The sequence below is a fragment of the Tiliqua scincoides genome, chromosome 3 (genome assembly GCF_035046505.1).
Source record: "Tiliqua scincoides isolate rTilSci1 chromosome 3, rTilSci1.hap2, whole genome shotgun sequence".
Taxonomy (NCBI): domain Eukaryota; kingdom Metazoa; phylum Chordata; class Lepidosauria; order Squamata; family Scincidae; genus Tiliqua; species Tiliqua scincoides.
The window spans coordinates 14,411,534-14,555,712 of NC_089823.1; the positions used below are offsets into that span (position 1 = coordinate 14,411,534).

Here is a 144,179-nt window from a genome sequence, read left to right on the forward strand (position 1 = left end):
CACTGCTGCTAAATTTGTCAAGGCATACCATCAGATTTTTTACAATTGAAAAGGGACACCCTCATTGCCTGTGGGGGCTCACATCTCCCAATGGCCTTACCAATAAATTACCCCCAAACTCCAGCAGCACACCTGTGGACCATTCATGGCACACCAACAATACACAGGTTGAAAATCACTAGTTTAGGTGAACGCCTGAACTGGTTCTATTATGGGATGTAGTGTCATTTGATTGTGCACTGCCATGCTTCCATCCTATGCAACACAATGAAATCACATCACATATACTGTTCATTCTAGACATTATGAGGAAGAGAGGGAAAAGAGACATGGAGCAACAGCAGGTCTGTGCCCTAACTACAAGACAACACATACAAGGAGAGTGGTGGAAAACTGTAAAGTTGTGAGATTAGTTAGAGAACACCAGAGTGAAGTGGAGCATTTTTATCCAGCAATTAAATATAGCAACAGAAGGAAGCAAATCACCAAGGGGTAGCCATTCTAAATTTAATGTACAGTAAGGGGGAATGGAGAAAAAGGTGCAAAGCGTGTGAAAGGCATGAAGAGGAAGGAGAGTAGATGAGGACCAATAGAATGAAGACACTTGAAGACCAATAGAAGTTTAAATAGATTGGAAAGAAAAATGAAATTAATGTCTGAAATGGAAATACAGTGGTCTTGCTAGTTGGCTCCTCATTTAGGTTTATAACTTGGAAGAGTTAATTGTGTCAGTGAACTCCAATGAAAAACTGTTTGCTATTGTGTGGCGGTGCTTCTTTTGTGCAATCGATTGATGGTCCTATCCTACCTGAGAGGTTCTGCTGTTGTAAATGGATATGTGGTGGTACACACAGTATGGCGCTTGTGGCCGTGTTGGAACCATTGCCAGAAACAGTGACAGTGTCAGCAGCCTACTGCTGCAGTTGGCTACCCACGGGACTGCGGGTAAGAGGGTGTGGGAGGAATGAGAGAGTAGGTCAAGGGGGTGGAAGGCAAAGCAGAGGAGGGAGGGGTGGATCCCAGCAAAATAGAAGGATCCTATCCCCATTCCTCCCATCTCCCTTACCTCAGTTGTGCACCAACTTGGGAGGTGGCAGTTTTACTTAGGATTTGGCTGCTAGTTCCTGTGCTGCAAAGATTAGAAAATTTGCTTTTAAGAAAGCCAGCACAATCAGGATAAAGCCCCTGGTGCATAACAACACCAAAGCCTGCAATCCTAACCAATTTTCCAGCACTGACGGAAGGGCAATGCAGCTCCAAGGTAAGGGAACAAACATTCCCTTGCCATGTCTGCCCTCCAACTGTAGAATGCAGCACATGCCCCACTGGCACAGCTATGCCAGTGCTGGTAAGTTGGCTAGGATTGCGCCCAAAGTCTTGTACTTACATGGTGCAATCCTATGCTCAAGGCACGAGTGTAGAGTTAACCAGACTTCTCAGCCCCTTGTGACAGAGGCAGCTCTTTTGGCAGTAGCGTTTCAACTTGTTGAAAGCATATAAGTCCAGTATTCTTAATAATAATAAATTTGGAAGTAGAAGAAAAGGAGCTTGAATATATTTTTTTAAAAGCCCTGCTAGAGAAAATGTTTGAATGCTCAATTTTAAGGAGAGCCAATATTTCTGTTGGTTTATATATAGATGTAACATTTATTCTTCAGAAGCTTTGAAAAGTTCTCCAAAAGGTCATGTTTCATTTCATATTAAGACACGCTCTGCTGGCTGTTTGCTCTCATTTTTCTGCAGCTTTCTAAGGATATTGCTTAACATTCATTTAGCTCTGACCCAAGCACTTCATCTGTGCTGCTTGGAACAGGGTGGATGCAGGGTGGATGAAGACTGTGATATTGTAGGAAATTGGGCTGAAGCTAAGTAGCAGCGGTTGGCCTGAGGCTACTGGCTGAATTCATGTCGGAGGTGAAATGCAAGTAGAGCATTTATGGAGGCAGGCAGTGTGCATGCTCCTGTTGGAAATCAGAGCCACTGCCCCATACTGGATCCAGAGGTACCCTGAACTTCATGAAATGCCTTCAGCTCACAGTTTTGTCTCAGCCACTGACCCTGGCTCTATTCCCAAACTGCATGCTGCTTTTTTCTTCACATTCATCAGCTCCTCTTCTCGGCCAGAGGGGAGTGCTATACTACAGTATAGTAGCTTGTGAGGGAGACAGCCAGATGTCATGCAACATAATCATGAGTATTTCATTGGGGCAGGACCCCAAACCTTGTAATAAGAAAATAGTACAGTCTTCTGATAGAGTTCTCAGCTCTTAGCAGAAGTGTAATCCCCTGTCATTTTTCCCCTTATGGGGATTATACTATTTATAAGGAAGTAACAGAATGTCTAATTCAGCTCTGTATAAGATCACAAAGAAAACAATTTCATACTCAAGAAAAATGCCTACACTGTAACTGAGTATCAATCAGCAAAGGATTTACCAGACAAATTACAAATAATTCAGAAATGCAACCTTAGTGTGTAGGAGGAAGGCCTAATTGCCAAGTAGGTACCTGGTTAATAACCTGCCCGACCAAGGGAAGGTAACCAGGTGTAACTGGAACATTTTACAACTTCAGAGCTGCCTACTGTGCAATATCGATTGACTTGCTGGGTTGGAAGAAATTCTGAAAGCAATGAGCAACTCAATCAAATTACGTTCTGTCCCTTGGTTTTAGATAGCAGCAAGGTGTGAAACTATTTTAAGACTATCTCCAGGAAATATGTGAATGCATGATATGAGAATCTTTGTAACACTCAGCACCTGCAACTGTAGTAGACACTAAAACTGTAGTGGACACTTAGAAGCTCATTTCTCATCTACTCAGGACTGGCTCATTCATGAGGCCAACTGAAGTGGTTGCCTAAGGTAGTGGGGTTGGTGGAGTGCATCCAACTGTGTTTGCCGAATTTCCTTCACTGCTTCTCCTCCCCATACACCCTGACTTGGAAAAGTGAGGACAGAGTAGAAGAGAAAATTTGGGCTTCCCACTCCCAGAGAGGGAGTAGGAAGAACATTGGTTGGGACATCATCAGGTAAGGGTGGCAGATTTGGGACACCACCTCACTGCACTGGTCCTGTACCTATTAACCATGAGTGATGGTGATGGAGAATTGAAGGCAAGGCCATATTCCGTTGTGGACAGACCAAAGTTTTGCACAACTCAAACTTAAGGCCCAGTCCTATCCAACTTTCCAGCACCAGTGCAGCAGCAATGCAGCCCCAAGGTAAGGGAACAAATGTTCCCATACCTTGAGGAAGTCTTTGTGACTGTCTCCCCACCACAGGATGCAGTACCTACCCCATGGGCACAGCTACACCGGCACTGGAAAATCGGATAGGGTTTGGCCCTTAATCTGTAGAGTTAGAAACATAGCAATCCCTATGTGGTCTATAAACACCAATAATAAACAAAGGTCTATCTAGGCTAGCTTTCATTCTCTAGCTGTGGCCATTCACAGTCAATGCCCCCTTAAAGGCTTGTTAGCAGGGCATATGGAGATAGCCATCCCTGAATCCAGTGTCTGAAAACAGGCATGCAAAACATGAAAATTTCATGTTTGTAGCTATCATGACCAATAAGCCATTGTTGGACTCATCTTCCATTAATTGCTTGGCAACCCAATCCTATCCAGGGCTCATGGAGGCAAACCTCACAATCTGACACTGTAAGTCCAGTGCGAAAAACATGCTGCCGTCTTGTGCACTAGAGCCACTGGCACAGATGGCCAGAGGCCCCACATTTGCAGCAGTGGCTCCCCAGCAACCTGCTGGAGCAGGTAGGTTTGTGTTGGGGGCAGATTGGGGGAGGATAATGGGCAGTTTGAGGGGGAGAGTGAACCGGGCAGGGGATGGTTCAGGGATGGAAGGGAGAGGATCTCAGCAGCAGCCATACATGCTTTCCTTCCCCCAAAACACCCCCTGAGTCTCTTCAGACATGCCAGGTAGTGTAGATCTGAGACTTATTGGTGGCCAGGTGGCTTACAGAAAGGTAAGTAAGGAAAAACTTACCTCTCCCAGGTCATCTAGTCGCTCCCCAATAGCATGCAGGGTGCACTCCAGGAGTGCCACAGCCATCTATGGCCTGGTGAGAGACAGGTTCAGGCCCTTAACCCTTCACTAGTTACCATCGGAATTTTGCTGAATTGATTGTGCATTGTGTGAACTTCTTCCTTTTGTTTGTCCAGAACAACCTTTTGGTGCAGATTATCTAGTTCATGTTACTCCTCAGTCATCTTCAGCCAGGTGGACCACTAAGGAAAGAAATGTGTTCTGCACTGAGAGAATCCCTGACCAGCAGATAAGAACACAAGAGCCCTGCTGGAGCAGTCCAAAAGTTCATTTGCTAGCCAGCTGCCCCCAGGAAGACCATAATAGCCGTCTTGAGCTGTTCCTCAGCAAATTGGGTCACAGGAATGCCATCTGCATCAGCAGACAATGAACGCTTAGATTAGTCCCAGGACAGGGACCTACCTTTTCACTTGATGCTATACCACAATGCACCCTATGTGCTAATGACATAATTATGCAAATATAATAACTAAGTAAACAGATGCTGTACTACAGGAGTCATGACTGAACCCGTGATCCGACAGCATTTTCCATCTTCTGATGACTGAAACAATTGCTGTTTTTATCTATGTCATTTCAGCTGCATTTTAATGGTTTGATTTTCCAAAGTTAATTATAAGTCTCTGGACAATGAAAATGTACTTCAGATACTCGCAGTATTTACAGTACCGGTAGAAGACTTGGAGGAGTCTTTTGAAGCTCTTTGAAAATGCAAGAACAGTGGAATTCCAAGCCTTTCTCTAGACAAACCTCAAGCAAGTCCAGGCAACAGCTGCATACTTTTGAAGGAGTCATCACCGAATGAAGAGCAAATAACTTGCAGGGGACACATCTTGGTCTTCTTGAAGTATCACGGAGAACAGAGTTTATGGTGTACAGGTAAGATTTTTCTCTTTGCACTTCTGGCTTTTATTGAAAAGTTTTCTTGTTCCAATGTAGGACGGAATATTTACTGTTGTTGTGTGGAAAAAAGAGACTCTGCTTGACTGTGCTTTCCGGAAGAAGGCTTTGGAAGAAAAGCCACAAAGAAATAATTCTTTTCTGAATAAGCTACTAAATTTCATGTGTGGGAGACCTGCGGGTGCCTGTATCCTGCTGGTGCTGGAGTCTTCGGGTGCTTTGGTTACTTTGTTATTTGCTCTGAGTTGACTGCAACTTTTGGTTGAGTACAAGAGAGATGCAGACAGATACATAACTGTGCATGCGCAAAGAGACATGGAGATTCCATTGATCATTTGCGCCAGAACACACAGAAGCTTTGCCTTGGAATCTCTTTGCAATGCCAGGGCTTCAGTTCCTGTTCTCTGTTCCTCTCTGTTCAGAAGATTACTGTGGCAAGAGCTGTAATGTTTAATCAATGAATGTATTCCATTCAATGAATAAGGACACATTGAAGGACCAGTATGGCGGGGGCCCTGATTAATCAGGTCACAAATTTTAATTTATTTTTAAATACAAATATTTTACTTCAAAACATTCATACCCCACCATTCTTGCTAAGATAGGCTAAGGGAACTTAGAATAGAACATGATCATTGGTAAACACAGCAAAAGGAAAGAGTGACAAACAAAAGGAACAGTGAGTCAGGGCCCCCGAACATGGCGGTGAACACCAGGCTATTATAACACCAGCCACCTCCTAAAACATAAAGAAAAAGCCATGTTTGTATGTGATGCACAAACAAATATAGTGTGGGGGCCATACAGGCTGCTAATGGAAAGGTCGTCCTTAAAATGCTTATAAAAATTGCAGTTGGAAAGTACCATTTTAAAACAAACATTCTGTCCTCTAGGAAAGAGAAGGAAGAATGCATTTTCTATAGTAATACCAGCTGTGAGACAGGTGTGTGTCATCTAAAAACAGAAAAGGATGCTTTTTTATTTCATTCATTTATTTCCTGTCTTTCATTCATGGACCTCAAGGTAGCATATATAAGATTCCCAAGTTTCTCATCAAGGCATTGACCAAATTTAGGCTGCAATCCTATGCACACTTGCCTGAGAGTAAAATTCATTGAAGACAATAGTATGTAGTTTTGAGTAAACATGCATAGGATTATACTGTTGCTGTGGTTGCTACTTTGTGTACCTTCAGACCACAGTCCTTCAGAGTGATATTTTTCTCTCATATGCCAATTCATGTTGAACAAAGAGCTTCCCTCCAGTTAGAGGATCTTACTTAAGGGTATTCTCAAGTCCCAGCACACTATGCTCTCCAATGTGCATATGTCTCCTCCCCCTTCACCCATCCCAGACTCTTCTGAAGATCTGACCAAGGATCTTGGCATTAAATTCTGGAAAATTTCCCCATCAGCAGAAGAGGAAATAGTAACCATGATTACAACTTTTATATTATTATGAGAAGTGGTGGACTCTCTCTTACTGGAGATTTTCAAGCAGAGGCTCAACAAGCACCTGTTGGAGATGCTCTAGACTCTAGAAGATTTCCTGCTACAGGCAGAGGGTTGGACTACATGACCTCTTAGGTCCCTTCCAACTCAATGATTCTATTACCATTATTTTTTTAAAGTTATTTTGAACAGAAGACTTCTCTCTATCGTAGCAACATACAAAGCTCCCCTGAGGACTTGGGGGGAGACAGATGTCTGCCTGTGCTTTCTGGCCAGGCTTCCCAACCCCTTCTTTGAAACCTGATAGAGACTTACCAACAAGCCCTCAAAAGTTACTATCCCTTCTGCCAATATACAGCTTTGTGGCATTGTCTATAGCTCAAAAGGTTGGTACAAAAATATATAAAATACAAATGAACAAGCTGGCAGTTTGTAGCATGGTGACAGATTAGAAAAAAAAAGAAAGAAACAAGAAAGAACATGTCTCTTTCTGCTTTGGAACAGTTCCCATGCCTGGTTACTTGGAACCAATTCTTATTCACCCTAGATAACTAGGTCAGTAATTATTTACTGTCCTGGGTTGATGCCCATTGCAATGGAGGTGGCTGCCTTTTTTTCCATGGCTTTGCCTACTTATTTATAGTTTAGAGAAATTCATCAGGGGTCATCTGTGATTGAATCAGCTGGAGGGAGCATCTGGGGACAAAGCTGGTTGAGAGCAGTAGCGTAGCTAGAGGGGGTGCAGTTTTGCAGGCACGTGAACGCACCAGGCTAGCAGCCCCTCTCTCTCCCCTTCACAGCCATTCCATGTGGTGGGAGCAAAACAGAGGCGACTGCCTCCGCTTTACTCCCCCACCAACCCAGAATTGCTCCAAAGGTCAGGCCACTTGCATGCTGCAGTGAGGTTCTCTGCAAAACTTAGTGCTTTGCACCCCCTCTAGCTATGCCACTGGTTGAGAGTGAAGGTCTCAGCCAGTGGGAGTGGGTTGCTTCAGAAGAGTAGCTTCTATGAGCCTTTCTCTTGGTAAGTAATAAGGACAGTGTGATATGTATCTGGGCAACTGGAGTCTGTGTATTAATTTTAAACTTAAGTGCAGCTGCCTCAAGCCAGGGATAGGCTCTTTTAATAAATGTTAACATAAGTGACTATTTATTTGCTGCAGTGCATTTCTAGTATGGCTGCCAGTTGACTTTATTTGTTTTTAAAAATGGTAACGGGCAGCAAGTCTGTCATTTCTGTTGCAAAGCCATGAAGAAGACAGGCCCCCATAGCGGAAGAATTTGCTTGAACCCCTGCTCCTTTTTCATACTACATCTTGTCTTTAGAATTTGTTTCATGTCAATGTGTTTTCTTCTGGGACAATCGACCTTCAGCCTGAAAAATGGTTGGTTGGCAACCTTCAGTCTCAAAAGACTATGGTATAAGCCTACAGCACCTGGTATTCCCAGGCAGTCTCCCATCTAAGTACTAACCAGGCCCGGCCCTGCTTAGCTTCTGAGATCAGACAAGATCCAGCATATGCTGAGCTGACAAGACAAATCTGTTGAATTTCACCATTTTCCACACTGCAGCTCACCATGTCCTTCTTGGGGGGAGATCAGCGAAAATGACTGAAGGGGGAGACTGGAATAGTCCAGCCACATAGAAACTGAACTTCACATAAATGTGTGTGTTGGGTTTCATTTCTTCTTGTTTATTACATTTATATCCCATCTTTCTTTCATCACTGAGCTTGAGCAGTAACGTTCCCAGCCTGGAAGCCTACATCTTAGCCTGAACTGGTGACCTAGGCCTGGATTGGTGACCAGACCTGGCTTCAACACAATGGTTGTATCATGTGTCTTCAAACTAGTGGAAGCACGAGGTGTGTGGGCCACGCCAGGTGACGTGCACGGGGGTGTGTTTGTGTGTGATATCACTACTGGTCAAAATTTTTTAAATCTTGGAATTTTAGAATAATGCCATCATTTTATACATCATTTGATGCATAATTTTAAGCAGAATGCAATGAAACAAACTGTGTTGAAATATCTCTATTCTGTCAAAAGCTATAGCCAAAAAACTAGCGGGGTTGGGGCAATGGTAAATCACCCCATCCACTACCTGGGGTGTTGCACCATCTGCTACATGGGAGGAGGTCCATCATGGGGGTGAGGCACTGGGCTCCCTGAAGTGGACACCAACCCTAGTGACACCCCTGCTTCAGATCATGCCTTGGTTATGAGATGAGATTATGGTATTTAACATGACTATAGACACTGTTTTTCTGTCAGGACACCAAAAGAGCTAAATAGCAGTCAAAAGGTATGTGTTTCTTAGAGAGGTTAGGTATGGTATCGCACTCTGAAAGGTGGTTCTGGCACAGCGTCTAGTGTGACTGAAAAGGCCAATCCGGGAGTGACAATCCCTTCCACACCGGGAGCAAGTGCAGTCTGTCCCTGGTCTGTCTCCCTGGCTATGGGCCTTCCTTCTTTGCCTCTTTTGCCTCAGACTGTTGGCCAAGTGTCTCTTCAAACTGGGAAAGGCCATGCTGCACAGCCTGCCTCCAAGCAGGCCGCTCAGAGGCCAGGGTTTCCCACTTGTTGAGGTCCACTCCTAAGGCCTTCAGATCCCTCTTGCAGATGTCCTTGTATCGCAGCTGTGGTCTACCTGTACGGCGCTTTCCTTGCACAAGTTCTCCATAGAGGAGATCCTTTGGGATCCGGCCATCATCCATTCTCACGACATGACCGAGCCAACGCAGGCGTCTCTGTTTCAGCAGTGCATACATGCTAGGGATTCCAGCACGTTCCAGGACTGTGTTGTTAGGAACTTTGTCCTGCCAGGTGATGCCGAGGATGCGTTGGAGGCAGCGCATGTGGAAAGCGCCAACTTTATTATAGATCAAATCATTTCATTCTTTATTCCAAGGGGTATGGTTTTCTATGACAGAGATGGGTTTTACCTATTTGCCTAGCATTTGGTGGCTCTCTTAGAAACGGTAAGTCTGCATTTTTGCAGCTCCCAGTTGTTTATTCCTGGGTTATTCAGTCAAAAAGGTCATGTATCAGCCTTAAGGAGCAAGTGCAGAATGTCTCTTTTACCATTGTGTAGCCAGTTCCTTTGGAATTAGGGGTTGAGAGATTTTGGTGTGAAGGACTGGGCTTTGAGGAAGGTACATCTCTCTTTAAGAAATCAATCACTAGGGAATGGAATTGCAGGCATGTTGAAACAAGACAAACTGATTCCTGTTGTCATTGGCATTCATGAGTCTTGTGCAAACTTGCGGCTGTCTCTGAATTAATATAGCAGCTTCTTGTGCTAAGCAAAGAAACCAGACCTGCTCTCCCGAAAACATGTCCTAGAATCAAGCTTGTTCTTTGCTTCACCTTTCTTGGCTGCTGTGTAGTCAGATTTAACAATGGCATGGCTTCAAGGTAACCAACAAGGATTCCTATAACGCCGTGATCTGGCTCTTGCATAGCTAAAACTTAGGGAACTTTGCTAGGCATGGTGTAGATACCACTTTACACATGCCATTCTTCAGATATGGGATTCCTTTCTGGATAAGAAAAATCCACTATGGTTGCCAACAGACCAGTAAGGGGGTAGGGGGTACCTACATTGCCCCGGGTACCACGCCTTCAGGGGATACCAACCCATACTTCTTACAACAGATCCTAAGGCACATGGGGGTGCAGGCAAAGGTCTTGTGGCAGTTAGGAAGCCTCCTCACCATCACAGTACTTTCTCCTGCTCCCTCTCCCACGGGCACTCAGAGCGGTTGTGAGCCACTCTGAGCGGCTGACCACTTTTTTATGGACCCTGCCTTTTAAACCAATTATAGCAAAAAGCCCCTGTATTGAGGCTGAACCCCTATGTATGCATTAGGTGGCGTCAGGACTTTGCTGGTGTCAAATCAAGCTAGTGTGGGCGCAAGTCTGGCCTATTTGTGAGGTCAACTGAGGGAGCTCTCTCAGGCAACAGATTGGTGGAGAATGCCCACTCACCTCCACTGCTCTTTCTCCTCCCACTTCCTGAATTGGAAGAGGGGGGTAGGGTGGAAGAGGAAGTGGGGAGGAGAGTGGTGGGATAGAACAGTGTTTCTCAAACTGTGAGTCAGGACCCACTAGGTGTGTCGTGAGCCAATTTCAGGTGGGTCCCCACTCATTTCAATATTTTTAATATATTGGACTTGATGGTACCATGGTATGTGACTGCATTTGGGGAAATGTAACAGATCTGTACTTTCAACAGGCTACTATGTATATGCTTTTAACAATGATAGTCATTGGGGCTTACTCCCAGGTAAGTGTGGATAGGATTGCAGCCTTTGGGGTGTTTGAGAAATTTTTTGAAACAGATCTGATGTTTGGGGAATTTTGTTAAACAGATCAGCAACTTCTTGGGAGGGTTAGGAGGGTTCTTCTTGATTTTAAATAAATTTTGAAACTTATAATTATTGGAAACTTTTCATTTACTTAACTAATTATTTCAATTTAATTTGGTTAAATGGGGGACGTAAAAATTTTCCTACTTGATGTTGTCACTTCTGGCCATGACCTCATTTCCAGGTGAATGATATCATCTCTGGTGGGTCCCAACAGATTGTCATTCTAAATAGTGAGTCCCAATGTAAAAAAGTTTGAGAATCAGTGGGCTAGAGTATCAGTACCAGGGAGTGGAAGGAGCAGAGGCTGATGCAACATCAAGCAAGGGCATGCAGCATCTGGCATGTCAGCCTTCAGGAGGACTGGCCCGTTGTGTTCACTAGAGACAACATGTGCCTGACTTCCACTCAGAAAGATCAAGAGCCCCTGAGGAAGAAGCTCAACCCTCGAGAACGGCAGTTCTCAAACTCGTGATAGCAACATTTTAACAAGGCATCACCAAAGCTAAAAATAGGGATGGGGTTTTCCAGGGACTGGAACAAGAGAACAGGAGCTGTCTTTGGAAAATAGGGACAGTAGGAGCGCATGCATGCGGTGGTCTGGTGGTACACCACACACATCCAAGAATGTAGGAGACAGCCTTCCGAATTAAATTGCCAATAAGACTTTTCTTCCCCCTTGGCAGATAGCTGCTATGAGCCCAACCCCCAATCCAGATAAGGACTGCAGTGGGGTGTGAGATTATTAAAGCCCCCTTGCACATTTTGGCCCAAACCACAGTAGGGAGGCACCGATCAAGCTGCCATACTCTTTCAAAACATGTTCCAGGTAACATCATTTGACCCTCATAGATACATATGCAGTGAACATTAGGAAAAGAAAATCCCAGCCTTCGCTCTTAAAATTCTGGCTTCAAGGGGAAAAAAAATTCCTGCTTGGGCCAGAAAAATAAGCATTCAGTTTGCATTTGGCAGGAGGTCTGGTCTAGAGGGTAGAGCCTCCGTTTGCCTGAAGATAACATCCACAAGGTCGCCAGTTCGAGGCCAGTTCGAGGCCACCGCCACCGTGCGACCTTGGAGCAGCTGACAAGCTGAAGCCGAGCAATTCCATCTGCTCTGAGCGTGGGAGGATGGAGGCCAGAATGTGAAGCCAGATCGGAACGAAACACCTTGAATGTAGTGGTTCTTGAAAGAAAGAACCTTCTTTGAAATTGTAAAAATCCCTATTTAATAAGGGATTTAATAAAGCCTGCCTATGTAAACCGCCTTGAATAAAGTCTTGAATAAAGACCAAGAAAGGCGGTATATAAATACCTGTTATTATTATTATTATTATTATTTGTTTCTGGGTTCCATGGTAGGAGCTTCACATGACCATAGGCAAAGCTACAGGCAAAATATAATCTGAAAAAGAAAAGTATGTTTCAGTTAGAACGGGCTGCTGTAAGATCTATACAGAAGCAGCCATGACCAACCAGCACAGACACCCATCTGTAACTGAACATCTGTAATTCTCTGAGTAAAGAAGAGATTTGTGAAGCTGGGGCCTAATCCCATCAATCTCCTTGCCAGTCTCAGCCTATTCGCATTTCTTTTCTCAGACAATGTGAGAATCTAGCAGAGTTCCTCCAGGCTAACAGCATTCCGGCCCAGCTGTTCATGCAGCAGTAGGTTTTTCTAAACTGGACACATTCCAGGCCAGAAGCTTAGCTGACCTTAGTTCCCCGCCATCCAGTGCTTAAGATTACAGGTTTTACAAAAATGCAGCTGGAAGAATAAATTGAACACTACTGTATTTTTTTGTATAAAGAAAGGAAGTGAGAACAATGGCAGCATTTAGTCGATTAATTGATTAGATTAATCAATCAACATTTTTTCAATGATAAAATAGTGCCCCTAATTAATCAGGCAACAGATATATATATTTAAATATTTATTATATTTAAAGATATATACATTTTATATATACACATTTTATTTATACACATTGTATATACATACATTTTATATATACACATTTTATACACACACATATAAAATATATATTATATATATATAAATATATATATAATATTATATTATATATTATATTAATATATAATATATATTATATATAATATTATATATAATATATAATATATATATAATATATAAAATATATATATTTTTATATATAGATTATATAATCTATATGTATCTTTATTATTAGGGGCACCTTATTTTATCATTGAAAAAATGTTGAGAGAGAGAGAGAGAGAGAGAGAGGTGCCACTTTTTTCTCAAAAAATAGCCCTAGGGAGGCAATTCCTACTCTGCCCCAAAGCAACAATTTGCCTCTGAAGTAGAAACTGCAAACTTCATTGAGTACATTCCCATTCTAGATATTGATGACAGCAAGAAAGACAACAAGGGAGACTCATTTAAGCCAGGGGAAGTCTTCTTCGTATGGTTGAGTTGCAAGGAGAAAGGATATCCTGGACAAAAGTCATGATGTGCAACCTCCTGATTTTAGAAATGGGTTTTGTCAGAATTCCAGATGCAAGGGAGGGCACCAGGATGGAGGTCTCTTGTTATCTAGTGTGCTCTCTGGGGCATTTGGTGGGCCTCTGTGACATTCAGGAAACTGGACTAGTTTGGCCTATGGCCTGATCCAGCGGGACTGTTTTTATGTTCTTATGTAAAAGGACAGGGGGCAGGTGAAGCTATGGAAAACTTGGAAGGTAAAGGCAAGGAATTTGCAAAAGGGGATGAAAAGCATTTGGCATACTGGAGGTATCTGGTAAAGAGTGCCGGGTGTACGTGGTGTTTCTAAGAATACTCTTCTGGAGGGTGGTGCTTGAAAAGTTAATTACCTGGAAGGGGAGGCTCATTCACATTTTGAATGCAATGGGCTCATGAAACCTGAGTTACAGTGCAGTCCTATGTACGAAAAGCAAGCTACCTCTTGTTCCTTTGGATCTAAGGCCATTTTCTGTTATTTCTCACTGCCTGCTGTGATTTGACTTAATTGATGGGGGGGGGGGGAGGAAGACTGCTTTTTTAATCACTGGCATGCAGCTCACACGCTGCAATGAAGCCATAAACTTTGTGGCTGAAGTTGAAATAATCTGCTGGATAGGAGCTGGCAATTTCATGTCTGTTGGATGCTGATCACTGAGCTGGTGGATGTCCTGTGGAACTTGAATGCTTGCACTTCACAAGCAGGCCATGAAAGAGAAATTTGGGACACTGGGCAAGAGAAGTGTCAGTTCTACTAGCTATGTGTAGAAGGGGGAACCTGACCGCCAATCCACCTAGGATTGCCCCTTGGTCATTTTTTAGAATTCTCAATACCCGTGATAGTTACTACTGGTCCATACAATATACTGGGTCACAGTACTCTCCTGTTTGGCAAGGCGGGATAAAGCACCCATTCTTATTTTCCAGTGGTACCTTTTTATTAGGCACTGTGTCTCCTCCCCTACTCCTTAGACATAAAAGCTTTCTGGTCATTTTACTGAGTCTGTTACATTTCTTCCCTTCCCACTAGCACACAAGCTGCTATTTTAATTCCCCCTTAATGTTGGGAGCATCATGGAGAAATTTAAGTGGTTTCTCCAGCTGTACTGGTGCTGAGAGGAGAGAGCTGTTGCTGTCCATACAACCTGCATAGGGATACCTGGTGGAGGATTGTCATGAATATGTACAGTTTAGGCCTAGGTTAGCATGTGAAGCCTGAACCAAACTAAGTCAGTAACAGAGAAGTGGCTAGCGGTTCCTAGCTGCAAGAATGTGAGTAAACAAACAAAAAGATTGTGGTCTCTCCTTTGCTAGCCAGAAAGGACAGACAACAACAATTACAACCTATTGGAATGTTTAACACCTCAGTAGACTGAGGGGCGCCTGATCAAGTAGAATGGAATGCAGCTATGGATCTCCAGTTGGGAGGAGTAAGAACTAGGAGGGCTAGCAACCAGAAGGTTCAGTCCTCAGAAGTTTCTGATTGGACAGTCTAAATAAGTATGAAGTCACCTCAATACTATTAGCATAAGAAGTATACTAATGAGTGCCCCAAGGGGTGTGTCCAGTTCTTCATGGGCAGAGTTTTTGGGTGCAACATCCTGCACGTTGTGAGCTCCATTGTCCACCATGGGCATCTGGCCTCACAGGTAGCCTGGAGCTAAGAGATCTACAAGAGTAACTGACCCAGGTGAGAGGTAGGGATTAATAGAGATAGCCAGCTAGCTTTATTATTTTATTGCTGATATGTTTCCTAGATGTTTATGCCTCTAGCATTTACTGCCTTATGTAACCTTATGTACTTAATAAACTAAAATCTCTTTTACCAAGTTGTTTCACTGTCTGTTGGGAACAAAGGTTCAGAATCCTGCCTAGCCGTTCACCAAGCTACCAAGTGCTCATTGAGGTCTAGTAACTTGAGGACTGAAGCCTTAATTGGAGAAAGAGCTCAGTGCCTGGAAGGGATAAAGTTAAGCCTAGAGTGTCTCAGTGTCCCTGGACTGAGGCACTGGCACATACAGGGTGGTGGCAGTACTACTGGACGGGTGGGCCTTGAGGGCTTTAGGGTTTGAACTCTGAGCACCATTGTATGCCTGATGCTCCCGCCCCTTCTTGTGTGTCATGGAAGTGACTTGTAAGTGGGGAAACTTCATGGCGTAATGATGTATGCAACAATTCAGCTGGGGAACTGGAAGCTCCACAGCAAAGCCAGTCCCAATGGAGAGAACAGCTTGGCTTCGTATTTTGTATAATTACACACAATCAGTACTTGCCCAGTCTTGATTTTTTGCTCTTATTGCAGTGCTTTGAGCTTTCATGTGCAAGCCTCATTCTCAGCAAGTGCATGCAATCCACCCTCCTCAAATGGTTTAAGGGCCTGTTTACGCTATGATGTAGGCCTCTTCAAACTTTCAAAGCACCACCATGTGAACTGAGCTATAAGTCAAGAGTTGAAGTTCACCCCTGGGGAAGAAGCAAGCTGCTCTGCCTTTTGGCCAACAATGTTGGAGTAGATGTGATGTGGGAGACCCAGGCTGGAACCCCCACTCAGACGCAACATTCACATTGCACAATGCTTGCTCTGTATTCTTTTTCTGCCTCATCCATCCCACCAGGCTGTTTTGCAGATAGAACGGGGGCATGCTGTTATGGCTGCTGGCTGATTATTCTTTTGTTGGGCAGGTCGCTTAGTGCAGGCTGGCAGTTTTTTTCTCACCAATGCGAGTTAACGACAGGAGACGGTCACCTCATAGCTGGGAATCTGTGTACAGAGAGAGACCCATCAGAGTTTGGTGCATGTGACACCCTCAGCTGAGTAGAGTGGAGAGAGAGGAAGCAAAAGCAGCACATTTATGAAGAGAAAGCAAGAAAGTGAGTCTAGGTTGAGGAGTCTAGGAAATTAAATATCAATATATGGGCATGCCACTTAACAACCTTCCACTTAATGACAGACCGCATATATGACAGTGATCAAAGCACAACAAAGAGGCTCTTAATGAGGCAGTTGGGACTCTCATAGTCTGCAGCAGAGTGTCTGTTTACACATCAAAGAGGCTCTTAATGCAAAGAAGAGGCAATCAGTCTCCAGTGGCTTGTGCAGCTAGCTAGTTTGTCTGTTTACACAACAGACTGTCTGTTTACACAACAAAGGTATTAGGTTGGACTGAATGTTCACTTAACAACCTAATTGCATAACAACATAGATAGGAGAACGTTAAGTGGCACATACCTATATATAAAAAGCAGTTTCTCATGGGCTTGGTTCCATTTAAGCTTAAGATGGAAACATTAATGTGAAATGCACGGTTGTTTTTCTTTCAAGAATCTAACATGTGGGACAAGGTTCAATTCCCCCCAATTTGCATTTTACCCCTTCTGTGCCCCACCTCCTTCTTTTTTTCTGGTGTCACCATTTGGCAAGGTATATCCCCCCCCCAATAATAATAAGTAAGTAAGCAGCCTTTAAGCTGAAGTGGGGAAGATATCTGAACTGCATCACACTAATTCCACTTCAGTTTGCAGCCTTCCAGTACCCCATTTCTTTATACCAGTGGTTCCCAAACTTTAGGAGCTCAGGGACCACTAAGGCAAAATTTTGAGACGGTGAGGACCACGTGTAACCCACCCACCCTCACACACAAAAAATACAATTAAATTTGTAATACATAAGAAGATTATTTAATAATTAATGCGATGGTTGTGCTTGCATTTGCTTCTCTAGCTGTGAAAGTCTTGGGTTTACATGGAATACATGGAACACATAATAATCCCCCCCAACTCAGAGGTTTTCACACCCACCCAATTCAATCCAGTCTCTTTTCCCCCACATCAGACCACATTACACACAGCCCTTGCCTCTTTTAAGTGTGGAAAAACACCTCAAAAAGGGAGAGGGTAAGCACAAGGGGATTATAGACAAGTCATGCGAGATAGTTAAATGAACCAACAAAAAGCACACACATCCCTCCACAGTTCCTTTTGTTACACAACCCTGGACCTGCTCCCCCCACTTGTGAGTCCGGAGTCCTTAGGGAAGTATTCAACACAATTTAGGCAGGTGAGTCCTGAAGGAGAAGAGACATGTGAAGGAAGCACCAGCTCAAAGAGACATCTCAGAATAGCTGCTGCATAGAATAGGAAGAAAAGTCCTTTTGGTGTGCACTGCAAGGTCTTGGGGGGGGGGGGGAAGCCTCTCTTCACTTCCTGTTCTAATTGCTGTCATGCTCTAGCTGTGGACTACTTTGGTTGGAGCTAAGAGAGTGTGAGCAAACCTATAGGTAGGCTGCAGCCACAAAACAACAGCTACCTACTCTGCCATTAATCTGTGGAACTCCTTGCCCCAGGATGTGATGATGGTGTCTAGCCTAGATGCCTTTAAAAGGGGATTGGAGAAATTTCTGGAGAAGTTAATCACAGTCACAGTGCGACTAACAGCCCCATTCTAGGCATGTCTACTCAGAAGTAAGTCCCATTATAGTCAATGGGGCTTACTCCAAAGTAAGCATGCTTAGGATTGAGGAGATAGGGGAACTGGCCAAGTGTGGGGTGGGGCAGGGCTCCCCATGGACAATGCTGCTGCTGCTCTCTGAGGAGGAAAAGTCAGGGGTTGCACCTGCTGTACTTAGCTACAGTGATGCCTGTTCTGCAACTTCTGGAATTGCTTCTCTCCAGGTGGGCAGCTTGCAGTAAGACAGCAGAGCTGCTGCCTGTTTCCCTCTCCAAAAGGGGTGCCAAAACCTGGTTGCGTGGATCCCTTGCTCCACCCCAGGGCGTTAGAAGAGCACATCCAGGGGGCCTAATCCTGCCAACTGGGGAGGGGGTACCAGGGCTGGGTTTAAGCATACTGTTTCTCCCCTCTCCTGCAGCCACACTGCCTCCAACTCCCTTCCTCTGTGTTCCCTGGCCAGCTGGAGTCCGGACTCCCAGGGAAATCACATCCAGAGAAACCCACTCCCAGGGAACCCCCCCCCCCCAGCCAGCCAGCCAGACAGCCAGCGATGCCTTTGGGAGCCTGTTCCTTCTCCTCCTCCTCCTTATTACTCCCATTCCTCCCCTCCTCAGGCCCTCCCACCTCCTCCTCCTCTGGCAGCGTTCCCCGCCTGCCCTCCCACCCAAGAGACTTCCCAGGCTGGCTGCAGTCCTGATTTGACTCCTGAAAAACCAGACTGCGAGCGCTCACCTCAAGGCACAGGGTCAAGGAATGGAGGCAGCAGGCTGGAGGCAGCGGCGGCAGAGCACCTCTCCTCTGCATGCAGCTGAGCCAGGAGGCTGCACAAACGCGCACACCTTACAAGGCACCTGCGCTTCACTTTTTCGCTTGTCTGGGCACTCAGAGACAAGGAGGGAAGGGAGGGGGAGGGGGAAGCAGGAGAGGAGAAAGGCTATGCTCTGATCGGCTCTGAGCTGCTCTGATTGGCTGCTGGCGCTGCAGAGGCTTTTTTTCTTCCTGGAAGAGCTTTTTTTTTCTTTTTTCACCAGGGAGGTCCATGGACCACCTGGGAGGGCGCTGCGGACCACCAGTGGTCCGCGGACCACGGGTTGGGAACCCTAGCTTTACAGCAATCACAGCCAACGGTAACAATATGTTGCACTCTTTTCCACTGAAGGAGGTGCTGCCCGCTTCTTGCCATCGCAGTCAGCTGTCCATGCTCACAGCCCAGTGCTGGACCTTGTGCAGAATGATGGACTTGAGTGACAGCTGGAACTTGGATGACATCAACTGGCTGACCCAGAGTGGGATTCTTCATGTTGTCAATGCATTAAGAGGTATGATCATTTGGATGGCTGCTTGTGCTTGCCTGCCCCCCCTTTTTTTCTTCCCTGCAGAACTAGTAGTGGTTTGGGCGAACAAGGAAGGGACCCTCCCGTCCCAAAGGGTCACTTTCTCAGTCTTCAAAGTAGCCATCTGGGGCTGATAGTAGTAAAAGAACAACCATAGGAGATGCTGACCACAGATCTCCTGCATCCCAGCTAGACTAGCATTCAGATTGACGATATAATCCAACGATTTTCAACCTGCAGGTGGTCCACAGGTGTGCCATGGGAGATTGGGGGAGGGTAATTTATTAGTAGGGCCACTGGGGGATGTGAGCCCCCTGCAGCAGCCTGGTGTGCCTTATCAATTATCAAATAACCAATTTTAGCACCTTGTCACTGTGCTATGAGATGAAAAAGGTTGAAAATCACTGGTATAATCAATAAAAATAACATGCCAATAAAAACTGAAATTTCACTTATGCAAGGGGTTCTTTGTAGTGAGAATAAACTGGGATTGGCATCAAAGTGTTCACATTGCATTGCTAGAAGGGAAGCATTCTAAAGGGACAGGGCTAGAAGGAGGAACTTTGCTAGTCCTGTTTATCATTTAAGAGGTGTGCAATGTGATCTAGGGTGCAGTCCTAACCAACTTTCCAGCACTGGCATAACTGTACCAGTGGGACATGTGCTGCATCCTGAGGTTGGAGGGCAGTCATGGAGGCCTCCTCAAGATAAGGCAATATTTGTTCCCTTGCCTCGGAGTTGCCAGTGTTGGAAAATTGGTTAGGATTGTAGCCCTAGTCAGTCTTTCTCAGCCTAAACCTACTTCACTGAGGGTGCAATCCTAACCCACTTTCCAGCACCGACATAAGGGCAATGCAATTCTGAGATAAGGGAACAAGCATTGCCTTACCTTGAAGAGGCCTCTGTGACTACCCCCCAACTGCAGGATGCAGCACATGCCCCACTGGCACAGCTATGGCAGTGCTGGAAAGATGGTTAGGATTGCGTCCTGAGTTGTTGAGTGGAAAAAATAAAATAAACTCATGTGTGCAACAATTAGTTCCTGGAAGGATCAGTGGCCAAGATCTCTGGGAGGAATTTTATCAGAGGGTACATAGTTTCTTTTGGGCCCCTTTAGGGGATAAAAAGTTTCTTTGGGGCCCCTTTTGGGGTACAAAGTTTCTTTTGGCCCCTTCCCTTCTGCACTGGAGCATAATTTCTACGGATTATGATACATAAAACTATATAGGTGTACACAAAATGTGAATGCTAGTCTTCACGCAAAATATGCAAACAACTTCTGAGATCCCAGGAAATTTCTGGCTCCCCACCTTTGGCTCCTGTGCCTCCTTTTTGACCCCAGGCCCAGCCCCAGATGCAGTTTACCCCCTGTACTCCCCTCTCATGGGCCCGGATGGTGGCAAACCAATATAAATAAGTAAATACAGCAAGTAGGGCTACTTTTGCTGTGACACCACAGGCATTTAAAAACATGTTTGCGGTGCTCACTATCAAGATGTACTAGCACTGGATGACTGAAGGAGTCTTGATGCAGAGGGAAAGAAGTGGAAACGAACCTTCCATCTGGCCCCCTATATCTTCTTAGACAAAAAGTAATCTGGCTCCATTAATCTCTATTACCAGTGAGTCACTGACTGTAAATTCTGAAGAAAAAAAACATGGAATCTCATTGATGTACTCCATTTGGAACTGGAATACATATATACCATTCCTACAATGCAACCCAAAAAAGGATGGAGAGTTAATGCTTATTACGTTTGCAGAATCCGTCTGCTCCGGTTGCCTAGCAACCAGGATGAGGCAGGCCGGATGGCAGGAAGGGGGCTGTGTTGACAGAGAAGAGGTAGCTGTGTCAATTCAGGTGGGTGCGAATTTGGAATGCTCCGTTCAGCTGCCGTCTCTGAAGCCATGGGTGGCATTTTCAGCACAAACTTTGGGCTGGGGTGAAGCGAGAAGATGGGGACAGGGTGATAGGGCCAAAATAAGAAGGATGCTGCCCAACCCAGCCACCTGGTCCAACCTTGGAGACTTGGCCAGTCCATAAAGTTTGCGAGCTGATGAGATGCCACCTCATTGTCCTGCAACAGACCAATGGTTTTGCAGTGTCCAGTTGACCCAAAGTTTGTTTAATTATTATCATCATTGTTTTTTCAATCTGACAATGTTGAATGCGGGCACAGCATGAGGATTGCACAAACTAAGAAGCTAAGGAGGAAGTCCTTACCAACTGCCACTCAGCCTTGATTAAGACAATTTTGTTGCTCTGCTTGTGCTTCTGAATCGACCTGATCTTTCACAGGGTTTGCTCTTCTTCCCCCAGAGACAGAGGCTTCCAAACCTGTTCCAGCTATTTTTGGTGCCTGTCAGTCAGGTAAGTAAATGCAAAGCATATTATCTCTTGGATTTTTTTACAGTTTCCTGCCACTTTTGCTATATTTTTTTAGCTGCTTTAATTACTGAAAATATGCAGTCACTCCTTGCTGAGGTTTGCTCTATACATGCATTGGTTTCTAGTGACTTTTAAAAATGCTTTGCCAGGCTGCAATTCTATGCAGACTTTCCTGGAAGTAGGTTTCATTGATTGCAGTGAGCCTTACTTCTGAGTAAGCACACATAAAATTGCACTCTCGGTTTGGTTTGAGATTTCTGCCACTGTGCGATGACTTTGGCAGTCACCCATGTTAAAGGTTTCCTATGAAGTTAGCTTGACCAAAGGGAACTGTTGTGTACTTAAAGCAGGATGTCAATGGAATCCCAACCAACAATTGATCTCTTCAGTACTGTATACGCAGCAGTTATAGATAGGTCCTCTGTTTTGAGTGACCCCTGCCTTTTCTAGAATTGCATGCCCACATAGGAAGCGAAATCACAGTCTGCTTGGGATCTGATCCTGCTCAAGTATTGATTCTGTACCATACATTACGTCGGTCTGCCTTTGAAATAATTTGAAAGCTAAAGCTAGCACAAATGTGGCCGCTCACTTTCTGGCTGGAACAGATCATGACCCAACTGCACTGTCAATATGCTTCTGGGCTTGGTTCAAAGGGCTAGTGTTTCCCTTTGGTGTCCTTCACAGTCCTGGTCTTCTTACATACTTTCAGCAATGCCGCCATCCATATGTTCCTCCCCACTCCTTTAGATCTGCAGGAATTGAATTGCTCTCACTCCTAGCATTTACAGAGGTGGGATCAATGAGGATGTAGGGTGTTAGACCTCCTCTGTGCCCATGAACTGGAATGTACTTCCACAGGAAGCTCAGCTGGTCACTTTCCTCTGGGCATTTCGGCAGCTAAATAACACATCCAAATAAAAAGTGTACTTTACAAATCTAATGACAAGGTCAAGTGCATCCCAAAGTAATACAAATAAACTGGAGGGGAGGTTGCATGTTACCAGCTGCCAAGAAGAAAAATTGCCCCTTCATTAAATTTTTTTCCCTTTGGCATTACAGGAATAGAATGGCAGCAAAAATCATGGGTTTTTAATATCAATCAAATGATAAAATAATACCAACTATAGTGATATTTTTGGATGTGTAAAATTAACTGAAAAACAGAGTTTCTGTTAAGTTTCAATTTCCCATTCAATGCAAATAGCAGAACAAAACAACCCCAATACTGTCAGAGTACAAAAAAATTACAAAAACCGAAGGATAATTGACCTTATTGGGGTTGAGGAATGCCAGCACCCTGGAGTTGTAAAAAAGATTTATTTTCCCTCCTTTTCTACAGCTCAGTTTGACCCCATTATCTGTGCAGGGGTTAAAACTTCATTGATCTGGAAGATTTTTCAGGTTGGCCAGTTTTTGTTTTTAACACTGATGTTTCTGGGTACTTTGTTGTACTTCATAATTCTGATTTTTTGTGACCAGGGTGGTGTAGTAGTTTGGGAGGTGGACTTAGACCTGGAAGATCCCAGTTCAAATCCCCCCTCAGTCATGAAGCTTCCTGGGTGACCTTGGGCCAGTCCCTTTCTCGCAGTCTCACCTACCTCACAGGGTTGTTGTGAGGACAAAAGGAGGGGAGCAGCTGTGTAAACTGCCTTGAGATCTTTGGAGAAAGGGCGGTATAAAAATGTGAAAAATAAATAAATATTTTAACTATGATGATTTCTTTGACTTTCTGTTGGATGCTATGTTTGGTGGCAGAGATATGATGGTATAGGAATGCTGAAAAATGTGGTGTCATCTACAAGCTTAGGTACTTTATGTCTGCCTCCAGATCATTTATGAGGCTGTTCAATAGCAACAATTAATTTAATGCAGATTCCAATTGCTGATCCCACTACTGGATCCTTTCTCCGCATCTTCCTTGCCTATCTGGACAGCTTCAGTGAGGAACTGATCTCAGCTTGCCTCTCTGACTTGCTCAATTTGCCTCACCCCTCAGATACCTAGGCCTAACCCTGAAATGATCAAGATCTTTCCTCTGTCTCCCTCTGACACTTGCAGCTTTTAAGAGCAGGTTGGCCCAATACATATTCCTAGATTAGTTTTGATGGACTCACTCAGTCCATGAGGCCAAATGAGTAGCTGGATCTCTTAAGATCACTTCCAACTCTCTTTGGAAGAAGAGTGCAGATTTAAAAGCAGGCATTCTTGTTCTTTTGAGCTACTATAGGAGGACTCCTGGTGCTAGGAGACGACTGAAACGAGCTATGATTGAGTTATAGTCAGTGGCGTAGCTAGAAGGGGTGCAGAGCGCTAAGGTTTGCAGGTGCCTGAAAGTGATGTTCAAACAGCCCCTCTCCCTCCCTTCAGAGCCATTCTGGGTGGTGGGAGCATAAGAACATAAGAAGAGCCCCACTGGATCAGGCCATAGGCCCATCTAGTTCAGATTCTTGTGTCTCAGAGTGGCCCACCAGATGCTTCAGAGAGCACACAAGGACAGCACACAAGGAGACCTGCATCCTGGTGTCATCCCTTGCATCTGGCATTCTGAGGTAGCCCATTTCTAAAATCAGGAGGTTGCACATTATACATTGTGGCCGTGATGGACTTTTTCTCCAGAAATTTGTCCAATCTCCTTTTAAAGGTATCTAGGCCAGATGCCATCACTACCACAGACCAACTACACACTGAGTAAAGAAATATTTTCTTTTGTCTGTCCTAACTCTTCCAGCACTCAATTTTAGATTTCCCCTGGTTCTGGTGTTGTGTGAGAGGGAAAAGAGCATCTCTCTATTTACTCTATCCATCCCCTGCATAATTTTGTATGTCTCAATCATGTCCCCCCTCAGGCACCTCTTTTCTAAACTGAAGAGCCCCAGACATTGTAGCCTTTCCTCATAAGGAAGGTGCCACAGCCCCATAATCATCTTAGTCGCTCTCTTTTGCACCTTTTCCATTTTAACTATATGCTTTTTGAGATGTGGCGACTGGAACTGGACACAATACTCCAGGTGTGTCCCTACCATCAATTTGTACAACAGTATTATAATATTAACTGTCTTATCCTCAATACCTTTTCTAATGATCGCTAGCATGGAATTGGCCTTCTTCACTGCCGCTGCACATTGGGTTGACACTTTCATTGAGCTATCCACCAGCACTCCAAGATCTCTCTCCTGATCTGTCACAGACAGCTCAGAACCCATTAGCCTATATGTGAAGTTTTGGTTTTTTGCCCCGACATGCATTACTTTACACTTAATTGCATTACCTGAGGGCTGGGGATAAGAATAGGCCCTCAGTTTGGCTGTACTTGTCCTAAGAGGCGACTAAACAGCCACCAGGTACGAGATGCCCTCGTAGATGGGACTCCTTTGCCTGGGAAGGCAGCTCATCTGAGACAAAGAAAACTCTGATCCCTAACCTCCACTGCCTTGTGGCTACATTCAGTTATGGAAAAGGCTTCAGGAGTCAACCTCGAGGCAAAATCCGGAGCCGGAGTCCCTGAGGCAGTTCATCATGTTCATGTTGGCAACCTTCAGTCTCAAAAGACTATGGTATCGCGCTCTGAATGGAGGCAGTTCATGGCTGAACACATTCTGGCAACTCCTGCAATGCCGCTGGAACCGTATTGGCTTCTGCCTTTCCATTGGACCATTTCAGCGACGTGGAGAGGGGGGATTTGCTGCATGGGAAACAGTCTATCCTCCATATCTACTTTACCCAGGCTTTGCGCACTGGAGAGGACACTCTGTTCCAGAATCACCATTCAGAGCATGATACCATAGTCTTCCGAGACTGAAGGGTGCCAACACACAATTACATTCAGATGTAAAGTACACTTACATTGAAATGGAGGTGTATGCCCTATTCAGATCCCTCCTTTGGGATCCCTAGATGAATGTATAACTCCATCAGAATAATGTGGAGGTAGCACCAGTTGTCTAGCATGATGGGGCTGGCGCTGTAGAGCTTTGTTTGCAGAAGGTCCCAGTTTCAGCATCTCCAGAAAAGGCTGGAAGACTCTTGTCTGAAACCTTGAGGAGCTGTTGTTCTTCATACTGAGCCAGCTGGACCAATGCTCTGAACTGGTATAAGGTAGCTTCGTTTTATTCAATTGAATGAACTGGCACCTCTAGATGAGAGTTGTATATAGATCTCTATATGCGACAACTGCATTTTGTGAGATTTTTGATGACCCTCTTTTGAGATTGGGGATTCCTGAGAATTTGAAACATGATTCTCAGTATCAGTCTTAACCCAGCACAGGCACTGGCAGAGCAAATGGCAAGAGTGATTTCTCCTGCTCGAACTGTTTAGGTCCTGTGAGGTCTTTGTATGGAGTGGATCCCGAACACACCCAAATGCTGGTGCCGAAACATGCTTTAGAAGAGACACATCACAGCAGCTGTGCTGTGAGGCCAGAGTCACAGCTTTTGTCACCCTGCATCTGGCGTGCAACTATTACAACCAGGAATCCAATTCCATTTGATGTTCTTTAAAAAAAAATCCCCAACTGTTTGTTCAGATTACTTAGTGGCCATCCAGCTGTGAGAACTGGCTTTTCCCCCCCTCTGTCTCATTCTGACCTCATCGAAGTTTGGAATGGATCCAAGGAGCTGGTGCTCTGCCTCACAGCATCCTCTGTCAGAAACAAAAGAGGTCAAATTATTAAAGGAAACAAAGAAATGGGCACTCCTCTTTCAAATGGAGAAAACAGATGTGCAGTGACTTTTCTTGGGGCTGTTTCCAGTTGTAGCACTGTACACCAGAGAAGGCGCATAGAGGGAATATGTTATAAATATGTACATTCATCACCATGGCAAAGTTCTCACGGTGCCTGTTAATTGGAGGGGTTAGAATACAGATCTCTTTCAGTGCCTACCGGATTCTGGTGACTACAGGCCAGGTGGTAGCTAGGATTGCTTGAAATGCAACTTGCAGATGGAACTTTGGGACTCCTGTTCCCAAGCAGTGCATGAAATTAGCAGCTCTCTTCTGCTCTTGATGTAAAACAGTTTCAGTAGGTGGATTAACTGTAAAATGTGCTACAACAAGCGATTCTTTGGGGAGGGGGAGAATGTGGCTTGTGACTAATCAGAACTTGTGGCTCCTTTTCCGTGTATGACGGGGTGAAAAGGATGGTAAGTGACTCTTTTTTCTTTTCTTTATTATGATTTGACTTGTAAGTTGCCCAGCTGGATGGGAAGGGTCTGTGTGAAGGGAAAGATTCTATATTGAAAGGCCGCCCAAGGGCACAGTGGACAAGGCCAGCTGTACCTATTTCATGGCAGAAAATTGCACATTACAGTATTTAATTCAGTGTTCTTCAGCCTGTGAGTCATGATCCCAATGGGGTTGCGAAGCTTCATTTGGGGGGTCGCAGCAACTTTTCAAAGTCTGTGCAAGAGCGGGCTTGGATCCAGTTCAATAATAGTATTGCCTTATCAAAACAGAGTTCTTGATATAATCCTGTACAGCCTCTTCTTGCTGTCTTGACTTGCAGCTCCTAAGGCCGGATTTGCTCGGGCTGCTACCTCACAGGGTTCTTGTGAAGACACTAGAGGTGGGTGAAACGGGGACGGAGTGGGCGTCGACAGCGGCAGCGTTGAGAAGATAGGGTCATGGGAGGGATCAGCAGTGGGTTCCCTGTTTCATTATTTATTTATGGGTGTCATGGCACAAAAACAGTTGAAGACCAGTGATTTAATTGGTGGACTGCTTTAATTGACCTGGTGGAGTGCCATTTGGATTTTCTGGCTCAGGCAGTGAGATGCTTTGGGTGGGTTCTGGTGTTGGTGGGACATTGCTGAGCTTTGCTCATGGAGGCATATAACACTTCTACGTGGGTTTTCTATCAATCAGGGTTGGAGGGTGGTTTTTGTACCCTCACTTGTAAAACATACCCAATTCAGTGTGCTACTTTCCCCCATAGGAATACGGGCAACCATAAATGGGAGAAGGGATGCACCTATGTATTTGATTTTATTTCTGCACCCCTTTCGATCCAGAAGTTTTCCCATGGTGGCCATAAAATACAATGACAATGGATCTGTGCTCATTCCTCCTGACGCTATGGCATCGTTTGTAGCAGTCCCCTCCCCAGGCAGCCCTCCCCCATTCTCATGAAGCTGTCATATCCACCCCCTTTCACCCCTTCTCATCCCTTGACTACTAGCCATTGGTTTAATTGATTTTATTCATGTTGATACAAGTGGCCCATCCCCTTCGGAGCCACTCTGGGTGGGGGTGCAAGCACTAAGTTTTGCAGGCACCTGAATGCATGGTACAAGCGCCCTCTCCCCTTTGGAGCCATTATGGGCAGGGGTGCCAAGCACCAAGTCTTGCAGGGAGCCTCACCACGAGAAAGGGTGCAAAGTTTTGCAGGTAGCCTCACTGCAGCATGCAAGTGGCCCCTCCTCTTTGGAGTCCCCTCCTCTTTGGTGTCGGGAGCAAAACAGAGGCCTTCGCCTTGAATGGCTCCGAAGGGGAAGAGGAGTGGCTGCTTACACGCCACCCTGAGGCTCCCTGCAAATCTTAGGGCGCAATCCTGACCCACTTTCCAGCACTAACATAAGGGCAATGCAACTTCAAGGTAAGGGAGCAATTCCCTTACCCTGAGGAGGCCTTCGTGACGGCATCCTAACTGCAGGATGCAGCACCTGCCCCACTGGCATAGCTATGCCAGTGCTAGAAAGTTGGTTAGGACTGCACCTTTAGTGCTTTGACTCCCTCTAGCTATGCCACTGGACTGGACCAAGGTCATTCAAGATGTGTTTCTTGGACACACAAACATGCAAGATGGTTCTTTCTTTCTTTCTTTCTTTCTTTCTTTCTTTCTTTCTTTCTTTCTTTCTTTCTTCCTTCCTTCCTTCCTTCCTTCCTTCCTTCCTTCTCCCTGCCTGCCTGCATCCGCGGAGATGCTCAGTTCCCACCCTAGCAACTTTCAGTCCTGCCAGTGCACGCGTGGCGCTAGGACCTGGGGACCCGCGGGGCGATGATGTGCTGTGTGTGCATGTGGGTTGGAAGCGGCGGCGGCGGAGCGGGTAGAATTACGCTGGCCCTTCCAGCCCCTTCTCCTCCTCCTCCCACCGCCGCTTTCCAGGAGCTGCCCTGCCGGGGAGAGACCCGCTGCGCGATCGCCGGAGCGCATACATGGGCCAAGCTTAGGACCCAGAGAAGTGGCTATGATCTGGGCAGTAGGTAAACGCTCGCACATTCCTGGCATTCCAGAGGGAGAAGCGGGGCTTTGATCTCCCCCTTTCTGGGGGGGGGGGATGGCGGGGTGGGCTCTGGGCTGCCAGCTTTGCATACTGTCAAAGCCGGGACGCTGCCAACCACTTTTCCCCTGCCTGGTCACTTTCTTTTTTTTTTTTTTTTTTTTGGGGGGGGGGGAGCTGAGTGGTGCCAACTTTGGGTGGATCGCTGAGTTTCTCCGAGTGGGGAGTGCAAAGAGGTCCTAAGATGAGAATTCTGTCTGTGCATTGGGGTGGGGGGTTCCTGTTTATACCAATCACAGTTTGCCCCCTGATCTTCTGGAAAGATGGAGAGGGGAGATGGGAAGTGGCTTGCAGAGCTTCTGCACAGGGCCGGCTTTAAGCCAGTGGGACCAACTGGTCCCAATTGGATCCCTGCACTTAATGGGGGGGGGGCCAAACTAGAGTGATCTACTCTGGGCTTGTATGCAGTTTTATATTCAAATGTGCTTAGGTCCATCTAGTCCATGGACTCACATGCAGTGGCATAGCTAGAGGGGATGCAAAGCACCAAGTTTTGCAGGGAGCCTCACCAGGGCATGCAAGTGCACCCCCTTCAGAACCATTCCAGGCATATGCCTCCATTTTGCACCCAGAATAACTCCAAAGGGGTGGGGAACAGGACACTTGCACGCAATGGTGAGGCTCCCTGCAAAACTTGGTGCTTTGCGCTCCGTCTAGCTACACCACTGCTCAAATGTACTTTTGAAGCACGCATTTGGATGGCTTTCAATTGAACCACAAAGATATAAAGTCTGTACTCAACGTTATTTATAGCTCTAAGATTCTACAGACCTTGGCTGAGAATCTGGGCCCCACCAACGGTGTTTCCAGTTGGGCCCCTGAACAGCTCCCAAGGCCAGCCCACCCTCTCCAGCTCGGATATTCACAACGATCTGGAAAGTCAAAGTTACTACTTGTGCCCTGGAAGCCTTCTGACATATGGTGGGAAAGGGGTTGACTCCCCCCCTCCCCACACACATACTTTCTTTATTTTTTGGTATGGTCAAGAGGTGGAGAAAATTTCTTCTGTCTGATCATCACAGTGAAACTTGAATGGAGGCTTCTTGATAGTTCATCTGACTCAGACAATAAGGACTGCCGGGAGAGGAGGCTGCCTGTCTCTGAACTTCAGGCATCTGGGGTTTTTTCTTCTCCTTTTCCAGAGATTGGTGTTTTTATGGATGTCACATGCTTGCAGGAAAGTCATGGTGAAGAAGAAAAATTGCATTGAGCATTAGGCGGGTTCTTGGAAAGAGCAGCTACTTTGTTTATTTTGGATGCCAGATTTAAACTGATGCAGTAACAGAATGAAGTTAAACTATGGTGAGAAAGCCAACAAGCAGTAAACCAAATAACTGCAGTACTGTGAAAGCACAGGCAGACAGGTATGCATGTGTGTAGCTGTGGGTTGCTTTAGGTGGGGAGGTTGCTTTAGCACTGGGGAGGTTGCTTTAGCTCTGCATTGCTAAATTGCTAAATACACATTGCAGTGTGTATACATTATGATGCTTCAGCAAGTGAGATAGGGGGATTTCCCCTCTTACTCCCTCATAATGAATTCAGGGATAAATTGAATTAATCCCTCATTGCCAAATGTTGTTACCTTTCCCGGCTCAGGAAAATCTGGTGTCTTTTAAAACAGTTCTCGCCATGACATTTTTTTTTTTTTAAACAGATAGGCCCCTGGTCTTTTCAGAGGTTCTTGGCAGATGGGCACCTGCCACTTAAGCGTTTCTCATGGCCTCATCTTCATGCCAGGAAGTGGTTCAGCTGCTTACCATGTAACTGTTAAAGCCACAACAGCCTATCTGTTGAAAAGCTGGCAACACTCATCCAAGGGCCACAACACAACACAGAAATGATGGTTGGCTACCATGCTTAATGGTTAAAACTGGAGATGCTGCGCCACTCAAGCCTGCCCAGGTTTATTATTGCTCCCCTAATAGCTCTTCTTCTTAATTCTAGATGTGCTGGAGCATGGTTACTTAAAGGATAAAAATACATGTTTTTCCATGATGAGAGTCCTTATTTCCTCACTTATTCCAGTTAAAAGTCAGAGTTTAGGTTCCAATAAAATTTATTATTATAATTTGTTACCATGGCAAGGAGTCATTTAGATATCCTGATTCAGGGATGCACATGTTTTGGGCTGGGCCTGTTCATATCCCCTCCCACAATTAGGTGCTCCTGGCAAAATATTAAGCTTTGATTCAATAATTGTTTATTGGACTAGATGTTGTTCCACTGAATTAAAAATGCTTGTGACAAATAAATAGAAGTTTCTTTTTTAGTGGGGTGGAGTTGTGCTATCTATGATACCATCATGAAGGCCCATTCACATCAGAGGTTTTGGAATATATGGGTAACCATATTAGCAATGGCAAGATGTCATCATTTTACAGTACTGTTTACAAGTTATATTTCTGGGAAATTGTGGTTCAAACTGCTTTCAGTCATGTGGCTAGGGCTGACATCTGTTTGCTTTTGAAAAATTTGGCAGCCTGCACTACATAACTCTGTACAAAGCTCTCTTCCCTCAAGAAAGTGGTTTATGTGTGTGTTTTAAAAAGGGAGCTGCAGGCAAAGTGTCTCTAATCATGTACAGAGTGACTTTCCTTTATGAAGACCAAGAGAGTAAAATTTTGCCCTGAAAACAACTCAACTCATGGAGTTGATTGTGATTCAGTTCAGTTAACTAGTTGAGTAGTTGGAGCATACACCTGGAGCATAATTTGTATTGGCAACCTTCAGTCTCGAAAGACTATGGTATTGCGCTCTGAAAGGTGGTTCTGGCACAGCGTCTAGTGTGGCTGAAAAGGCCAATCCGAGAGTGACAATCCCTTCCACACCGGGAGCAAGTGCAGTCTGTCCCTGGTCTGTCTCCCTGGCTATGGGCCTTCCTTCTTTGCCTCTTAGCCTCAGACTGTTGGCAAAGTGTCTCTTCAAACTGGGAAAGGCCATGCTGCACAGCCTGCCTCCAAGCGGGCCGCTCAGAGGCCAGGGTTTCCCACTTGTTGAGGTCCACTCCTAAGGCCTTCAGATCCCTCTTGCAGATGTCCTTGTATCGCAGCTGTGGTCTACCTGTAGGGTGCTTTCCTTGCACGAGTTCTCCATAGAGGAGATCCTTTGGGATCCGGCCATCATCCATTCTCACGACATGACCAAGCCAACGCAGGCGTCTCTGTTTCAGCAGTGAATACATGCTAGGGATTCCAGCACGTTCCAGGACTGTGTTGTTTGGAACTTTGTCCTGCTAGGTGATGCCGAGGATGCGTCGGAGGCAGCGCATGTGGAAAGCGCTCAGTTTCCTCTCCTGTTGTGAGCGAAGAGTCCATGACTCGCTGCAGTACAGAAGTGTACTCAGGACGCAAGCTCTGTAGACCTGGATCTTGGTATGTTCCGTCAGCTTCTTGTTGGACCAGACTCTCTTTGTGAGTCTGGAAAACGTGGTAGCTGCTTTACCGATGCGCTTGTTTAGCTCAGTATCGAGAGAATGAGTGTCGGAGATCGTTGAGCCAAGGTACACAAAGTCATGGACAACCTCCAGTTCATGCTCAGAGATTGTAATGCAGGGAGGTGAGTCCACATCCTGAACCATGACCTGTGTTTTCTTCAGGCTGATTGTCAGTCCAAAATCTTGGCAGGCCTTGCTAAAACGATCCATGAGCTGCTGGAGATCTTTGGCAGAGTGGGTAGTGACAGCTGCATCGTCGGCAAAGAGGAAGTCACGCAGACGTTTCAGCTGGACTTTGGATTTTGCTCTCAGTCTGGAGAGGTTGAAGAGCTTTCCGTCTGATCTGGTCCGGAGATAGATGCCTTCTGTTGCAGTTCCAAAGGCCTGCTTCAGCAGGACAGCAAAGAAAATCCCAAACAAGGTTGGTGCAAGAACACAGCCCTGCTTCACTCCGCTTCGGATGTCAAAAGGGTCTGATGTGGAGCCATCGAAGACAACAGTGCCCTTCATGTCCTTGTGGAAAGATCTGATGATGCTGAGGAGCCTGGGTGGACATCCAATCTTGGGGAGAATCTTGAAGAGGCCGTCTCTGCTGACCAGGTCGAAAGCCTTTGTGAGATCTATGAAGGCTATAAAGAGTGGCTGTCGTTGTTCCCTGCATTTCTCCTGCAGTTGTCTAAGGGAGAATACCATATCAGTGGTGGACCTGTTGGCTCGGAATCCACACTGCGATTCTGGATAGACGCTCTCTGCAAGTACCTGGAGCCTCTTTAGTACAACTCGGGCAAACAGCTTTCCTACAACGCTAAGGAGAGAGATGCCGCGGTAGTTGTTGCAGTCACCCCTGTCACCTTTGTTCTTGTACAGCGTGATGGAGCATAATGCCGATGTACAAATCAATGGTAAGGCCACATCTGGAGTATTGCGTCCAGTTCTGGCCGCAACATCTCAAAAAGGATATAGTGGAAATGGAAAAAGTGCAAAAGAGAATAACTAAAATGATTACTGGGCTGGGGTATCTCTGTTATGAGGAAATTCTGCAGTGTTTGGGGCTCTTCAGTCTAGAAAAAAGGTGCCTGAGAGGGAACATGATTGAGACGTACAAAATTATACAGAGGATGGATAGAGTGGATAGAGATACGCTCTTTTCAGAACCAGGGGACATCTGCTAAAATTGAGTGTTGGGAGAGTTAGGAGAGACAAAAGAAAATATTTCTTTAGCTAGCATGTAATTTGTCTGTGGAACTCCTTGCCATAGGATGTGGGGATGGCATCTGGCCTAGATGCCTTTAAAAGGGAATTGGACAAATTTCTGGAGGAAAAGTCCATCACGGGTTACAAGTAGGATAGGTATGTGCAAGCTCCTGATTTTGGAAGTAGGCTACCTCAGAATGCTAGATGCAGGGGAAGGCACCAGGACGCAGGTTATGTCTTGCTGACTTGTGTGCTCCCAGAAGCATTTGGTGAGCCACTTTGAAATACAGGAAGCTGGACTAGATGGGCCATTGTCCTGATTCAGAGGGGCTCTTATGTTAGTTTAACTATTAGTGTATAAAGAATTTAAGAAAGATTTACGATAATGCATGGATTTCTATCAGCATACATTGCTACAAAACTGAACCATGACTTATGAACAGACTGTAAAGTAGTAACTGAATTCTCTCTCTGCAACAAAAATCTGGCACCTTCTAAAAGCAGTGGAAAGTTAGGGGGAGGGGTTCATGCATATATTTCCAGAAGTTCTTATCAACTGAGATCTCAAGGCATCTGTTGAACTAAGCTCATCATCACATTAAGGTCTTCAAACTACTTTTTCTGTACCACCCATGACAATATGACATTTTGCATGAGAATCCTACATTTGAATTTTACATAAGAACATAAGAACAGCCCCACTGGATCAGGCCATAGGCCCATCTAGTCCAGCTTCCTGTATCTCTCAGTGGCCCACCAAATGCCCCAGGGAACACACCAGATAACAAGAGACCTGCATCCTGGTGCCCTCCCGTGCATTGGCATTCTGACATAGCCCATTTCTAAAATCAGGAGGTTGCACATACACATCATGGCATGTAACCCGTAATGGATTTTTCCTCAGGAAACGTGTCCAATCCCCTTTTAAAGGCATCCAGGCCAGATGCCGTCACCACATCATGTGGCATGGAGTTCCACACACCAACCACACGCTGAGTAAAGAAATATTTCCTTTTGTCTGTCCTAACTCTCCCAACACTCAATTTTAGTGGATGTCCCCTAGTTCTGGTGTTAGGTGAGAGTGTAAAGAGCATCTCTCTATCCACTTTATCCTTCCCATGCATAATTTTGTATGTCTCAATCATGTCCCCCCTCAGGCTCTTTTCTAGGCTGAAGAGGCCCAAATGCCATAGCTTTTCCTCATAAGGAAGGTGCCCCAGTCCAGTAATCCTTAGTCGCTCTCTTTTGCACCTTTTCCATTTCCACTATGTCCTTTTTGCGATGTGGCGACCAGAACTGGACACAATACTCCAGGTGTGGCCTTACCCTCGATTTGTACAATGGTATTATAATATTAGCCATTTTGTTCTCAATACCTTTTGTGTCTGCTAACCTTGATTGGCTTTGGATCAAATACGAAGTTCTGCAGTTTTGCTTCCTGCTTAGAGTAAACAACAAACACATTTTAAAAAAACCCCAATATACTCCCGGGGAAACATGCACTTCACCAAGTTGGAAGCTGGCTGCAGGATTCTATACCCAGCCCTCCCTTTCCTTTGTGCAGCTGGTCCTACCTGCAGTCCAGTATTTTATAGGGAAAGGCTGCAGCTTTGTGGTAACATGTATGCTTGGATGCAGAATCCTAGGTTCAAGCCCTGGCATCTTCAGATAGTGCTTGGAAATTCGTGCCTGAAACCCTGGAGAGCTGCTGCCAGTCAGTGCAGATGTGATACTAAGCTACATGGGTCATTTGCCTGATTCAGTATATTATAAGATAGCTTCATAGGTTCTCATAATGTTCAGACAGAAGGTATGCAGGAAAAGTACACATACTTTGGGACAGTCAATAGAATTTGGCTTTTTGCCTCATTAACACTTTTGGAAGACCACAGCAGGCCAGCAGAAGAAGTTTTCAGCAAGGAAAGTGCAATCCCAATAGAGGTTTAAACATGTCCTACCTTTGGAATGTGGTCCTGATGTATCTAGGAGCTTTTTAAAGTGTAAAGAACCCCAGACTAGACAACAATGTACTTAACATCACCTCTAGTTTGGCCTTGAAAGTACCATATGTCTTTTCGGGTGAGAACAGCACAGTGTACCTCTGCTTTTAGTTCATAAAAAAGTTTACTTCAGCCATCAGATGATTGGGAAACACTGAGCTATGATAGGATTTAGATATGGGAAACCCAAGCTCTGTCAAATCCCTGCCAAGTCAGAAAACTTATCAGATAACCTTGGGCAGGAAAATAGTCTCTCTTACCTCACCTCAACAGGTTGTTATGAGCATAGAATGAGTTCTTTAACCCCAGGTAGGATGCACTGCATTCCCTGGAGATCATGGGGCTACAGATGCACTCTAAGTAAATTGTATTTTAAAGTAATACATGAATATGTTTCCTTTTATCAAAATACTTTGCGACTCCATCAGGTGCACTCGTATAAAGGATAAAAACAGGGGCATAAAATAATAATGGAAGCATATCCAAGTCTGGGTGTCCTTTTGAAATAAGTAGTGTATAGAAAAGTATTGCGCAAACCAGCCCTTTTTGAAAAGAATGTGGAATGTAACACCAAACACAACGTGAAAATGACGTTAATCAGGAGCTACGGGGGCCCAATTGGAAACACTTTTGCAGGGCTCCCTCTACAATTTTTTTTAGCTCTTCGCTTCAATGGAACCAGACCAAGAAAAAAACAACCCATTACTTCTGTGCAGGTAGATAGGACTCCTGTACCTTTAGTGGTGCAGTGCGCCTGCAGCGCTCCCCGACTCTTGCCCATCACCACCCTTTCTGCAGCAGCTTGCTCTGGAGTGAGACTGGGGAGAGGATGGAACTGAGAGCTGTGAGGGTGAGGAAAGAGCGAAGTGCCCATCTGTATGGCGATGGGCCACACAGATCTCGGCTGCCATCTGTGTGGCACCAATCTGAATCCAGTTGGAAGCAATGGTGGGCAGGAGCTGTTTCCAAAGTGACTAATTTCAGGCCAGTTGTAAGCAGCAGTGGGTGGAAGGGCAGTTCGGGGGCCCCCACCGTGCGCGGGGCCCAAGTGGGCAAAATTGCTCCATTTGCCTAAAAGCCGGCCCTGATATTAATAATAAGTGTAGATTGTATTGGCAACCTTCAGTCTCGAAAGACTATGGTATCGCGCTCTGAAAGGTGGTTCTGGCACAGCGTCTAGTGTGGCTGAAAAGGCCAATCCGGGAGTGACAATCCCTTCCACATCGGGAGCAAGTGCAGTCTGTCCCTGGTCTGTCTCCCTGGCTATGGGCCTTCCTTCTTTGCCTCAGACTGCTGGCAAAGTGTCTCTTCAAACTGGGAAAGGCCATGCTGCACAGCCTGCCTCCAAGCGGGCCGCTCAGAGCCAGGGTTTCCCACTTGTTGAGGTCCATCCCTAAGGCCTACAGATCCCTCTTGCAGATGTCCTTGTATTGCAGCTGTGGTCTACCTGTAGGGCGCTTTCCTTGCACGAGTTCTCCATAGAGGAGATCCTTTGGGATTCGGCCATCATCCATTCTCACGACATGACCAAGCCAATGCAGGCGTCTAAGTGTAGATATTGTACTGGAATGTCTGCTCTTTCACACCAATTATTGTTGCAGCCTAGTATGTTGTGTGTGTGTCTTAAGCTTTTGTTCTACAATCTACAGGGTACTTCTAAATTCTGCAAATATCTGTTATTTAACAAGGAGAACAAAGTCAGCCATTTAATCTATGTTTCAAAATTTGCCCCAGTTGTTGACTTTTATATTTTTAGCCCTGAATTGCAGACCTCCTTCCTATGGCAGTAAAAATGATTATTACAGTTAATTGCCATTTTAAAGTATAACATACACTACCATTGAGGCAGCCTGCATCTGTTTTGTAATAGCAGGTCACAAATGCCTTTCACAGTCAGGTTTGTTGAATGAATGCTGGTTTCTCATAGGTTCTGCAGCAGGAACAGTGTGATTTGCATAAGAAAAACCACACACTGACTTTAACAATGGGGTGGCTAATTGTAGAAGCAGTTCTGAGTAAATGATCCTAAAAGTTCTTTTCTTGGCTAACAGCCTGACAAAAAAGAAAGAGAAAAGAAAAGGCAAATTGTGTGTTGACTGCTCTAAATGCCAAACTTACAAGAGGGATTATCTTCCATTATTTACTTTCAGAGTTCTTTCAGGTTAGAAACAGCAGCTGAGGTTAAAGGGATTCAGGCTTCAGAACAATATGGGAGAAGTCCCATTGCAGATGATAGGGGTAAAAAAAAAAAACCATACAAAACAATTCTAACTCACTCTTTTGCACAATGAAGTGATATGACAATCTGTACAATACTGTACAATAATGCACAGTAAAGTTTGGTGATGGTAACAGTTGTGATTATATAGGATGGATCCATTAAATCACGGTAATTTAAATCATTGATTTAAGTCTTTGAGAAAAAAGACCAATTTTAAAATCAATTATCTAAATCAAGTTCCCAGTTTGCTAGTTAATCATTCCTGAATGGATGCTATAAAAATTGTCGGCCCAATTCTAACAAAGGGAAGTGCCAGCGGAACACATGTTCTGCTGGCGCTGCTGCAAAAGCGCCATAAAGCACTATGTGAGAGCGCAAAGCAGCAGGTAAAGGTAAGCCGATCCAGGGGGCAAGAAGAGGATAGAATGGGGAGCGGTGGGCAGAATAGGGTTGTGATGGGGCAGGGAGTGGGTGGTTCGGGTCTGGGGGGGGACAGGTTTGGTTGTAGCAGTGCACAATAAATACTGACCCCTTCCCAGACCTGATCCGCCTGTATGGATCAACACAGTCTGAGCTGACCCGTTATGGCTACTAGAGCTTACCCAAGGAGACCTCCAGCAGTCAAAAATCCCCCACAGGATACAAAAGAATAATCACCATGTGCGGATTTAGATAGGATTGAGCTATAAGTTAGTCTGCAACTCAAAGCCATTGTACTATAAAGAACTATCATTCAAAACTTCTGGTCATGCATCTCACATTCTTTGTCCACTACAGAACACATATATTTATATCTATGTCTAACATATATATTAGAGCTGGGAAAACGGTTGCAAAACAAAGGATTTCTGTTGGGTTTTCTCTTTACATAAAGCATGCTAAGCTTGACTACTCAGTGGAAGACTAAATGCCCAGAGCTTTCTAGAAGAAAGGGTTGGTAGTTACTTTGTAGAATAGTGTTTCTCTATAAGGTAGAAAGTAAATGTCCATGCATTCTTGCTGGTAGCCTAATTCAGGGGTTCTTAACCTTTTTTGTACAATTGCAGGCCCCCAATGGATTACCCAGTATGTCTCCATACCCCCTTTGCCAGCCTGTTGAAATCATCATCATGCCTACTAGGTACCAATATGACTTCAAAAGATGTCAATAGCTTACTTTACAGAAGAGAATCAGTTTGTATTTTTACCTGCATAGTCTTACCTGTACAGGATTGCAGTTTTTACCTGCATTACCGTAATACCTCAATTCATATTAATAACGATGATAGTAATCTAATATAACAACAATTAAAAAAAACACTGTCCATAGCTTGACTCCCATACCCGCATCATTTGGTTTCCATATCCCCAAGGGTCTTGTTTAGTAAAGGTCCTGATGTTTCCTGCTTCTCTATCATTGCTTCTGGCCCTTACTTATACTGACCCATTTCCTAGTAACTTCTAGTCACAACTGACTATTTAATCAGTTGTTCCCCTTTTCCAGCCCCAGCAATCTCATCATTTGCTTGTTAATAATTTTATGATTGCAGCTATTCTGATAATACCAAATAAAATAAGCCAAGTTTGATGGCTTGGGCAGAAAAGAGGAAACCACTAGATAAGAGCTGCTAATTGATTGTGCTCAGTAAATAAATAATAAAAAGGCGAATGTGGCTGGGAGTTACCAGGAAATGACTAATTAAAGGACCAACAACAGGGAGAAGCTGCAATAGTATTTTGTCAGTCCATGCTGGACAGGCTGGCACTGGGATTGTATTTAAAAGCAAAAATGTCACCACTTTTCAAAGATGGAAGGAAAAATACTGTATTGTACGCGGTGGGTTGGGACCCACTAGGTGTGTCGTGAACCAATTTCAGGTGGGTCCCCATTTATTTCAATATTTTATTTTTAATATATTAAACTTGGTGTGATGTGATGGTATGCGACTACGTTTGGGAAAATGTCACAGATCTGTACTTTTAACAGGCTACTATGAAGATGCTTTTAACAACGATAGTAAATAGGACTTACTCCTGGGACATGTGGGTAGGATTTCAGCCTAGGATTGTTAAAAATTATCCTGCATGATGGTGTCACTTCCGGTCCTGACATCACTTCAGGTGGGTCCTGACAGATTCTCATTCTAAAAAGTGGGGGCCTGGTGCTAAAAGAGTGAGAACCACTGCTTTGTACAGTGTAACTGAATGAACAAATGGTGTTACTTCTGGAGCAAAGTTAGGAGCTGTGGGGTCCAATGCAGAACCTTTTTGCTCCCCCCTCCCCCATGGGCCACCTTGCTCGCCAGGATGAGCAGCAGAGGTGGGTCATTCCACCTCACTGAGAGTGTGTCATAAAAGTTTAGAACTTGGCGTTTGGTCCAGAAATCGGAGTTGGTTGTCAGCGACTGGCTGCAGTTAGTGCAGCCCCTTGAACAGTCACAGTGTAGCGGGTTGATCTCTCTCACCTCTTGGTCATTCTTCGATGTGACTCTTTGAGGGAAAATCAGAAATTAGCCATTATATAAGTGACTCTCTGAAATTTAGTAACAGACAGTTGCAAATGAATGTTGACAATCCTTGGCAAGTTTGGGAAGGTCTGAAAATGCAAAGAAAGTAGTCGCTATTAGCAGTCACTTAAATGCAATTGTAAGCTTCTGCTTATGAATGTTATAAAAGTCAGGAGACGCATTTTCCGGCACTCACAATTCTGAGATGGTTGGTTGGCAACGTTCAGTCTCGAAAGACTATGGTATAAGCCTACAGCACCCAGTATTCCCAGGTCTCCAATCCAAGTACTAACCAGGCCTGACCCTGCTTAGCTTCCAAGATCAGACAAGATCAGGCCTGATCAGAAGATCAGGCAGGGTATCAGAAGGCGGCCATTTGCAGTAATTTTTCTGCTTGAATGAATAAATATTGCTATTTTGGAGAAGTGCCCTTGAGCACTTGTTGTCTTGTTGAGCGCTTGTCCTTGAGCACAAATGTAAATTAATTCAAATGTGTGGCAAGGAGAACATGCAAAGGCGTTTTTTCTCTTTCACTGGAAAGGAATAGAACATGATTTATTGCTGAGTGTAGCTGGCACGTGCAGATCTCACGTATCTTGAAAGTTGGCAATGCAGCATCTAGGAAACCTCTTCCTGAAAGTTCTTGGGGAAAAGGTTACACCTACAGCAGTAGTTTCCAAACTTTTTCTCACCAGGAACCACATTTCAAAATGACACTCTATTGGGGACCACCTAGGTTTACCAGACTGTTAGAAAAGATCTAGAAAGAAATATTATTACTGCAAAGAATATTATAAATAAATAAAACATTAACGAGAAAGACAAACCCTCAGGCATTTATCTTCCTATATTTGCACATGCTTGCAAACTGCAGGAGCTCAGCTGCTTGCAGGGCAGTTAGCAGCTATAGTATCTGATTTTTGAATAGTTTCAGTGCTTGAAGCTATTAGTTATTTGATCTTTCCTTCACCCTTTGGTGACCCACCAAAAATCAGGTCACAACCCCCAGTTTGGGAACTACTGATCTATAGAGTTTCCATTCTGTTGAACTACTTAGAGGAGATACTGTATGGACAGGATAGAGCTGTATATAAATTTAATAAAGGGTGTGTGTGTGTGTGTGTGTGTGTGTGTGTGTGTGTGTGTGTAAGTATATGATACATATATTTTTCATCTTGTATGAAAGCTTGTCTTAAGGGGAGCATTTATTCTGCGCATCTAAAACAGGAAACTATCTCTCGATTAATTTTGCAAATAACTCCTCTATCAAAGAGCCTTTTATTTTTATGAAGGTTTTTTCTTTTCTTTTTGGCTTTCACGGATGAATAATCCATTTCCACCCCAGTTTCCTCATAAAATTCAAATGTGAATGGAGAGCAGACTGACAGGCTGATCCAGAAAGCCTCTGGGCAGCCAATACATATGTCAGGTCCACAGGCAACTCAAAATTTGTAACGGAATGCATACATTGTATTAGAGTCACTGTCCAATCCTAACCAACCCCCTGCATGCCAATGCAACTGTGCCAACGGTGTGCAAGCTGCATCCTGCAGGGAGGCAACATGGTCCCTGCCCCATTCTTCCCCAGCCCTGTTCTATCTACCCACAGCTCATGCCTTGTGCCAACTTACCAATGTTAGGGCATCTGAGATTGCCATGGTTGCATGGCCACCACTGCTTGGTATTTCCAGCAGCAACCTGGTTCCATGCAACAGCATGACTTGCTTTGTGATGCTGGAAAGGCTGCTGTGCCACCAGAACGTGCATTCCAACGGTGCAATGGCCTGTTAGGATTGGGCCCTCCGTTTCAGTAGCCCCACTAAAATAGTCTTGATGCAGTAGCTCAGCATACCAGGCCTGCTGGGTGCAGCTCTGACCAAAATCCAAATGGAATCTTCCGTATGCATGCTAATTAACCTGAGCTCAATTGATGGGAAAGTCCTCTCATATGAACCTAACTGAAGTGAATGGAAGCAATGCGAGAGCACCATAGATTGTGCCCTCAGTGGATTATCTCTCCTATTCTGCCACCTTCAGTGACAGCCAAGGTCGCTCATCTGGACAACTTCCTCATCTTGCCTCACAGTAGGGTTGCCTCTGGACAGGTCCATTTTGCACATGCTACAGCTTCATCCATGACAGTTTCCTACAGAAGCAGTCAGTCTTACCAAGGAGGATCTGTAATACATGTGTTCTTTATGACCTGACATATACCTGACATATAGATGTAATACGTGTTCTTTATGACCTGAGACACAGCACCTGTTTATTTATTTGTTTGAGGTATTTTTACCTCATCTTTTGAAAACAGCATCAGAGTGGCTTACCATGAATCAGTTTAAAAATAAAAAGCAGTAACGTGAAAATGCTAACAAGCAATAAACAGCAGATTAAAAAAAGCCACAAAAAGCTGGTGGCTAAAAGCCAAGCAGCTCACATAAAAACAGCAGATTAGTTACGTTTTTATAGCTTCCTATCCCCCCCGGGGGGGCTGGGGTTAAGAATAGGCCCTCAGTTTGGCTGTACTTGTCCTAAGAGGTGACTAAACAGCCACTGGGTAGATGGGACTCCTTTGCCTGGGAAGGCAGCTCATCTGAGAGAAGGAAAACTCTGATCCCAAACCTCCACTGCCTTGTGGCTACATACAGTTATGGAAAAGGCTTCAGGAGTCAACCTCGAGGCAAAATCCGGAGCCGGAGTCCCTGAGGCAGTTCATGGCTGAAAACAGTCACGTTCTGGCAACTCCTGCGACGCCGCTGGAACCAACCGTATTGGCCTCTGCCTTTCCATTGGACCATTTCAGCGACGTGGAGAGGGGGGATTTGCTGCAATGGAGGGTAACAGTCTATCCTCCATATCTACTTTACCCAGGCTTCGCGCACTGGAGAGGACACTCTGTTCCAGAACCACTATTCAGAGCGCGATACCATAGTCTTATGAGACTGAAGGATGCCAACAAGATATAGCTTTGGATGTCCCCTTCCCCTGAGGAGACCTCCTGCGGCTTCCCAGCATCTGCAGGATATAACAGTCGCCATTTTGGCCTCACTGTACCTCCAAGTTCTGAGAAGCTTGGGATTGGGTTGTAAGGGCCCAGTCCTATCCAACTTTACAGCACCAGTGTAGCCATAATGCAACCCCGAGGTAAGGAAACAAATGTTCCCATACCTTGAGGAGACCTCTGGGACTGCCTCCCCACTGCAGGATGGAGCACACGCCCCATTGGTACGGCTGCACCGCACTGGAAAATTGGATAGGATTTGGCCCTAAGTCCTCAATGTATATACTGGTTCCATTCTAGCATTTTGTATGGAATTTGGAACATACATACCTTGAAACAATTGGCTTGCCTGCCCAGCATTATCATGTTTGCACAAATGTGCTTATGTAGCTATCCATTTCTTGGACATCTGTAACTTGGGGAGTCAGTGTAATGTTCTACCAGTCTTATAAGATTTCTGGAATTTTGATAGGCAAATTACTCATTTTATTTTAAATTACTTTCCTACCCTATCTTCAAAGATTTGTATACAAAAATGAAAACATGAAAGGCATCTTAAAAAGATCTTTGTCCTCCTGGACCCTGTAGTTGATCTGCCAGAGAATCTATACTTGCACATAAAGTAGGCAAAGAATTAGAGAGAAAACTAATTTTAAATTTACTAAACTCCAAGAAAGAGAGAAATCTCTGGAGGTTTATAGAAATGCCTACTTCAGATGACTGGTTGACTCGTGTGGGGAACTGTGAAATTTAATTTACTCAGTGAGAGTGAAGGAAGATCAAAGAGAATGGATATATTTTTGTTTGCTGGTCATGATATTTGGGGACTCACAGAACTGAAAGACAGTAAGGCTATTTGGATATTTTGATATCGGTCATTTGTACTTGCCCCCCCCCAGTAGGCTACCCTGTGTGACTGTGATATAAAGACACTTATGCTCAATAAGCTGTTTTAGGGTATATCTACATCAGAGGTGGGAATAATTAAGGTTTGTGGGATCTACCAGTATAATGGAAATATTATTATTATGTTTATTACTACAAAATATGTATGTAGAGGATTTCCTCTATGGAGAACTCGTGCAAGGAAAGCGCCCTACAGGTAGAGTACAGCTGCAATACAAGGACATCTGCAAGAGGGATCTGAAGTGGACCTCAACAGGTGGGAAACCCTGGCCTCTGAGCAGCCCGCTTGGAGGCAGGCTGTGCAGCATGGCCTTTCCCAGTTTGAAGAGACACTTGGCCAACAGTCTGAGGCTAAGAGGCAAAGAAGGAAGGCCCATAACCAGGGACAGACTGCACCAGGGACAGACAGACCAGGGACAGACTGCACACCTGGAGTATTGTGTCCAGTTCTGGTCGCCGCATCTCAAAAAAGACATAGTGGAAATGGAAAAGGTGCAAAAGAGAGCGACTAAGATGATTACGGGGCTGGGGCACCTTCCTTATGAGGAAAGGCTACGGTGTTTGGGCCTCTTCAGGCTAGAAAAGAGACACTTGAGGGGGGACATGATTGAGACATACAAAATTATGCAGGGAATGGACAGAGTGGATAGGGAGATGCTCTTTACACTCTCACATAATACCAGAACGAGGGGACATCCACTAAAATTGAGTGTTGGGCGGGTTAGGACAGACAAAAGAAAATATTTCTTTACTCAGCGCGTGGTCGGTCTGTGGAACTCCTTGCCACAGGATGTGGTGCTGGCGTCTAGCCTAGACGCCTTTAAAAGGGGATTGGACAAGTTTCTGGAGGAAAAATCCATTATGGGGTACAAGCCATGATGTGTATGCGCAACCTCCTGATTTTAGAAATGGGTTATGTCAGAATACCAGATGTAGGGGAGGGCACCAGGATGAGGTCTCTTGTTATCTGGTGTGCTTCCTGGGGCATTTGGTGGGCCGCTGTGAGATACAGGAAGCTGGACTAGATGGGCCTATGGCCTGATCCAGTGGGGCTGTTCTTATGTTCTTATGTTATTATGCAGTTGCTCCCAGTGTGGAAGGGATTGTCACTCCCGAATTGGCCTTTTCAGCCACACTAGTCGCTGTTCCAGAACCACCTTTCAGAGCGCGATACCATAGTCTTTCGAGACTGAAGGTTGCCAACAACTACAAAATATGTATGTACCACTTCTCAATACAACATTTACAAAGCACTTTTGCATAGCAAAATACACTGAAAGTAGATTCTCTGTCCCAGAGGGCTCATAGTCTCAAAACTACTTCAACCCTCATGCCTATTGAACCAGTGGCATAGCTAAGGCATCTAGCACCCAGAGGCACAAAAATTTTAAACACCCTCCCATAAACAAAATCCAGTTTATCACCCCCTGGTTACACGGCCTCTAGGACATGATGCCTGGGCAATGTACCCCCCTTCCCCTTAGCTACATCACTGTATCAAAAAAGGAGTGGTGGGAAGAGAAATACAACCTCAGGAGGTGGAGCACCTCATGATCCATCTGAAGAGATAACCCCCTCCCCCATATAATGGCAGAGTTATTACAGGTGAATGATTCTAACACAAACACTCCGCAGTCAGCCAGCACAGCTGCAGGATGGCTTAAGCCAGTGGTTCCCAAGCTTTTTCGACTGGTGGCTCTCTTGACCTACTGAGCCATTGGCCACGGCTTCCCATTAGGGCTACAGCCCTATACATTGCATAGGGTGGCAGGTTTTTTGCAAGGATTCCATGGCTCCCCTGCCTGGTTTCTCCGGCTATCTGGGGAGCCATGGCTCACAATTTGGAAACCACTGGCCTAAGCAAAGGCCACCATATTTTATAGGTGAGGAACAATGTGGCAGAGAGATAAGTGATTAACATGAGGCCAGGCATGGCAGATAATTTTTTAAAAATTTATTATTCAGTATTTCTATGCCACTTTTCCACCACAAATCCACAAAGTGGTTTACAGAGAAAATAAAATGACTAACAGTATTTTTTGCTGTAATGAAAATATTGGAAGCCAGGAATCCTTGCTGCAAGTAGAGCAATCTGAATTCCATCCCATCCTCAAATTACAGGATTTCAGTCTTCTTCCCTCTTCTGCTGACCCCCCCCACTGCTTTTAGGAGGCTATGCCCCCCCCCCATTTGGATAAAATTGAGAATAACCAGGAGGTGCGGCTTATGGGTTTGATTAAGGGCTCCTCCTATCTTTCCTCCTATAATTCAAGCACTAGATCTGCCAGTACATCCTGGTCTACATTCCAGTCTACCTACATTACAAACCTGTCCAGCTTTGTAAGAGCCTTTCAGACCAGGCATGTGCATTTGATTAAGCTGGTTTGATTTGCTGTGTACAGTAAAAGCAATTAGCTAGCGAGAGTCTCTGTCACTAGTTTCCCACTGAATCAGCTGTATTTTATGAATTGGCCCCTTAATTCAGCTGTAGCCTATTTTCTCAGTTCACACCTACAGAGACCTTAACATACAGTAAAGTGCCCCGAGGCAGTAGGAGAGGCATCTCCCACCCACAGTGGCATCCTGACTAAAAGGATATGAGTCAGCCTGAGCTGGATTTACTTCTGTCTCTCCAGTAACTAACCGCAACTCTCATCACCATAATTTCTCAGTTTAAACTCAACAGTAAAAGAGTGAAATGATAGGCTGTTGCAATGGGAAAAGTGTAGGGAGTGGAAAGGGATCGGTGGCGTCCCTAGGATTCGTGTCACCCAGTGTGGGAGGCCTGCGTGTCACCCCATGCAGTGAGCGCGGCAACGCCCCAGGTGGTGGGCGTGGTGATGTACCATCGCCCCGCCTCCACTGGTTTTTTGGCTGTACCTTCTGTTAGAACACAGATATTTCAATGTGGTTTGTTTCATTGCATTCTGCATGAAATTACACATTGATTGATATATAACATGATGGTATTATTCCTCCAAATTCTGATTTTAGTGATTTTGAAAACTTGTAGAGTCACACAAACACACCCCTGTGTCAACTTACTAACACCTTATTGCAGCAGTTCTCAAACTTTTAGCACTGGGGCCCACTTTTTAGAATGCCAGTCTGTCCAGGACCCATTGGAAGAGATGTCATGGCCAGAAGTGACATCATCAAGCAAATTAAAATAAATAATTATAAATAATTAAATTAAAAGATATAATTAAATAAGGGGGAGCCAGTCCTGTTCCACCAAGTGAATCTACTCTGAAGTAAGTCCTGTTGTGGTCAATGGGGCTTAATCTCAGGAAAGTGTGGGTAGGATTGCAGCCTGTGAGCCCAATCCTATGCATGTCTACTCTGAAGTAAGTCCTATAGTGGTCAATGGAGCTTACTCTGTAGTCTTCCTGCAATAACACCCCCCCCCCCCCAAAAAAAAAAGAATCAGTGAGATTTCCAGCCCTCCCAGTGCCCAGTTTAAAGTCCTCCTATTTCAGGCATATCAAGATAGACCCACCTGGCTTTTCAAGTGCAGAATAGAAAACATCCCCCCTACCAGTTCAAGCCTCTTTTTTGTCCTTTTTAGTGTGGGGGGGGCCCTGCCTTCTGGAGCATTTGTTGCACTCCAGCTGCATCGGATTGGGACCATTCTGGTGTCCTTGCATTCCCCTTTGCCTGGCCTGACCACCAGCCAAGGCATGTCTGCCTACTTGTGAGTGAACACGACGGTGAGGCTGCCTCACTTTCCATAGGGCTTAATAGACTTGCAGCTGGGAGGGAGGGACCTTCTTGGGTGTTTTTTTGGGGCTGCATTCATTGGATCAGGACCATTCTGGTGTTGTTGGATTCCTCTCAGCCTGCCCTTTCCGGTGTACTATGGCAAGTATGCCTACTCGCGAGTAAACGCGTGATACGGCTCACTTTCACTTTCAATAGGGCTCCATGCATTTTTTCCTTCCGGTTTTTTGGCCATAACTTTTGAAGGAAAGGAGCTATTTCAATTCTGTTTTTTGCATTGCACTCCGCTGGACATTCTACATCCAAAGGTTTATAGCATGATGTGGTAGCTCCTAAAGCCACGATTTTAGCGCATCACCCCCCGGCGCGTCACCCGGTGCAGCCCGCACCCCCCACACACCCCTAGCCACGCCACTGAAAGGGATGATTCTCTGTTAGGGTTTAGGCTTCCAGTTGTTTCTGTATTGTAACAATATCATCCCATATTTCAGGCCAACTTGGGGCCCAATCCTATCCAATTTTCTAGCACCAGTGCAGTCACAATGCAGCCCCAAGGTAAGGGGACAAATATTCCCATATCTTGAGGAGGCCTTAGTGACTGCCTCTCCACTGGAGAATGTAGTGCATGCCCCATTGGCACAGCTGTACCAGCACTGGAAAATTGGATAGGATTGGGCTCCTGGGCCCCAAGATATGCATGTGTCTATGCTGCCCGCCCATCATGTGGAAGTGTAGGAAGCTTTACTGCACTGTTTTGAACATTAATGCACATATATTAGACTTCTGGTATTAATTTTCAAATCACACCATTTTAAAAGCATGTAAATCAAGACTGTGTAAATGGAGAGGTGCCTATATTGACATATGTTAACAAAGGGATACCATAATGTATAAAATTTGTCTGGCTCAGTTATTTTTTTAGGCCAATGGATCTGATGTGTCAGTTTCTCAGATAACATGGTATGCCATTTTCTCTAATACCAAAGATCTACAGAAAGCATGTCAGATTATTTTCCCTGCGTGGCTATTTCCATTTCTGCTGATGTGAGCGTGATGGTCATTGGATCCTTGTGTAACATGTCCTTATTTATGCCTTCGAAAATAGATAGTAGAGCTGGTTTAGGGTCCTAGACTATATTTTGCCTAGTGATTTTGACATGCGTATTTTTTAAAGATTGTGTTACAACTCCCATGTTTCCACTGCATGCAGTAGAATGAATCTTATTCTGGTCAGCTTCGGTAGCCCTCTGGACGAGCAGTTTTGGTGATTTGGGACATGATATTATTGTGCAGATGTGAGAAATATTTTTAAAATTCAGTTTTTCTTGTGAAAATGGTATCTGGCTTGTATGAAAGACTTGTGTGTTATTTCGAGAGGCACTGCTCTGGTGAAAAGCTTTTGTTTGAGAAAAGACTACATATGGAGAACTATATAGTGGTAGAAGGAGAGGGGGTGTGTATGAGAGAGAGAGAGAGAGAGAGAGAGAGAGAGAGAGAGAGAGAGAGAGAGAGAGAGGCAGATAGACATAATGTACTTGTGTTGTTTGTTTTCACTGTTATTCAAAAGTGCATGGTGTAAATGCAGTCATTATGTGGTTCAATATAGCAGTATGACTTTGGATTAAAATTCTAAGGTCTCCCAAATTTCTGTGAGCACTAAGCTGCCTAACTCAAGGCTGTCATGTCTAGGCTGATCCTCATTTTGCTGCTCAGACTCATATACATCCAATATACCTTCTCATTTTCCTCACCTTCTCCCACTAGAGTGTATTTCAATTACCGTAAGTAACCAAGTCAAATTTTGCTGTGATCTACTATGGAAAATAAGGTAGCCCTTGGTGAAGATGGCTAATTTCTACTTTCAGGACTGGTCCTACTATTAATCAAAGGCTGCAATCCTAACCACACTTTTCTGAGAGTGAGCCCCATTGAACAAAATAGAACTTACTTCTGAGTAGACCTGGTTAGAATTGTGCCCAAAGTGAGGCAACCCAACTCAGGCAACAGATTTGGGGTATAATGAAAGGGCAAATTGTCAATTTATTTGTTGTATTATTGCACTTTTACCATCGGGCTTCCATTTTGGGATTCCTGTTAGGATAGGGGATTACCATTTGGGGGTACCATTTGTGTTTCCTACCTCAGTTTTCAAAATTTTGGGCTGCCTCTAGCTCATGTTCATAATCTCTAGGACTTTCTCTGTACTGCAGTTCTGTGGAATGTGTGTGCCACATTCTTTCTGGGGAAAAAGAATTTTGCATGCAATCTGGTGTGCTGGTGGACACCCGAAATTATGTGAATTGCAAGAAGTACATATGCATCAGATGTTGCCCCAGAGCTGCTTTGAGAATCAACCAGTATTTCTTAAAAAAATTATTCAGAAGCCACAAACATGAATCACCACAGGAATTGTTTTCAGGTGAGTAGTTGATTGAGAAACACTTTTTCTTTCTCTATAGGCCCCGCCTCAATTTGCTATACCTCCAGCACTCCCACCCAGTTACTGGGAGAAATTGGCTGTCTTTACACAGATCCCCAGCTGTTTGGCAGCAGACAAGATGGTTCCCCGTTAATGGTAGAGGTGATCAGTGGTATTGAAGGTGAGTTCCCATGCTTGTAAATCTAAACCAGTTCCTTTCCCAGTTGCTGTAATATTTCCAGATGGTAGTTTCTTGAGAAATGACTTTCTTTTGACCCTTGGTTGACAACTAGTATTTCTGGCAGGCTGCTATGAATGGGAGCTAATGGGTGAAGCCTATTTCTCCCAAAGTGTTCTGCCAGGAAAGCCTGGCATCCCTTCCCCCAGCTCTTCTATCTTCCTTCAGACAGTATGCCCTGCATGGTTTGTGCGAACCATAAAAGAATCCACACTGTAGTCTGAGCCTCCAAATCTACAGGAGAAAAACTATGCTATAGAGCTCCTTGTCTGTTGTCATTTTTCATGCACATAAATTCAATCTCATCTCCACAACAACGTCTGAGGTCAGAATGACAACCATAACTGTGATTTGTCAGTTGTTTGTGAATTCAGATATGACACCAAACCATTGTGCAAACTGAGGTTTGCAAACCAACCTAAAACTCTGGTTTGATATCCTGGTTTGGCAGTCTCTCACAAAGGCCACTTTGCCATTCAAAAAAACTGAAAAGAGAAAGTTATTATGGATACTCACACACATACACACAGTTTTGCCAAATTCCCATTCCAAGCTTCATATAGAGAACTAAGGCCTTCTTTAAGCTAATTAGTTCCCTTGGCGCAAACCCCGGCCCGCTCTAGCAGCATTGACCACTAGCACTAATGGAAAGGTAACCAATAGGTAGCTGGCCTGTGGGGCTGCAGCGTCCCTCCTCCCAGTTCTCCACCACTCAGCAGTCTCCATTCAGTTAGTTTACCAGTCAGTCAATTAGTTTGTTAGCCAGTCCACCAGTTTGTTAGTCAGTTCGCCAGTCAATCAATCAACCTACCAGTTTGCTAGTGAGTCCTTTAGTCCATCTACCAGTCAATCAGTTAGTCCCTTTCTTTCTTTCTTTCTTTCTTTCTTTCTTTCTTTCTTTCTTTCTTTCTTTCTTTCTTTCTTTCTTTCTTTCTTTCTTTCTTTCTTTCTTTCTTTCTTTCTTTCTTTCTTCTGCCTACACCCTCCTTCCTCCAGGTGCTGCTTTTATCCCTGAAGGCCTTATTGCCTTCAAGTGTTGCCTTCAGCACACTCACTGCATTCTAATGTCCTGGTGTTAACCCCATGCTTCGCAGACCTGTGATGTCATTAGGCAAGAAGTTGTGTCATTAAATAGGTCATAACCAGAAATAAGCACTTTTTTCTCACTTAGGAACATATTAGCTGCAAATGACAGAATAGAAAATATGCAAATCTTGATCATATTTCAAGATATAGCAGAGCCTGCTATATCATGCCGGCTGCCTTTTCAGCAGTAGCACCGCAGCACTGCTCAGCAGCTGAGAGCCCGAGGGCTGTGTAAAAAGCTTCTGCGGGCCACATCCAGCCCCCGAGCCTTATGCCCTATCTCCTCTAGGCATGTTTCCACCACACACACAAACATTTAAGAAATGAAGGATTAGTGCTGTGCAATAGTTGGAGACCCTGTGGAAAGATGGGGAAAGTGAAAGGGAGGGTCAGTTAGAAAAAAGACAATATTAATAGATGTGTCTTAAGAAGGTGCTTGAATGAATTACAGAGGAAGAGGCTAGGACAGTAAGTAGAAGAGCATTTCAGAGGTAGGGAGCTGCAAGGGGCACAGAGGCAGTAAAGAGGGCAATTTTAGGTTTAACCAGCAATATGGTATGTGCAGAGTGAAGGATTTGAAAAGGAATTTAGACAGAGAGAAGAAAATATAGATATATTGAAATGAAACCGTAGAGGCCTTTTGATAGTAAGTGCAAGAAGTCTAAAATGAAGGCTAGAGGAGACTTCTCTTCTCAGCTTATTTAATTTTTCACACATGTATGCATGCCATCTTTTGTCCAGTGGTCTCAGCACGACTTTTATGGGCCTCTTCCATTTTATCCTCACTACGTCCTTAGGATTCAGTTTAGACTGGGAGACTATGAGCATATCCCACAAGCAGGCCTTCATGGCTGAGGTGGGCAATTGGATAATGAATGGGAAAAGAAATGAAAGGTCCCTAAATTCTTTCTTAGCCATAATTCAAGCCTTTACTCTCCAACCTTCACTCTCTCATCTCTTTCTCTGCAGCTGACGACTCTCTTTGCAACTTCCACTCTCCAAACTTCCTCCAGGACTCAGAGGTGGAAATGAGAGGTTCAGAGGATGTTGCACCTGGCACTGTGTTACAGCGGTTAATCCAGGAGCTTCGCTATGGCAACCCCAATGAGAACATGAACCTGCTGGCCATTCAGCACCAGGCAACGGGAAGTGCGGGACCTTCCAACTCCACTGCCGGCACACTTTCTTCTTCCACAGAAAACCTTGTGCTGGAAGACTCACAAATGGTCCAGCAGTCACCACGCCAGGAACCACAGGGCCAGGAGCATCAGGGGGACAATTCGGTGATGGAGAAGCAGTCCAGGGGCTCCCAGCCTCAGCAGAACAATGAGGAACTTCCGACTTATGAAGAGGCCAAAGCCCAGTCCCAGTTTTTCAGAGGCCAGCAGCCCGCTACTGTTGGACCAAGTTTCTTCGTGGCTGGCACCTCATGTCCAAAATCTAGAACAGAAGGGAGACCTACTTTGGCTCGAGCCAACAGTGGACAAGCACATAAAGACGAAGCACTTAAGGAACTCAAGCAGGGTCATGTGAGGTCCCTAAGCGAGAGAATCATGCAGCTGTCTTTGGAGAGGAATGGTGCAAAGCAGCATCCCCCCACCATAGGAAAAAGCAAAGGTTTCAAAACTGATGGGTCATCCCCTTCTCAGGTGACTGGCAAAGGTGTGGATCCGAGGGGGCCACCACCAGACTATCCATACAAAAGCAAGCAAGTGGTCTCCCCAGTGTGCAAAACCCAGGAGCAAGGAATGTTTTTTAATGACCAGAATCCTGGAATGCTCCCAGAGGCTGTGAAGCCCTCTTATTCTGCCCCACAGCCAGCTAGGACTGACGTGGCTGTTGTCCGATACCAACCTCCCCCAGAATATGGTGTGAGCAGGTAATTTTGAAATACTGCCATTTTCTTTCTTTCACTCCATCTTCAAGGAGAGTTTTGAAAATTTGAAGTGTGCCATTAAGGGCATCTTACAGCAATCTAGGAACTCACTTCTCTGTTTCAAAATAGTGATTGCAGGGATGGGAAGTGCTTTCAGAGAAGCAGTGGGGTGGTGCTTAAGCCTTTTCTCACCTAATTTTTTTGCTCCCTTAAACTTCCCTTATCCCCTGCATCTTTTCCCTACTTGATATAGCAAATCAGAGGGGATCATAGTGGAGAAGGAGCAGAGTAGTGCTTAATCCTGTACTTGCTGCTTCTCCCCTGCAAAGTGCCTTCAGAGGAGAAAGTGTTGGGTGTATTGAATCACACTATTATTTCAGGTGGGGCAATGGGAAGTAACCTGTGTGAACAGAGTGTTCAGATCAACCCTGTAATGTTTTGTAGTGTGAGCTGAGCTGAAGTGTCCTCCATTCCCCCTGTCCAAACATCACAACCTCATTTTTAGCAAGCAAAATGGAGAAGGCCAGAATAGCAATTTCTATGGGAGATTAAGTGTCAGTGTGATTCCTCCCAGTCCTGCCAGCTCACTTAACTGGAAGTTGCATTTTTTCCCCAGAAGCCCCCTTGGGATGACACTAGGTGATGATATAGCGTAATTCAGAGGGGCCTTGGGGAGGGAAATGATGGCTTTCAGTTGTTTTAAATTAACGTTTTTGGAAACATACAAAAGTCTAAACAGAAATGCCACAGAGTCCATAAAAAGGAATAATTATCTAGAACACATAAATCTAAAAAAATAAGGGCTCCAAGAACATCTAAACATATACGTATCTGTATGTATAATTTGTTGTATTATACAAAACAAAAAATAACATAGTGGTATAGATTTTTCCTTGGCTTTTGAAAAACAAATAAAAATACAATCTGTCTCTTTGCACTATGTATCCTAATTACAAACAATCAGTGCAGGAAAATATATATTTACAGCATGATAGTCAGTGGCATCACTAGGGTTTCTGTCAGCCAGTGTGGGAGGCCAGTGTGTCACCCCCATGATGGCCCACCTCCTATGCAGTGGGCGGGGCAATGCCCCTGGTGGTGGGCGTGGTGATTCACCATTGCCCTATCCCTGCTGGTTTTTTGGATGTAACCTTTGATAGAATAGAGATATTTCAACATGGTTTGTTTCACTGCATTCTACATGAAATTATGCATTGATTGATATATCACATTATGGTATTATACTAAAATACCATGATTTTAAAAATGTTTGGCTTGTCGTCGTATCAGTCCCCCCAAGCGCATCACCTGGTATGGCCTCCACTCCCCACACCCCTTAGCAACACCACTGATGATAGTACTATAGAAATTATAACTCTCTGTTAACACCTTCCCCCTGTTTAACTTCTAACAAACTACAAATCTAATTATTATTAATAATATAGAAAAATAACAGTCCGTTCACTCCTAAGTGTTTCTCAAAATGATACCATAGGAAATGGGCCTTTTTTGGCTCATGGTCTCTTGGCTGTTGGTTTTGTGTTCCTGAAGCATAGGGAATGACATTTGCCTTCTGTTCTACCTACGTATGTTTTGAATCTCCAACAAAAATACAGCAGAAGTTTGAGTGTTCTTCAAGCCAAAAAGTTATGTCTAGGGGCAGTCTAAAATGGTTGTGGTGTTTTTTTTGTGTGTGTGTGTGTTTTTTTTTTTTAATTATGGTGTTAAAAAGGGCTGAAAGAAGTATTATGTGTTTTTATTCCAAATTAACATTTTAATCAATTTTAAAGCATTTTTATCAAAAAGTTATAATTTTAAAGTCATAATTTGTGTCTTTAAAAGAAAAGCAAAAAATCCCTGTTTGTGTAAGCAAAGCAGTCACTCAGGAATGGGAAAGGAAAACAGGGTCAGGTTTGGGTTATAGTCTCAGGAAGTTGTAAGAGGATTCCATACACAATATTCCTTTCTGGCTGGGCTTTTGCAGGTGTCGGGCACATGGAACATAAGAAACATAAGAGCATAAGAAGAGTCCTGCTGGGTCAGGTCATGGGCCCATCTAGTTTAGCTTCCTGTATCTCAGATGGATTCGGTGCACTTGACACATGCAAGCTATGCAGGGAATGTGACACATTGCCTCAAATCCTAAGAGCCAAACTAGCTGTGATATCATGAGGTGCATGATAGGGTCTCCCATGGCATTTAAAAAAGGCAAATGTAGCTATGGAGAGTGGGTGTTGAGAAGAGGGATGATATCAGATTCCCCCCCCCCCCAATAGTGGCAGCATCAATGTAAGAAAATGCCCCAGGGGAAGGGGTTAAAACTTCGCACCGGCACAGAAATCCCATTCTGAGTCTCCTTCCATGACTACTTTTGTCTTTAAAAAAACCCAGTGAGTAGTCCAACTGATTGGGGGAATCATAGCACATCATAGCACATGTCATTCATCTGCTCACCTTGGCAAAATGACTACTCGCCCTAGGTGAATGGTAGACTGCAAGGCTGCTGTGCAGCACTGACTGCTTATAAAATCCTTTGTGTTGTCCGGGCTGCCTCTCCTTGGATAAGGGTTGGTTGTTTTAAAAAATATTGTGCAAGAGGCTGGATGCATTTCATGGACAGGAGAGTCTGTTCTTTCTAAAATTGGCTTCCTTGCTACTCCTTGGTGCACTGATCACCTTGTAAGGCTTTGTGCTGGGCACTGTTATGTACACAACTGAAGAAGAGGCTTCAAAGGGAAACCTGGAACAAGTGTGGTTTGTAAAAAGGGGGAAAGAAACTTCATGCTGTGAAGCAGCTTACTAACAGCCACATATTGAAATGACCAATACAAATTACAAAGAAACGTTTGCTGTGAGAAACATTTTGGAGATTGTCTAGTTCATCTCTAATTTGTGCAGATAACAATACCGATTCTGAATTTGGACATAATGCAGAGCTTGGTTCTGTTCTGGCCCAAGAACAATTAACTCCTTACTAGATTCCTTTATCTTAACTACAAGCCATACTGTGCAGATGCAGCTGTTCACTGCTGCATGGTATATGGTGAGCAGTGGCAGGAGGACAGGATAGGCAGTGTACCAATAGCCAGGCTGGCAAGTGCCAGCAGTGAAGCGTGGGGTGGGGTGGGGTGGGTGGGTGGGCCACTGCAGTAGGTGCTCTGCATCACATGCAAGCCCTGTGATTGGCCCATGCAGTGCTCCTTCTTATAGGTCTCCCAGACAAGTGCACCTGTTTATGGTGATGCAGGTGTTACAGGCCAAATGAAGGGTTCTTTTCCTGCCTCCTGTTGTGGCTGGGTGGTTAAAGGGCCAGTGTGGAATAGCTGATGTGAGTTCTAGACCTGCCTCCCCCTATTCTGTTGTCCTTGCCATGTATGTTTCTGACCAGTCATGCAAAAGGTGAGTGCCTGTTACAAGGCTGCTGTTGTGGCATCAGGGCTTCTTCCAGCTGGTGGGTGTCCCCATATAGACTCTTACACTGGAGAGACTTTGTGTTTGATTCATGTGGCTGCCCTCTTCCACAAAAACTTTCTTTCTACCCTTGTTCTACACTACTCAAAATGTGTTCCTTGGATGTGTTTGTGTGTGTGTGTGTGGGATGAGGGGACTCACTGTAAATCCTGCAGGGATTCCTAGCAGCTTTACTTTTGCTCCCTTTGTTACTAGTAAGAGGTCTATATGCTGTGGCATCCTTGTGTTGTGCTGTGTTGTGTGGTGTGGTGTATGTGGTGTTAACTGGGGTGTTACTGAGAAGGATTGTGCCAGTGTTGCTTTGTCAGGAGAGGGTTGACCATTGGCCTTTGTCGCAGTAATATTGGTGCGCTGTGTGTGTGGCATTGTCAGGACAGACTTAAGATATGTAATGTTTTGGGGGCATCTTCCCATGGTTGGAGGTGATGTTTTTTGTTATGTTGCTCATTTGTAGTGATTGGCAGGGGAGGTGTCCCCCAAGCACTGGCCACTCATTGACCCTGCACCTGCCCCTTACTCAGTTCACTGTGGTGGCGCTTTTCTGGCTGCCAGTGTTGGGGCTGTTTAAACGCATTGAAGGGTTCCTTGGCTGTCCTACTTATGACACACAGAGAATGCATTGACTTCATGATGATGACACATGGAAGTCACCCAGATGACATGCTGATGTCAAGAGGCCACTGCATGGATAATGAGTCTGTGCTGGTGTTTGCATGGGAACTGGGATGTTACTGGGAAGGGCTGTGCCAGCATTGCTTTGCAAGAATAGGCTTGGCATTTGGCCTTTTTTGCACTGGCACTGGTGCACTGTTGAGGTGGCATTGCCAGGATGAGCTTAGGATATGCCAGACATTGCACTGCTTCAGTGGCGTAGCTAGAGGGGGTGCGAAGCATTACATTTTGCAGGGAGCCTCACTGCAGCATGCAAGTGGCCCCTCACCTCAGAGCCATTCCAGGCGGTGGGATCAAAACAGAGGCATATGCCTAGAATTTCATGGGATGGTTCTGATGGGGAGGGAGAGGTGCCACTTTCACGCTTAGCTCAGCATCTTAATAGGATTGGTCCCTAATTAGCTATCATCCGCTCACTTTTATCCCTTGTTAGCTTGTTCTCCTCTCTTTTGTTGACTCCCTCACTCTCAAAACTTTGTAAGGTCCTTGGGGCAGAGATCTTTCTCTCTGTGTCTTTCTTCCTCTCTCTTGTTTATGTTACTCTGTAAAAGTGTATGAGTTTTTAATAATAGTCATATGACTGAGATGATAGCCCTTGAGAACATTCTGCTTTGGATTGGGGGGGGGGGGGAGAGAAAAAGCCACCCTCCCAAATTGCTATCTCCAGCTCACAGTTTTGTTGTGTCCCTATGTTCTGCTCTTCTCTGGGCAACCATTGAGCTTCCCATAAGTACCCAAGAGAGCAGCATGTAGCATTGTTTCCAGGAGACTGATGGGAAGTTAAAATGGTGGCCAACCAAAGGAGTGCCACTGCCATCTCTCCTTTTGCTTCATTTCATTTCCCCCAAATTGCTGAAATGGGCCTCCACTGTAGCTGCCTGAATAGAACACTGAAATGGGGGGGGCAGGGGAGGGCATTTTGGGCTAGTCCTCAATATTAATAACAAATACAGTTAGCAACATTCACTTCTGGCAGGCACATTACCTCCACGCTACTCACACAACCCTTGGAAATCACTGGTCCAGTTAATCTTTGTGTCTCCTCCAGCCTTTTCCCTTCCAGCCGACAATGCCAGCCGTCTTTCCCACTGATGCCAGTGCAGCAGCAACACAGCCCAATGTCTTCACAAGCCTCCTCCATCACCGGATCTTTGCACTCTGCATCAATGCCGCCTCTTTCAATGGCCACAGCATCCCAGTCTCTGCCTACCACTCCACTGAGCCAGCAGCAACAACAGCCACTCACACCAGATGCATTTGCAATTGTGCAGAGAGCCCAGCAGATGGTGGAGATGCTGTCAGAAGACAATGAGGCCTTGCAGAAGGAGCTGGAAGGCTACTATGAGAAGGCGGACAAACTTCAGAAGGTACGCGATCCAGTCCAATGGAACAAAGCTTGTTTCCTTACACACACTTAAATTGTGATTTATTTATTTAAAAAAAACAAAAAAAAACCACCAGCAAGCTTGGTCCAGAGCTTGGAATGACAGTGCTTTCATCTGAAAAAAAAGATGGTAAATCCAACAGTGTTGTGCAAAGCTAACTCCAGTTGCTTCTGTGGCTCTTCAGGGACTCTTGACCTTGGGGAAGGGCTGTAGCTCAGGACTGGAACACATGAAAGTCTCAGGTTCATTCCCTGGCCTCTTCAGGTAGGGCTATGAATGACCCATGTCTGAAATCCTTGGAAGTGGCTGTAAGTTAGTATAGACCAGTGGTTCCCAAAGTCTTACACAGACTGTGGGACAGCTGTAAGTTTTTGTGGGAGCAGGGTGTGTGTGTGTGTGTGTGTGTTTGTGTGTGTGTGTGTGTGGCCCCCATAGTGCCATAACAACTGCTGTGCTACAGGGACCCAGGGACATTATAGCGTACCTGGGGGCATCCTGCAGCCTCCTGAAGGGTCCTGGAGGCTTGCAGCCCCCTCTGTGACCCTCCACACAGCCGTACGGAGCTTCAGTCTTGTATCAGAGCTTACATCTGGTTTGCGATCACAGATTGGAGCTCAGTGCAACCATGTAGATGGTCACAGAAGAGGTTGCAAGCCTCCAAGGCTCTCCAGGAGGCTGCAGGACGTCCCCAGGTATGTTACAATGTCCCTAGGCCCCCGCGGCACCATGATCACTGCAGTGCCATTGAAGACCCATTCCTGGGCCACTCTCCTTAAGGGAGAATGGCCCATTTTCAGTAGTGGTGGTTTCACTACTATTTCACTGGTGATTTGCGACCCACCAGTTTGGGAACCACTGGTATAGAGCAATGGTTCTCAAACTTCTACTCAGAAGTCTTTGCATGTCTAGGGGGATGGCAGCAATGTGATCTCCAGGTTCGTGCTGCTGCCAGGTACAGAAGGGCGGGTTTACTTACTGAACCCAATGCCAGCCTCTGGGGATGTGGGAAGCTCTGTGAACACTTCTACAGGGCTCCCCAAGCCTCATAATAAGTAAGAATTGTGATTGGCACCCACTTCCAGTATTCAATTGCAAAACCAGAAATGGGTTCTGATTGCAAGTTTTACTCTTTCTGAGGCTTGGGGAGACTGCAGAGACATCTGCAGGGCTCCCTCACATGCCCCGGAAGATGGCACTGAGTTTGGTAAGTTTAAAAAATGCCCTTCTGTCCCTGGCAGCAGCACGATCCTGAGGATCATGTTGCTGCCATCTCCCACCCCATCCCTTAAGGGGCCAGGGACAAATGCTTCCCTGGCTGTTGGGTCGTGACCCACTAGTTTGGGAACCACTGGTGTAGAATCTGTACACTGTACCAGTGGTGTAGCAAGGGGGTTTTTTAGAGGTCTTTTGGAGGATTCTAAGATACCCACTCAAGTTATGGTACTCAGGGCCTCAGAAGGTACCCAGTGTATGGAGGGGTGTTAAAAATTGTTTGGGGGGTGTTATGGGTGTATGCAGTGCTTTTTTTGTGAAAAAAAGGTGCAGGAACTCACGACTTGTTAATCTTTTATTTATTTATTTATTTATTTATTTATTTATTTATTTATTTATAAACCATTTTTTATTGGAGAAATAAAATATTTTTTATGTGCTTCCCCCCTAAAGATGAACTTCTGAGTAGACATGCATAGGATTGGGCTGTCAATCTCCACATCCCCTTCCCTCTAGCTACTTTTTCTACACATGGGGAAAAATACTGTACAGGTGCACTTGTAGTGTGTAGTATGTAGTGTGGCACTACTTTGAGGAGAGGAAGCAGTGAATGGATTCCAAAAAATGGCTTACATGAGTTCCATGTAGTAAAATTACTCTAAGCAACTGTGGGAGTAAGAACAAAAAAGAAATTCTTACATGAGAGGGGTCCTTAGGTGCGCATAGAAACAGCTATTTTTGCAAACAAGCTATTAAATATGGTTTAATTCAGGTATCAGAATACTCTGTGTCTTTGGGAAGGTGCTTGGCATGCAATTGTATGTTCTCTGCTGCCCTGAGCAGCTGCTTTGCATTGCTGGAGAGGAGCTGCAAACGCTGGCTGGCGGAGGACATGCTTGTGGGGAAAGGACGAGGAAGATCTCTGGCAAGGCTGGACAGCATGTTGTACACATGTAGAATCTCCTTTACGGACACGGAGTAGAGCTCATTACAGAGCCTACTCCATGGCGGTGGTAGCAGCGAAGAAATCATTCTTCTCTGCTACCATTGCGTCTTCTGATAGCCGTCCGGCAGAGCTGTTCCATGTGGTGCGGGGCCTCCTCCATCGGGCCCCGCCAGTGGACCAGGAGGAATACACGGTCAGCTGCTGTGACGTGTTTGCGCAACATTTTGCAGATAAAATCGATCGCATTCGTTACGACTTGGATGCCACATTGACAATGTCTGATGATGTCCCCCTGGCAACTGCTTGTCCAGTGTTGTGGGATTCTTTTCAGCTTGTGCAGCCTGAGGATGTGGACAGACTCCTTTGGAGTGTGAGGCCGTCTGCCTGCCTGTTTGACCCTTGCCCAGCTTGGCTGATAAGAGCTGCCCGGGGGGGACTGGCTAAGTGGACGGGGAGGGTGGTCAACTCTTCTTTGGGGGAGGGGACACTGCCGCTTGCTTTGAAGCGGGCAGTGGTTCGCCCCCTCCTGAAGAAGCCCTCCCTGGATTCCAATGTGTTGAACAACTATCGGCCAGTCTCCAACATCCCGTTTCTGGGCAAGGTAATTGAGCGGGTGGTGGCGGCCCAACTCCAGAGGGTCTTGGATGAAGCGGATTATCTGGATCCTTTTCAATCTGGTTTCAGGCCGGGCTTTGGGACGGAAACTGCCTTGGTCGCCTTGGTGGATGACCTACGCCGGGGACTGGACAGGGGGAGTACGTCCCTGTTGGTCCTGCTGGACCTCTCGGCGGCTTTCGATACCATCGACCATGGTATCCTTCTGGGCCGATTGGCCAAGTTGGGAGTTGGAGGCACTGTTTTGCGGTGGTTCCGCTCCTACTTGGAAGGTCGGTCCCAGATGGTGGTGCTGGGGGATGCCTGTTCGACACCCTGGCCCTTGAGGTGCGGGGTGCCGCAGGGCTCAATTCTGTCCCCCATGCTATTTAATATCTACATGAAACCGCTGGGAGAGGTCATCCGGGGGTTTGGAGTGGGGTGTCATCAATATGCTGATGACACCCAGCTTTATCTTTCCTTTCCTCCAGACTCCAGGGTGGCGGTTGAGGGCCTGGAGCGCTGTCTGGAAGCAGTGAGGATCTGGATGGGGGCTAACAAGCTGAAATTAAATCCGGATAAGACAGAGGCTCTCCTGGTTCGGAAATCCTCGATGCAGGTGCTGGATTATCAGCTTGCTCTGAATGGGGTTGCACTCCCTCTGAAGGAGCAGGTCCGCAGCTTGGGGGTCCACCTGGACTCGCAGCTGCTCCTGGATTCCCAGGTGGCGGCTGTGGCTAGGGGGGCCTTTGCTCAGCTTCGGCTGGTGCACCAGCTGCATCCGTACTTGGATCGTGCAGACCTGGCCACGGTGATCCATGCTACGGTGACATCGAGGTTAGATTATTGTAACACGCTTTATGTGAGGCTGCCCCTGAAGACGGTTCGGAAACTGCAATTAGTGCAGAATGCGGCGGCCCGTGTGGTCACTGGAGCTAGGCGGTTTGACTCTGTCAGCCCGCTTCTCCGGGGGCTACATTGGCTGCCCATTCGTTTCCGGGCCCAATTCAAGGTGCTGGTTTTGACCTTTAAAGCCCTATACTGCTCTGGGCCAGGTTATCTTAGAGATCGCCTACTCCCGTACAATCCGGCTCGTCCTCTCAGGTCATCAGAGAAGGCCTTTTTACAAGTGCCGCCGCCTAAGGAGGTACGTGGGGCGGCGGCAAGAAATAGGGCCTTCATAGTAGTGGCACCAACGTTGTGGAACTCCCTTCCCCTTGACTTGAGAATGGCTCCCTCTCTTGAGTCCTTTCGGCGAGGCCTGAAGACCTTGTTGTTTAACCAAGCCTTCTGACGTTCTGGCCTTTTTAACATCTTTAATATATCTTTTAGTTGCTTTTTTACAGGCCCGATTCCTCTAAGAACTGCTGTTTTATGCTCTTTTATTCTGACTCTTCTGACTACTGTTTTTAAGGGTTCTGCTAATGTGTTTTTTAATATGTTTTTGTCTGTGAAATTATGTTTTAATCTGTTTTATATGTTGTTAGCCGCCCTGGGTCCCTTTTTGGGAGAAGGGCGGGATAAAAATAAAGTTTTATTATTATTATTATTATTTCACCTGCCCTTAGCATGTGAAAACGGGTGCAGATGTATATCTCTGCCAGGATTAAGAGCCCAGTCCTAGGTATGTCTGAAGTAAGTCTTGTTCTAGTCAATGGAGCTTACTCCCAGGAAAGTGCCTAGGATTGCAGCCTAAGAGCCCAATCCTATGCATGTCTACTCAGAAGTCCACTTTAGTGAATGGGGCTTACTGTGGATAGGATGGCAGCCTTAGAGTCCAATCCTGTGCCTGTCTACTCTGCCTCTGTTTTGCTCCCCCCCTCCTGGAATGCCTCTGAAGGGGAGGGGCCCCTGCAAAAAGGTGCCAGAACTCCGTCCCCCCACGTTCCATTAGAAAAAAAGCCCTGGGTGTATGGAAGATGCTAAAAGGTTTTTGTGCCCCCAGGTGCCAGATATCTTAGTTACGCCAACTAGATGAACCAGTGGTCTGACTTGAAACCAGGCAACTTCCTGTATTCATATATCCAAGACAGAGACCTTGGTATAGCCCTGCGCTTCCAAGGTAGATGTGGAGCTCATGGTTTACTGCAGCTGCAGGGTTTTGAATGCCTGTGAAGGAGTTCCACTTTGGCATCATTGTAGGAGAGACTTCCTTCAAAATCATGCTAGTGGGAAAGCTGGCAGCCCTTTTGGCCACCACACAAAACTCTCTTTCAAAAGCTTCAAGCCAACCACAGACTGACAGGCATCCCCGCTGAGTTGTTAATGGAAAGTCTCTCTCTCTCTCTCTCTCTCTCTCTCTCCAGTTTGAAATAGAAATTCAGAGGATTTCAGAAGCATATGAGGATCTTGTGAAAACTACTACCAAGAGAGAGTCCCTAGACAAGGCAATGCGAAACAAACTTGAAGGTGAAATCAGGAGACTTCATGATTTCAACAGGGACTTACGTGGTATGTGCTTTAACAAAGCATCCTTTAGTTTCTCAGGTTGTTTGTATCTTGCTCCTAAACTAGAGGCAGGCAGCAGGTAGATTGTGACTTTGGTCCTGATAAAGAAAACACAGTTCCTACACTCATAAGTATCCTGTGCTTTATTGCTAACTCTCTGACCAACACTCTCTTAAACAATCAATCTCCAGATTGCCGTGTCAGAAACTGAACTGTTTTCCATCATGACTTTTACAGTTGTGGGCAACGCCACCAACAGGATTTTCTGAGACTGGTTCAGAATTGTACTTACCCCCTCCCTTACCTACCTTCTGAAGAAAATTGAACCCTCCAAGGTTGAGTGTGCTGCATTAAGTTTTTTTTTTTTAAAAAAAGGGTGACATGTATGCAATATGCATTTAAATGAAAAATAAAATGGTGTGCAGTGTGTACCTACATAGCCCTTATTTGGACTAAGAGATACCTTGTAAGTGGTGGCTATCTTATATGTAGCAGGGGGGAGCATCAGTTCCCTCCCAGGGACTATTTACTGATGTCTCTTTTGCATCTTTTTTAGTTTCTGAACGCGTTGGGGGCAGAAAATCCTCTTTGTTTTGCTATGTTAGCCCTTTGTAAATTTTTGTTGAAAAGAATTATAATTTATTGATTCATTTTCCCATATAAACTACTTTTGGGCCTCTTCAGCCTAGAAAAGAGACGCCTGAGGGGGGGCATGATTGAGACATACAAAATTATGCATGGGAAGGATAAAGTGGATGGAGAGATGCTCTTTACACTCTCACGTAACACCAGAACCAGGGGACATCCACTCAAATTGAGTGTTGGGAGGGTTAGGACAGACAAAAGAAAATATTTCTTTACTCAGCGTGTGTTAGGTCTGTGGAACTCCTTGCCATAGGATGTGGTGACGGCATCTGACCTGGATGGCTTTGAAATGGGATTGGACAAGTTTCTGGAGGAAAAATCCATCACGGGTTACAAGCCATGATGCGTATGTGCAACCTCCTGATTTTAGAAATGGGCTATGTCAGATGCAAGGGAGGGCACCAGGATGCAGGTCTCTTGTTATCTGGTGTGCTCCTTGGGGCATTTGGTAGGCCGCTGTGAGATACAGGAAGCTGGACTAGATGGGCCTATGGCCTGATCCAGTGGGGCTGTTCTTATGTTCTTAACTACAATTCCCAGAATGCCTTGCAGGTCTCTTGTTATCTGGTGTGCTCCCTGGGGCATTTGGTGGGCCGCTGTGAGATACAGGAAGCTGGACTAGATGGGCCTATGGCCTGATCCAGTGGGGCTGTTCTTCTGTTCTTAACTACTTCTTTTGTTGAAAAGCAGTATATATGAATATTCTTATTTATTGTGATAACAATATTATTACTATTAATAATAATATTATCCGTGAAGAAGAAGACATCAGAAGCAGGGAGTAATGCTCAATGAACATTGCAATTATCAATTGGGGGGGGGGGATAGCAGGTCATATTGGGTATAGGTTTTCCAGTGTTTGGCTAACCACAGCACCACCTGTTTGCTGTATCCTCAGACCACATTGGCACAGGGATAGTGGTTTTATTATCAGCAAGGTTAAACCTGTTGTAATGCATCAAGCTCTCCTGGAAACCGTAAATTACATTTTCAAAATTTTACAGAATTTCATCAATGTGTTGAAAAATTGTGATTTCTCAGTATCATCAGTGGAAACCTTGGGGTTGTGGGATTCTTAACTAACTTAACTAACTAACTTAACTAACACAATTGGAGTTGTGGGATTCCAAGCACATGCAGCTGCATGAAATCTTTCAGTCCTGTGTTATACCAGTTGATCTTCTGGGGTTTTTTGGCTTTATGTTCCATTTACTCTGGAATGCTGTTATCAGGTAGCCAACTGAGGGCCCAATCCTATCCAACTTTCCAGTGCCAGTGCAGCAACAATGCAGCCTTGAGGAAAGGGAACAAATGTTCCCTTACCTGGAGAAAGCCTCCATGATTGCCCCCTCTCTGCAGGATGCAGCACATGGGCAGGAGGTCTGGTCTAGAGGGTAGAACCTCCGTTAGCCCGAAGATAACATCAGAAGGTCGTCAGTTCGAGGACAGTGGCAGCTCCCTGAACGGCTGAGAATGGCGAGAACTTGAAGCAGCTAACAAGCCCAGCTGAGTGTTTCCACCTGCTCTTGGTGTGAGCAAGAAGTGTCTTGGCTGCCCTCCATGTGAGAGATGGAGCCGCTTGTCAGCCTGCCTGGGAGAACTGGAGGCCAGAAGTGAGACCAAACTAGGAAGATCCATTTTGAAATGTTGTTGGTTCTTGAAAGAGAGAACCTCTATGATTGTAAAAATCCCCTTGAGGGATTTAGAAACTCCTGCCTATGTAAACCACATTGAATAAAGTCAGAGAGTAATCTGATGACCAGAAAGGCGGTATATAAATACCTGGTTTGTTGTTGTTGTTGTTGTTGTTTATTATGCCCTGTTGGCATGGCTGCACTGGTGCTGGAACATAAGAACATAAGACCATAAGAACATAAGAACAGCCCCACTGGATCAGGCCATAGGCCCATCTAGTCCAGCTTCCTGTATCTCACAGCGGCCCACCAAATGCCCCAGGGAGCACACCAGATAACAAGAGACCTCATCCTGGTGCTCTCCCCTACATCTGGCATTCTGACTTAACCCATTCCTAAAATCAGGAGGTTGCGCATACACATCATGGCTTGTACCCCATAATGGATTTTTCCTCCAGAAACTCATCCAATCCCCTTTTAAAGGCGTCTAGGCTAGACGCCAGCACCACATCCTGTGGCAAGGAGCTCCACAGACCGACCACGCGCTGAGTAAAGAAATATTTTCTTTTGTCTGTCCTAACCCGCCCAACACTCAATTTTAGTGGATGTCCCCTGGTTCTGGTATTATGTGAGAGTGTAAAGAGCATCTCCCTATCCACTCTGTCCATCCCCTGCATAATTTTGTATGTCTCAATCATGTCCCCCCTCGAGCGTCTCTTTTCTAGGCTGAAGAGGCCCAAACGCCATAGCCTTTCCTCATAAGGAAGGTGCCCCAGCCCCGTAATCATCTTAGTCGCTCTCTTTTGCACCTTTTCCATTTCCACTCTGTCTTTTTTGAGATGCGGTGACCAGAACTGGACACAATACTCCAGGTGTGGCCTTACCATAGATTTGTACAACGGCATTATAATACTAACCGTTTTGTTCTCAATACCCTTCCTAATGATCCCAAGCATAGAATTGGCCTTCTTCACTGCCGCCGCACATTGGGTCGACACTTTCATCGACCTGTCCACCACCACCCCAAGATCTCTCTCCTGATCTGTCACAGACAGCTCAGAACCCATCAGCCTATATCTAAAGTTTTGATTTTTTGCCCCAATGTGCATGACTTTACACTTACTGACATTGAAGCGCATCTGCCATTTTGCTGCCCATTCTGCCAGTTTGGAGAGATCCTTCTGGAACTCCTCACAATCACTTCTGGTCTTTACCACTCGGAAAAGTTTGGTGTCGTCTGCAAACGTAGCCACTTCACTGCTCAACCCTGTCTCCAGGTCATTTATGAAGAGGTTGAAAAGCACCGGTAGAAAATTGGATAGGATTAGGTCCTCAGAATATAACATTCATTCTTATAAAACACAGCTAGTCCATGGGCTAGTTCAGCCCCTAATGCAATTTTACCCTTGTGGTTCTAACAAAGAGTAATTAAAGTGTGGCAAATGTTTTCTCACAATTTCTGTCATAAGGAGAAAGATTTTTTTTTTTAAGTTGTAGAGGACAGAAAAAGTCCACATTTTAAATGTTGCAGCTCTAGACTTAAGCAAGTTGATGCATGCACTCCATAATGAGAAGATTTGCTAGCTAGATGGTGCCAGCTTTGTTATAGCATCTGACCATGTTCAAGGAGATCTGATAGAGCAGTGAAATGTAAGGAGGGTCTCCTGTTCAGTGTCTACAGCATAGAGTTGTCGTTGTCCCCCCATTCAGGTGTTGACCATTCCTATCCTGTCCTTTGGTATGTTCTGTTATTCACTGTTGATCTCCTTCAACTTTATCTCTCATCTGAAGTTCTTTTTATATTGCAGCTGTCGGTGTGCAACTCATTTTCTGAGGTTTGCCTTCAGTTTCACATACAGATATTTATGCTTAAACTATTTCCTGTTTCTGTGTAGAGCGATTGGAGTCTGCCAACAGGCAGTTAGCCAGCAGAGAGTTCGATGGACTTGAAGATAAGGCAACAGAGGGTCTCTATGCCTCTCAGAGTGAGTTTTACGCCTAATGTACATTGGAGATTGTGTGTGTGTTTGTGGTTTCTTCAAGCGTGGAGAAGTTTGTACTTCATTTTTGAGGATTTTTGCAGTTGAATGCTGGTGCCTGCAGACTTGTTTTGCACTACACTTGGGCTATTTGGTTGGAGTTAATGGGAGATAGAAATATGGGAACACTTCGTAGAAATATTTTGAAGTCAGGAGAAAGTCTCAAGAGAGCCAGGCCTCCCGGGGAGATGAAATTTGTCTGTTAATTCTGAGATAATTCTGAATTCATAGAGGTGCAAAGAAAAGGGAGAAAATAACTCCTTATTTTAGGAGTGTGAGTTGACCTTCAAAAGGCCAGTTCATATGTTACCATAGCACTGAGAAAGCTGCTTCTCAGGGGCTTTTTTTCCATGCCGCTTTGGCAATATCTAAATGAGCAATTCAAGAATTGATCTGCTGAGTCAGGCTGGGTTTGTCTTCCAGCAGTGGCTAGCTGCAAAAACTCAGGAGCAGTGAATCAATGCAACAGCTGTCCTTTGTCTCCAGCTGCATTTTGTATTCAGAGATCTAGTAGAGACAGAACACCATTAAGAGATCTATTCTCCATGAAGTGGCCCAATTCTCTGAAGGTAGAAGTCATACCTACATTTTGTGGCTGTGAAAATTCTATAATTATGCATTCTGTGAAGAAGCACTTCCTCTTGTCTATCCTGGGCTGTATGGGTGGAGTGAATTATACTAGTCCCTGAAATCATCACTCAGCCCCCTCAGGTGAAGAAACATTAGTATGGAAAAGAACTAAGCTGTTGGCGGGCTGGAGCACAACTTCTGTGGAGCTGGTATGAAGTGTCCCTAGTTCAATTTTTGTTCTTTCCAATTAAAGAAGCTTAGGTTGCAGGACTAGATCTGGAGAGATATGGGTACATGTACCACCTCTGGGCAGCTTTGAAGAAATATTTGCTTGTTCTTGAAGAGGTCTGTCTACAACTTTATGACACGCTGTTATGAAGCTGTTTACTACTTAGTCAATTCATCTGGTTCAGTGTTGTCTACTCTGACTTAAAGCAGACCTCCAGAGTTTCAGGCATAGGCTTTTCCCTGCTTTGCTACTTAGAAATGTCAGAGATTCGACCTGGGGCCTAGTGCATTCAAAACATGTGCTATACCACTGCTATGCCACAGTCACTGAGCTGTGGCTCTTCCCTTGTGATTTGCCAGGTGCTTGGCAACTTCTCTGCTTGGCGCCCTTTGAAAACAGGAGGTTGACTGAGCCCTTAACTGACTTAGGGCACAATCCTATCTTGCTCTGGAACAGGCAAGCCAAGAGGCTTGCGCTGTATCCAATGCAGGATAGGTGCCCAAAGTGGCTCAGCCAGAGGTAAGCCACCCTGGCCTCAATGGGTCTCCTTGGACTTGCGCCACCTCCTGAGGTGGCACAAGTCTGAGGAGAGCGGAGTGACTTGAAGGCACTCTGTGCTGCTTGAGAATGGGGGGTTGGGATCCGGCATAACTGCTGGGTCCCAGCCCTTCCTCTTGCAAAATAAATGCTTCTGTATACACACCACTAAAATTACTGATGCAAAAACTTGCCCTTCTCTCAGCCACGTTGCAACCAACAACCTGCAGCATCAAGCAAATATAGTTCCTCAGGACAGGATAATATAAAATGGCAAGGATGTTCGGCATGATTAGCCCATCTAGGTCAGGCAGCAAAATGCTAGAAATAGGAGCTAAAGTATTTCCAGAAATAGAAAGAGGTGTTCAAGTGGGTCATTTTTATTTATACTCAGATACCTATGGTTGGGTTGTGTGTGTTCCATCTTTACAGTCACTCTTTTGACTATAGATGGAATTGGATGGAACTGTAGATGAAGTGGATGAAACTGGGCTGAAAGTTCTCAAGGTAGCCGAATTTATTGTGGTTGTGGAGGCAAAAGGGGGACTGAAACTCCTTATTCCCTTTTGGTTTTCTTCACTGCCATCTGGTAGCTTCCATTTCCCCCCCAGAAGCCCCTTCTGCACAATACCACGTCATGTCTTAAGAGTGCACAGAGTAGGTTTTGGTAAAAAAATTATATCCACTGAGAGGAGCACAGTACTGTCATTGTATGTAGAGTAAGTTTTACTCCACAGTTTGCCCCCACCCCCTGAAGCATCACCAAACCCATACCCCTTTTTGCTGCCTATATATTTAACTCCTCTTTTTCCTCCCCTGAATGGAGAAGTGCCTTGAGAGTAGCTAGTAATGTACCTCAAGGGGTAGTCCCACCTTGTGCAGGATGGCACCACTCTAGATAAATCTTACTGGCCTCTCTGGGATATTGGTGCCATTTTGAAGACTGTTCGGGCCCAATTATATCCAACTTTCCTGCTCCAGTGCAGCCTCAATGCAGCCCCAAGGTAAGGGAACAAGCGCGACTACCCCAGCTTCTGTGGCTGCCTCCCCATTACAGGATGCAGCACACGCCCTGTTGGAACAGCTGCTTGAGTGCTGGAAAGTTGGATAGGATTGGGCCTTTCCTCAGAGGCAAGTGATTAACACAGGTGGGACAGTGAACATGTTTGTCACTCATAATATTTGCAGACTCATTTTGCAAGGCTGCTGTTGCTGATCCAGTTCAACTCATTGCTTCCTCCTGAGAAGGGCTCTGCAGACACCATCATTGGGCTGCTTCTGGTTAGGGGCCGTGCAACTTTGATATTCTGCCTGACACCCCTGGCTAAATGCTTTCTCCTTGCTTTTATCTGATAGTTGATGCTTTCAGAGCAGCCCTTGTTAGGATAACAGGTTGGGACACAAAGCCATAAATCTCAACTAAATTAGATTTTGATTTGTCTTGTTTGGCAAAATTATATTACAGATGAAAGCACCAGGAAAACTTCCTGTCCCCTTGTTGCATGGAAAATTTATTTACAGTGCTCTCACAAGATGTTTCTATGGAATTATTTTTGTTATGTCTTTGCAAAACAGAATGAAAGTTAAGAAGAGGCCATGTTTAAGTCTGTGAGCCTGTGTTATGTCACAAGGAAATGTGGCCATTGCACTTAGCTCATGAACGCTCCTTGCAAAGAAATAAAAAAAAACCCCACAAAACTATAAAGTTGGGGCAATTGTGGTGGGGTTTGGAGGAGCACATGGAGAGGTTTGACCACTCTGCTGACTGCACAAAGAGGCACTTTTCCAAGTGGTGCTCCTCTTATATTAGCAGGAGAAGAACTGTCCCAATTCACCCCAGCACAGTGTCTTTTCAAGCAGCTGTTGCTGGTGTACCTGCACCAAAAGGGCTATTCATCTTTTTAGATTGTGAGCCCTTTTGGGATAGGGAGACACTTGCAGCCCAATCCTAACCACACTTTCCTGGGAGTAAGCCCCATTGACTATAATGGGACTTACTTCTGAGTTAGACGTGGATAGGATTGGGCTGTTAGTTATTTGATTTTCTCCACTTTGTGAACTTTTGTTGAAGAGTGGTATATAAATATTCTTATTATTAATAATAGCAAGGAACCGGGATAGCAAGGATAATAGCAAGGATAACCTCACTGCAGACTGGATTATCCTTGCTTTGAACTCTGAGGCTCTGTGATTCATCCCCCTGATCCTGTTGAGGGGTCTTTCCATTTGTCAAGGTCAGGAAGTCTACAAGCAGCCAACCTCATACTGCCTGTTGCTGAATGAGCAGGCAAAGGTATATCTAGTAACCCATTGCGCATTCCTGGGCTTGAGAGTTATTCAGGAATGTTTGGCAACAGCTGAAGCTATGCAGATTCCTCTATGTTTGGATGACTCACAGCAAAGCTCACTTGAATGGTGCAAGGCTAAATAAAGAATAGCTGTATTCACTGAAGAAGGATGTTGGTACTAGCAAAGCATCTTCAGAATCAACAGCTGGTAGAAAAGAGCAATAACCCATATCAGCAGTTTTTATATTTTAAGAGCTAGGCTGGTGTAAACAGGTGGAGTGTCAGAGCTGGACCAAGAAAAACTAGGCTCAAAACACAAACATACCCATTCAGTTATGAAATTCACTGTGCTAGTCACTGTCTCTCTAACCTACTTTGCAGAGTTGTTGTGAAGGATATAGTGGTGGGAGGAGACCAATTACATATTTCTGAATACCAAAAAGGAAGGTTGGGATTCAGAATAATTCATTAATAAATAAATACAAATCCTCTGCATTTTTAAGTGGTCCCCAAGTTCACAATTAAAATTACAGTGAAATGCTGAAGAGCTGGAAGTGTGTGTGAAGTTTCTACTACACACTGAAGAAGCACGCAAAACATTTTTTCAAAATAAGTTTTCAAATTGAAACTGAAAAACAGCTTGCCTCATCAGTAATGCAAGCAGCTGCGTGAAAATGTTAAAGAAACCTCTGGCTGCCTGTGTGGGGTTCGCCCTTATGCGTGCACATAGTCTCATTGGATTGTGACCAGATGTAGCAGCTGAACTGTAATCCGAAAGACTTACAAGTGTCCTCCCTTGAGGCTGGCTGTAAAGTTGGAAATGTGGTGTGCTGAAAATAACAAACATGTTGGAATAGCAGACCTCACTGCAAGAAATGTTTAGAACTTCTAACCTGCACTATGACAATCAGCTACTATAAGACCATGAAAATACTTCTCAAGTTACCTCTGGAATGTGGCCTAATTTTGTGAATTGCTCTGATGCACCTGACCTTGTCTTCTGTCTCTCTTTCAGACAAAGAACACTTGAAGGAGAAAGAGAAACTGGAAATGGACCTAACAGCCATGCGCTTGACCAATGAGGAACAGCGAAGGCACACTGAAATCCTGGACCAGGCTCTGAACAGCGCACAGGCCAAAATCATCAAACTAGAAGAGGAGGTGAGACTGTAGCATCCTTTTGCCTCAATTTAACCGTTCTGTCTCACACACTCGCATGGTAGTATTCATGTCTGCAGCTGCTCCGACCATGTTTTCTCAGAAGCTCCACAGAGTTCAGTGGGGCTTAAGGATAAATCAGATGTGATGTTACTCTGGATGGGAACTATGGAGGTGATAGGTGGTCTTAATCCTGCCCCCACTACATTCCTGATCTAGGTTGTCCCCCTTGCCCACTTGTGCTATTTATGCAAGTAATAAAAGCGGTCATAGTAGCCAGTGGGAGCCTTTTTCTTGTGCAACTATAGTGGAAGTGGAAAAGGTGCAGAAGAGAGCAACTAAAATGATTACTGGGCTGGGGCACCTCCTTATGAGGAAGTATACAGTGTTTGGGGCTCTTCAGTCTAGTAAAGGGGGGACATGATTGGGACATACAAAATTATGCAGGTGATCAACAGGGTGGATAGAGATGCTCTTTTTCCTCTCTCATAATATCAGAATCAGGAGACATCTGCTAAATTTAAGAGTTGGGAGAGTTAGGACAGACCAAAGAAAATATTTCTTTACCCGGCTTGTAATTAGTCTGTGGAACTCCTTGCCCCAGGAAGTGGTGATGGCATCTTGCCTAGATGCCTTTAAGAGGGGATTGGACAAATTTTTGGAGGAAAAGTCCATCACGAGTTACATGTCATAATAGGTATGTGTAAGCTCCTGATTCTAGAAGTAGGCTACCTCAGAATGCCAAATGCAGGGGAGGACGCAGGTTGTATCTTGCTGTCTTGTGTGCTGCCTGAAGCATTTGGTGGGCCACTGTGAGATACAGGAAGCTGGACTAGATGGGCCTTTGTCCCAATCCAGCAGGGCTCTTCTTATGTTCTTAATATGCAGCGGGCTTGACTGAGATGAGGACTGCAGTAGGGGGTAGGGCTATCCCCCCTCACCGTGGTCTCAGATCAGATCATGCCTCCCCCTTGTATCATTTATATAAGAAAAAGAAATCATGCTAGGGCTAATGGAATGATTAATTTCATGTCTAAGTTTGTCCCTTACTTCCAAATAAGTATCCTTAGTTTGGATCAGCTCCCGAATAGTTTTCATCATGGGAAGTGCATGACTAGCATGAACCAATTAGATACCGAGCGCCTATGCCAAAATGCTGCTAATTCATTGTGGCACCATTAATAAACATCAAACTGTGCTTGTTGCCTTCCCCAATGGTGGTGGGGACATCTAGGGGATGGAATGACCTGTAGTGATTGGTTAATCGATTTTAGCTGGTTTTAGGTTCAGGGTCTAGCAGCGTATTCCAGTTCCCCTTGTTGCCTGGTGGAGCTGAGATTTCTGGGGTAGATGGTTCTGATTTGAAATCATTGCTATTGGAGAGGCCTGAGGGTCAGGTCATGACGCCCAGTGCACCCATTAAGGTTTGTGAGAACCTCGGGTTAGATATTCTTTTGAAAAATCCAGTGACAGCTCTCTTCCACCTTTGCAATGCAAAGATACATACATTACAGATTGGAGCTTATTTAAATGGCCTGTCTCTTTAAATGACTTCTGTCAGTGGTCCAAGAAGTCACTGAAGAGGAGGATAATTCTGCTGATGCTAGAGAAATGGAATGCTGATAAATGGGCAGAAATGTTGGGTATGAATGGCATAGAAAACAGTCACTATGGCAGACCTGTAATCAGTACATGGCACACTTGGGCAGCTGCCAGTGCTTCTGGATCCAGCAGGGCCTGCTGCTGTTGCCTGCGCTTGAGAAAGACTGGGCCCATTCACCATTACACTGGCTGGCACCATTTTCCCCCCAAATGCCCCCAGTGTAGCATTATTTCAAGCCTTTATGGAAGAAAAGATGGGGCCTTTTTTCCTCACAGTATGCTGGAGTTGAGAACATCGGTAGGTGAAAATAGTGTCAGGCAACTGCCAAGAGCAGGAAAAGAGATTTATGGTGCTATGTTACTCAAGTAAGTAAACCTTCATAAACATTAGAAGAGCCCACCAAAGCATACCTCGCTGAGGCCTCAAACTTGGAGGCTGTGAGCTGTGGTATAGAGGTGGGGAGGTGTAGAACTCATCCTGACCATTAAAATCCCACCAGTTGCCAGTCTTTCCATCTCAGACATGAGGGCTAGAAACTTGTCTTTTAAAAATCTTATACCCAGTGTTGTGGTCAAAGGAGCTAACTCATATCCTCTCTAGTCAAAAGACTGAAATCTCACACTCAGTGGTGTGGCTAGTGCATCTGGCACCTGGGGGCACATAAGTTCATGGCACCCCCATACACTTCTCCCCGGGTCTCAAAGGGACTTCTGGGTCCCTTTGGGGAGAAGGGCGGGATAAAAATAAAGTTTATTATTATTATTATTATTATTATTATTATTATTATTATTATTATAAGGTCTTTGAAAGACTTTTCAGTTTTTGGCAAAAACTGGAAGTACCTTTCAGAGGCCTTCTGAGGTGCTGGGAGGCCTATATGATTATATTTTTGCCAAAAACCAGGCATGCCTTTCAGAGGTTTCCAGAAGGCCTTCTGAGGCTCAGGGAGGCAGCGCATGGCCTCTGTGTGCCTCAGAACACCTCCCAAATGCAACGCAGAAGGCACTTCCAGTTGCATCCGGGAGGTCTCTTGACACCCCCTCAGGTATGGTACCCAAGGCCCTGTACCCTCCCAGACCCATCTTAGCTATGATACTGCTCAGACTGCCAACAAATCTCTAGTATCTTGGACACTCTTTTTGGTCCTGATGCCTGAGATCTGAAAATGGGCAATGGCTTTTGTGTACATGAAGCACGAGCTCTAATGTGAAGCAAGCCCCTTTTGCATCATTGTCAGTGTCTCTTTTAATGACATCATGTCCCCTGATGCGGTTCTGCCCTCAGCTGCGAAAGAAGCAGGCGCATGTGGAGAAGGTAGAGAAGCTTCAGCAGGCACTGACGCAGCTTCAGGCGGCCTACGAGAAGCGAGAACAGATGGAGCTTCGGTTGCGCACGAGGCTGGAGAGAGAGTTGGAATCTCTGAGGATGCAGCAGGTGAGACAGACTGGGGGTTCTGGGGCTGTACTTTTTCCAACTGTGCCTTTAGGTCTTCAGTTTACATCCATGGTGCTTAGATTTTATTCCAAAAAGTATGTATTAGGAGTCCCCAGGGGCAGATGAGAGTCTGCCTGTGTTTATTCAATTACTGGTTTATGTGAATCTGTATGCCAGAAGACAGGCTCATGAGACTAGCTTTTCGTGGGCGAATGGAGCTAAATTCTACCAAATCAATTACTTGACTTTGGAAAACAGCTCATTTGATCCAATTACAAGGCTTTTCTGTGAACTACTTCATAGTAAACTTGTTGACAGCTGCCAAATTAAAATTTTAAAAGATGCCTTAGGGATATTTTTACGCAGACGGGCCTATCCTTATTAGTTTGTGTTAAAGCAATACCCTGGCACATGGTAATGAAATTTCATTATGGTTTAGAAAACTGTATGCTAGGTCTGTCTTAAGATTACCCTGAGGATATCATTAACTTTGTTGAGATTTTAGGCATTATTGCAAGGTACTTTTAAAATTTACTTTATTGCATTTGTGTGGAGGAGGAACCTGAAGACATACCATACACTATAAGATACAATGGAAAATTTCCCATTGGCACCTTCCTTCCTGGAGCAAACCAGCTTTGGAGAGGGTAGTTTTCATTGGGATTGCACCACAGGATGAATGGGTTAAACCCAGCTCTCCCCTACACCAAGGTCCCTCACCTGTTCACTGCTGCTTTTTGCAAAACAACTCCAGGATGGAAGCACAAGGATGCGTTTAAAGTCATGTCTGATTTGGTGCATTTGCCACTGTGCTACACTAGCTCTGTATATAACTCTGGAGAGTACAGCCTTATCAGAAGAGAGACAACAATTTTATTTCAGTAGGGTGAGGAGCAACTTGCAGGCAGCTATCATCTTTTGAATTTCACATTAGTATGGTAGTCCCCATTCCAGCCAAGCTTCCACTGTCTAACTCTGATTGAAAATAATGGGAAGTGACTTGTTCCACTGGTTTCAGATGACTTGGTGCCAAATCCCATCCAACTTTCCAGCCCTGGTGTAGTTGTGCCAATGGGGTGTACGCTGCATCTTGTGGTGGGAGGGTAGCTATGGAGGCCTCCACAAGGTAAGGGAACATTTGTTCCCTTGGCTTGGGGCTGCACTGCAGCTGCGCTATCATGAAACTGTTGTTTCATGTAGGTCTTTACTTTCCTTCATTGGTATTAGAGTGGTTGCATTTCCTCAGGAGTAAAGGACCCAAGTGAGAAGGATTGGGCTTATTAGTATGGAAAATAAAACCCTGTGGAGAAGGGAACTTTGTTACCTCCTTGGTTGGATGGGATTTGGAGGAGGAGTAGCTGGGTGACTGTGAATGAAACTATTTCTGACTGTGTTAGGGTTTTTAATCTTTTCTTTGCAGCTTTTCTTGGCAAGTTCATAAAAGGGTTTTGCCTGAGGGGGAGTCCTGCAGGTTCAGGAGCCTCCTTTATTTTGTAGTGCTTTTGTTACCTGCATATTGAATTTATAATATTTTAATTGTTAATTGGATCTTAATAAATCCTGTGTTTCATGTTCCCTTTTGTTTGGATCTTATTGAGAACCCTGAGATTATTATATTACTCCCTTCTTTTAGAGGAACCAACGTGAACCCTGACACGTAAACTTTGCAGCACCAGTGCAGCCACAATACAGCCCTGAGATAAGGGAACAAATGTTCCTATACCTTGAGGAGGCCTCTGTGAGTACCTCCCCAACACAGGAAGCAGTGCATACCCTATTAGCACAGCAGCACCGACGCTGGAAAATTGGATAGGATTGGGCCCTTAGTCAGGGTCTTTGGTCAAAGCAGTCTGTTTGGGGTGAAGAGGCAGGAATTGTCTTGTTTTGTCAGATACCAGAGATAAGCTGAGTGGTGGAAAGATGCTGCATCTGATCTTGTGATTATGGATACATGTAGACTCCAGGGAGGCAAATTCTGATGCAGCTATTTAAATGCCGTTCTATTTATGTCCTGCCAGGTTCTCAGCAAGCCTTGCACTAGGAGCCAGAAATACTTTCCCATGTGTTGTTCTTCTGTGCTTTTTTCCATCCTTGTGTATTTGGTTGGGGATACTGACCTACATGCATCCAAAATTATCCATTCTTGCCAGACGTGTGGCAAAACTCCACCTAAGAGGGTTAGTTTTTAAAGAGTACAATGATGTTGAAAGGTGCATGAACAAATGGAATCCTTGGAGCCTATGATCTGACCATTGGTCGATCTAGCCCCGAACTGCCTGCTGTGACTAGCCTTTCCCTAGATCAAAGGCCCTTTCAGTGGACGATGCCCTGGATTAAACTTGGCACTTCCTGCTTGCAAAGCCTGTGCACTACCGTTGAATTGTGGTTCCACTCCTTCAGCATGTTTTGCCTTTATGACTTCTTGTGCTGGTGAAATAAAGTTCACAGAAACAGAGGCATCGCTCATTGTGTCACCCCCATGTTGGTCCTCCTCCTGTACCAGACCATACAGAACAAATTACAATATTGTACACACAGTCTAAATGCAGTGGCATCACCAGGGTTGGTGTCACCCCATTAACTTGATGTATATATTTTAATATATAACTGTACAGGTCGCCCAACAAATCCGTAACCAACAAACAACTAGTGGGCAACTTGATGACACACACGCAACTGAATGAGAGTTCTAGTGTTACCTCTGGCACATGGAAATGAGAGCTGACACATACTAACACCTTATCGGTTCCATGCTTTGTCATAATAATACCTCATTGGCTCTCGAAACAATCAGTCTCATAGGTCAGTTTTAAGTTAAAGAAATCTATGTTTTAATACATAAGACAGTTGTGTTTTCCTTTTCTGGTTTTGGCCATAACGTTTGGTAGAATACAGATACTTCAACACGGTTTGTTTCATTGCATTCTACATGAAATTCTGCATCAAATGATATAACATGATGTTATTATTCCAATATACCAGGATTTTATAATTTTTGCCATTAGGGGTGTCACCTCCTCTGAGTGTGTCACCTGGTGCTGTCTACACCCCCACACCCTTAGCGATGCCGCTGCACATAAAGACTTCTTTTAAATTGTTTGTAGAACTGACCACTGACTAAACAATTTTTTGTTTGACTAATCGTGTGACTTGATTAACATTTGGCATACTACCAAAGTTCACTATAGATATCAGTTTGATGTATTGAAGGAAATGCAAGATAACTTTCAATTTGATAAGCAGACTGGTTCTCGTTGTTAGAAGGAAAGCCTGTTTTAAAGTTTCCTTCAGCATTTCATGTTGCAGTGCAGTGGCCTGTGGCTTAGTGGCAGAGCACATGAATTGCATTCAGAAAGTCCAAGTTTTTGAATCAGAGATGTTTTAGCCCACGATTCTCCTCTTCTCCATGCTTCCATTCCACTCCCATCTTCTTTTTGCATTCCAGAGAGCAAGATGTAAAGGAGGAGGAACAGTGGAGGCAAGTGGGAGGATATAGGTAGACACCCCACACTAGTCTGCTGCCTGAGGCAACCACTTCAGTTCCCATCATGGATGGGCTGGCACTGCTATTTGTAAAGCAGCTTCACATGCTTCTAGTGAGTCTAATTACAAATTTTTTTGCAAAAGTGTATAATGACAACTCAACAACTACTTTTTTGCTTCATGGACTCTGTGCAGTTCCACATTTAGAGGTATTTGTGTAGGGGTCATAGTGGAGAACCTTCTGGAAAGCTTTGACAAATCCAGAAAGGTGCTCACCTCCCAGCCTCCCCCTCTCTGGATGCATCTTTTTCTGATTAGTGCATGAACAAGCATGACATGTCAGAACAGCTAAACAGCAACTGAAATTGCTGTTTAGATCAGGGAATTCAGTTAAATTTGGATTTGGAATACCCCTTTTACTATGAGGAAAGGACAGAGCATGTGGGACTTCAGAGCTTAGGAAAAAAAAAAGATGGGGACATGATACACATTTATCAGCAAAAAATGCTAGAAATAAATTTTTCTCTTTCTTCCAAAATGCTGGAACTTGGAATCAGCCAATGAAACTGATTAGTTTAAGATTCAGAATAAGTGAAAGAAAGTATTTTGTCACCAAGCATATAACGGAGTTGTGGAATCCATTGCCACAAGATGAAGTGGTGGACACCGACCGTTATGAGGAGAGGCTACAGTGTTTGGGGCTCTTTGGTCTAGAAAAAAGTCACCTGAGGGGAGACATGTTTGAGATGCACAAAATTATGTAGGGAGTGGATAGAGGGATGTTATTTTCCCTCTTGCGCAACACCAGAAGCAGGGAACATCCACTAAAATTGAGTGACAGGAGAGTTAGAACAGACAAAAGAAAATATTTCTTTACCCTGCATGAAATTAATACTGTTTTAGCTTGGTTCAGGCCTTGCAATGCTACTAGGCCTGAACTGTACATATTCATGACACGCTCCCCTTTTTGGAAGAGGGGCTAGGAGGTTTAACACCTTCAGCCACTCTTAGCTAACACATAGGTCAGGGTACTTCTTATACTGAACTTATTCTACAGTTACTACTAAGCAATACAAAGCAGGGTTTACTACAAGGTAATAAGCAGTGAAAGCTATAAGACAGTTTGCATTACCAGCATCATACACAGTGAGGTTACATGGAAAGTACTTCACCTTTCTTACTAAGACAGTTACGTTACTACTCATGACTGGTGTTTTGCTGATTTCTGCTATACTACATGCGAGACAAGCTTCAGCAAGACATCCAAATTCACATACAGCATAATGTGTCTCACAAGGCAATAGTTTTCTACTTAGATACACCAGTGCATGTAACATCCTCTTCAGATTCCTGTAAAAGAACAGGGTTTAGAATCTTTATTCTTTCTCTTGAGAGCAAATGCTCTTTTTGTTTTTTCTTCTTGTCCTTTCTTGTTGCTGAAACAAAAAGGGTTAAAACAAAGATTGCTGATATTTTGCACTCTGTGCATGCTCTGAGGCACAAAGATTAGGAGGGTTCCTCCTGCTTTTCTTTTCTTTAAGAACAATGCACTTTACTTTCTTGTATTGCATACATGAAAAACCTAGAACGTTTTAAGGAAACATTGTTACTATTCAAACTTTTGTTGCTGGCTACAGTGGCAGGGAGTTCCAATGGCCACCGTGGTCTATTGACTTTTAGCATCAAAACACAAATGTTATTGTGTGGGCAGGAGGTCTGGTCTAGAGGGTAGAGCTTCCGTCTGCCTGAAGATAACATCCACAAGGTCGCCAGTTCGAGGTCACTGGCACCGTGTGACCTTGAAGCAGCTGACAAGCTGAAGCCGAGCAATTCCATCTGCTCTGAGCGTGGGAGGATGGAGGCCAGAATGTGAAGCCAGATCGGAATGAAACACCTTGAATGTAGTCGTTCTTGAAAGAAAGAACCTTCTTTGAAATTGTAAAAATCCCTATTTAATAGGGATTTAATAAAGCCTGCCTATGTAAACCGCCTTGAATAAAGTCTTGAATAAAGACCAAGAAAGGCGGTATATAAATACCTGTTGTTGTTATTAATATTAATATTAATATTAATATTATTGACATTTTAATAGGTTTTCCAACGCATTGAACACACACATGGTTTAGTCTTTGCCCCAACATGATAATGTCTTCCTTTTTGGGGCGCTGCTAAAAATCTTCCACTTCCTATTGTTTGTTTATCTCTAATTTTAGGCTTGGAAGTCATTTCTTCTGCTTTAGCTTCGTAGCTGATGGAAGAGATGCTTGAAGACACTCTTCCTTTTGCTGCTTTAGAAGCTTTGGTTTGACCAGATGGATTTCTGCCTGCTGGAGCTTCTCTAGTAGACTTCCTTTTGACAGCTTGCTGCCTGTCTAACACATCACAAAAATCTTGCCCTAAAAGAACTGATGTGGGTGTGTTTGAATGTACAGCCACAACACGTGTACCTTTCCAACCTTTAAATTCTAACTGCACCTTTGCTTTAGGTACAGAAATCTCAGGACTCTCATAAGGCTTTACTCTAAAAGTTTCTCCAGGCAAAATGTGACATTCCTCCACCAAATTTATATGAACTGAGGTCAGTCTGGCCCCAGAATCGATGTGTCCATGTATCTTTTTTCCATTGACAGTTAAATTAACCTGATGTTTGCTAGCATGGTTTTTTGAGGAACAGGAAATATGCATCATTGGGGCCACTGGTTCTGAGGTCCCATTTGTTGTCTTAGCAACTGGTAGAGAGTCTCTATTGTTCTCTGATATGGCCTTGCTCTTCCCCCCACCTTCTACAGCTCTGACAAGCACTTGGGAAACTCTTGGGACAGAGGAGTGGGCTGTCCCCTCCCTCTCTCCCTTCAGGCAACTGCTGAGGTTAAGAGCAGGCTCCCCTTCTTCATGGGATTCACTAGGGTCCTCCCTTGGGGCATGGCTTGCCACCCGTTGTACCCTAGGCCTCAATGGGTTACTTACAGTCTTAGGGGCTGGAGTTTGCACAGCATTTCTTGGGACATTTTGGGAACAGAATTTTTTCAGGTGGCCTGCCTGACCGCATCCATAGCAACGAAGATCCTTGTTTGTAGAGGCTTCAGCATTCCTTGGAAGGTTGTGGAAGTCAGCTGGCTTTTGGGGCCTGGCTGTCTCTCCTCCCCCTCCTTTCTTTGCTGGTGGTTGCTGAAAGTTTTTAGGCTGTGCATACGGTTGACTCCTGGTGTTGGCCCTTTGAAGCTGTCTTCGTGACACAATTTCATCGGCAATTCGTGCAGCTTGAAGCGCATTAGCTGGTTGACGCTCTGCCACCCATTCTGACAAGTTGGGTGGTAAATAGGAGAAAAAATGTTATTTTGCCACCAACTCTCTCCACTGCTGCGCAGTTTCTACTTCCGCTGTCTCAGCCCAGGTGGTCAAAGCTCTCTCTAGGCATAGCTGGAAGTTTGTATAGGATTCCTCTGGCTTCATTTCTGCATGGCGAAACTTCTGCCTTGCCATTTGCTCATTTATGGCCAGGTTCTCCTTGACTAAGGACTTAAATAGTTTGTAATTGTGCCTTTGTTCTTTAGGCAGTCCCGCTAGTATGTGTGCTAGCTCTGTACCTACACATTGTGGGCGCAGTATCCTTAACCACAAAGTTTTAGGCACATCTTCACATGCCTGTTCAAACATAGCCAGGTAGGACATTGCATCCCCATCACTGACATACCTTGGAAACATGCGTCTGTCCCATTGCTCTGTGAGATGCGGCCTTTGTCTTCTCCGGTCCTCCATTTGCATCTCTATAAGGCGTTGTTGCATGGCAAGAAGTTGAGCCCAGTCTCCTGCTGTGGGCATTGCTGCTCCTGGGGAAACTCCGGCAGCATTCCCTTCCCCCGCTACTTGTGCTGGCGGTGAAGCAGTTGGTGCAGGAGTGGGTGAAGGAGGTTTCTGCATGCCCAGCCACTCACCCTTTTGTCCTTTTGCAACAGTCTCTTGCCATAAGCCTTTGTCTGGCAACTTCCAAGAATCTTTTCCACCTTCTGCATCACTTTCATCAGTCCATTCCAACTCCTGTTGAAATTTTAGAGCAGACCTGCTGGCAGCTGTACTTGGCATGTTGTACCTCTGCTGATTGCTCTGGTTCTCTCGACTCCATGACGCACGTGCTTGGAACTCTTGGAACTCCACGAGTTGAGCTTGGTGCATCCCTGAGTGTGCTCTCAGGTGCCTCTCATCCTCCATGGTCCTCGGTGGTACAGACTCAGATCTGTAAGCCCTTTCCAACAGGCTTGGGGATTGGGACTCCAATATGTTGACTGGCATTGGTCCCACAGTCCCTTCCACCTCTTCAACAGCATACAACTGATCTCTGTACATCATGTTGCTGTTCTCTATCCTATGCTAGTTCTGCTTAACGTTGCTGAGGCAGAATAGCCCTTACTACCAAAATAACAAACCACTGAAATCTTTGTAGAGGTTTTGCCTCTGCCTTAAGTGTAACCACTTTTGGGAACAAAGTTCAGTCGGATCCCAGTGCTATGTACTCCCATGTCGTACTCTTGGTCCCACTCCCAGGGTTTTGGGTGCTCAGAGTTGTTGGTTCTGAACCCTAGAGCCCTCAAAGATCCCTGTTTGGTAGTACTGCCACCACCCTGTAAGAGCCAGTGCCTCAGTCAAGGGAAACCGAGACCCTCTAGGCTTAACTATATCCCTTGTAGGCACTGAGCACTTTCTTTACTTAAAGTCTCAGTCCTCAAGTTTCTAGTCCACAATGAGGATTTTTGGTAGCTTGCTGAACGGCTAGGCAGGATTCTGAACCTTTGTCTCCAACAGACAATGAACCAACATGGTAAAAGGATTTTTACTTTATTAAGTACATAGGGTTACAAAAGGTTACAAAAGGCAGCAAATGCTAGAGGCATAAAACTTCTAGGAAACATATCAGCATAAAACAACAAAGCTAACTGGCTAACTCTATTATTCTCTAACCCTCACCTGGGTCAGCTTCTTTTGTAGAACCTCAGGCCAGTTACACATGGTCCTGGCGGGGCAGGATGTGCACCCACCACCTCTCTCACCAAGAGACAAGGAACAAAGACCCTTTCCTCCGGAAGTGGGGCTGGAAGCTCACCCTCTCAGCTCTTCCCTCCCCCTGGAGATCTGCAGCTGCATTCCATCCTTGATGGGTGTCTTTCTGTCTGCCTAGGTGCTACATAATCACCTTCCATTGAGTTGTAAATCCTAGCAGCTAGGAAATGTAAGCCACTTCTGTGTTACTGTTTTAGCTTGGTTCAGGCCTTGCAATGCTACTAGGCCTGAACTGTACATATTCATGACACCCTGCATGAAATTAATCTGTGGAACCCCTTGCCACAGGATGAGGTGATTGTGTCTGGCTTAGATGCCTTTAAGAGGGGAATTGGACAGATTTCTGGGGGGAAAGTCCATCACAGGTTACAAGTCATGATGGATATGTGCAGCCTCCTGATTTTAGAAGTAGGCTACTTCAGAATGCTTGATGCAAGGGAGTGGCAACAGGATATGGGTATCTTGTTGTCTTGTGTGCTCCCTGAGGCATCTGGTGGGCCACTGTGAGATACAGGAAGCTGGGCTAGATGGGCCTTTGGTATGATCCAATGGGGCTCTTCTTATAGCCTTAAAGGGGGTTAGATTCATGGAGATTTTCCATGTAAACTTTGCAAGGAGACTTTCAGTAGCTATTAGTCATGATGACTGCATGGAAAATCTGGGTACAGAGATGGTATGCCACTTCTGGAAACAGCAAGGAAGGGGCTGTTCCATGTTTGTGGGCTTCCTGGAAGCATCTGCTTGGTCATAGATGGTTGACCTTTGGGGTGATCCAGTAGGAGTCTTCTTACATTATGTTCAGAATGAACATTCTTAATGTTGCCTTTACTTTTGTTTCTCCAGAGGCAAGGGAACTATCAGGCATCAACCCTGCCAGAATACACTGTGCCTGCCTTAATGGAGCTGGTGCGGGAGAAGGAGGAGAGGATTCTGACTCTGGAAGCCGACATGACCAAGTGGGAGCAGAAGTACCTGGAGGAGAGCGCCATCCGGCACTTTGCACTGAATGCTGCAGCCACAACTGCCACAGAAAAGTAGGAAACAAACAGCACTGTGGGAAAGAGTGTTACACGGGGCTACCTTTTCAGTGTTGGTCCTGTGTAGCGCATAGTTTCTACTGCTGGCCAAAGATAAAGCCCTTTGTTGAAGAAATGAAAGATTAGTCCAGTAAAAGGAAGCATCTGAATTGTTTCTGATCTGCCAAAGGACATCTCTATGATGTGCAATTCCAGCCCAAAGAATTTCTTTAAATGCATGTCAGGGATTGTGCAGCATACACCTAATATTATGCTTCCTGATAGCAACTCTTCACACTGGGCTGGTTCAGACTTCAAATTGTGGTTTAATTATTTTTAGGATGTTAATGGCAAACTATGGTTTGTCCAAGCAGGAAGTTGGGGATAGCAGAACTGGAGTGTGTGGAAGGAGGAGAGAACCCATGAGCTCTGTTGGGCCTCAGTCAGGACCAGTTCCAGGTGGTTGGGTGCCAAGACAAGGGCATGGTCCAAAATAGACCAGGTCAAAGCTGGAGAAGGCAATTCAGGATGCGGAGCTAATAACACGGCACAACACCTGAGGTCTGTTGTTGCTACTCTTTTGTCCTCAAGTAAGGTCTGAGGCTGGCCCAGCTAAGTGGGAATTGACCGGGGTGGGGGGGGGGGGTGTCAGCTGATAACATAGATGGTATTGATAACATTGGTTACTGTATTGTAGGTGGTGGCATTGCTACATTTAAATCTTCCAGCTTTGCAGAGGAGGCCAATCACCAGTAGTTCAGGAGGGAAGGCACTAGGTTCTGACTGCTGGAAGCATTGCTTTGACACATGTATGTGACCCACTGTGTCACAGGCTGCTCTGAAATTCCCTTGAGTATCAGAAGTGGCTTGTTCATCCCTACAGAGCACTGTTTCCTGGGAACAGAAGTTCAGAAGCACAGCTGCACGCATATGGCGCACTGCATAGTTCTTTGGATTATCCTTGACCACACTTAACGGAAGGCTGTGTGTTTTGTCTTCTGTTGCTAGGGACACCTCGAACACTAATCACTCACGGAATGGCAGCTACAGTGAGAGCTCCCTGGAGGTTCACACATGGCAGGAGGAAGAGGAGATCTTGCAGGCCAACCGGAGGTGTCAGGACATGGAATACACGTAAGCGGCAGCTGTTAAATAACTTCTGTGGGATTTCTGTCAGGATGCACAGTGCTGAAACCTGATGGGTTTCTTGATATCTGGTGAGCATGCCATCAGCCCTTTGCATTGTAAACACATGTTTTCCAAAATTGTGCAGCAGGATGGAAGGAAAAGATCAGACTTCAGTTGCATTTCAGGCATTCTGCTTTTTAGCTGTCAAAGGTCATGGATAATTTCGCCTACCTTGCTAAGATGAAGAAGAGGTTGTATTTTGATTGGTTTCTAAAGGAGAACAAGGCTAAAAATGATAAGCTTTTAAAGCTACCAATCATCAGGACTGCGTGTTTTCCTTGTAAAAAAATGTGTCCTCTATAAAGCGAGCACATTTCTGTATTATTATTATTGCTATCACACCTTTCCTTTTTATCCTGAAAACAGTGGTGTCGCTAGGGGTGTGTGGCAGGTGCAGGCCACAGCAGTTGAAGCCCACAGGGGGGGTGTCACCACTACTGGCCAGAATTTTTAAAATATTGGTATTTTTGAATAATACCGTCGTGTTATTTGTCTTTCGATGTGTAATTTCACGCAGAATGCAACAAAAAAACCGAGTTGAATTATCTCTATTCTCTCAAATGTTATAGCCAAAAAAACCAGTGGGGTAGAGCAGTGGTGCATCACCACATCCACTGCCTGGGGCACTGCCCTCTGCACACTGCTTGAGAGGAGGTCCATCATGGGGGTGACACACCTCCCGTACCGGGTAACACACACCCTAGGGACGCCACTGCCTGAAAACCTCCAATTTTTTAAAAAAACAGTATGTTTCTAAACCTAACTGTTGTGCAGAGTAGGATGAATGTGTCTATGGATATTTGTGAGAGACTCTTCCAATGGTGGAGAAAGTTAGGCAGAGAGAGTGTGACTGGCCCTAGGGGAGCTTCATATCGTTTGACTCTGATTCTACTCTACCACTCAGACATTTTTTCTCTCGTATTTTCAATGTGTGCTTTTTTGCCTAATTAACCCATTTTTGCCTGGCCCACAGGTGTACACATTTGGTCCCTGTTGCACATACACTACGCTGGGCAGAAATGGCTTGATCTAGTTTTGATAGTCTTGGGAGGGACACAGTTCTGTGCAGCCTGTTGAGGCCTTGCTCTCAGCCATTGGAAATCTTAGGGCCAAGCTAGGTAATACATCAATTGTGCGGTTCCACAACAATCACGTTTTATTTTAAAACGCATAGTTAGGGCTTGCGTGTTTGTTTTTTAAAATGGAAGTAGCAGCCACAGTGTGAACTGGGATTACTGTGTGCAGTATGTGAGGAGATGTAATCCTTTATTGTCTTGATGCAAATCAGGGATCTTGCAGCTGCAACTTGTCCCAATAAAGAAGCTCCTATTGACCTGGGGGCCCCCTGTTTTCTTTTTAAAACTAACCCTGTTGCACCCTATTCCACCCCTTATTCCTCTTAGACCATTAACAAATCAGTACCTTATAAGGTGGCAGGAGTGAAGAATTTCTGTATTAAGGTGCTGGGGGCGTGCTATCGTCCTCCAGACCAGAAATCGGATGGGGACCTTGAAATGAGGAAACAGATCAGGGAGGTGACAAGGAGGGACAGGGTTGTAATCATGGGGGACTTCAATTATCCTCATATTGACTGGGTCAATTTGTGTTCTGGTCACGATAAGGAAACCGGATTTCTTGACGTGCTAAATGACTGTGGCTCAGAGCAGCTAGTCACGGAGCCCACCAGAGGACAGGTGACTCTGGATTTAATATTGTGCGGTACGCAGGACCTGGTTAGAGATGTAAACGTTACTGAGCCATTGGGGAACAGTGATCATGCTGCGATCCGTTTTGACATGCACGGGGGAAGAATACCAGGCAAATCTCTAACAAAAACCCTTGACTTTCTACGGGCGGACTTCCCGCAAATGAGGAGGCTGGTTAGAAGGAGGTTGAAAGGGAGGGTAAAAAGAGTCCAATCTCTCCAGAGTGCATGGAGGCTGCTTAAAACAACAGTAATAGAGGCCCAGCAGAGGTGTATACCGCAAAGAAAGAAGGGTTCCACTAAATCCAGGAGGGTGCCCGCATGGCTAACCAGCCAAGTTAGAGAGGCTACGAAGGGCAAGGAAGCTTCTTTCCATAAATGGAAGTCTTGCCCTAATGAGGAGAATAAAAAGGAACATAAACTGTGGCAAAAGAAATGTAAGAAGGTGATACAGGAGGCCAAGCGAGACTATGAGGAACGCATGGCCAGCAACATTAAGGGGAATAATAAAAGCTTCTTCAAATATGTTAGAAGCAGGAAACCCGCCAGAGAAGCGGTTGGCCCTCTGGATGGTGAGGGAGGGAAAGGGGAGATAAAAGGACACTTAGAGATAGCAGAGAAATTAAATGAGTTCTTTGCATCTGTCTTCACGGCAGAAGACCTCGGGCAGATACCGCTGCGCGAACGGCCCCTCCTGACCGAGGAGTTAAGTCAGATAGAGGTTAAAAGAGAAGATGTTTCAGACCTCATTGATAAATTAAAGATCAATAAGTCACCGGGCCCTGATGGCATCCTCCTAAGAGTTATTAAGGAATTGAAGAATGAAGTTGCAGATCTCTTGACTAAGGTATGCAACTTGTCCCTCAAAATGGCCACGGTGCCAGAAGATTAGAGGATAGCAAATGTCACGCCTATTTTTAAAAAGGGAAAGAGGGGGGACCCGGGAAACTATAGGCCGGTCAGCCTAACATCCATACCGGGTAAGATGGTGGAATGCCTCATCAAAGATAGGAACTCAAAACACATAGACGAACAGGCCTTGCTGAGGGAGAGTCAGCATGGCTTCTGTAAGGGTAAGTCTTGCCTCATGAACCTCATAGAATTCTTTGAAAAGGTCAACAGGCATGTGGATGTGGGAGAACCCGTGGACATTATATATCTGGACTTTCAGAAGGCATTTGACACGGTCCCTCACCAAAGGCTACTGAAAAAACTCCACAGTCAGGGAATTAGAGGACAGGTCCTCTCATGGAGGCCAGGAAGCAGAGAGTGGGTGTCAATGGGCAATTTTCACAATGGAGAGAGGTGAAAAGCAGTGTGCCCCAAGGATCTGTCCTGGGACCGGTGCTTTTCAACCTCTTCATAAATGACCTGGAGACAGGGTTGAGCAGTGAAGTGGCTAAGTTTGCAGATGACACCAAACTTTTCCGAGTGGTGAAGACCAGAAGTGATTGTGAGGAGCTCCAGAAGGATCTCTCCAGACTGGCAGAATGGGCAGCAAAATGGCAGATGCGCTTCAATGTCAGTAAGTGTAAAGTCATGCACACTGGGGCAAAAAAATCAAAACTTTAGATATAGGCTGATGGGTTCTGAGCTGTCTGTGACAGATCAGGAGGGAGAACTTGGGGTGGTGGCGGACAGGTCGATGAAAGTGCCGACCCAATGTGCGGTTGCAGTGAAGAAGGCCAATTCTATGCTTGGGATCATTAGGAAGGGTATTGAGAACAAAACGGCTAGTATTATAATGCCGTCGTACAAATCTATGGTAAGGCCACACCTGGAGTATTGTGTCCAGTTCTGGTCGCCGCATCTCAAAAAAGACATAGTGGAAATGGAAAAGGTGCAAAAGAGAGCGACTAAGATGATTACAGGGCTGGGGCACCTTCCTTATGAGGAAAGGCTACGGCGTTTGGGCCTCTTCAGCCTAGAAAAGGGGGGACATGATTGAGACATACAAAATTATGCAGGGGCTGGACAGAGTGGATAGGGAGATGCTCTTTACACTCTCACATAATACCAGAACGAGGGGACATCCACTAAAATTGAGTGTTGGGCAGGTTAGGACAGACAAAAGAAAATATTTCTTTACTCAGCGTGTGGTCGGTCTATGGAACTCCTTGCCACAGGATGTGGTGCTGGCGTCTAGCCTAGACGCCTTTAAAAGGGGATTGGACAAGTTTCTGGAGGAAAAATCCATTATGGGGTACAGGCCATGATGTGTATGCGCAACCTCCTGATTTTAGAAATAGGTTATGTCAGAATGCCAGATGCAAGGGAGCGCACCAGGATGAGGTCTCTTATTATCTGGTGTGCTCCCTGGGGCATTTGGTGGGCCGCTGTGAGATACAGGAAGCTGGACTAGATGGGCCTATGGCCTGATCCAGTGGGGCTGTTCTTATGTACTTATGTTCTTATGTTCTTAAGGTCATACACGACTTTCTCTAGGACCTTAGGCCAGTTTGAGCAGAGCAAGGTATGAATGTCATTATGCTGGGCAAGCTCCCTTCTGCCAAGTAAGAAAATAATTGATATTTGAACTAGAAATTCTAAGGAATGAAGACTGGTAGAAAAAAAAAATCCACAAACTTGTATCCTGTGTGACAGACAGGATTCAAGAACAGGAAATTAAGCATTCCCCAGATGCAGCAAGACTGAGTTTGTAAGCTGCTACAAATGAAGTTTGGGCATGTTTTTAAAATGTTGTCAGCAGGTATAAAGTTCATTAGACTGACATTTGGAGAAAACTAGATGACCAAATAACTTGAAGTTTCATCTCTGGTGTGCTTTTTAAAAATATAACTTTACTAGGATAAAGAATCTGCATGCAAAAATCATAGAGAAGGATGCCATGATCAAGGTCCTTCAGCAGCGGTCCAGGAAGGATCTGGGCAAAACAGATGCTGCGAGTTTACGTCCTGCAAGGTCAGTCCCATCAATCGCTGCAGCAACAGGAACTCATTCCCGCCAGACCTCTCTCACCAGCAACCAGATAGCTGAAGAGAAGAAAGAAGACAAGATTTGGAAAGGGAGCATAGGTGAGATTTAGCATAAGCCAAGCCACTGGCAAAGACAATGATGTAAATAATGGGAAAATAGTCAAAGAAAAACATTTGGGTAAAGATTCACACTACATTTTGTACTCAGGTCGAAAAAAGCGCTGAAGTTCAAATGGCACATACTGTTGTTGTTGTTGGCAACCTTCAGTCTAGAGAGACTATGGTATAACGCTCTGAAAGGTGGTTTTGGAACATTGTCTAGTGTGGCTGAAAAGGCCAATTCAGGAGTGACAATCCCTTCCACAACGGGAGCAAGTGCAGTCTGTCCTGTTAGAGTTGCAACCCTTTGTCTGGTAAAGAGTTGTATGGAACCTTGGATGAGCAGGCACACAAAACAGCATACAGCAGCAGAGTTCTTTGAATGCAGTGGTTATATTTCAGAGCAAGGGTTATCACAGGTAGAGTAATCAGTAAACAGTCCTAGTCAGCACGATGAGCAGTCAGTCCATAAACAACAAATCCAAATCAGTTTTCCAAGATACACAGTCAAAGTTCATTCCATGGTCAGTAACAACATGTATATACTCACATCCAGCCTCCCAAGTTACTGGCAGCAGTTCAGTAGTCTCCTACTACACTCCTACTGCTGCACTGGAAGCTCAACAGACCAAACATTAAGTAGTGGGAGTGGCCAATCAGTGTAGGCTAAGCCACACCCAGGGTGAGGCAGTCACAGGTGTTTGCTGATCCTGCTGACTCCAGCAATCTGCACCTGTTCCTGAACCACCTTGTTGGCTGTGTTTCTGCCTTAGCCAGAACATAGACCTGACATGTCCCTGGTCTGTCTCCCTGGCTATGGGCCTTCCTTCTTTGCCTCTTAGCCTCAGACTGTTGGCCAAGTGTCTGTTCAAACTGGGAAAGGCCATGCTGCACAGCCTGCCTCCAAGCGGGCCACTCAGAGGCCAGGGTTTCCCACTTGTTGAGGTCCACTCCTAAGGCCTTCAGATCCCTCTTGTAGATGTCCTTGTATCGCAGCTGTGGTCTACCTGTAGAGCGCTTTCCTTGCACGAGTTCTCCATAGAGGAGATCCTTTGGGATCCGGCCATCATCCATTCTCACGACATGACCGAGCCAACGCAGGCGTCTCTGTTTCAGCAGTGCATACATGCTAGGGATTTCAGCACGTTCCAGGACTGTGTTGTTAGGAACTTTTTCCTGCCAGGTGATGCCGAGAATGCGTCGGAGGCAGCGCATGTGGAAAGCGTTCAGTTTCCTCTCCTGTTGTGAGCGAAGAGTCCATGACTCGCTGCAGTACAGAAGTGTACTCAGGACGCAAGCTCTGTAGACCTGGATCTTGGTATGTTCCGTCAGCTTCTTGTTGGACCATACTCTCTTTGTGAGTCTGGAAAACGTGGTAGCTGCTTTACCGATGCGTTTGTTTAGTTCGGTATCGAGAGAAAGAGTGTCAGAGATCATTGAGCCAAGGTACACAAAGTCATGGACAACCTCCAGTTCATGCGCAGAGATTGTAATGCAGGGAGGTGAATCCACATCCTGAACCATGACCTGTGTTTTCTTCAGGCTGATCGTCAGTCCAAAATCTTGGCAGGCCTTGCTAAAACGATCCTTGAGCTGCTGGAGATCTTTGGCAGAGTGGGTAGTGACAGCTGCATTGTCGGCAAAGAGGAAGTCACGCAGACATTTCAGCTGGACTTTGGACTTTGCTCTCAGTCTGGAGAGGTTGAAGAGCTTTCTGTCTGATCTGGTCCAGAGATAGATGCCTTCTGTTGCGGTTCCAAAGGCATGCTTCAGCAGGACAGCGAAGAAAATCCCAAACAAGGTTGGTGCAAGAACACAGCCCTGCTTCACGCCGCTTCTCTAAGGGGTCTGATGTGGAGCCATCGAAGACAACAGTGCCCTTCATGTCCTTGTGGAAGGATCAGATGATGCTGAGGAGCCTGGGTGGACATCCAATCTTGGGGAGAATCTTGAAGAGGCCATCCCTGCTGACCAGGTCGAAGGCCTTCGTGAGATCTATGAAGGCTATAAAGAGTGGCTGTCGCTGTTCCCTGCATTTCTCCTGCAGTTGTCTAAGGGAGAATACCATATCAGTGGTGGACCTGTTGGCTCAGAATCCGCACTGTGATTCTGGCTAAACGCTCTCTGCAAGTACCTGGAGCCTCTTTAGTGCAACTCGGGCAAACAACTTTCCTACAACGCTAAGGAGAGAGATGCCACAGTAGTTATTGCAGTCAACCCTGTCGCCTTTGTTCTTGTACAGCGTGATGATGTTTGCATCCCTCATGTCTTGAGGTATTCCACCTTCTCTCCAGCAGAGACAGAGGATATCATGCAGCTCAGTGACGATGATCTCTTTGCAGCACTTTAGGACTTCAGCAGGGATGCTGTCTTTTCCAGGTGCCTTGCCAAAGGCAAGGGAATCCAGGGCCACATGAAGTTCTTCTAGGGTTGGTTCACTGTCAAGCTCCCCCAGCACAGGCAGGCACTCAATGTTGTTCAGTGCTTCTTCGGTGATTACATTTTCTCTGGAATATAGCTCAGAGTAGTGCTGCACCCAGCGTTCTATCTGCTGCGTCCGATCCTGGATGACCTCGCCTGTGGCAGACTTCAGAGGGGCAATTTTCTTCTGTGTTGGACCTAGGGCCTGCTTGATACCATCATACATCCCCTTGATGTTGCCCGTGTCAGCTGCTATCTGTATCTCAGAACAGAGCTGGAGCCAGTAGTCGTTAGCACATCTCCTGGCAGTCTGCTGGACTTCGCTGTGAGCAGCTCGGAGGACCTGCAGGTTGCGCTCACTGGGACAGGCCTTGTACGCTGCTTGAGCTCTCCTCTTTTCCTCAATGACTGGTGTCAACTCCTCAGAGTGGGCTTCAAACCAGTCTGCCATCTTGTTGGTCTTCTTGCCAAATATGGACAAGGCGTTGTTGTAAATGGCATTCTTGAAATGTTCCCATCTGTTGGATGCGTTTGCATCGACCGGGCCTGGAAGAGATTCCTCAAGCGCTCGTGCAAATTCCTCCACTTTTCTCTGATCCCAGGTCTTGCTGGTATCAATGCGAGGTCTTCCTTCCTTTTTCGTGTGGTACAGTCGCTTTGTTTGCAGTTTCACTCTGCTGCACACTAGGGAATGGTCGGTGTCGCAAGCAGCACCCTGATAGCTGTGCGTGATCTTGATGCTGGGAAGGCTGGAGCGTCTGGTGAGAATCAGGTCGAGCTGGTGCCAGTGCTTTGATCTTGGGTGTCTCCAGGAGACTCTATGTTGGGGCTTCGTGTTGAAGAATGTGTTGCTGACACAGAGACCGTGAAGACAACAAAACTCTAGCAGGCGTTGGCCATTTTCGTTCATCTTCCCAGTGCCGAACTGACCTAAGCAAGTGGGCCACGAACTGTTATCAGCACCAACTCTAGCATTGAAATCGCCGAGGATGAACAATGGCTCTTTTTCGGGGATCTTCTTGATAGCAGTGGCCAGGTCATCATAGAATTTGTCTTTGGCTTCTGCTGGAGACGACAGAGTCGGTGCATAAGCACTGATGAGAGTGACAGGTCCTGCTGATGACTGGAGCTGCAGGGACAAAATTCTTTCACTTCCCACAGTAGGTGGGATGATGGATTTCAGCAGGGTATTTCTGACCGCAAAGCCAACACCATGTTCCCTGGTTTCGTTTGGTGGTTTTCCCTGCCAGAAAAATGAGAAATCTCTCTCCTTGACAGATCCGGAATCTGGCAGCCTTGTCGCTTGAAGGGCGACAATGTCCATCTGCAATCTGTTCAGCTCCATGTCGATGACAGCTGTTTTGCGTGCATTGTCTATTTCTTGCAGGTCATCAGAGAAGCCAGGTGTCATTGTCCTTACGTTCCAGGTGCCCAGCTTTAGGGCAGGAGTTTTCAGTTTTTATTGCATGGTGCAGAGTTGTCGATCAGCTTGTCGGTTTTCACCCTAAACCCCATGCACCCCGTGAGGTTAATGGACCGTGGCAAGGCAACACCTTACTGGCTGGGGACTGCCCAGCTTAAGGTGGGCGGTAGCTGCCCAATGAGATGCAATGATCTCTCCCACCGTCGGAAGCAGCCCCTGGCGTCACGCTCTATGCCAATCGAGTGAAGACTTATAACCGGTAACTGCTGCTTCCCGTGTTGGGCTGACGCCGTATGGCGAAGTTGGAGTGTCCTCTCCAGTGTGCGAAGCCTGGGTAATGAAGGTATGGAGGATAGGCTGTTACCCATGCAGCAAATCCCCCCTCTCCACGTCGCTGGAATGGTCCAATGGAAAGGCAGAGGCCAATACGGTTGGTTCCAGCGGCGTCGCAGGAGTTGCCAGAACGTGACTGTGTACAGCCACAAACTGCCTCAGGGACTGCGGCTCCTGATTTTGCCTCGAGGTTGACTCCTGAAGCCTTTTCCACAATTGGATGTAGCCACAAGGCAGTGGAGGTTTGAGATCAGAGTTTTCCTCTTAGATGAGCTGCCTTTCCAGGCTGACGAGGCTCATCTACCCGTTTGTCTCATCACTGCTCCCTCTTCAATTTCCTGATACCCACAAGCCCCTCTCTTGCCCCTCCCCCTGCATCCCGTTTGTCTCACCACTGGTCCTTCTCCAGTTTCCTGATGGCACATACACAGCATTGTTAATTATGAATACTGTGAAGTTACCCTGCACATGCCCGATCTTGTCTGATCTCGGAAACTAAGCAGGGTCAGACCTGGTTAGTACTTGGATGGGAGACCGCATGGGAATACCGGGTGCTGTAGGCTTATACCATAGTCTTTCGAGACTGAAGGTTGCCAAGCATTTAATTATGAATGGTGAGCACATGACACATGTTTAAATGATTTTTTTTCCCCTCTGCAATACACACAGAGTAGAAGCCTGTATTAAAAGAATTGGTTGGTTGATTCAAAATTTAAATGAGAAATTCACCCCCACCCACTGCTTTTTTTGGGTCTTCGTTGCAATTCTTCACTCTTCCTTTATTTATTACATTTTTCTCTTGCTGTAACCCCAAAGAGAAGGAAGGGGATGCATAGTTATCCCTTCAACATTTAATCTTTATAAGAACCAATGAAGTAGATTAAGCTGACAGGTAGTGACTGACCCAAAATCACCCAGTGAGTTTCGTGACTAGTGGATTGCTGTTCTTAGTCTTAACCACTTGCTATTCCACACTGGGTTTAACATGTGGACTCCCTATTCCTTAGGTTCTCCACTTGATGGAGCCTCTTCTTAGTTCTCAGCCTATCACACACAGTTGCTTGTGACTCTAGGCTAATGCAGTGGCGTCACTAGGGGGTGCAGACTGCACTGGGTGACACTATCATTATAATCATTATAATAATACCATCACTATATATCATTTGATGGGTAATTTAATGCAGAATGCTATTAAGCAACCCGCATTGAAATATCTGTATTCTATCAAAAGTTATAGCCGAATAACCAGAAAAGGAAAACACAACTGCCTTATGTAACAAAAGTGAATTTCATTAACTCCAAACTGAACAATGAGACTGATTGTTTTGAGAGCCAGTGAGGTGTTGTTATGACACAGTAGAGAGCCAATAAGGGGTTAGTATGAGTCAGCTCTTATTTCCGTGTATCAGAGCTAATCCTAGAACTCCTATTCAGTTGTGTGAATGTCATTAATTTGGCCACTGGTTGTTTGTTGGGTGACTTGGGCTGTTATATATTCAGACTCGATATGCAAATTTGATCCTTCCCTGATCATTTCTTATGTTTTCCATGGGCCATGAAAGATAGTGCCATTTTTTAGAGATATTGCCATTTTTAATAGAAATTGCTTGGGGAGGGCAGGGCAAAAACACGATTTTTTTTAAAAAGACAATTATTTGAGGTTAGCTGTAGTGTCTCTATGCTGCGCACTGTATTTTTGTTTTAAACAATTGTGTGATTAACTTATTAGGGTTCTTTCCTGATGGGTTTTTCTCTTCTTCCAGGATTACTCTTAGGGAAGGATCCCCAAGACCGCCCATCCATTTCCTCCCTGCCTCCTCCGCCTCCTTCTTTTTCTTCTGCGACATCCTCCTGGCCAGTGACAGCCTGCCATGCTAGAACAGGCAGCAAAGACAGCAGCACTCAGACAGACAAAAGCACTGAACTTTTCTGGCCAAGCACGGCTTCTTTCCCAGGCAGGGGAAAGTTGAGTCACACCCCTGCTGGCAGCCCAGCCCTGAGGCACACTGCAGCCAAGGGCATTGGAGAGAGACTGGGTGAGTCATTTCATTCTTGCTGACATGGTTGACCTTGAGAATGGTGTTGGGGGGAGAGGGGGGCATATAAGAAGACCCTTGCTGGATCAGAACAAAGATCAGTCTAGTCCAGCAACTTGTTTTCCCTAATGGTAACTGGAGAGCTTTGAGAACTGCCCAAGGAGGGCACAGAGGCAATAGCTGCTGCCACAGTGGCTCCTTCTTCAGCAACTATTATTCTGTGAGCTCTGCCTTTGAACATGGAAGTTCCATTTGGCTACCATGATGGGCTCAATCCTCTGGGTACTCTGTGCCACCAGAATTTGAATCCTGACTCTGCAGTCTGACCCCAGCTTACTCGCTGTCCATGCCATGTTACCTGTCCTCCTAGCACTGATCAAGGAGACGTGGGGAAACGCCTCCTCTATTTTGGCTAATAAGGAATATTGCCTATCACTACCTTGCAGATGCCTGATCTCAGAAGTTAAGCAGGGTCAGGCCTGGTTAGTACTTGGGTGGGAGACCGTCTGGGAATACCAAGGGCTGTAGGCTTATACCATAGTCTTTTGAGACTGAAGGTTTTCAACCAAGGAATATAACCCAATAACTATGCCTTCTCTGCAGCACCACACTTGAAGTTGGTTGATGCCACTGTGGCCAGGGGCAAAATAGTTACACCTTACTCTCTTTCTAATAAGGAAGGACAGACGTTAGATAACCTGGGAAGGAAGGTAAACTCCCCTGCTGTGTAGGGACCCTGCAACTCACACCATGAAGCCCATATGGCATCAGAGTGTTTCTGCTGCATAGACAGTTGGGCTTATGTGCAACTCAAGAAGATATCAAGGGAAGTGTCTTCTGTTCCAGGGTGGGCCAAGTAGGATGGTCATTGTGTGATATCTTCATAATGTTTAAACCAATTATTTTATACTCCACAATAATCATCACCCTAGTGGAGATTGTGCGGAGTGTCTGTTCTGAGGTTGCTCTGTGCATGTACAAATCCTGTTGGTGTGAACGCACAGATACTTCACTTGAAGAGCATCAGTTACAGATAAGTGACCTGGTTTCACACATGCTGCAGGCAGATTCTGTAATTCCTTTTCCCAATTTTTAAAAAATTCAAAACAGCTGCAAGGTGGCTTTGAAGACCAGAATAAGCTTCTGTTTCACCCTTTCTTGGTCAATTGTTTGGTAAAAATTCCGCACACCCCAGCTGCTGTCCCAGTTATAGAGGGAAAGGCACATGTATGTGAGCAGTCAAACAGTTGGCAGGGAAAGGATTAGGCAGTGGATGGGACAAAAGAATCTACTGAACAGAAAAGGCAAAGCTGCTGCTTTGTGTTTTGAAAAGTGGTTGAAAAGGTATTGCAGAGCCAGACATAACATGAATTGATCCTAAGATCAGTGTGTGCATTCTCTCCTGGCCTGGATGCCTTTAAAAGGGGATTGGACAAGTTTCTGGAGGAAAAATCCATTACGGGTTACAAGCCATGATGTGTATGCGCAACCTCCTGATTTTAGAAATCGGCTATGTCAGAATGCCAGATGCAAGGGAGAGCACGAGGATGCAGGTCTCTTGTTATCTGGTGTGCTCCCTGGGGCATTTGGTGGGCGGCTGTGAGATACAGGAAGCTGGACTAGATGGGCCTATGGCCAGATCCAGTGGGGCTGTTCTTATGTTCTTTATGTTCCGCTTCTCTCTGCAGAGAACTCTCCCAGCCATGGGAAGCTACCTGAGAGCAAAGGCAGGGTAAGCAGTCTGCTTCACAAGCCTGAATTTCCAGATCCAGACATGATGGAGGTTCTCATCTGAAGTTGTGGTCAGTTTCTCAGCGTTTGGGACAAGTGCATGAATTCCCCCTGGGGGAGGCTGCTGTGGAAAACATGAGCACTCTGGGAACAGCTTGAAGTGAGACTGAGGGAATTTAAACCTGGAGGAAATCCCCTGGTGATCTGACTTTTCCCAAAATAGAGGGAGCACGGAGGTCTGGAGTGATCAGGATGTCTGCTATGTCCAGTCAAAAGGGTGTTGATCAGTCAGATGTGGATGGAGAAGGTGATGGCCCAGGAAACTGCCCTTTCTGCTGTGATGAAAAGGATGCATTTTACAGGACTTCAGAAGATGTGGTTAGCATACCAAGTACTGCTGCACAACCATCATGACTGTTTTGTCACCTGTGGGCTAACCAGAGCTGTTACATTCCCCACATGAGATTTACTTGTACCGCAAGCACACTTGGGGTAAGGGAACAGGACTTCCAGAAATGAGCATTTTGGCTACCCACCGCCTTCGTCCAGCCTTTCTTTTTGGTCTCACTATCTTCACTCCGCTCTTTGCTCCTGGGTCTTGTTACCTGCACGTGTCCACTGTAGAGGGATGCAGGGAGTCAACAATGCAATCTTTCCAAAGCTCTTCACCTGTATTTAATATTTATTAAGCAACGATAATATGCTTGGTGCTGTTGCTGATGCCAAAGCACCATGTTCCTTACATGGGGGCATAGGATCAAAAATCTTGATCCTAAGCACATTACAGGTGAGACCTCCTGGTCTCCTTCCAGAAGGGCAACTGTGAGAAGCCTTGAGCAGATGTCATAAAAGCATGTGCACGGGGGCGGGCGCACGGAGGGAAGCAAGAGTACATTAGCTGACCTTGCCTCCATACTGACACACTCTGAAGCCCCAACAACTAGAATGTCTAATTCTGCATTCTTGTGGTCAGCAGGGAAGCTGTTTGGAACATATCAGCCCAGAGCAGACTTGCTGGGCATTCTTGCTTTTTCCTCTCCTCCCTCGCTGCCTGCCCTCACCCCAACCATGCATCAGTGTAAGTTTTTTTTATAATGGCTGCACTGGTCTACAGACGAGTGTGGCAAACATCCTCAAACAAACCGCTAGAGTCCTCTTAGTCCTCAACTAGCCTTATTCTGATCTCAGAAATGGCAGCAGAATCCTGTAATAATGTTGCAGCTGCAAACCCAAGTTGTACACTTTTGCTTCTAGCTTAGGGTCAGACACACTTGGAAGAACATTTGTGTGGCCCAGTCTCATCCTGGGAGCAGGCTGCAAGATTGCATGCCCTGTCCTCGTCCTTCCTGCTGTTCAGCATCGTGTAGTAACAGAGGCACGCAGAACATCCCAGTTTCAATCCCTGGCAGCTCCAGGCTGGGTTGGCAAAGAAGCCTGCTGGACCACTGAAGAGCTAGTGACAGTCAGTGCAGATGAAGCTGACCCCAGTGGACCAAGGGTCTGATACGGCATATGGCAGCTTTAGACGTTCAGTGCAGTTCTCTTTGAATGCTCCTTGAGTGTAGAAGACTTCAAGAAAAAGTGTTACGGCCTCATCTTCTCTCCAGTACATTTATGTTCAGGGAGGTTTGTTTTTTAGAAATAAAGAGAAAACTTCTCCTTGCTGCTCCTTTGTCCTCTCTCTTTGCCCCAACTCCTTTATCTTGCCATCCCAAGCCCACTCTCACCAGTAAGCTCACCTCATCAGTTCCCTCTCCTGGTGCATCCAGAGCAGGTCCTCCAGTCAACTCAGTCTGGGTCCTCGCATTAGCCAACCAGCATCATCATGAGTGACTTGTGTGGCTAACAGAAACTCCAATGGTGTGGCCCAAGTAATGCACCTAGAGCATTTTAGCTTCAAACTGAACACAAGTTATGTTAGGAGTTTGTTTTCTTAAAGTTGAAGTGGATTGAGAAGGATTTCGCTTCCCAGGGCGTGCACATACATTTTCTTTCAACTTGCACTCTGTTCTGGACAAATGGGTTTTGCAGATTTTTAAAACCACATGGAAACCTACAGAACCTGTTTGCCAGAGGTAAAAGTGAGATCAGGGTACACTCTACAGGCACCTCTGCTTGCTTCTTACTGCCTTCAACCCTCTCTGATAAGAACTCCTCCCTCAATATACCCTGTGCTATGTGACTGTGGGTGAGATCCACAAGCCCCACTTCCCGCATTACAGTGGATATAGGAAAAGAATGCTAGCCACTTGTGCATCTTTTCCTGCTTTTGTCTAATGTACAAACTGGCTCTGATTAAGCACTTCTGTTACACCTGTGCATTTAGTTTTGTCTATAACCTCAACAGTTCAAATTCAGTAGCACTTTCATATCTTTTCTACCAGTTTGACAAAACAGCACAATGTGTTGAAGTACATGCATTCCAAGTATCCAAAGTGGCACCTTGAAAGACTGAATGTGTGGTTTCAGTGGCATAGCTAGAGGGGGTGCAAAGCATTAAGTTTTGCAGGGAGTCTCACCACAGCATGTAAGGGGCCCCTCTCCCTCCCCTATGGAGCCATTCCAGGCAGTGGGAGCAAAACAGGCATATGCCTCCATTTTGCTCCCCTCGTCTGGAATGGCTCCAAAGGGGAGGGGCCCCTTGCAGGCTGCGGTGAGGCTCCCTGCAAAACTTAGTGCTTTTCACCCTGTCTAGCTATGCCACAGTGTGAGTTCTTTGATAATGCTAGACAGCTTAAAACACACTTCACTTTTGAAGAAAGAATCAAAGGTTGTGTAATTTAAATGAATTGGTATGCTATTTGCTTGGGTTTTCACTCCTGTCAATAATGATTCCTTTTGTGAGCAAAACCAAGGGCTGCTTATAGTTTTTGTTGGAAAACAAGTGGAAACAGATTGTTGTCCTAGACCAGGGGTGCCCAAACCCCGGCCCGGGGGCCACTTGCGGCCCTTGAGGCCTCTCAATGCGGCCCTCAGGGAGCCCCCAATCTCCAGTGAGCCTCTGGCCCTCCAGAGATTTGTTGAAGCCTGCACTGGCCCAATGCAATTTCTCTCAGCATGAGGGCGACTGTTTGACCTCCCGTGTGAGCTGTGGGATGAGAGCTCCCTCCACTGCTTGCTCTTTCACATCTGTGATGCAGCTGTGGCAGCAAAGGAAAGGCCAGCCTTGCTGTGGGCAAGGCCTTTTATAGGCCTTGAGCTATTGCAAGACCTTCATTCATTCATATAAGTTCATCTTTAATATATTCATTTATGTAAACTTATGTAAATTTATTCAAATTTTAAATGTAAATTAATTCTCCCCCTCCTGCCGGCCCCTGACACAGTGTCAGAGAGCCGATGTGGCCCTCCTGCCAAAAACTTTGGACATCCCTGTCCTAGACACTTCACGTTACATGATGATAAATGTATGTATTCTAATACACATACATGTAAGGGTTGGAGCATAGATCATCTCAACCCCCTGCCCATGCGTCTACAATCATATGTTCCTTGTTCAACACTTTATATTTTTGCATGTTTACAGATGAAGTTTTGTGACCACCAAAACTAGCCATGCACAATAGACAGAGGTGTTTGAAAATGGTGTTATTTATTTTACTCAGAAGTAAGCCCATTGTGTTCAGTAAGACTTAGGCTGTAATCCTGTCTTACTCACTGGAAACAAACACTTCTAGCAATAGAGTGTTGTGTGCTACTAGTGACAGTTGCTGGCGTTGTGCATTCACACCCATGTTGCACGATGGGCATGTTGTAGGTGATGGGGGATGGGGATGTTGTAACCCTCCCTTGCATCTGGCATTATGACGTTGCCCATTTCTAAAAATCAGGAGGTTGCACATACACGGGTTACAAGCCATGATGTGTGTGTGTGCAACCTCCTGATTTTAGAAATGGGCTACATCAGAATGCCAGATACAAGGGAGGGCACCAGGATGAGGTCTCTTGTTATCTGGTGTGCTCCCTGGGGCATTTGGTGGGCCGCTGTGAGATACAGGAAGCTGGACTAGATGGGCCTATGGCCTGATCCAGTGGGGCTGTTCTTATGAGGTCTGGATGTCTGGCATCATACCCATCTGATCAGGATGTGTAGATCCTGATCCTGCACAGGTTGGAACCAGCATTTACATTTAGGTTCCTCCTTAGTGAATTGGGGGTACAGATGTGCCCCTGTATCTGCGGGTTTTCTGTTCTGGAACGCACCAGGTTAAGTGAAACTGTAGATATGGGCAAACTCCCCCCTGCCCCCTTGGAAGGTGAGGGAAGCAGCGCTTCCCTTGCCTCTGGAGGGGGTGCACATGGGGTGGGTGGCACAGACCCAATCTGTGGATAAGTGAATCTGCTGAGAAGGGGTCCCCTTTACTTAAAAATGCAGCATGGGAAGCAGTTCACCATTTTTCTTTTTCAGGGAAAGAGAATGTACTGGTGTTTTAGTATCTGTACCATTGGTTCTACAGTTTATTGCTAACTATGTTGTAATTTTTTCCAAATTAATTGTTTAATAAGCTTTTGTACATTGCTAGCAATACTTATCCCCTGAAAATGTGCTCTGTTTTGTCCCCAGTTCTTGTGTTCCATGACCTCGGGCCAGTCACTATTTCTCAGCCTTGCCTACTTCACAGGGTTGTTGTGAGGGAAAAAAAGGAGGGGAGGAACCATGTACACCACCCTGAGCTCTTTGGAGAAAGGGTGGTAGAAAAATGTGGCAAATAAATAAACTCTCATAGAGTGAACAGAACAACCCTCAGCATCAGCAAATAGTTCTGAGGGTGTTACCCATCACCCCCAAGCATTAATTTCTTCAGTAGCTCTTTGCTGTGGGATTAGCATCTACATGAAGAGCAGATGAAACATCTGTGGTGGAAAGAGACCTCTTGCTGCTCTGGAAGTAGCCCGTGGACCAATCCCAACTGGTGCTGTGAGCCACTCTGAAGAACTGAGGGCCTCGACACTAGGGGGGGCGCTAGCATGGTAGGTATTGCAGGCGCTCCCCTGCTAGGCAGGTGCGGGGGGCTGCATGCCGCACCGGGTGACGCGCACAGGGGGGTGACGTACACTGGGGGGGTGACACGCTAAAATCGCGGTGGTTAGGAGTAACCCCATCATATTATATACTGTTGGATGCAGAATTTCAAGCGGAATGCAATGCAAAACACCAGAATGAAATATCTCCTTTCTATCAAAAGTTATGGCCAAAAAACCGGAGAACAAAAAATGTACGGATCCCTATGGAAAGTGAAAGTGAACCGTATTGAGTGGTTATTCGTGAGTAGTTGAACTTGCCTTAGTCCATCAGAAAGGGTAGGCTGAGAGAAATCCAACAACACTGGAATGGACCTGATCCAATGAATGCAGCCCCCAAAAACACCTGAGAAGGAAACACTCATCTCCCTCCAAGCACACAAACGTATTGAGCCCTATGGAAAGCGAAACTAAGCATCACGGTCATGTTTACTCATGAGTAAGCAAACGTGTCTTGGCTGGTGGTCAGGCCAGGCAAAGGGGAATTTGAAGTCACCTGAATGGTCATAGTCTGTTGGAACTGGAGCTCAACAAATGCTCCAGAAGGCAGCCTCCCCCCCCCCCCACTAAGAAGGATCAGAACAAAGCTTTCAGCTTACAAGGTGAACTTTTTTGAGACTTACAAAGCCAGGTGGCTCCTGACAGTGATCTGGTTCAAACAGAAGTTCTTACATTGAAACTGGGCACCGAGTAGGACTGAAAACGTTACTGGTTTTGGAGAAGGGGTGTTATTGCAGGCAGGCTACAAAGGAAATTCACTTGGTGGAACAGGGCTAGCTTCTGCTTGTTTAATTATTTGTTTTACTTTAATTATTTATACTTATTTATTTTAATTTGCCTGATGATGTTACTTCCACCATGACATCACTTCTGGTGGATCTTGGGCAGATTGTCATTCCAAAAAGTGGGTCCCAGTGCTAAAATTTTGAGAACTGCTGCAATAAAGTGTTAGTAAGTTGACACCCGGCAGGTGTGTGTGTGTGACACCACTAGTGACCAAAATCACAATTTGGAAGAATAATACCATAATGTTATATATCAATCAATGCGTAATTTCATGCAGAATGTGCTCTATCTTAGTTCTAGCAAAAGGTACAGCCAAAAAACGAGTGGGGGCGGAGTGATGGTACATCACCACGCCCACCACCTGGGGTGTTGCCCCACCCACTGCATGGGGGGGGCGACGCGCTGGCATCCCGCACCGGGTGACGTGAACCCTAGTGACACCACTGCTCCACACGCCATGACAGCGGCCCCTCCCACTTGCTATTAGAGCCACTGGGGCAGTGATGGAAATGTGCAGGCACTCAAGATGGTCCCCCAATGGCTCTGACTTATATGGTGCATTGCAGTGCCTGTAATATTTACTGTGTGACCCCCCCTCCAGCTATTCTACTGGGCCTGCATTAGCCTTTATTGGAGGGTACCTTGTGCAGGACTGCTTGGATTTGGCTACTTCAGCCAGGGGGTTAAATTCCATCATCCCAGACACTCAGGGCTTGCTCTCAAACATGGCAGAAAACCCACTTACTACAGACCTTGAGTGCAAACAAACATCCAAGAGCTCTCAAAGTGGAAAAGGACATTGCTGATCCAATTGTACTTGATTTTTTTTTTTGGTGTGTGCAAAAGGTTCTCCGGCTCACTCTACAGCAGAGCAGAGCTTATGTAAAATACAGCTATTAGTAAAACGTTAGCTTCCTTTTGCAGCAAAATGTTTTCTGCCCTGCTCAGCATCTTGAACACACGTCTACAGTGTTGTGCTGTGTGACAGTTGTGCTGTGGTTATATTCAACGTAAACTAGTTGTAACAGTATGTTACTTTTTTCCCCTACTGTCCTTTTGTTGTACGACGTGGTTGGTGTTGAGTGTTTTACTGCTGGAATGTATTTGTACATACTTAGGGGAGTCAGGAAAAAAGAGTTCAGTATGTCTCCTACAGCAGATACTATCATTGTTAGCCAGCCAAAGATTTTCCTCCTATTCTCTGCTGCTTACATTTGTGCCTTAATATTGTATATAATAAATGTATACAATGCGGTTTTTTCTCTGGACTTTTCAATGTTAAATGTGTTGGAACAGTGGCGGACCTCCCCAGCCCTGCAAACGTCCACGATGGCACCCCCTGCGGGATGCTGCTGCCCTCCCTGCGTGCAAATCCATCCCCCTCCACTCATCTGCAGCGAAACAGAGCCATGCACTACACCAGAACGCAATGGGGAAGCCTCCTGAGACTTCCCTGCACTCTTAAACTGTGCTTCCGGTTTGCCAGAAAGCAGTTTCTGACTGCGTCAGGAGCCTCAGTGAAGCTTCCACGCGGTTGTAGAGGTACGCAAGACTCCGTGCCCGGGACGTTTGCCCCTTTCTCTTAATGGCAGATCCATCACTGTGTTGGAAAAAGAAATGGGTCTTGGTGATGGTTCTCTTTAAAAGTGCTCAAGGGCCTGATCCTAACTAAAGGCTGCCCACAAGGTGCAGCGGTGCCAGCAGAGGTTTCACTGCTTTCTGTGGAGAGCCCGAGTCCATGCGGGCAGTGTTATGGGAAAATTCCCCCATTTCATTGTATTCCTGGTTATGCTACTTTGACATCATGAACAGGCCATATATGGATGCCAGCAGGCAAAATGAACTATTCTCCCAGAGAACACTGGCCTACAGGCCTCATTCCCACTTTGGTCAAGCTGAGACTCTTGGTTGTTTGTTTGTATTCCCTCTTCTTCCCTCCCAATCGCACATCCTGGAAGGAAATTGATAATCCTACGTTGTATCTCTGGTTGAATGAAACTCAGTAATCCTGTCAGATAGTTTTCCATTGTATCTTCAGTTTGTATTTGCTTTCCTGAATGCAATTCCAGTAACTTCTGTATTCTGCACCAAAACATTGGATTATACCTGTATTTTGCATTAATTTAGGTAAACCTCACTTTAAGTTGTCACTGGCACCAGAGGCCTAATCTGTATTTTAACTGTATTTTAACTGCTAGCCCTGTTTACCTGTAACCTGGTTGATTCCCTTCATTCATACCCAAGTTACTTATTGATACATTAAAAGCAAACACCCCAAGTTACACATTTATCCCCCAAACATTCTGCTTACACGTAAGCAACTCTTCAATATCCTTAAATACTAAGAGGATTTGACTAGCAAATGGTCGCTTTCCTGAGTGCCCAAACATGGAGTCATTCTCCTGAGTGCCCTAACACGGGGTCACTCTCCTGGGTGTCCACACACACCAGACATCCAGACATCCAGTGCTATGTCTTGCACTTTGAACTCTTTCTCTTACCTCACCCCCCTTGTTCCCTTCTCTCTCCATCTTTAGCTAGCAGCTGGGGTTGGGAGAGGAGGGATTCCTGAAATCCTTCCCTACCATTCCTCTTTCTGATTTCTTCGGATGCACCAAATACACTCTCATGACACTGCACTCACCACTATAGGACACTCTGGTTAGGGCACTACAATAGTCCTTTACTGGTTCTTTTGGATATCTATTTTGTGTCCCTTTTAATAAAGCTGTAATCATTTCTGGGCATATTTCTCTCAGTCTCTTCTTGAAAAGGAATGTCTGCAGGACGCTGGTTTGCATCCAGTCTAAGTTCCCAGTGTTCCAATAGAGCAGGTATACTAATTCCCCTGAACAACTAAACCAAGCTCATTTGGTAACAGCAGGCCTCCTTAAGGGATGGGAACATTTGTTCCCTTACCTTGGGGTGGCACTGCGACTGCACAGGCACTGGAAAATGGGATAGGATTGGGCCCTCATGCACTTGCCTCACTCTGCTCCTGCATGCGCCCCTGAGGGTCTGCCTGGCCCTATGCCGGCTCTTTAATTGGCACAGGTCTAAGTAGAGGCATGGGGTATGTTGGGGCCAAATGTGGGTGGGGGGTATTGGTGGAGCCCCTCCTAATGGCATCTGCCCTCCCTCTGCCTGAGGAGGGGATGGTGCTCTTGACCCCCTTCCCACAGATGACGAGAATGCCTGTGTTATATAAAAAATAAATAAGCTGTCAAAGGCAAAAAAATTTTTAAAGGCTGACAGATTGGTGAAAGAGAACGGATAAGCTAAGGTAAAGAAAGCACGCTGACGTAAAATAGAACATGACGGAAACCTGAGGTGCTATAAATAAAATCCTTTTTATATCACCATAGAAACAAAATATGGGGGAATAAAAAAAAACCCACACAAATGGAAAGAACTCTTGCATCCCAAGGCAACCTGCTCATCTTATATGTAGGAGCACCTGACAGACCACTGAGAAGGCAGTCATAGGCTGCTAAATTGAGGGCCAGGGAATAAGCGGAAGTTCAACCTTGTTGAAACTAAGCAGGCCTGGCTCTTGGCAGGCATAGTGATCTACAGCAGGGGTGTCCAAAGTTTTTGGCAGGAGGGCCACATCATCTCTCTGACACTGTGTCGGGGGCCAGGGAAAAAAGGAATTAATTTACATTTAAAATTTGAATAAATTTACATACATTTACATAAAGATGATTAAAGATGAACTTATATGAATGAATGAAGGTCTTCCAATAGCTCAAAACCTATAAAAGGCCTTGCACAAAGTAAGGCTGGCCTTTCCTTTGCTGCCGCTACTGCATCGCAGACGTGAAACAGCAAGCAGTGGAGGGAGCCTTCATCCCATAGCTCACGCTGAGAGCAGTTGTGTTGGGCCAGTGAGGGCTCCAGCAAGTCTGTGGAGGGCTAGAGACTCATTGGAGACTGGGAGGTCCCTGAGGGCCGCATTGGGAGTTCTTGAGGGCCACAAGTGGCCCCAGGGCCGGGGTTTGGGCACCCCTGATCTAAAGGATAGCACCAAGAAGGACCACACTCCTGTCTGGGATCTCTGTCTCCCCGCCAGAGCATGTCACCAGATCATAACCATAATATAGTCATGCCCTGGCTGTATATCTGGTGTAGATTCACTGCCACCAGGTAGCAAAGGAAATCTACCCTTCATCATGGTTGCCAACCGTTTAACCTGGCTCTGGGCCCTTAACAGCAGCTTGTGCCACAACTGTTAACAGGTGATCAGGCTTATCACCATACCATGAAAAGCAGCATGTGCTGATTTCTGCAGCTCAAGCTGCTGGTAAAGACACAGGAGTAGGTCATTTTTCCTGGTCAGTTGGCAGTCAATCTCTGCATATGCTCTAAAGCACTCAATTCCATGATTTCATGAATAGTCAGTTGTTAATTTTATTTTTTTTAAAAGAGGTGTTGGGGTTCAAAACTCCCTGTAAACCAGTTTCTCTGACCTGGAAGCAACCTCAGCCAGGACTGTGTGTCTGCATGCACGTGTGAGAGACTGAGAAAGAATGGGCTACAACAACTATTTTCGACTGGTGCACCATGGCACATTGGTGTGCCATGGGAGTTTGGAGCACAGCAGATAAAAATAGCTAAAAAACTCTTCCAGGTTCTGTGGCTCTTTTTCTAGGGCAACTGTCTGTAGTAAGGAATTGTCTGTTCCTCTGCTGGCAGAGCCCCAGCAGAGGATTTGTTACTACAGGCAGTTGCCCTTGAAACAGAGCTGCAGAACCAAGAAGAGTCTCCTGGAAGCTGGAAGTGACATCACAAGAGGCAAAGACCATAGAGAAGACCATAGTGGTCAGTGTGCTGTGGAAAGAAAAAGATCAGTGGGCTGGATCAGCGTTTCTCAATGTTTGTCCTCCACCCTACCACTTCACATGGTCTACCTATTCAAAGTACCACTGGCAGTAACGTCACCGCTAGTTACTTCTGGGTTGGTAGGCCAGATATGATGCCACAAACACCTGATGCAACAAACACCAGGTTCAGGGTGGATGGCAGGGCTTTTTCCAGCATGAAAAAGCATGGCGCTCTGCCCATCCCTCCTACCACTGTTTGTTGTGTTGCGTTCCTGGTCTCTCTGCCAGGTGTCAGGTATCCAGAAGTCCTGTGAGTATCACCGGACATCACTTCAAGTACCACTGAGAAACACTCAAGTACCACTGAGACACACTCAAGTACCACTGAGAAACACTGGGTTAGATGATCTGTCTCTGTCTCTGTCTCCTTCTTCTGGGCACATAGCACTTTATGAAGAATCAAAAGACATTTCCCTGCGTCAAGGGGCTCTCAGTCTAAAACGGACACAAAAGATAAAACAGAGAAAGGAGATGGAAGTGGAGCCAGAAGTCAACAGGGGAAGAATATGCCTGGACCCATAGTTAGGCTTAACTTACGGTGTCAACTAAGGAACAATACCTGTTTTCTAGCATTCACCCTTTTCCATTCTCCAGGTATAATTATTATTATTATTAACAGTATTTATATACCGCTTTTCAACTAAAAGTTCACAAAGCGGTTCACAGAGAAAAATCAAATAACTAAATGGCTCCCTGTCCCAAAAGGGCTCACAATCTAAAAAGATGCAAAGGAATACAGCAGACAGCCACTAGAACAGACAGTGCTGGGGTGAGGTGGGCCAGTTACTCTCCCCCTGCTAAATAAAAGAGGAGCACCCACTTGAAAAAGTGCCTCTTACCCAGTTAGCAGGTATCCCAATCCCGTGTGATTCTCACATTAAGAGTTACTCTTTCCAAATTAGGGCTTTTTTTTTTAAAGTTATTAAAGAGATCTTTAATAACTCCAAGTCGACCCCAAGTCGACTGTGCTTGCTGACTCTCTAATGAGAACCATGTGTTTGGAACAGACCTGAAAAAGATCAGCCCCCATCTTCTGGTCCAAGTGAAATTACCTCAGTTGGGGAGACATGCCAGATGTCGCTCGCCTGACATTTGCCTTTACCCTCTTTCCCCGGCCGGTCTTTTTGTTGTGAGAAAAGTGGGATGACCTCCAGTTGTCCAAATCAAACTGTGCCTCCGTTGGCTGCTCGAAAACCAGCACTGGTAAAACTCTGTGCTTGTTTATTTATCTATCACATTTATTTCCCACCCTTTCTCAAGGAGCTCAGAGAGGCACACACAGGGCTTGTTCCATATTACCTCACATCCCTTCTGACGTAAATCTAGGGAGAGCGATGGGGGCACCCTTGAAGCCACTTTATGTTTCCTCCAGTGGTGGCACCAGAAAAAAAATACTGGGGGGGGGGGGAGTGGCACAAAAGGAGTAAGTGCATCATCTCACAAGTTCAATTTCTGAAAGAAAAATAACAGCGTGTTTGTTTCACAGTAGTGCTCCTCTTCCAACCAGAAATATAAGTGAGCTCACGAGGAACAGCACTTTATATAACTGATGATAATAAACCATAACGGCAGCTCAGTTTGCACACAGCAGTTTGCAGTCCCTGGCGTCTCCAGTAGGCCTGTGAAAGAGCCCTGGGCAGCTGCCAGTCTGTGTAGACCAGAGGTGTAGAACATACTGCCAGCAGGCTGGATGCAGCCCTCAGAAGCAATTTCTCCACCCTCCATTATAATTGGGCTCTCTCATATCTTAAAATTATGAACAAGATTAGCACATTGCAGCTAATGAGTTTCTATGTAAGCCAGCTATCATCTTAAGCAGGAATGTCATATCCTGCTTATAGATGTCACTTCCGGCCACCAGTAGGCACCATGAATGCAATTCAGCCCACTAGACAGTATGTGTTTAACACCCCCGAGGTAGACACTCATGAGCCAGATAGACCAGCAGAAAGAAACTTCATAATATCTATTCAAAGAAAAGCAGGTGAAAAATGCCTCCGTTTCAAGGAAGCCTTCAGCAGCGGCAGGGTGGTGGGATCCAGTACAGATGCCCTGGTTGTCTCCAGGATCAGCATTTATAGGGGAGATACGGAAGGCAGCCCAAAGAAAGAGCTTAGCAATTCCTCCACCAAACACAGTGCATCCCCAAGGTCAGGCACCCCCCCCCCCAAGTTGGGCTCATTTGCAATTTCAAAGCATGGCTGGAGGATAACCATCTGTGGTAGAGAGGACACAAGCAGGAGCAAGCAGAACACATTTCCCTGTTATTTGGCACACAGTGTGTGAGAAACTCAGCCACGCAGCCAGCCAACCAAGGAAAAAGCCTCCCTGCACGTTGGAAGCTACCAAACAGAGTCTGGCCCTTGGTCCATTGAGCCCAGGTCTATTTGCTATGGCTACCAGCAGCTCTCCAGACAGAGGCCTTCCCATAGCTGCTACCTAGAGATATAACCAAGGGCTTTGTGCACATGAAACAGGTGTTCTTCCATTGAGCAATGGCCCCTCTCTTTACGCCTGAACCTGCTGCACACTTGACCCTTCTTATCTGTCAAGGAAACACACCTTGAGTAGGACACCATTCCCATAAAAAGGGAAGCTGTTGAATATACTTTTTCCCACCTGGCAACCTTGCGCCTTGAACAACTATTGGACAGGTAGAAAAACAACAGGTGACACACCTTCTCCATGGTAGGACAGTTTCCCTTCCTCACTTTAACAAGGACCACGGAGGTGTACTAATAGAATTCTTTCCCTGTTGATCTCCTGCCTGTCAGGCTGCACAGGGTTTGTCTGGCTGGCCGAAAGATTTAACCTGCCAATGGATAAGAAACAAATAGGTGTAGGCAAAGCACGTGGGTTGTGCATGCTTGCATACCTCACACGGCAGCGGTGGCAGTGGCGCTTTTCAAAGGACTCTAGTGGGGCAGGTCTGCCTCACCTGCTGCTCCTACACTGCACATCCCTGATAGGCTCAGCTATTGTGTAGCTTTAATAGACTCTATTTGGCACCTGAACCACTCCATGCTCTTGCTAAGCATGACTGCTGCTTGTTGGGGAAAGAGCATTCTCTTCCTCCTCCTCCCCCACCTCATGAAATACTTGAGAAACAGCCACAAGGCCTACGGTTTCTGTTTTTCTGCAGGAGTTTTTGCTTAAGCATCTCTTCATCTGGCCTGGAATAACAACAGGGTCAGGCTGGAAGCTATCTTTGGGATTTGTTGTTCAGAGCCAAAAGTCCATGAGAAAGATGCTTCCCTGCGGCTGCTGGCACTCCAGGAAAAATGCACAGGGCCTCTTCTCACAGCGAGTTTGAGAAAGTGCATTTCCTCTGGAATTTCTCAACCAGGGCCTAAGCCAGCAGCCGAAGAGATGAATGGGAGGGTTGGCTTGCCAAGTCACACACTCGGAGATGGAAAAAAACTACCCAGAAGGGCAGGTCTGTTTTTCTTGTGGTTTAAAGTTTGTCATTTGCTTTCCTTCTCTTGAACAGTTTACAACTGTACATTTACAGAACTGAGCTCCTTTGTCCCGACTCTAAAGCAGCCTCCCATGGTCGCCAGTTCCACTGAAATCAGTGGGATTCACTTCTAACTAAATGACTCCTTCCAGCTCTAGTCATGTTTCACTTGCACACAGCTAGTGACCCTGGGTGGCACTGTGTGTTGTCGTGTGCATCTTCATCAGCAGATCTCCATTGCCAAAGTAGGAGATTCATAATCAACACGTGTGTCCTGCCTGCTGAAATTCAACAACTGTAGTTTAGTATAATTGGCTAGCCTGGGTGGGAGAAGACACTCTGGAGCCCAGAAACCCCTTGCCCCCACCATGGCTTATCATACAAGGCATAAGCACATAGAGTTGTGTGCTCCCGACTACAGCAGAACTCTCGTGGGCTGGCCAAAGGCTTAACCAGAAGCTGGGCTCTGCAGTAGAATGTCTTCTGAGCATCAAGTCTCAGTTAAGGAGCCCTAGAACAAATAAAAGATGTACCCCATGCCATGCGTGCAGAAAGGCTGCAGTTGTAGACACACTTACCTGAGGGTAAGACTTGTTGAACGCTTCCAAACACTTTGGCATTGGCAGAAGAAAAGCATCCGGGGTTGCGGGAATAATGGGACTGCTGTATTCTGCATTAGTTAGACCCTGCCTGGAATATTGTACCCAGTTCTGGGTGACTTGTTTAGATATTGACAAACTGGGGAGGATCCAAAGGAGGGCAACAAGGATGGCGAGGGGGCTGAAGACCATGCCCTGGGAGGACAGGTTGAAGTTGCTGAGCATGTTTGGTTTGGTGTTACTGCAAACTGACAAGGGAAAGACAGTGACTTTCCTGAGGCCATCTAGCTGGGGTGAAAGAACAGCCAGGTACTGCCTGCCTCGCAGCCCACCCACTCACCCCTTGCAATGCTACTCTCAAAAAAAAAAAGCTTAAAGCTGTTCCAGTGATGTGAAGAGCAGAGGACCTGTGAAATGACAGAAGGGAATTACAGTGGGCTTGGTAGGAGGTGAAGGAAGATTATAGGTTGAGGGGTGAGTGGAGGCGGCAGCCTCAAAGGGAGAGCAGGTGGATTAACGGATGATAAAAGTAGGGACGAGAGGAAGATTATTGTGCATTACATTAATTGCAGCAGGGCTTAGTGCTCTTTGCTGAAAAAGCTATTCAATCATTCAGAAAAAGGATGCCGCAGGATTTATCCAGAGGACCTACAGAAGCATATTCTTATACAAACTGCCCAGAGAGGCATCTCTCTTTATTCACTACCCACCCCCACCCCCATATGCATCAAAATGTCCCTTTCTGGAACAAAAAGTTTCTCCAGCCTTAAAATTATCAGAACTATTTTGTATACTAATAGTTCAATTAAGCTTTGAAGAATCTGCACAACCTTCCCCACAACTTACAGTCCAATCCTAACCCCACCCCCACCATCAGAACCAGCATTCTGATGGCAGGAAGTGGTTTACAGCTGTCGCAAATGTCTGCCAGCAGCAAGGGTGAAGTAGCTCTGATTAAGAGTGAAAGCCAGGAGAAATCCTGTCTACAAAGGTATGTTGGCGAAGGAGGTGGGACAAGGACAGAATGGATTGGGTACAGGAAGGGGGCAGGTTCGGCAGCAGCCATCAAATCCTAACCTCCTTCCCAGGCCTGATCTCGTGGCCTGCTCCACGCAATTTCACTAGCGCAGATCCGAGTAGACCCCTCCATGCCACAGAGGCTTGCCCCCCATGTAATGGAATGAATGTTCCCTTATCCAGAGGAGACCTCCCACAGAATGCAGCATGAGCTGTTTTGGTGCACCTGCATCGGTGGAGGGCGAGAACAGGATTGGGCTGTTAAAACCCATTTTTGCCTGGCCCACAGGTGTACACGTTTGATCCTCGTTACATATATGCAACATTGGGCAAAAATGGTTTAAGCACATATGCTCACCCTTCTTGTAGAGGTCTCCCTCCATCTGGGATAGGCGTCACATGCTGAGAGACAGAGCGTGCATTGTGACTGCAGAGTAGCCTTTGCTCAGAATGCATTTTGGAGACACTGTAGAGCTATTCAATATAGGGCCCTTCTTTGTGTGCACCCCTTGACTCAAACTGTGAGAGGAAGGGCCTTCTAGGTGGTGGCCTCCCAAACGTGGAATTTTCCCAGGCAAATTACAATCATCCCCCTCCCTGGACACTTTCTGATGGGGCTTGAAGACTTTTTTAAAATTTCAAATGGCTTTTGTTAGTGGGAAATTTGACAGCCCCCTGCCCCAGCCCTTTGAAGATTTTAGCCCCCAAAGAGGCCATCTGGCATTCTAGAGGCAGGTGTAAGATGAAGTAGCCAAGTACAGATCCAACCTTGTTATACATTGATTTTTTTTATACACGGATTTGACTCAACATGAAAGGCCACGGCAAATGAGAAGGAACGTGCTGATCCCTGGAGAAAGGGAAAAATACATCTCTTTAAAATCATAGTTTAAAAAAATGCTGTTCTTACTGTTGTAGAGAGATAGCTATGCAAGTCATTACAGGTATAACCTAATTATCCACACATTCCACAGATGAGAACAGCCATTTAAATTAAAGGAAAACACAATAGCCTCATTAATGCAAGAGAGGACAGCTGGCTGATCAATCATTCTCTCCGCAGGCAACTTCAGCTTCACTCCAAGACCCCTCCCTTCCCCCTTAGCAGGTGAAAAAAAGATAATCACTTTGCATTGATGAAGGGAGGGGTCGCTGGCTTGGAGTGAAACCTTTCTAAGGAGTGAATACTTTCTAAGGGCCTAGAGACAGACTGATTGATGGATCATCTTCTTAATGACTCTATCTTACATTACAAAAACTGCAAGGATGTTTTTAAATCGAGTAGCAAAGGGTCATTGTTTGTTTTTTAAATGGATTTGCTTTTGTAAGATTTTTGCTATCCAAGTGAGTTCTGAGAACAGAACCCTCATGAATAATGAGACTCAACCTGTAGTTTCCCTGCATCCAATTGGGTAACCCCATGACATCATTGAACCTAGGTGATATAAACCCCTGCTCGCAGTTGGAAAGGTGCATCTTACCAGGTCTTCTACTAAAACTAGCTGGGCTGTAGAAGGCATACTCATTTACTCCTAATAAGTACAGAAAGCCAGCATTCCCAAGACAACTAGCCAGCAGCAGGGACTGTATTCTAGCTAGACATGTTTAGGGAACTGTTTTGCTATCTTAGTAAGCCCAGTTCCCCATTTTGTTTAATTTTCTTTCCTTTGGATTTTAATAAATTAATAACATTTTTACTCTGTGCCTGTTGATTCAATGTTCACTGGTAATTGGGTGGGTTGTCCAGAATTACTTGGGTACATGACTGCTATTTGGGGCAACCAAGGATTGCTAGGTTCTGTGCTCTCCAGAAGGGGAAGGTCTTCTGCCTGGGAAACCCCCCGGCCTGGTTTCCTTAGCCTGGGATGTTGGCAGCAGATATTTCAGTCTATCCCCTCCCATACACACCATTTAGCTGTTAACTCAGTAAAACAGTGAAATGGGAAGCAGTAAGGGGTGCACTGACTCACCACTAGACACTAGTCCCCTTGATCAGCTTCCGATTTCCCTAACATTAAACACACAAGATTTTGGACAAAGGATTTATTGCAAACCATTTTCAAAGCATTTACAGGAAGGCCATTAAAAGTAAATTTATATCAACAAGGAAACAAACATTTCAGGAAAGCAAATTGCCAGGCTCAAACAAGGAAGTCACCAAATATTCCAGATACAGGGTTAAATAGATGTTGGGTACCATAGGAAAGAATTCCTCATTGTGACAGATTCTCCCTTTAATGGGAAGGTTTTTCAAGTCAAGGAAGGACTTGCCCCATTCAGTCTATGAGCAACACCAACCATCAAAAAGAAATAAGCATTACTTGATGTATTTTTCCATGAACTTTTTGTGAAATTCAGACCGCAATGTGTCGTTAACAAATCTCTTGTCTTTTTTCATTTCGTCTACCCCCTTTGCACAGTTCTTGAAGACTACGTCATCATCCCATCTAAAATGGGGAGGGGGGGGGAGAGAGGAGAGAAAGAAAATATTTTGGCAGTAATGTTAGGAGAAACTATATATCAGTCTGTGAATTCAGATGTAATAGGAAACTACAGTCAATATGAGCTGCAGCTTGCAAACCAGTTTCAAACCATAGTTGGATTCTGGTTTATGGGTCTCAGACTACAGTTATAGGAAGGCTCAGTTCACATGCAGTACAAAACTATGATTTAACAAAACAAGCCATGGTTTCATATTCTATCTGAATCCAGCAAAATTACCTTAACTGGGAACCTGGTACGGAGAAGACAATTTCAGCCTAAGCTGATTATTTTGGGAGTAGAGCCATGCATATGAAGCTTCACAAATATCTAGGCCAGTATTTATCAAACTGTGGGTTGGGACCCACTAGGTGGGTTGCGAGTCAATTCCAGGTGGGTTCCCATTCATTTCAGTATTTTATTTTTAATAGACTTGATGTTACCATGGTATGTGACTGCATTTGAGGAAATGTAACAGACCTGTACATTTAACTGGCTACTATGTATATGCTTTTAACAATGACAGTCAATAGGGCTTACTCCTGGGTACGTGTGGGTAGAATTGCAGCCTAGGATTGTTAAAACTCTTCCTGCATGATGATGTCACTTCTGATTAAGATATCACTTCTGGTGGGTCCTGACAGATTCTCATTCTAAAAAGTGGGTCCCAGTGCTAAAAGTTTGAGAACCACTGATCTAGACTGTTGCTTATAGATGTGAACATTTTGCTGCTATGGGTGGGTTATATGCTGGTGTGCTGGGGCATTTTATTTATTTATTTTTACATTCATTGGAGTAATTTTAATATATTTTTATATTGTAATTTCATTGGTTTTTTGTGCTGTATAGCACTGTTAGCTGCCTCATGTATTTTTTGGAAAGGCAGGATAAAATTTTTTTTAAAATAAGCATTAAATAAATAAAAGGGAAAATTCAAGAGGCCTGAGAAGCAGCAGTAGGCTGCAGTTGAGTCAATCACACTCAGACTTATAAATGATCTTTTCTAACAACTCCCTGCCCAATAACTCCCTGGAGAAACACGTCCAGCAACAGAAACATTGTACAAATAGTAGGTCCGGGGCAGAGATTCTGAGTGATAGTAGATCCTGGACAGCCTTTTAAGTGATCCATCTGAGACAATATAATAAGAGAAATTAGGTCATCCTGGACACAGGATCCCCACCGAGCAGGGTACAATCCAGGTAGGAGATGCTCTACTAAATTACTAAGAGCCTAATCCTATTGGGCTTACCACCGGCATTCCAGCCCCACGACCAGTGCTGGGTGTCGTGAAAGTCCTGTAAGGTATTCCAACGCCAGCTGTGAGCCTGCTGCACCACTGGAAAGGCCAGCACCAATCAACACTGGGCCTCAGTGCCAGAAGGATGCAAGCCAGGAGTGCTGGGCGGTAAGTACGCCCGTTGGATGGTGGGGAGGTTTTGGGGGCAGGGAGTAGGTAGGGAGGGGGAGAAACTGGGCAGGGGGAAGGAGGACCAGATGGCGGATTAGGCCCAGGAGGGGCGCGGGGGCGGCAGCAGAGCCTGCTGCCAAATCCTGTGCCCCCTCCCGAGCCACCCAACATAGGCCTCCTTGGTTCTACGCCCACTAAATAGTGGGCACAGCTCTGAGGAGACTCACTGGCGCCAGCAGAGCTCTACCTGGGATAAGGGAACAAATGTTCCCTTCCCCCGAGGAGACTAGTGGCTGATCTGGCCTCACAGGATACAGTGGTGACCACGTTGGCACTACTGGATATCATGGCACTGGAGCACCATAGAATTGGGTTACCCGATGGCCAGAGTGGAAGTCCAATTCTAGAAGCCACCTCTGCCCCCCTTCCCCAGGGATCCTGGTTCCCACATCCTACAGACTTTCAGTCAGGGTATATTAATTTGTCTGATGCATTCCTACCCAGTTCTGGGCCATCAAAGTGAAAGACATGATAAAACAAAACAGCCAATAAATCCAATGCACACAGAGATAAAACAGAAGTAGCAGTAAAAACATAACAGTACACAGACCAACGTTCAGTGAGAGCTCAAGCCAAATGCTTTGTGAAATAAAAAGATCTTTACAACCCAACATAAAATCTGAAATGAAAAATCAAACAAATCCCAGGGAGAGGGAGGAGGTTTCACAATCCAAGTGCTACAACTGGGAAAGCCACATCCTATGTCACCCTCAGCTGGGCACAGACTGGCAGAGGAACATGCAGCTGAGCTCCTGGTGCTGAATTCAATAAGCGGGCAGGTTCATACAGAAGGTGGTGGTCTTTTATGCATCCTGGGCCCAAGGCAAAAACCCCTCTACTAAACCTCTAAAGCGGCAGCAGGTTGTATATGCCAGCACCTTCCTCAGCTTATTTTGGAAGCCAAACACAAATTGATTGCAACTTTTATGAGTCGTAAGCTAAAAATATTTAATGTTTACTGCAATGCTGGTATGTCTACAATGGTAGATGAAAAGGACTGAACACCATGAAGTACATGAACTTGAGGAAGACATTCCTAGGAGATACTCAAGAGAGTTGCCCCAAGGAGGCATAAGCTTCTCCTCAACCTCTTTCCACCCTTTTCAGTGCCTGTCCCCACCTATGGAACATTCCGTTTTGAAAGTCTTCCAAATTCTGAGTCTGGGGAGACTGCGACCTACAGGTGTGGGATAGCTGAACCAACCGTTTTTAGAAGTATTCCCCTAAAAGTGTGATTGAAACCCAATTAAATATCTCTGGAACTGTGAACCCGTTAAGGAATGGGAAGAAGCTGGCTAATGTAATTTATTATTACAGGTTGCCAAATTACAACTCCTTACCTTCTCTTCACTTTGAAATTTGCCTGAGGCTGCGCTGGTCCAGTAAGGTTCAACAAAGGGTTACCACTCAGAATGTTTTCCATCCGTATCCTCTCCTCTTCAGCCTTCTGTTCTAGTTCCTGCCAAGAAGAAGAGCTGTTGGTTCATGTGTCATATAAAAACATACCCTTAAAGAGAAGGGGATGATTTAGACGAACTGGAGACCTAGCCATAATCTCCAGTCATCCTTTCCAGCAAGTTTAGGTTTCCCATTTTACTTTGCAAAATCAGGTCTAAATAAAAGCAGATGTAATCAGCTCTAGAAAATAAACATCAGTCAAATGCTGGGTTGTTCTATGGTCAGAAAGGGCTTGACCTTAAAAGTTTTGATTCTGTTTAGGTCCCAAATAAAAAGCAGAGTGGCCTCGAGATTTAGGTTCCTAGGCAGCTCAACGAGCTGTTCTTTGGCGATCTGATCTTTGGTGATTCAAGTTTGTTAGGAAGAAGGTGCTACAGTCCACAGCTTCATAAACTTTGCCCTCTTATCGCAGACATTAGGAAGCTTGGAAATGAGATGGTGTCACCTGAGCCCAGCCCAGATGACCAGGAGTTCCTCAGGAGCAGGGGTCTCCTCATGGGTAGGGGCCTCCTGGGGGGGGTAAGACACAAGTACTGTCAGGACTGGGCCCCCAGGCAGGACATCTCCCTGGGAGTAGGGCCCAGGGCCTCCTGGGAGCAGCAAACAGCCACGTGGCCGGAAAGGGCGGGGCTGGCCAAGCCAGATGCTGGCCTCATAAGGGGCCTAGGCAGTCTGGGGAGAGGTCACTCCTCCCCAGGCAGCAGCGCCAGAGGGAAGGCCAGAAGGGGTAGTAATCCCGGCCTTGTTCTACCGGTCCATGACCCGAGAGGAAACTTGACTGCCTCAGCCTTTGAGAGAGAGAGAGAGAGCTGGGCCTGGGAGCTCCCAGATCTGGGACCCGCCTGGGCCCCTGGGGTGACCTCAGGAGAAGCAAGACTACAGGCTGCGGGACTGCCAGCTAACTCTCCCCAACGGTGGCCAGCTGAGCGAGGTCCAAACACTGAGGTACCTAGGGCCTCCTGAGGACATCTGGGCTGACCCTGAACCCCAGTACTGCAGGCGACCAGCCTCCTGGGAACCCATATCCCAGGGCAACAGGCACTAGCCGGGAAGCTCCGCCTGGAACCTCAAGGGGTCGGGGGGGGGGTCAGGGAACGATCCAAACGTGTGCCGACAGCATGAGTCTGTGTAAGCCAAGAGGGCCTGTGACGTAACAGGGCCCACGAATGTTAAACGTCTGACTCAAGTAAACCGCCTGTGCAAAATGGCCATGTCTGCCTCCCGTCATTTTTTCCGACGACGAGCACCCTTCATCGACAGGGTAAGCCCCCCGCGCTCGGCGGGGTCTCCGCCCACCATGGACATTACAGATGGTAAATCCACTCAGAACTACAGACCAATGGAACTTTGCTGAAGGCTTTGCTGAAGCTAAGCAGGTCAGGATTTTGTTAGTGCCTGGATGGAAGACCAGCTTGGGACTCTGCTCTCTCATCATGGAAGAAAGGAAGGATAAAGGTATAATGAAAAAGTTGCAGAATTTAAGTTCCTTAAATATTTGGATTACTAGATTTGATTCTTTACTGGACTTGAAGTGTGCTGAGACAGCAAAGTATGTAGACACAAACCCATTCTTGCACAAGACCCTGCTTTCTAAAATCAAGAAACAAGAAAACCCTGCTGTTGCTCATTGTAGGAGCTGCTCAAAATTATCCTCCTGCCTCCAGTGCAGATTTTGACACAACACAAAAATGAAATGGCAAATAAAAGCAGAGAGTTTGAAACGTCAGACTCCTGAGTCGCACATTCAACTTCTAGCCTCTCTTCTTTCCTTGGAATGGACAGATTGGTTTAACTGGCTGTCCTCTGCATTAAATTAGAAAAATGTAAGCTAGCCAATTTTGTTCTACCCAGATAACAAAAGATTCCAGCTACATAATCCAGAGATAAGAACATAGTTGCCCTGGTTTCAAGATTCCCTAGGGATGGGGGTGGATAATGCAAGTTTACGCATACAACAAAATAAGCATGCCCAAATTGTGAAGAAGACATTTATATTTAGGATGTGGAAGGATGTGCTCAAGTTTTTTTTCCACTCACTGCCTCACAAGAATGTGAGGACAGATGAGATTTTTATAGAATGCTTTGCATCCCAAGAACTTCAGCAGAAATGATAACCAATATTTATGTATGTATTCTCTGCCTAAACAATAGGTATTTTTATTCAATGTTTGTTATAACATACATGCTATACACAGGGCAACTCAAGGCACCTTATGTTTAAAAACAATACAATACATGAAGCATACAATGAGACTACTATTGAAAATTCTAACCTAATAATATTCTCTCTTTTTGCCAAAGAGCTCAAGGTGCCATAGTTTGGATTTTCTTATTTTAGACTCAGTCTAATCCGCCTCACAAGGTCATTGTGAGAGGTTACATTAGTCACTAATGAGCTTGGTGGCTGACGGGATTCAAACTCTGGTCACCCTGATGCAAGACAAAAGAGCATGGTTCATTTCTGGCCAAAGTTTAGAATATGCTACTTTTATATAAAATACTAAGGTTTTCACAGTGACATTGAAATGAACAGCATTCAGGCTGATAGGCTGTGGTCAAATAAAGCTGTTCCTACCAAACGTTTTGCCTACTACTTTGATAGGCTTTTTCAAAGGACGAAACTACAGCAAGTAGCTCTTTAAACTACCCAGTATAACTACTAGCTGTAGCTTCATCCTTTGAAAATCAGCTCGAACATTGTCCATTTCAATGTCCTGCTGCTTTTATACTTAAATATCCTGAAAGCTCATGGTGCATAACATCCTTACCCTGTGAACGATTATCCTCACAACATCCCTATGGTGTAGGACACTATTATTCCCATTTTGCAGGGGTGAAAGCAAAAGAATGAGACTTCAAAGTGGAGAGTGAGTGATTCTCTAGATGTGCTATATTTAATTACATCTGCCATGTCCAACACATGCACGTACTGCCACTGGATTAGCAAGATATTCATGGCAAACTGCCACTGGATTAGCAAAAAGATTCATGGCAAGTGTACATTCCGAAAGGGATACCATCTCAGTGGCAGAGCACATGCTTCACACAGAGAAGATTTCCAGTTTAGATTTATCTCCAATTAAAAAAGGATCAGGCAGCAGGTAATGGGGAAAAACTTTTATACAACACCTAGGAGAGCCACTGCTAGCCAAAGGAGACAGTTCTGGGCTAGATGATCTAATAGCCTGACTCCACATTAGGTAGCCTCATATGTTCAAAAGGGGAAGTTCGAAGCGTACGGCGAACATGTGGAATATTAGCTAATGGAACTGAGAGTAGACTGAACCTTTATCTTCAGCCATTTGCAGTGGCCTTCAGTGACACCAAGTGGTCACTTCTACTAATTCATCCAAAATCAGGTAGCATCTGTCCTGTATTAGGAACATCTAAAAATATCACAAAGTAGTCTGCAAATTCTTGAGTTCTTCAGTTATCTTATAATTAATTTTGGACACTTCTGCTCCACTGTTCCATCATAAGAATAAGAAGTGATGCCTAAGACATGTTTTAACAATAAAATGCACCAAATCTTCTTCAGGCTGGACATTAAGCAAAACAACAGGAAGGAGGAGAGAAAATGTGGACAAGATGGAAAAGCTCTGATTGTCTGCCATTTGTCTTTCACAGAGAAAGCAGGGGTTTTTACTCAATTAGATTCACCTCTAACACCGATTTTACTATGCACCAAGGGGACACACAAAACAGCTGCTGCTGTTTCCCCATTTTTGAATATATGAAACTGAGCAATTATTTGCTTCTGCCTCCATGCTGTTTGTACACAGCAACATCATTTCACTTTGATGGTGTGCAGTAACCTGGGCTGTTTTAAAAGATCCCTAAAAATCCAACCAATTTTTGAAACCAGCTGTGATGACTTAGCTCTCACTGCTCTTTTCTTTCCCCCCATACTATTATCTTAAGGAAAGCCTCAGCATAAAGTCATTTCAGAAAGAAGCTCCCCTGAGACACTGAAGAAGTGCCACTGCAGCCAAACCAAATGGCCAGGCAGATAGTTTGTGGATTGCTTGCCTTCTTTATCTGAGTTCAGGTCCTAACAACAGGTCCTAATCAGTCCACCTGCTGGGATTGGCACAGGTCAGCCAATTGGGCATCCAAGCCCACCTAACCAGGTCAGAGGGCAGGTAGGGATTCTCAGGTGGCATCAAAGCAGCCATAAGAACATAAGAACAGCCCCACTGGATCAGGCCATGGGCCCATCTAGTCCAGCTTCCTGTATCTCACAGAGGCCCACCAAATGCCCCAGAGAGCACACCAGATAACAGGAGACCTGCAACCTGGTGCCCTCCCTTGCATCTGGCATTCTGACATAGCCCATTTCTAAAATCAGGAGGTTGCACATACACATCATAGCTTGTAACCTGTAATGGATTTTTCCTCCAGGAACTTGTTCAATCCCCTTTTAAAGGCACCCAGGCCAGATGCCATCACCACATGCTGTGGGAAGGAGTTCCACAGACCAACCACATGCTGAGTAAAGAAATATTTTCTTTTGTCTATCCTAACTCTCCCAACACTCAATTTTAGTGGATCCAGGACACTATCAAACCCAGCTTTCTTAAGGTCAAGCCCATGGATGCTTGCATGTGCTCTGATTTAACTCCTTCAGAGAACACATATGTGCATGAAAAAGTTCCGACCCCCTTCCCTAGGGATCAGAGAAGTGTAATGCACTCCTCAAACTGCCACTGACATAAGTACAGCTAGGAAACAATGACATTTAGGGCATGAGGTCTGGTCTAGAGGGTAGAGCCTCCATTTACCTGAAGATAACATCCGAAGGTCGCCAGTTCGAGGCCACCGGCACCGTGCGACCTTAAAGCAGCTGACAAGCTGAGCCTAGTTATTCCATCTGCTCTGAGCATGGGAGAATGGAGGCCAGAATGTGAAGCCAGATCAAGAAAGTAACACCTGAATGTTGTGGTTCTTGTAAGATAGAACATTCTTTCAAATTGTAAAAATCCCTACGGGGATTTAATAAGCCTGCCTATGTAAACCGTCTTGAATAAAGACCAAGAAAGGTGGCATATAAATACCTGTATTATTATTATTATTATTATTATTTAGACAAGTAATTGTTTTGCATTTCCCTGTAATTGCCTGCTTGCGTTTTTGCCAAGATCCAAGCCTGGGCACTGCCAACGCCCAAGCCATTTTGTTTTTTCTCTTTGTACTTTATAACCCCACCCCTCCCTTTCTTAAACTCTTTTTATGTTAAAACTTTTCCGCCTGGGTTGGCTGAACTTGGGTCAGACCCTTGCCCCAGTACTCCTGAACTCTCAGTTATAAGCTACTTGAATAGGTTTTTTGGAAATTCTCCACATAACTGGGAGGACAGCTTTCAGCTATCTTTCCGTCCAGCATAGTCCTCATAGTGGAAGTGATTTTGTGATATGTTGATTTTGGCTCCAACATGGGGCCGATCTAAGAAGAGAAGGAATACACCAGTGTAGGGGTCTCCCGTCCCCTGGTCACCACCCCAGTTGGTTACCAGAAAAGGCTTTCAACTATCTGTCTTTAAACAATGACACATAACAGAATCTTTTAATGTTGTCTTCCTAAAGGGGTTATAACCTGGAAATGGTGAGGAAGGAACTTTTTCTTGTTTTGTAAATATTACACAAATCATCATAGAGTAGCTCAATGGAGGAGCACCAACTTCATGCGAAAAAAGTTCTAGGTTCAGGCCCTGGCCATAGCTTCGTGTTGGAGCACAAGCTTTGCCTGTAGACAGTTTCCTGGTACTTTTAATTAAAAAGATCACTAGAAGCAGGGCTAAGATATGGGACAACCACTGCAATTAGTACAGACAGTAGTAGGCTAGATGGACAAATGATTTGCCTCTGTCTAAGCTGATTCATTGAATGCTAGGTACACATATTAAATCTCACCTTTCTCGCTTGTTCTTCAGCACGTTCCTTTTTAATCTTTTCCAGCTCAGCTAAAAGAGCTGCAGTGTCATCGTCACTCTCTTCATCATAGTCTTCCTCCTCCTCTTCCTCCTCCTGCAAAAGGCAGAAAAATTAGTGAACTCTTTCTACTTCCTTACTACCCTGGAACTTTTGAATCTGAACACAATACATGGAACATGCGAACGCTCTGTGTTATAACTCAGACAAAACTCTACACACACACCCGTACACGGCGACATGCTGAAAAACTGTCCTGTGCCATTACATTTTGAAAATTTCTACCATATAAATAGATATTGTTTTAACAAATCATTATTTTATTGATTTCATATAAGTAGAGATGTTTGAAAATGATGTGATTTATTTTAATCAAAAGTAAGCTCATTGGGTTCAATAAGACAGGTAGCCCAATCCTAACCTGTGCTGGGACAGGCAGGCCTGCGCTGTATCCAGCGCAGGGCTAGAGGTGGCTGTGGTGCAACTGGAACAAGGACATATTTTTTCCTTTTACCACAAGCACTGCCCCAGCCACCACAATGGGGATACTCAGATCTGCGCCAGATAAATAGCTGGTGCAGATCCAAGCCATCTGGTATTAGGCCAGGCTGTTTTGGAGGAGGGTTACGATCCAGCCTAAGTGCCGGAACACAGTCCCACCCCCTCCCAGGCCTGCCCACTCACAGGTCAGTCTGCCCTCCCACTGCCTCAGAACGTCCATGCCCTCTCACCACCCTCCCCAAACCCCTGCACCGGCAAGAACTTACCTCTGCCAGATCTTGATCTGGGATGGGGAGGCCAGCACAAGGATGCGCACCAGCCTCTTGACTCGAAAAGAGTCACAGACAAGCCATATGGCACGTTTGTGATACTCCTTGTCTAGTGCAAGGGACTTGTGCCAGTTGACTGAGTGCTCAGGATTGTGCTCTTAGACTGTAATGTTATCTTACTTACTAGAAGCAAACATCTCACTAGAAACATATATAGAAGTCATTCTGGGAGCCTTGGGTGGCTGAAGAGCAGGGTAAAAATTCTTTAAATGAAATTAAATTTGGAAAAAAAGCAGCACCACACCCCAAAGACAGACCTTCATTTTCCCCAAGCAGACTTCAAGGGAAGTATGAGAAAGCATTCAATCAAAAGAATTTGGGTTCAATACACTCATCAGATTCCTAGGTATTCCTCAACAACATACAAAAACACATCTCTGGTTCTTATGGTTGCAGACATGAGCTTAAAAATGCTAAGGTAACATTTCTTAAGATATACAGTTGCACACCGTATGAACCCATCATATTGAACACAAGCTAACTTTAGTTTTCATATGATTGGAAATGCTGGACAAAAAGGTTTCTAAATAAATTAATGCAGTGGCTTGTCAAGTGCTTAATACATTTCCCTGCTTTGTTTTAGCAGTCGCAGGGAGATAGCAAAATCAGGATGCTTAACCCATTTTTGCCTGGCCCACAGGTGTACACATTTGGTCCCTGTTGCATATACGCAACGTTGGACAGAAATGGCTTAGGTAGTCCCAAGTGGGCTATAATATATGGCTGGCAGGCTGCCTTAATAGGATCACAAGTTGTGCAGATCAATTCATTAATGACAGATGCTTGAAAGGATCCTGAGAGATTTTTCTCATGTTTAGGGAGACAGCCACTTCTACATCTCATAGCTGTTAAAAGTAACCTGCTCCAGTCCCTGCCTACTAGCTTCCAATACCCCAGGAATCCCATTTGTCAGGCTCATCTACTAACTGGACTATTATTAGGACAGAGTACTTAACCAGCAGTGATGTAGTGGAAAATGTTAACATACAGAAGCTCATTATGACACCTCCCCATAATCACGCTCCACTAAGAGTATAACAAAAACAAATACCAGCCATGAATGTCTTGGTTATTTTTTTCTATTTTATAGTTTCTTATTTTTATTTCGAAGTGTATTATGCTTCATTTGAAGAGCTCGTTCATAGGGTCCAAAACTCTTGGGTGGCTGGATGTGCAATTGTTTTAAAATAATGCATAAAAATTGAAAAATGAATTAAAAAACTAACCCAAATAAATGTAAAAGGTATATTAGAGTGAGGGTCTAGGCATGCTTACTCAAAAGTAAATCCTACAGCGTTCAGTAGGACTTACTCCCAGGAAATTTTGCACATGATTAAACTGTTAATTGAACAGCCCCTGGAGAGATGATGACCTAAATACCCGCATATGACTTTAGGAAAATTCCTCCATTTGCCTCTTGCTGAGCCTGATGCTTACTTCTATCGAAGGTCTTTTTACAAAAAGCAGTACTTTGAGCACTTTGACTGTAGGAAAAGTCCTGGAGTTCTCCTCCCCCCCTTTCCATTCTTCCTTGAGTACACCCCTGATAACCAGGTTGGGAAGAAGTTATGAAGTGGTAATAATCTATGATCACTCCTTTTGATTCTGAAATAGGTTTGTCCTTGATGAAAACCACAGGAATGATTGAAAAACTTTCTACAGACTTCATCAGGCCCTCCACGCTTCTGTCGCTTACTTTTCCCTCTGCAATGAAAAATACATACGTCTGTCAATGGATCATCTGCATCCAGGTTAGCCGCGGGAATCTGATCTAGTCTGGGTTTCTTAGAGACTGAAGAGGATGTCGTGTGCTCTGAAGAACAAATGTGGGGAAAACACTCAGATGACCAACCGTGGTGAAAGAAAAGAGACTGCAACAGAGAATCACTAAAGTTAATCTTATAACCAGTCTGGTAAAAAAAAATATCCACAAAAATCCAATATAAAATGGGATTTAATTCTGAATAAGCATGTTTTAGATCACACTGCATGTGCTCCATCTGCCCCCTTCCCCAATACCAGCGTGGGTCATTTGTAGCATATCAAGGGCTTGAAGGAAGAGGAACAAAACAGCCAACTCTCTTCTTATTTACAAAGATTTGCATGGCTTGTTGCCTGCTGGCAATTCTCAGGTGCCAGACACAAGGAGCTGTTTAAATGCTTGTCTTACACCAGCTTGCCTCTTGAATCAAATTGATTCAGATTTCGAGGAGGATTCACATCAAGGTGATACACTGAGCCATGAAACACCTGTCTTTAAAAGAAGATCTAAAAAGCTTCAGTAGGCCACAATACCATTTCCTACCCCTGCTGATACACCACAATCAACTTCCCCACAGCCTTTGCTGCCAACATGTCTCCCTCCAGGGAGACAGCATATCTCCCACCAGGGACAGCTTGCTCGCACGCTCTTCTGAGGAGCAGACTGGGTTGAGAGTGACTAGCCCATGGTCACCCAATGAGTTCGCTGCTGAATAGTGATTTGATCCCAAGTCTCCTCAGTCTGAGTCAAGCATTCCAACCATTACACCACACTGGCTCCCCTTCTCTATTTTCTTTAGGGTACCTCTATTCTGGTGCCACTCTCTTCCACAGGAGAAGTAGCATTAGGCTGCTGCAGTATAAACAACAGCCTTGTAGCACCTTAAAGACCACACACTTCATTGTAACTAAAGTCGCCTCCTCTTAATCTCTTTTAACCCAGGAGTGGCTGGAATGGGGGTAGGGAAGTCTAATATGAGGTATGGGTAGGTATTGAGTACGGGGAAGTCTCTCTTGCAGCCTGTGAACATGCCCATCTCAATTGTACATTTGACCTCTTGAACACCCTGAATTTCAGTGACATAGAAGTATAGTAGTCCCCAAGTTATCATCACCCCTGCAACAAGCAACACTGATCCACCTCGTGCTGGCCTGTCTCGGTTCTTCTCTCTCACAGCCACTCGCTCCCTCTCCTCCAGCTCCCTCCTGAAGTCACGGTTGCGCACCTCCTCGGGGGCATCCTGAGTGGTTTGCCTGAAACAAAACGCAGGGACAGAAGCTGGAGGGGACTCAGAGTCTTCAACAAGAGCTGGTATAGCACAGCAGTCAAAGTGGGAGGTCAGACTCCCAGCTTCAAATCTCATATAAAACTGATTATTTTAATTTTGCTTATTAGGAAAATTGACTATATTTGATCAAAAGACTTCAGAGTATCTCACACATTTAAGATACAAAATGTTAACCAAATAAATATTAAAATAAGTGGCTGTTGGCATTGTCTCTGTTTTAGGCTGAAAGCCTTGGACAAAAGAAAAAGTAGTGCCAAAAGACAGTGGAGGTGAGCTTCCCCAGAGTGAATGTGCCACAACAAGGTGTCATAACCAAAGAGATTCTATTCCTGGTCCCCATTTGCCTAACTTCCAAAGGGACTCAACCCCCACTTCTAATATCTCAGCAAGTTCAAGCAGATGAAGGCAGTCTGCAGGTACCCAGTTCCAAGCTATTTTGATCTTGAAGAAAAGCACAAGCCTTAGAACTCATTAGGTGGCCAACAGTCTCTCAGGCTCCGTTCTGCTCTACAAAACATGAATAGTAGCAGCCTCTCTTACCAAGAGAGGTTATAGCTCAGTGGAAGAGCATCTGCTTTGCTCTTCCACTGAGAAGATTCCAGGTTCAATCCCCAGTATCTCAGGTATGGCTGAGAAAAACTGCTCCCTGAAACTTTGAAGAGCCACTGCCAGTCAATGTTAGTGATACTGAACTAGATGGAACAATGATCTGGCTCAGTAGCAGGCAGCCTTCCTAGGTTCCTAACAAAAATGCACTCACATGCACCATTAGTTGACCACTTTGATTTCACAGCACGTTCTCTCATCTTAAAAGTCTTATGGCTTTATAATGCACAAAAAAGAAACTTCTCTTGTCCATCAATATAAACTTGACACCTTTTCCGGTCCTCACAGCACACCAATGGAAAAAAAAGAACTTGCTGTTGAGTGCAGTTTAGATTGCTCATAACCCTTTGGATAGGACAGATGCTTTTGTTGTCAAAAGTTTCAGGGCAGCAATTTTCAACCAAAGTGCCATGGCACATTGGTGTGCCACAAACGGTCCACAGGTGTGCTGTGGGAGTTTCAGGGAGGGTCATTTATTAGGCCCATTGGGGGATGAGAGCCCCCACCATCAGCATGGTGTGCCTTGTCAATCGTCTAAAAACTGATGATGTACCTTGACAATTTTAGTGCCTTGTCAGTGTGCCATGAGATGAAAAGAATTGAAAATTACTGTATGAAGTTATGATCTGTAGGTACCTGATGTAACCACCTTGCTGAAGCTAACCAAGTTTAAGTCTGGTCATCACCTGGATGAGAGACTACCTAGGAAGCCCATGTATCCCACTTTGAATTCCATGAAGGCAGAAAAGTGAGAGATACAGGGCCCCACCCATATCTGCAAATTCTGTAGCTGCGGTTTCACTTAACTGTGGATGTGGGGGCCCTGAGCTCTCTGGACGTGAGCTCCACTCCCCTCACTTCCAGAGGTTCTTCTGAGTCCTGTAGAGGCTGTGTGCATCTGCTGCAGCCTCTGTGGGGCTCAGAATGTTCATTTTGGCCAAAAAACGGGATGTCTGGTTTTACAAAAACTAGAAGTGACTTTTTCAGTCTAAATGGCCATTATAAGCTCCCCGGAGGCTGCAGGCAGACGCGCACAGTCTCTGCAGGGCTCAGAAGAGCCTCCTGAGGCGAGGGGAGTGCAGCTCCCCCCGTCACCAGAGGGTGCGGGGACATCCCCAGTATCCATGGTTTCAAGTATCTGTCGGAGATTCTGAAACAGAATCCCCTTGGATATCGGGGCACACCTGTACATTTATAAATACAGTAGAATAGAAATGTATTTGTATATTTGGAAAGTTCTAGGTACAAAAATTCAATAACAGCTAGTAAAATCAGCCTTGTAAATGAGTCCAGAAAAGTTACTAGCTCACATACATTTTACCTGTGTGCCTGCTCCCATATAGTCTTCCATGATACATTAATGACCAGAAAGGGGGGAAATGTACACACACCTGTCACTTTCAATTTGCAAAAGCAATCCTGCCTGATCACTCACAGGTAATTCCTTCTCACCAGAGGAAAACAGTGAATGGTTATCTACAACCTCGGAAAAATGATTTGCTCTATAGCAGTGGTTTTCAAACTGGTGGGTCATGACCCACCAGTTTTTGTAATGATGCCCCGTTCCCTTTAAGGGGCAGGGCAGAGGCAGCAAAGCGATCCCCAGGATTGCGCCCCTGCGGGGGAAGGAGGGCTATTTTTCAACTAACCTTGCATGCTCCCAGAGTCCAGGAGGTGTGGGGAGCCCTGCAGAGCGCTTTCAGGGTTCCCCATGGCTTCTAAACAGTGAAAGTTCCAAGTGTGATGAAACCAGAAACCCCCACCCCCGCAAAGACTTACCCAGGGAGTAAATCTCACAAGAAGTTTGAGAAACACTGCTCTATAGACAAAAGAAATAATGACTACAGATTGTTTCCCCACAAGAAATGTAAACTAGCCTTTACCTGTATTTGATTTTAGTATGAGAAGGAAGATCTCGGCTGGAATATTGTTTGGAGAGCTGACTTAAGTCGCCTTCTCCTTTTCCTCTTCCTCCTCTTGCAGGTTCGAAGGTTGGTCTAGCTGCAGTTGTCATTTTAAATACAGTGGGATCAAATGCACACCATGGATAGAAGATGCAGCCTGCCACAGCACAAGTAATGAATCATTAAGCAAAGGAAACATATAGCAAAGCAATCTCCAAACCTCATTCACAGTCTGATGCTATGCATATTCCATGGGAGTAAATCCATTTAATTCAGTTCAGTGTACTTCCAAGCAGCACTAAACACAACTCCCTGGGAGGTATACACAGGAATACATCTGTATTGTATTCAAATTTCTGCATTATCAAAGAGCCTTAATGATGAATGTAACAAAGGAAAAATTTTAACAGTCTGCACTAATGCTGCTCCTTCTAATCTAAGGACAGAGAAAGAGAAAAACGTGTGGAATTAAAAAAAAATAGTTTTAATGTGAAATCCACTTTTATTATAAGAACATAAGAACGCTCCTGAGTCTGAATAAGATCTACCTAACATCTGAAACGGCTCCCACAGTGGCCAGCGAAGTGCCTCTAAGGGCGCAATCCTAACCCCTTTCCAGCACTGACATAAGGGAAATGAAGCTCTGAGGTAAGGGGGTAAACATTCCCTTACTTTGAGGAGGCCTCCGTGAATGACACCCAACTGCAGGATGCAGCACATGTCCCATTGGCACCGTTATGCCAGTGCTGGAAAGTACTGACATACTGACATGGCAGGGAGGTGGGCAAGTGGCCCCTCCCTTCGGAGCCATTCCCAGCGGGGGCAAAACGGAGCTGCACGGCTCCGTTTAAATATGTACAGCTCCAATATTTAAATGGCTCCTAAGGGAGGGGCCTCTCACCCACCTCCCTGCCAGGCTGAGTGCTCCGCTCCCCCTCCAGCTACGCCACCAGTCTGTCCTGACTCTCCCAACTTCAGTGCATGCCCCCTGGATCTGGGCTTGTATGAGAGGGAAAAGAGTGCCTCTCCGTCCAGCCCCTGCACATTTTTGCACGTCTCAAACAGGCCCCCCCCCTCGAGGCACCTTTTCTCTAAGCTGAAGAGACTCAAGCCCACCCAGTGGCAAGGAGTTCCACAGACGAATCCATACAAAGAAACATTTCCTGGGCCTGCTCCATCTCTCCCTCGACTGAAAAGCCCCAAACGCTGCAGCCTCTCACAAGGGCAAGCCTTTGACCCCCCCCTTGTCACGAGATCTGTAGACACGTGTCTACAGTTCACACAATGACAGATGAGTACATGTGTCCCCATGCCTGTGCCGCAAACCGACCTCGCTTCCCTCAGGCGTCCCGGCGGTCCTCCAGCCGGCCCCGTTCGCGGCGCCCCACCCACCGAAGAGTCCCGACTTCTGCGGACGGCACCCCTGTTAGGCCAGCAGCGCCATCACTCCTCCATTTTCCCAGGATCCACCTCGGCCCTGACCATAGAGGCGGAGAAGAAGGCTAGAGTGGCGCCTACGACGGTCTAGGCGTTACCTCTTTGTGGCGCAGCACTTTCACATACATGGTGGGGAAAGGGTTCGATTGGAGACCGGAAGTGGCAAGAGACTGTGACTCTAGACTGCTCTCCCCTCACTGTGGAAACGAACTGAGCCTTCCTGTACCCAGAGGGAGGGGGCTGCTGTGCTGAGGAGTCCCGAGCTCAGAGAAGCAACGGTGATGACTCCTGTTCCCCGAGTGGGGCAAAGCAGCCCCAGGGAAGCTCCCCTCAGAAGCCCCTGGCGCTCCTGCCCCGCAAATGGCGGCGGCTGAATAGGAACCGGAAGTGGAAGGGCTGCTCAACCGCTTGACTTGAAGGGGCGGAGAGGGAGGGAGAGAATCGTGGGCGTGACTACGGTTGCCATGACGCCCGCAGGAGCGGGGAGGCCCTGTTGTGCGTTGCACTCCGACGACAGTGCAGAGACCCCACTCCAGACACACACACCAGGGATGCGGGGGGAGGAGAGGCAGAGACTTCCCACTGGAGTCCTTCGAAAGCGCTGCCACCGTGGCAGGCACACAAGCACTGTCGACTCTCAGCATCGGGTGACCAGATGCAAAGTGCCACTGCCTTTACCCACTGTGTAGAGGAGGGAATGAGGGCAGGTGCTGCTTTTTCAACCCTCCACGTTGAGCTGCACCTGCCAGCATCCCCTCTCCTACATAGTGGTTCAAGGCAGAGGCACTCTGCCCCCCCCTACACAGAGACTCAGCTCCTCACTGAGGACTAGTCCATTGAGAAGGCCGAAGTCTTGAGACCTCCAAGCACAGCACCCCTTGCACTCCCACAACAGCGCAGAGACCCCACTCCCCCCCCCACACACACACTATGTGCAGTGGGTGGGGAGGCAGGTGAGGCAGAGCCTCCCCACCAGAGTTCTTCAAAAAGTACCACGGAGGTGGGAGGTGCACAAGCACTCTCAACCTGAGTGCAAAGCGGCACTTTTTGAAGGACTCCAGCGGGGAGGTTCTGTCTGACATCCCTGACAGACATAGGGTGACAGGGTGCTGCTGCCTTTAGCTGCAGTGTAGAAGAGAGAATGTTGGCAGGTGCTGTCAAGGTCTGTACCCAATCCCTTGGCTGGGAGTTGCTGGAGGATTCCCCTGGGTTGACACAGGAGGCCTGTGTAAAATTTAGCCCCAGCAGAGGCAGCAAAAGCCTGCTGCAGGCAAGGAGTGCTGAGTCACTCAGCAGGTGCTAGTTGATTGCCTGCTGAGTGACTACAGACACAGGTGGAAATGGGTGGGGCTGATTAGCTCAAGCCTGCCCTGAAACAGGCACCCATTGGCCAGCCTTTGTATAAAGCCAAGTCAGCTGCTGCTGGACTGGTGGGGTTGTTGGCAGGTGGGTGCGTGCACTTTGTTGCTGTGCCAAGATCCAGGTCTACAGAGCTTGTGACCTGAGTACACTTCTGTACTGTAGTGAGTCATGGACTCTTTGCTCACAACAGGAGAGGAAACTGAATGCTTTCCACATGTGCTGCCTCTGGCGCATCCTTGGCATCACCTGGCAGGACAAAGTTCCAAACAACACAGTCCTGGAACGAGCTGGAATCCCTAGCATGTATGCACTGCTGAAACAGAGACGCTGTTACCAAAAAGGGCTGTATTGTTTAGGGGAATCAGTATATTAGCCTTTTGGAAACTTTTAGGATCAAAGGCTGGATAGCAAGATAGCGTAAAGCAAAGAAATCCCTTGTTTAGCTTAAAGAGGAGACTGGGAGAAAGGTAACTTTCAATCAAAGGATTATATTTTTATTGCAAAAACACACAAAGGTAAACATAATACACATGGAAAGGATCTTCACCAATTGATCACTGTGCTGTTTTAGCTCATCTGATTGACAAGTACACAAGGCTAAAAAATCAAAAATTATATGTTGCTTTTCTGGATCTTAAAGGAGCCTTTGACTCCGTTAATTGCTGCTATGGGACAAACTAGTTAAACTCAATATAGACCCTAGACTTCTAACTCTTATTCAGAAACTTTATACAGGCACCACCTGCCAAATTAAATTTACATCTTCAGGGAAATTGACCCCCCAAAATTCAGGTTGAAAGGGGAGTGAAACAGGGGTGCATTTTAGCACCCACTCTTTTTAATCTTTTTCTACATGATTTTACCCCCTTTTTGCTTCAGATAGATGGACATTTTTCCAAACTAGGTTCAATGCATATTCCAGCATTGCTTTATGCAGATGATGCAGTGCTGGTATCCTGTACACCTATTGGACTTAAGCGACTTTTAAATAGAACTTCTGACTATCTGAAATGTAACAAACTTGAACTGAGCTCTCAGAAAACCAAAGTTAGGGTCTTTTCAAAATCATGGAGCCCAGGTACTTGGTCTATTGGAGGGGAGAAACTGGAACAGGTCAAAAGCTTTAAATACCTTGGAATTCACTTCCACTACAATCTTTGCTGGGGTACTCATCAAAAATTAGTTACCAACTTGGCCCGTGTCACTTTGCAGAGCACCAATCGATTCTTTTTTAGTCAGGGCAATCGTTATATACCAGCTGCTCTCAAGGTATTTAATGCCAAGGTATCGGCACAGCTCCTGTACGGGTGCCCTATCTGGATTAGCTTTATAAATCACATCCTTGAGAGTATCCAAGCTAAATTTTTGAGGGCTATCCTGGGTTTACCTAAATCTGTACCATACTCTGCATTATGTTTGGAGACCGGACAATCGCTCTTAGTATCAAGGGCATGGCTTTTAACCATACGCTATTGGCTGCAATTACATTATAACGTGAAACCAGGCAGTCTCCTATCCAGAATGCTATCTGAGTCTGGTTCTTCTAAATGGTATAGCCAAATTAAATCAAAAATTGAATCAATTGGTTTTTCATTGGATTTTTTAAGTTTCTATCCATTCCCTGAAGTTTATCAAAGGGTGAAGCAAAGAGTGGTAGACATTGAGGCACAAAACCTCTTTGAACTTGCTTCTAGAATTTGCTCCCCTCTTAATTTCTCTATCCCACTAAAGTATGGGCAAATGGCTCCTTATCTGAGTATTCTGATCAACCCCTCTGAACGTCATGCAATCTCTTGGCAAGATTCAATGTGTTTCCATCCAAGGTCACAGAAGGCAGATATAGGCAAATACCATATAAAGAACGCCTCTGCCCTTGTAATTTGGGAAATGTTGAATCAATCATACACATTCTTTTTTATTGTCCTCGGCACACTAGATTCCGCCACACTTACATGACTCCACTTCTCGGCAAAATGAATGGGCTTTCAGATGAGGCAAAACTGAAGTGTCTCCTAAATGACTGCTCACCAGATGTGCTAGAGGGAATTTCTAAATTTTTACTTCTGGTGATTTCCAAGCCTTCTTAATGTAATTTGTCAAAAATGTTGATATTTTATGTTGAACTGTAAATGTTTTATTAGTAATTTAGTATCTTAACTCCGTTTTTGATAAACGGGATTAGGACTAATTATGTTTGCTTTTATGATTTCTCTATCTATGCCTAATAAAGGTTCATTCATTCATTCATTCATTCACATGGAAAATGGTAAGTATATGTCTACTTGAATCCTAGTACTTGGATACAGTGTACCTAGCTTTATGATGGCTGCATGTGCTATGTGTTTTGTGTATCCGATAAGGAATCTGAAAAGGATAGGTTGTAGGGAAGGATTTTAGGGGTCCCTGGTCTGCCTAACCCTGTTTGCTAACTAAAGATGGGGGAAGAAGGGGAGAAATAGGTAGGATGGAAGGGAAAGAGTTTTAGACGCAAGATATATTTACCTGTCCTGGGGAGCAGTTAGATGGGAAAGAGTCCTAGGAAGAACCACTCCCTTGGGAGGGCAGCCAGAGAGAGAGAGAGACACGTGCTCGGAACTTCTCTTAAAGGGTTGTGGCTGACCTAGAATGACCCGGATGTGTCCTAGTGCTGGTCTAGATGTGCATGCTCAGTACACACAATGGTACATGTGGAGTATGTAAGAAAGACATGATGAACCAGCGATGAAAGTCAGCTTACCAGCCAGGCTGACCTTCTGGGGAGGGAGGCAATTTGCATAAGGTGCTTAAGAGTGATAAAGCTACAACAAAAGAACAATAGACTTCTTCCTCTGGAGGTGCATGCTTGTTTTGCATAATCAGGAGACATTCCTTGACTGGAGGAGGGGATGTAATCACCGCTTTGCAAACTTGCGACTTCCACCAGGGCCTTGGACTGGGGGGAAGGGTGCCCTGTATTATGAGGTTTGACCTGCATGAGTTTTTAGTCCATAATACATACAAAATCACAACTTGGAAGGGAAAAGGAGATTTTCACATAACAATGCCTGCGTTGGCTCGGTCATGTCTTGAGAATGGATGATGGCCGGATCCCAAAGGATCTCCTCTATGGAGAACTCGTGCAAGGAAAGTGCCCTACAGGTAGACCACAGCTGCCATACAAGGACATCTGCAAGAGGGATCTGAAGGCCTTAGGAGTGGACCTCAACAAGTGGGAAACCCTGGCCTCTGAGCGGCCCGCTTGGAGGCAGGCTGTGCAGCATGGCCTTTCCCAGTTTGAAGAGACACTAGGCCAACAGTCTGAGGCTAAGAGGCAAAGAAGGAAGGCCCATAGCCAGGGAGACAGACCAGGGACAGACTGCACTTGCTCCCAGTGTGGAAGGGATTGTCACTCCTGAATTGGCCTTTTCAGCCACACTAGACGCTGTTCCAGAACCACCTTTCAGAGCACAATACCATAGTCTTTCGAGACTGAAGGTTGCCAACAACAATATATTTTCTGTGTGCACAGTGCATGTGAGTGAACCACAGCCCTGCGGGGGACCCCTGGTTTTATGAGACATGAATAGACTGTAATTAAAAAGGAAAATCATATTATGGCAATGAATCATTCAATGTAACTGAATTATTACTGGCCGCTAGCAGTGCTTCTCTCCTGCTGTCAGCGCCAGTCATAGAAAGTGCTCTGGCAGAACTGTGCACATTTGGAAAGTGAGGCCACGGGGAACAAATGTTGGTGTTAATGTTAGTGTGACGAAGAACATAAGAACAGCCCCACTGGATCAGGCCATAGGCCCATCTAATCCAGCTTCCTGTATCTCACAGCCGCCCACCAAATGCCCCAGGGAGCACACTAGATAAAAAGAGACCTCATCCTAGTGCCCTCCCTTGCATCTGGCCTTCTGACATAGCCCATTTCTAAAATCAGGAGGTTGCACATACACATCATGGCTTGTACCCCGTAATGGATTTTTCCTCCAGAAACTTGTCCAATCCCATTTTAAAGGCGTCCAGGCCAGATGCCGTCACCACATCCTGTGGCAAGGAGATCCACAGACCAACCACACGCTGAGTAAAGAAATATTTTCTCTTGTCTGTTCTAACTCTCCCAACACTCAATTTTAGTGGATGTCTTTTCCAACTGCCTCTTTCTCCCATGTTTGTCTCTTGCTGTATCACTTCACATTGTCCCCCTTTTGGAAGTACCACTGGAAGTAACTGGTGATGATGTCATTACCAGTTATTTCTGGAGTGACAGGACAGAAGCAATGTGGCAAACACTGGTAAGTTGCTCAGGGCAGATGGGAGGGGTTTTTTGAGCACACAAAGAATGCATGGTGGAGCTTTGTGCACTGAGCCAAGCCTCCTACGCTGCCTGTTGCATTGTGTTGCTGGTCTCGCTGCCAGGCAGCAGGGGTCTGGGGGTCCCACAAGTACCACCAGATGCCACCTCAAGTACCACAGGTGAGAAACACTGGGCAATGGGCAAAGCTGCAGCCCACCACTCTCCTCTTCATTGCTGCCCTGCCCACCTTTTCCAATCCAGAGAGAGGGATGAGGTGAAGTGGTGGTAAGTGGATGGAATGGTTTGGGTTCCTGCCAGCAGATTGCTGCTGGAGGCTGCCATTCTGCCTAATGGATAGGCTGGTCCTGCTGCTTTAGCATGGCTTTTGTAAGGGTAAGTCTTGCCTCACAAACCTTTTAGAATTCTTTGAAAAGGTCAACAGGCATGTGGATGCAGGAGAACCTGTGGACATTATATATCTGGACTTTCAGAAGGCGTTCAACACAGTCCCAAAGGCTGCTGAGAAAACTCCACAGTCAGGGAATTAGAGGATAGGTCCTCTCCTGGATTGAGACCTGGTTGAAGACCAGGAAACAGAGAGTGGGTGTCAATGGGTAATTTTCACAATGGAGAGAAGTGAAAAGCAGTGTGCCCCGAGGATCTGTCCTGGGACCGGTGCTTTTCAACCTCTTCATAAATGACCTGGAGACAGGGGTGAGCAGTGAGGTGGCTAAGTTTGCAGACAATACCAGACTTTTCCAAGTGGTGAAGACCAGAAGTGATTGTGAGGAGTTCCAGAAGGATCTCTCCAAACTGGCAGAATGGGCAGCAAAATGGCAGTTGCGTTTCAGTGTAAGTAAGTGTAAAGTCATGCACATTGGGGCAAAAAATCAAAACTTCACATATAGGCTAATGGGTTCTGAGCTGTCTGTGACAGATCAGGAGAGAGATCTTGGGGTGGTGGTGGACAGGTTGATGAAAGTGTAGACCCAATGTGCGGCAGCAGTAAAGAAAGCAAATTCTATGCTTGGGATCATTAGAAAAGGCATTGAGAACAAAACAGCTAATATTATAATGCTATTGTACAAATCGATGGTAAGGCCACACCTGGTATATTGTGTCCAGTTCTGGTCGCCACATCTCAAAAAGGATATAGTGGAAATGGAAAAGGTGCAAAAGAGGGCAACTAAGATGATTGCTGCACTGGGGCACCATCCTTACGGGGAAAGGCTACGGTGTTTGGGCCTCTTCAGCCTAGAAAAGAAACGCCTGAGGGGGGGACATGATTGAGGGGGCATACTAAATTATGCATGGGAAGGATAAAGTGGATAGAGAGATGCTCTTTACACTCTCGCATAACACCAGAACCAGGGGACATCCACTCAAATTGAGTGTTGGGAGGGTTAGGACAGACAAAACAAAATATTTTTTACTCAGCGTGTGGTTGGTCTGTGGAACTCCTTACCACAGGATGTGGTGATGGCATCTGGCCTGGATGCCTTTAAAAGGGGATTGGACAAGTTCCTGGAGGAAAAATGCATTATGGGTTACAAGCCATGATGTGTATGCACAACCTCTTGATTTTAGAAATGGGCTATGCCAGATGCAAGGGAGAGCACGAGGATGCAGGTCTCTTGTTATCTGGTGTGCTCCCTGGGGCATTTGGTGGGCGGCTGTGAGATACAGGAAGCTGGATTAGATGGGCCTATGGCCTGATCCAGTGGGGCTGTTCTTATGTTCTTCGTCACACTAACATTAACACCAACATTTGTTCCCCGTGGCCTCACTTTCCAAATGTGCACAGTTCTGCCAGAGCACTTTCTGGCGCTGACAGCAGGAGAGAAGCACTGCTAGCGGCCAGTAATAATTCAGTTACATTGAATGATTCATTGCCATAATATGATTTTCCTTTTTAATTACAGGCTATTCATGTCTCATAAAACCAGGGGTCCCCCGCAGGGCTGTGGTTCACTCACATGCACTGTGCACACAGAAAATATATTGTTGTTGGCAACCTTCAGTCTCGAAAGACTATGGTATCGCGCTTTGAAAGGTGGTTCTGGAACAGCGTCTAGTGTGGCTGAAAAGGCCGATTCGGGAGTGACAATCCCTTCCACACTGGGAGCAAGTGCAGTCTGTCCCTGGTCTGTCTCCCTGGCTATGGGCCTTCCTTCTTTGCCTCTTAGCCTCAGACTGTTGGCCAAGTGTCTCTTCAAACTGGGAAAGGCCATGTTGCACAGCCTGCCTCCAAGCGGGCCGCTCAGAGGCCAGGGCTTCCCACTTGTTGAGGTCCATTCCTAAGGCCTTTAGATCCCTCTTGCAGATGTCCTTGTATCGCAGCTGTGGTCTATCTGTAGGGCGCTTTCCTTGTACAAGTTCTCCATAGAGGAGATCCTTTGGGATCCGGCCAGCATCCATCCTCACGGCTTACAAATGCCACATTAAAATGTACAATATGTAGAACAATAAATAAAGTCATAATAAGAACAATGACACCACTGGGAGGTTTTATTAATTTATAGTTACATTAGAACCATTGTAACTATTTACACAGCATTATTGCAGAGACATGGACAGATGTCAGACAACACAGCATCACTTAAAACACCAGAAGGAACAGGAACATTTTGAATTTTCACTGAAAGGCCATGGGGGGTAGTTCTTAATTCCCTGGAAGCAAATTCAGTAATTGAGGTGCTACTATAGAGAAGGCTTACTCTCGTGCCACCATTCCTTGAACTTGGGACAAGGGCAGTACGTTTAGGAGAACCGCCTCAGATTACCTAAGAGAAAATATGGGCGAAGGTGGTCAGCTGGACCCAAACTGTGACAGGCTTTAAAGGTCAATATCAGCACCTTGAATTGGGCCCAGAAACAAATGTTAGCCAGTGCAGCCGCTGTGGCAGCAGTCCAACAGAATCAAATCACCTGGTTCCATTAACCTCCTGGACTGCCACATTCTGCACTAATTGCAGTTTTCAAACTGTCTTCAAGGGCAGCCTGACATACAGCACATTACAGTAATCCTTAAGCCTCCCAGGGCCCAATCCTATCCAATTTTCCAGTGCTGGTGCAGTAGTACCAGTGGGTGTGCGCTACATCCTGTGGTGGAGGGACAGACACTGGGACCTTCTTAAGGTATGGGAACATTTGTGCCCTTTCCATGGGGCTGCATTGTAGATACACCAGAGCTGAAAAGTTAGATAGGATTGGGCCCCCACTCACCTATTGGTCTCATCAGACCTGCACCAGCTCTTAATCTGGTGCAAGTCTGATGAGAAGAGGACAGGGAAAGATTGCTGGGGGCACAACAGAAGGGGAGGGTCTATTGCAGTGATTTTCAACCTTTTCATTTCATGGCACACTGACAAGGTGCCATTGTCAAGTTACACCATCAGTTTTTTGAAAATTGACAAGGCACATCATGCTGTTGGTAGGGGGCTTACATCCCCCAATGGCCCTACTAATACATGGCCCACCAAATGCCCTAGTGAGGTACAGGAAGCTGGACTAGATGGGCCTTTGGCCTGATCCAGCAGGGCTCTTCTTATGTTCTTATGACTAAAGTGACCCATAACTGACTACATGCATCCACAGTCTGGGAAGAGGAGCGTTGCATGAGATTCCTGACCATGGCAGCTGGAATATTAGACAACCCTCTTCACTTCAAGGAGGATGAGTTTGTCAACAGCTGTTAACCATAGTAGCGAAACACCTCCATGGTCAGAGACAATATATCCCTGAATATCTATTGCTAGGAGAGGGCAGTTCCCTTCACAACCTGTCTGTTGGCTTCTCAAAAGTACAAATTCACCATAACCTGTTCACCTGTTCCAGCTTGATGTTTTGGAACTGGTCCATTTTACATTCTTTCCACCAACAGTTCAGCTCTAAAGTGCTGGTCTGGATCCAGAAACCCAATCATTTCAATTCAATTGTGTTTTGCACAACACAGTGACACCTCTTCTGTTAAATTACTTTGCCCTCACCCCTGAACTC

The 144,179-nt window shown here is 45.5% G+C and overlaps 2 protein-coding genes and 1 pseudogene across 2 annotated transcripts; 2 read left to right on the forward strand and 1 right to left on the reverse strand.

The window, feature by feature from the left end:
- Positions 1 to 28,505: 28,505 nt before the first annotated feature.
- AMOTL1 (angiomotin like 1) lies at positions 28,506 to 102,116 on the forward strand. Its single transcript, XM_066620731.1, has 13 exons — positions 28,506 to 28,660; positions 50,158 to 50,298; positions 52,411 to 53,320; positions 58,509 to 58,827; positions 63,904 to 64,048; positions 68,220 to 68,309; positions 73,003 to 73,148; positions 76,033 to 76,182; positions 85,564 to 85,754; positions 86,745 to 86,870; positions 91,438 to 91,664; positions 97,605 to 97,877; positions 99,566 to 102,116. Exons 1-13 carry the CDS (start codon positions 28,645 to 28,647, stop codon positions 99,670 to 99,672), a joined length of 2,841 nt encoding a protein of 946 aa, XP_066476828.1. The 5' UTR covers positions 28,506 to 28,644; the 3' UTR covers positions 99,673 to 102,116.
- On the forward strand, positions 96,286 to 96,404 carry LOC136646857 (5S ribosomal RNA; annotated as a pseudogene).
- A 15,284-nt stretch (positions 102,117 to 117,400) lies between the features above and the next one.
- Positions 117,401 to 134,584, reverse strand: CWC15 (CWC15 spliceosome associated protein homolog). Its single transcript, XM_066622425.1, has 7 exons — positions 134,430 to 134,584; positions 133,079 to 133,256; positions 130,442 to 130,554; positions 129,264 to 129,352; positions 126,692 to 126,805; positions 120,665 to 120,783; positions 117,401 to 117,819 (listed from the first exon to the last, which is right to left on the reverse strand). The coding sequence occupies exons 2-7, from the start codon at positions 133,207 to 133,209 to the stop codon at positions 117,690 to 117,692; spliced, it is 696 nt and encodes a 231-aa protein (XP_066478522.1). The 5' UTR covers positions 133,210 to 133,256; positions 134,430 to 134,584; the 3' UTR covers positions 117,401 to 117,689.
- Between the last annotated feature and the right edge of the window lie 9,595 nt (positions 134,585 to 144,179).

What these genes read in the sequence shown, in the direction of transcription:
- AMOTL1 (XM_066620731.1), top strand. An exon ending in GGGTCTCTATGCCTCTCAGA is followed by an intron (nt 68,310 to 73,002) that starts GTGAGTTTTACG and finishes TCTCTCTTTCAG; the next exon opens with ACAAAGAACACTTGAAGGAG. An exon ending in TCATCAAACTAGAAGAGGAG is followed by an intron (nt 73,149 to 76,032) that starts GTGAGACTGTAG and finishes TTCTGCCCTCAG; the next exon opens with CTGCGAAAGAAGCAGGCGCA.
- CWC15 (XM_066622425.1), bottom strand. Translation starts at nt 133,209, where the DNA reads ATGACAACTGCAGCTAGACCAACCTTCGAACCTGCAAGAGGAGGAAGA. An exon ending in CCGAGACAGGCCAGCACGAG is followed by an intron (nt 129,353 to 130,441) that starts GTGGATCAGTGT and finishes TTTGTTCTTCAG; the next exon opens with AGCACACGACATCCTCTTCA. An exon ending in AATTTCAAAGTGAAGAGAAG is followed by an intron (nt 117,820 to 120,664) that starts GTAAGGAGTTGT and finishes TCCCCATTTTAG; the next exon opens with ATGGGATGATGACGTAGTCT.